Genomic DNA, 103,543 nt, shown 5'->3' on the forward strand with positions numbered 1-103,543 from the left:
TTATTGATTTTTTCTACAATGTTTCTTCATGAAAGCTGAAGGTTAGGTTAACCTGCCCAATTTGACTTTTCATATTAATTTAGGTTATTGAACGCTGAAATGGTAAAAGATTCGTACATAGCGACGTCCGAAACTTGTGATAAGTTTATTGGTTATTAAATACGAATAATATAAAGAATATTTTTACTAGTTAATGCCATCCCGACCTCTCCGGACGAGAGCGTGCCCGGTTTCTAAACCGTGTATTATAGTCTACACTTATCTATAGTATATATTTTTTATATTATTGGATTATGGTTGTAGTGTATCGCAAAAACTCTATGAATTAAATGAACAACAATGTCTTTAATCTCTGACATTGTATTTAATAGTTATATTAAGTATTGGTTACAGCTTACATAGGTTTCATTTGAAGTGTGTAATCTTTCTGATACGAATAAGTCGGTTCATCGGTTGTAATAAATTAATTAAATTCCTATTCCGTTTCAACCACAGATTATGCAAATGCTCAATATATAACGATATATATACAATAAATAAAAGAATATGCAAGGCAGAATGATGTATATTGGACCGTAAATAAATTGGACCAATTTTATATCTCAATTTTTTTTTTAATACTGGTAACACAACAATACATGTCCGCCATATTGTTTTATGATAAACATACATAAAAATATTAATAAGTATATTTAATATGTTTCAATAAAATAGATTTAAATCACCAGAGTTTATTCTATAACAATGAAATTGGTTAATGCCGGATTTTTAATTAAGAAATACTTTTATTCAACATATTTACAAGCATCTTTATATTTCTTGATAATTTGTTTCAGGAGTAAAAAGAAATAAAATATACGTATAACGTAGTACGTTGTGTACCAAAACACCGAACGTTTGATCGTTTTTACGTAAATCCTGGTATCGTAAGATTTCTGTGTGACGTATGTTAAAACTGTTTCAGCTTGAAATTCAAACTCATAGCAAGCGCAGGGAAAGCCTGGCCGGCTGAGTCATCAGACCTGAGCCGTTTAGCGAGTGTTTGCAAAGATACCTTTACTAATAAGCCAACTGATACTGATATTCAACAGTATAATTCAAAGGGTGATCTAATTATTGAGATCATTATCAAAAATTTATAGCTTATTATAAACACACCCTGTATCAACAGTTTTTTTATATAAAAGGCAAGAAAATAGTATATACGTATTATAATGAAGTTAGTAAGTTAAGTTCATGAAGACAAGCTTCATATATATTACTCATTTGTACCTAAAAGTTAAAAAAAAATAACTTAAAGGGATATTTATATTCGAAGTTATTAACAATATTATAACATGCTATATATTTATAACTATATAAAAATAGAGAGGTAAATTTATAATATTTTTTATTTTATTCTTCATTTTATTTGGTCAATCGGCCAAGTTATTTGTTAACGGAAATTAGTTTTACACGAATTTTTAAATACATGGAATTTACATATATAATCCAATATTTAATATAAATAACATTATTGATAAGCATTTATAAAATAAATTTTATTAAATTTTTAATCTCCTTTTTTATTATCTTAACGCTCGGGAAAATCTCAGCTGTCTATACAAGAATTTAGAATCCACGAAGTTGATTCTCGGATATAACGTTGACTATACAAAATATTTATTAACTTAAATAGTTTTGATATAACGTAATAATATTTAGTTTTAACTGTTTATTTTAAATTACAAGAAACTTTCGACTATATACAACGACTTAAGTATGGACAATTGAACGCAGAACATGTTTTTTTTGCCAAACATTCCCCGAATGTTTGATAATTGATATATATGTATATATATAATTAATCTTGTAGAGAAATAGTATAAATATAGCCTTATAATTAAACTCAATGTGTTGATATCCAAGATCATAAGCTACTAACTTTGTTATTTTTAGAAAAATATTGTTATTGCCTATGAGAAATTGTACCTAATGTCAATGAATGTGGATCTAGTATAATTCTAGAAGTTACGGCCCGTTTTGTATAAATGAAAAAGAAATGCGGGTCACCTCGTAATTATAAAAATAGTTTTCAATTTATACTGACAGCTCTATATATATATATAGAGCTGTCAGAAATACGTCCACAGATTATAATATTTAATGTAAATTAACAAAATAATATCAGACGACTGTATGTTGTAGATTTAAAAGGAATATTTAAAAAATTATGCCTGGACTAAAAACTACTTTAATATTATTTTTAACCATAACCGCGATTGTTGTTGTTAAAAAAAGGAATTTGCGTCTTTGCAAAAAAAAATATATATATTATTTAATTACTTTACTTGTATATATCTTTCTTAAATTATTATTTTTATCGAAATATTGTTTTTCAAATTATATAATGGAATGGAATTAAAAAGAACTAAAATCGTCGTCGTGTCTCTAAATAAATATATATAAAATCTATTTTATATATATTTATTTAGAGACGTACACGGTTTTTTTTAATATGAATAACCATATTTATATAACTATTATTTTCCAGTAGAAAATGATAGCTGAGTGCAGAAAATTCACTTGTAAGTAATTAAAGAATATTAATAATATTGTTTTCATTCTACAGTTTTCAAAGTTACTTGGACGTTTTTTGGATTATTCTTGGAAAACTTAATGTATAGTTTTCCTTTGTGTAAGCCACGTTACCATACAACTTCACCATAATATGTCCAGTCGCCAGATATACTTGTATTTATAATATTGTTTTCATTGAAAATAGTATAATGTGATTTTTTTTTTCAGTGGATTTTAAATCATAATAAATTTATCAAAAAAACATTTCATATAATATTGGCATAAAATTTCAACATTTTAAAATAACATTAAAAAAGCATAACAATTCGTAGGAGTAAGGAGTTAATTATGAAAAAGGTTTTGGTTTCGCTACAAAGGGAATACTGTCGTCTTTGTAATATACTGTTTGGTATTATCTGTGGTTGTGTTAGGCCAATTGTAACACCTTTGTAATTAGTTTACAAAAAATGCAAAAACTTTATAATATTATTTTATTTTATTAAAATGGTATTACAATTTTTCTCACAACAAAACTATTTGACTGACATTTGTTGATCTATAGCATTCATAACTACCCTAAGGACGAGATAGGAACAGGGAACTAAAAACCGTAAGTTTCAAAGTTTACAAGTATGAAATTCACTAAACATAAGCGTATATCTGTGAATGAATTACCCCAATACTATCCTTGTTTAGTGCATCTTTACAGTGTTGTATAAGTTATAGCCTGCGTATAAATATAAAATATTTAGAATAAGGTTATTATTTAGATATTAAATAATAATTCTAAGCTTTATTAAAGCATTAAATTCTTAAAATAGAACATCACGATAATAACAATATGTCACTATATGAAAGAATACAGATAATGTTTAGTTAATTTTAATAATGACCACAGAGTAAATCGGTCAAAATGTAACCCATTCCCAGTTAAAGAACGTTAGATTTTAAAATGGCGGGCAACGGTGGACTTATTGATTTTGTTTTTGTGATGCAACTTTTAGAAATTATTGAATCATGTTGTATTTTAAATAAGAAACTCATATATTTAAAGTTTTATTTATAAATAGATCAGAATTGTTTTCGATCGTCCTTAGTTGCATTGTTTTATTTATTGAATTTGGCTTTATGGCTGGAGTCAAAGGCGGTACTGTTGCGCATTTAATATTATTTATAAGACAAAAGAAAATATAAAAATATTTACAAAACATTCAGTGGAATTTTATCTATCACGATATATAGAAATCTTTCTTAACTGATAACATGATAACAATATTTTTTTGTTTACGATAATTTTATATAAAAAACTTTTATAAAAAAAATTATAGGTTAACTATATGAGGTAAATGTATGGGTAACACAGAAAAGAAAAATATTTTATTATTATTATTATTAATAAGTTTATTATATTAAAGGTCTAGAATTAAGTAAAGTACTCAATACTTACATTTTATATTAACAGTACGTTCACATAAAAAGAAAGCTTATTTTTTAAGGGAGGAGGTTGGTTTTCGATTGTAAATTTTTTCATAAGAAAAATTTGACATCGAACGAGAATCGCTTTCATAATGTGACGCAAATACATGATAATATTTATATTTAATATTAACCATTATCATTTTCATGTCATAGAGCCACTGTCCTCTAAACGTATGTGCTTCTAAGTCAGCTTTCCACTGAGTACTGTCTTCCTACATATTGCACTATTATACTTCATACAAAATTTAATTTTATAAAACAAAAACTAAAAACTCTCAGTGTGTAGTGAGCCGTACAGACTTGTAGTAAGGATGATGTAAGTCCAGGTGTATTTTCCCGAGCGATCATTGGCATTTAGGAAAGTATATGAGAGACTGAGAGTATTCGAGAACGGTCGAATAGAGGGAAAAAAAAGAGAAATTTCTGCTCTCTCACACGTCAAAGAGAACGTGCTTATATGGTTTATAGGAATTATGCACCCAAATATGTATATGTTATATCTATACATAAAATAATTGGAAACTTACTTACTATACGACAGTCCAATATGTATAGAAAAATCTACATTGATTGATATTAATTTTATAATGTTTGTCTATACTATTCGTATATGAAAATAGTCAGTCTATAAGAACATTTTAAATTATATACAAACTTTTTAAATATAAATTATATATTAGACAAAAACACGTTCAGAAACCGCACTGTAACAAGCGACGCGTCTCAGTACCGAACCGGGAACCCGCGAAACGATTCCTGAACGTTATTCGGTTGGTGTCCGTCCTAGATGTTACACCCATCACTGACAGCATTATACAACGCGCCACCTAGCGTTAGGACACGCATACATAAAAAATATAATATTTAATTAAACAAGTTTACTTTCAAATTTCAGTTTCCTTGCTTAATGAGAACAGTTTCGATAGGTCATACTTCATGCTGATCAGGAATTCAATATCGTTATTTAAAACAACATATAATATATAAGTCATAATGTTCTGATATACAAATGATATTAATGTTACCGGATTGTGAAATAAATACTTCATTAATTTTTTTTATATAATACGTCAAACCATTAGTGATGTAGAGAGCCGAGTATCAAGTCGCTTCTTTATTTCTCGTTTCAATGCCGTAATGATACTACAGCGTCCAATGAAATCTCAGGTATTCTCTAAACCGAATGAAATATAACTATCGGAGCGCTGCATATTTTTGTAAAAACCGAAAACGCGACATCTATGAGCGATGCCGCAAACTTCAGCGGGTGAAATGCGTTTACAATCTTTATTATCGGCAGCAGTAATGGTACTACAAATTTAGTTCTTGCCCTACAAAAAGCGTTTCTCCTTTCATAATAATAAGAATACGTCGAGCGAGTCGCTCGGTTTGTGCCGGCTCGTTCGATACGTGCGAACGCGGCGCGCTGCGCTCGTATGCGTGCGTGGGTGCCGCTGTGTGCGTGGGCCGCCCGCCTCCTCCCCCCCTCGGCCCCCTCGGCCCCCGCGACCCGCGCCGCTGGCCCCGCGTTCACCGAACGTAGCTTTCTGTTAAGTTATATAACGACATACATATATACGCTCAGTAAATAATATACACTGTGAATAGCGAGCTATGTGCTGCCACCTAGCGGCGCGCTCCACACCGAGCCACAGACTACGAGCGAGCGATACGTTTCTTTATACGGATATTACTCAAGGACCTGAAGCATCAGCTTTTTGTTTATTTTATATTTTATGTGTAATTGGAAACTTTACTTTTGTTTATAAGTTTCGACTCTGCTTATAATATTCGATAGGGTTTTAATAGGAGACGAATGTTTAGGTGTAACCCGTGGCCTTTATTCTATTCTTGTTCTAATTAGTTGTTTCCAAATAGTGTTAATAACGACTGTTAGAGATAACTAATTCTGTTTGGAGAAACAGAACGTCATTAAAGTTGCAGCTCTAATGATCTAGTATATAAACACGAGTATATATACATTTTAAATGTTCATTAACTGTATTATAAAAAATTAAATTCTATTAGTCTGTGGTTCCAATACGCGATTGCCGAGCGCTCGCCTTGGAAGGGAGTATTCTTTGGCATTGGCTCGGCTTGAGTCTGCTCGAGTGGCTCGAGGTCTCGATTCTCGAGCCGACTCGGGCCGACTCGAGCACGACTCGAGCTCGAATCGAGCCCGTAGCAACGGGAAAATTTCACAAGCAGCCATCCATGACGCAGTCGACTTACCCGCGCGGCGCCCCGTCCGACATGTCTTTAAAATGGCGCGCTGGCCTTTCGTTTTTGAACGTAACGAAATAAGGCACCCATATTAAGTGTTCTATTCTTTTAATGAAAATATATTAATTAGTTTCTATTATATTATTCGTTTTATTTAATTCCATTCTATAAGATATCTAATAAATTGCGTGTGATCTACATAAAGACATATTGGACCTAATTAAAAAAAATATATAGTTTAACGCAATACGTTCTGAAACATAAATTATTTAAATCCTATTCTATTTAATATAGCTAAATGCTGGGCATTTCATATACTAACTTTTTTTTATAATAAATAACGTTCATCACATTTAATAATTATAAATTCAATGTAAATATTTTATTTTACATACAAAAAGATTAAACTTCATGTACAGAATTTCGGATGACTTGTTAAAAAAAAAAACAGTGAATTTATTTAGTTTTTGTTACTCTCGGTTTTATTTTTTTGTGAATATAATAATAAAAATAATATGAGAGAATAAAAACCTTTTTGTGCGCTCAAACCTGTAGCGCTCAGCGCTTGATACCGTTACCGGCTGGGAGATTTTCCCTGTCACGCAATTTAGAATACATTTCACTTTCATAACATAACATCAAATCATACTAATAGTGGACAGACAATGTATAGAAAACTAAATATATTATTTATATTTTAAGTTGCGAGATACGTTCCGTTTTACTGACGGTTTTTGGAATCGAAACTCACGAATGAGGTTGGTTTCCATAACTTGATGACTACGGAGGAATATTTGTATTATTTGGTAAACATGGCGTCGTTTGTATGACAATGGCCCAGCAGCTTTGATGTATAACACGCAATGTAAGACGAATTATAATTGATACAGAATAATTGATTGAGTAAAATATAAGTATAAATAAAAAATGGCGCATACATATAATAAGTTATTTCATTGTATTGTTTTTGTGTTATTCTTTATCAAATCAGTAGAATTAGTTTGATTGAGAATTTTTGTCTAATCAGCTCTCCAAAACAAAGAAATCCACATGTTAATAATTTATAGTGGAACAAATCTTAGCTGTTTGTGTCGAGTCTGAAGATAAATAATTATATATTAATATTGAATTAAGAGGAAAGTTAAGAGGAAAGAGAGATACAAACAAAGAATAAAAAATATTAAGTTATAATATACCTAACGAACAATTCCATAACAAAAAAAAGAATTTAAAATTATATACAATATACAAATTTTTGGTTCAGATATATCATTAAATTAAATATATATTTTTCTATATAGTTAACTATATAATTCGACTAAATTTTCTATTTCCAAATCTATATTAACAACTTAACAGCACTAAATTAGTTAAATTAAAATATCTATTATTTACTCTACCGTATTTCCATAAGATTATTATACTGCCAGGGTACTGTCGATAGAGTTCTTAATAGATTGGATATAAGTAATTAAATAATGATGTATATTTTATTTAGACCTCTGCGTATAACGGAGTTGTTTTGGGGGTAGGATAACGCTATCAGTGAGGTTTCAAGGTCTCGCCAGCTAGTGGCTGTAACCATAGATCTGTTTCGCAATCGGCACCACGCTGTTACCGAGCTCCAGCCAACATTAAACTCTAAGCTAACAGTCGCAGGGTGCCATTCAGGTCGTTATCAGTGCGGCGTGTGATAACAGCGAACGCTCGCCCGAGCAGAATCGTATAACAAACGAAAACAAACCCACGCATCGCTCGCAAAACGTTACGGAGACAATCGACAGCGACGCCACCTACAGCTGAGCGGACGTAATACAATCATCAAAAAACATATACAAAACGGACGAGCTCTTAAAAAGGAGGCGTCATTTCAAAATACCTATTTCGGTATTTCAGGACCGAAATCAACTTCATAACAATTAACGATACGTCCCCCGCCTCTAAATTCCTCGCCGGGAGCGTGCTGCCGTCGCCGTACGTCGCGATAGGACTCCTTCGCATAGATAGAATAGAGAGCGGTTTCCGAACGCACCCGGCCGCGCGGCTGTGTGCGTGCGGCGTGTCGCGACACGTGCGGCTGTGTGCGCCTGTCCGTGTGCACGCACACAGCCGCGCGGCCGGTGAGCGCTGTTCACCGCACTCTGTGAGCGCAAACAACCATCTATAAGGCCACGCTATAGCTGACAGAGGGACGCGCCGCGACACAGGCCGGATATTATTTTACACTTTTTATTTACTATGCCGCGTTCATTATGCTACATTTTATGTTTTCATAGCTATATACATACCGATTCGCGATTTTATAAAAGGATATTTAGTATTAAATACATTTAAAAGGCAATTAGTGGAAATATAGCAAAAAAATACTAATTTTTTCTTTGAACATATATTTTTTAATTTGTTTTATTGTGAATGTTTTAATTAAAGATCATTTTTGTTATTTCATTTTAACTGAATCGATGCAAAAGTCGTATTGTTTTCTTATAAATTATGCATTATAAATAATATTAAAGTAAATGTATAATTTGACAATACACAGAACACTTCCTTGAGCACCAAACAGTATCCATTTCTTTTATTTAACATACAAAGAAAACAAAACCAATATTTTTTGCAGAAATTCCCTATTATTGATAATTAAAGGGATATAATTTCTTAATGTCCAATGATTTTACATGGTTATTTTATTTAGACAAATATATAACATTTACTATGAGGTAAATTTTATCTGCTTGTTATAACAGAATATATTTCTAGTTATTCTAGTTATACATTTGTTTGAAAAAGCAAAATTTTTACCGTAATATATAAAATTTATAGAAAAGAACTTGAATTAAAATAAATCAATAAAAATTCTAGAGCAATAGTTTAGATTCGAATTAATTTTAAAGATAATATTTACATGCTTAAAGATAATCAAGACTAAAGATTAATTAAATTATAGAAATATATCAAAATATTACATTTAGGTTTTCATGGTGTTTAATATAGTAAATCAACGTACTTAAATATATTCTGACGTAATTTTGAATATTAAAATTTCCGTTCTAAGTTACAGCACAAGAACCATCCGATATAGTTTCAAGGACAGTCTATCCTACCCTTTATATTTTACAAGTGGAACCAAATCTATAAGTCATTGTAAAACGTTAAAAAATGTAAAATAAACTTCCCATACAAAGTAAATAGTAAAACAGTGAATCGGCTTGAGGCGCGGCGCAGCCGGTATATTTCCGACATAATACCGCTGCGTCGAGCGATTACTACTATATATTCTATATACATTTAATAGCTATACAGGCGCGCATAGAACTGGCCGTACTTATGTGAGCGCTACCAACAGACGCTCTGCAGCGCTGGGGCGCTTTAATATTATGTTTAGTCTAATGTAAGAATATCATCCGGTGCTGCAGCGCTTCAGAATCTGGTCGGCCGGCTTATTATTATCGTAGATTGGCGTCGGCGCAACTACACGGCGTTAGAAGGACGTTCCGTTTTAAATATCAGGTTTTATTATTATGAAGAGCGGTGCTGAGGAGTGCGGACCGTGGAGCGAGGCGGGCGGAGGTTGCGTGCGATAACATTTGACATTCGTAATTAGTAGCCGGGGCTCGGGGCTCTGCTTGGGCTCCGAATGAGGTTCGGGCTGCGCAAGCGAGGCTGGCCATGGACAGTCCGTCCGCTCGGGACAAAGAGGTCGCGTTGCGTCAGCGGAGCGCCAACGGACGTTGCCGCCGCGACGCCCGCATCACTAGTATACCACATACCACGACTCAGTCTACAACTACGTCAACTATGGTCTATGACAACCAACCTCTTTATACTTTACATAGGATCTAGTATGATAGAACAAAAACCGTTATAAAAAAAATAATAGTATTTGTACTTCTCTCCGTTACTGTGATATATTTAGTTGGACAGTCAATTTTAATATGAATGTTAATAACAAACAACTTAATTCTTACAACGGACGTCAGTTTTGACAAATAAAAACAAAAGTTTCCAGATTTCCAATTCGCTAATATATCACAAGTTCCCAGCACTAAAACCGAAATACCGAACTCGACTAATGAGTCCGAAAATAGGGAGCGGCGAATAACAACCTTAACGCCTCGTAATAAGGTCGGAGAGGAATTTGATTTAATACATCAGACGGAGTCAAAGAGCAGAGATAGAGATAAAAACGAGGAGGAAAACATCGACGCTCTGCGACAAGCGATACGACTTACAGTACGGCCGTCTTGAACAAACAATACCAGAAATACGTCACGCCAAAATATTCTTTATTTAAGTATTGATAAAAAACAAAATCGCCTGAATGGTACCAGCAGGTAGACAGTTGACACGTCGCGAAATCATAACGAATGGTACGAACTGTACATGATGTATCAAATTCATTACTATCATAATAATTTCTTTATTTTATACGTACGTATTTGTTATTTTGATTCTCTAACATCCTGTATACATATTGTAATCGTATTGTCAACTTTTAATATCACAGTATAAGTTCCCTTCGATTCATCTTTGAATGAATTCAAAGACAATGAAGACTCGTGGCTCATAGAGCAATTGTTAACTCTGATGACAAACACGAAATTTATTTTTATACTTACATTATAAGAGGCTATTTCATACGTTTGAACAGAAAACCTATATTGATAATCGTTTAGCCAACAGTCGACGCATGAAAAAAGAATTCTCTCAAACAGAAGTATGGAAACCTCATTAGAATTTATTTTACAAATTAAAGTTATAATATATAAAAATGGTTAAAAATAAAATATTATATATAACAAAAAAAAGGGATTGTATTTACTGTATTTTAAGCTTATATAAACTAGAAGTAAATAAATCGTTTACATGACGCACCATCATTATACATTGCGCGTTTAAAACTGACTCACATTATATTTATAGAGTGAATTAAGCAATGTATTATTAAGACTGGTCGATATTCTGAATATAAGTGTAGTGATTCCCGACCCGTACCAAGTTAACCAATGTCATTATAATAGAGTTATTTTTTGAAAAGTTATACTATAATTTAATATTTACATATAAGAATTTAATATATTTAATGCGAATACGAAACGATTCTTTAATTGAAGTTATAAGCGGACGGACGTAGAAGTGTCATTGAGAACCTCGTTGTTCGGAGTCGGTTAAAAATAAACGGAACATAAATATATAACTTATAAGTGAACATTATATAGAGAATTAAAAGAAATGCACATAAAATAATAGTTAGAATAACTGTATCATATATTATTGTCTTTTTAATTCCATTGGACAATATTATTATAAAAAATCTACAACGTCGAACTACTAACCCGGTTTTGATGAACCTCTTCGAATTTATAGTCAGGATAATTGATTCAAGGTTGTCATCCAGAGGAATGATAATATGTAAAGGAAAGAAAAAAAACGTTCCCACGGGCAAAACCTATTGCTGCATAGATTATCGTGTTAAAAGACCTACTATTAGGTTTTCCCTTGGCTTACGTTTGTTTAAACTCGTCACAACTAGCCTAACCCCGCCATACTTATTTGCTTTTATAACTGTTTGTATGTAAATAAAATAAAAATAGTTCTTCCTAAACAATTAACTAATAGTATTCATTAATGTATGTATATTTATTAACGAACTAGTCCCTGCCGACGACTTTTGTTTTCTTGTTAACAGTTTATCTTTGTTCTGGTCAAATAATATGGAGTGAAACGTATTTTCCTGCGGTAACCTGCGGATTCGCGAATTATCAATACTATTGACAAAATGGTGCTGTTATTTTAAACTAGTTTTTGCCACCGACTTCGTTCCCATTGGAATTTAAATTATTCTTTGTATAGTCAGAAGGTTACGTAAAAGTATTGGGACTTATCATTTCAATAAATAAAAAAATTATGTTCATTAACATTTTCTTTGAGAGAAATATTAAAAAATTCTTATATTTTATGGAAACATTTTTATGTATACTCTTTAGTCTCTTGTATTATCCCGATGGTAAATATCCTATTGTATGCATTGATCATAGTACGTAACACTAAAAAAATGTAGATATCTACACCTAGATATAGTTATTTGAAATTAACGAGTACAAACACAAAAACGAAATCATCATCTTTATAATAATTACGTAAAAAAAAATTTCAATAAATTTAAAATGTTTATAAATCTGTTCGTTATTTTAGTATTGATTATAAATGAAAATATTATTTATTAGTACGTATTGCTTAAAATTTACAAATATTTGCCGAAGATATTAATTTTTTTTAAAGGCAACTTAGTTGGATGTTCTTGATCTTCATTATTAGTTGTTCGGAACTAAGAACACAGATAAGCAAACCATTTGGCAATAACATGTAAAATTATTAAAATTACTGAAGAGTAAATGAATTGACAGTTCTATAAATATAAATTTTGTAACTGAGTACGGTATTCGACTTGAACGAAAATATGAAACAAATCGTTACTATTATGTACTTATTTTAAATTAAATTAATAAACACAATAATTACATATACGTAAGATTTTCATTAACATGTTATAAAAATTAACCATTAAAATATTATGCTTGAACGCGTGATTAAAAACGTTTTTGATTGGTTTAAATCAAGTGACATATTGATATCACGTGACCCAAATATATGGCGTCTTTAGCATTTTGGCGGTTCTTTTTATTATTTCATATTTGATTATGATTTTGTATCAATTGTAAGTGTATCATAGTATAATCACAAATATGGTATATTTTCTTCAAATTTATTAAATATACTATTATATCAATAACTATTTATGTGCGTCAGTGTTAATAAGTGAAAAAGACAAAAAAATATTGTTTGATTTTAACATACGTTCGAGCCCGGGGGCGTGTTACGTGTATAAATTTTGTTTTACAGAACAAAGGTATTTTTAAATGTATCAAAGGTATAATATATACGATTTTTATAGAACCTTATTTTGAAAACTATTTCTATAAATGTAATTGAAGTGGTTATCGAGGAAAAATATTAACTGGCTAACAATAACGTCATGTTTTAGCTGTAATTGCTAGTTTTGTCTAATCGGTGGCATTTGCTTGTCTGTATCGCGATATTCAGCCTTAATGCTTACACAATAAGGTATATAACTAATGTTTTTTTTAATTGTACTACAATGTAGACTTGATTTCTGGTTAACATTGCGATTTCGATAACGCTTCAGTATTGGAGTAGATTCGTGTGGGGAGACAAATACCTATTCATTACGATCTGCTTCTGGGATAAATTACTAGGAAAGGTTATATTTTTTCTATTCTATTTATTTTATAATAAGTATAAACTGCTAGGAATATAAAGGTCTTTCTCTGTGTAGTTTTGAGAGACGTGTTTTCATATTAAGGTCTGACGCTTTTATGTTAGAAGTAAAACATCCTTGTCATAATTTCGTTTGTGTTGATATCGGTAAAGATTCTTTATTTATAATGATTACACTAAAACATTAGAAATGTTCAAATGAATTGTTTTTTTCGGATACTAAGCAGTTATTGTTTTATATCTACATGCATGTTCACGATCCGACGTTTTGTTTAAATTAAACCCGAAAATCTTAAATATCATTGTGAGAAATATATATAAAATCCATACCAAGAGATCAATATAATTAATTCAATTACAAATATTTTTCTTAGTTTGTATTTAAATAATAATAATTGATATAAGTACTCATTATATCGAAAAACATTCTTGGAGTGAATAAGGTGATTTAGAAACAAATAAACAATCCATTTATATATATTAGTACTTATATACTGAAATACAATATACATAGCGTAATTTTAAATGGTTGTTATTTAAGGGTGAAACGCCAGAGCTAATCAAGTCCAATGAGCGTTCTCTTACGAGATGTCATGATAGTTTAATGAAATGATATTTTTAAAACAGTATATAAGTGTCATTTAGTTCTTAGTTTTTCTATATATAAATATTTTAGCTGTGTTGATAGATATAGATTTGGAAATCGGGAGTTAAATTGTTTATAAGTATGTATGTATGTAAGTAGTATAACATAAATATATAGACATAATAAAAAAATATATATTAATGAAATATTAATAAAAATTGATATTTGTCAATTAATAACTCAAAGGGATGGAACGGTTTAAATGGTTTTCACCTTTTATGCCATTGCAGCAAACTTGACATTTGCAGCACTTCTGCAGACTCCGGCGGGCTGAAACCACATACTAGCTGCCAAAATTTGAATACTTTGTTTTAGGACCGCTTCGTCGTATTATTTTTAATGGAATTTCAGCTAAATTATTATTCTAAGGCAAAGGATTAAAAAAGAATTACAATACAATAATTTATTATAATATTTTCGACGTAAAGATACCTACATGCATGGCCCGCTTTCTCACGTAGTTGTGTAAAGTGACACCGAATGAACAGTCAGCTTTTCGGCGACTTGGTATATTGATAACACCATATTATAACAGAATGCTGTCAAGAAATAACCGTTCTTATTACCAGCGCATTGAGACTAGAATCGTTCGATAGATTTGACGGATGGTGTCTTAGTACACGAGGAGTGCAAGTGGTGCAATCCACGGCTCATGCTTCCGCACATGTCAGGTTCAAAGCGCCAGCGCACCTTGCGCATAAAAATATACTAACTCGACACGCTAGAACACTTTTTTTAAGACACTCTTAAAGTCATTGCGGCATACACATACGTTCACGGGCTTTCCTTTTTGAGGTATGAGAAATCCACTGATTTGGGATAAATATCAAATTTATAAGGATAATTGTAAGTTTTGAATTTTAAATCGTTTTCGAATAGTACATAGACAGCACTATATCAGTCGAGCTGTTGAAATCTGTTACGATTTTAAAGTAACAAAGGGTTACTCATAGAATCCAAGCTATTTGGAAGATTTAAATTTTTAGTTAATAACCAATTCCGTAATCCAACACATACATACATATTATCAAAACCTCAACCTTTTGAAGTCGGTTAAAATCATAAATATGGTTTCTATTGCAAATAACAAATTAAAAATCCTATGCTTATTATGTTAATTCTCTATGGTATCTTAATGATATGCAAATTACTTATATCTGTTCTTATGAGACGGTTTCATTTAAAATTCATGACCTTATAAAGAGCGCTTACACTTCAGTCAACAATACTTTTAACCTCACATATAATAGAAAACTAACCATATGTTATAAATATATGGAAAAAAATAAATGCTCATTTGCGATACATCTTACTCAAATTATTTTCACTGTTACATGTATATGATATGAAGCTGAATAAAACTGTATCACAAGCGACAGCGTCATGCAATTTTAATGTATCTATTTGTGCTGGCTTTAGGCTTTATTAGTGCTGCGTTAATGGGAACGATGGTATTGTATGAAACGTACATATACTTATATATGTATGATGTTTGTATGTTTGTTGTGTTAAAAGATATTCGAGCTCGATTTTTTTATAGTAAATTTTTTAAATTATAATTTTGTATAGGTACCTATTCATCAATGTACTATTAGAGTTATGCTATTGACTTCTTTTTCACTTCTCTCTCTCTCTATATACATATATATAGTTGTCAAATACTCTATTGCTTTTGATGGTAAACCTTATTCACAATGATAAGAGGCTGTGTACCTATTTTGTAATATGGTTTTTCTTATACTTAAAAATATAATTTAAAGGCGAGGACGAATGTTATAGATTGTAGGTATTTTAAGATATTTCTGTTTCAGTTAAGTTGGCGTATAATTCGGTAAATTTTCATATTAATATAGCCGCGTTCAGTGCGTTTTATATGTAATGCTATCTTACAGTGAGTTATGAAGTTTACAAACAAATTTATCGCATTATTTACTTGGTAATTCGTAACGTCAAACTCGCTCTGTCATGCCGATAACTCCACACGTGGTTAATGTGAAAGAACTGCTAATGCTTAAGGTTTTTTAATGTCGTCAATTAACGAGTAATGTTTCGTTCGAAATTAGCGCCATATGATTTTTCCTCTTTGTTGTATGATTGGACAATATTATCGATCTGCGTGCGGCACATTGCTGCGGCGCGGGACGTACGCTTCGACGGCATGTGAACCCAACAAGACATGGAACGCGACTAATGATCTATCATGAAGTGGTTTGTTTTGTAAAATTCGCTTGTACTAAGTACTGTGAGGGAGTCGTCGGTAGCCATGCAAGTGGCGCGATCTCGTGAGAGATGACGGAACGGATATTTCTTAGGACTATGATAACAAACGTTTTCAAACGATGAGTCGTATACATTGATGGGTTCTGTTCTCAGCGCTGTGTCGTTTGTGTGGTGGAAAAGCCGCAATGTATAACGTTCATAACGATTATAACTTTTAGTCGAGAAAAACTAGTGATTTCGTTTCCCAGGGCCGAAGAGCTAGTTCGGCCTCGCGGCCCTCACTGCCGGAACGCAAATCGTTGAAATCAAAACTTTCACGCTACGAGTCGCTACGAAGTTTTGTTGCTACGAACTTCCTGCTACGTAGCGGTGCGCCCTACACTCGAAACTTTGTTTGGAAAGCTTTTTTATCTGTCACATTCCGTTATCAGCGCGATGAAAACATAACATAAACTATAAACGTCCGTGACATAGAACTGTTTAATAACATAGTTCATGATATCACTGCACGGAGACGATCATACATATACGATATCTTAATGAAATATACTAGTTCCAATTTACTCGTCTATCTGATATTAAACATTTAGCACATATTTTTTTTATATCTACTATGTATAAAAAATATTAGCTGGAATAAATGATAAGTAAATTGTTATGATGTATGAGAGTAGGTGGTGATTACCAGGCAGCAGGCAGCAGGCAGCAGGCACCAGCAGCAGAGACCAGGTAAACGGATCCCGTACCAGAGTAGTTCCACTTGCAGGTGGAGGGTCGTCCGCCGCTGGTCCGCCTCTAGTCCGCCTCTAGTCGGCCGCTTCACACTCGCACACTACACACTACACAGTACAGTGTTCAGTGTTCAGTCTGCGCTCGACCGCCGCACGCGAAGCACGCGTCAGTGACGCTCCTTACTCTGACAGTTGTCGTGATCGTGTTATGTTCTCGTATCGGAACTATGGTGTATCCCCATGAAAATGTGGAGTGATTTCCAGGTAAGATACTTAATCATATACCACCTTTGTGTCATTTAGTTATTAGTTTTATTATTTGTATTCAGATTCTCCTTTTTTTTCTTTTTTTACTTTGTTGTATCGAAACGGGTAGGAATTTAATAAAGTTTTGTCTTTAGATGACATCTGATTGCTGAATATTTTGATTTTAATTATCTGTGTTTGTTGTTATTTTATTGTGCAATAGTTTTCGTTTTGAAAATTTGTAGATAATGTCATTTCAGTGTCGTATGTTAAAATTTCAGTTTAGAATGTCAGTGTAACTTTTAAACTTTTATTTCAAAACTATCTCTTAGTACATTATCGTTGGATGGACATTCATACTGTCTTGATAAGTTGTGAAGGAAAATATGTATGTAACATATTCTCGGAGTTTTTCCACTGACTTGCTTGTAACATTTAGAGAATTCTTTGTCATTTTTAGTTATTTCTTTTACAACGGAGAAAGTTAAAGATCGTGGTTAAAAAACTTAGAAGCACAACCGCTCGGATGTATGCAGTCGAATTGTTTAACATTAATTGTATCGTAATTAATAACGAATGATAACAAGTAATTGTTTTTGTTTGTGCGAGCGCGCCTTTTTTCGAATCTGACATCTCGGCGCGTTTCCACCGACCTGTCAAACGTCATGTGATAGATAGAAGGGCGCATTCTGTTAAGTTTTAAATCAAATCGCTGTATTCACGATAAATGCGCGCTGGAGGCGAGCGAGAACTCCTCACAGAATACGTGTGTATATGTCTGTCCCGCTCTAACATATAGCAGCTGTCTCTGTCTGGGGACGGGTGTTTTTGTATCGGAGCGGGTTTTTTGTCGGTGGCAAGGCTGCCGGCGCCGCTCGCTCGCTGCCTCGGCCCGACATTAATTACCGCCGAGTTGGCTCGTCGCTAGCAGACCGAGCCAGCCCGCGCGGACGCACTTTACTTTCTATAGCGATACGCCTTATTTACGTCTCACAAATTATATTTCAGTTTTACCGTATTGTATACGCTATTTAGGTTGTTTATTTTTTTTTAGATTACTTGAATTAAATACATTTATTACATAGAATGAAATGGAAATGATGATTGATGGTCAAGCATAATTCTTTGGTGAAGTATAATTCTGTGGATACCAGGTTATTCCGACGAGCGTTGCGAGGGTTCTGTCTCCAAGGCAACAACTGGGCCGCCCCGCCCAGACATACCTATAACCTATTTCTGAAATGTTATTCTGAACTAGTGTTTTTTGAACAATAAATTTAGTAAAATTATTATTTATAATCTGTATAAAAAATTCATATATTAGAAGACAAAAAAAGTAAAAATAATTATATTCTTAAAGAATCCGTTTTAATAAAGTTTGCGATATTGAGAGTTCAACGTTTTGCCTTGATAATGCGGAATTGAAAATGATTGTAGGAAAAAAATATGTATACTACGGATTTTGAACAACTATTTATTTGAGATACTATAACAAAATACATTGAAGATGCTGTATACATTTCTTAATGAAGTCGGAGAAACTTTTATAGGAGAACAAAACTTTTGAAGACTTAGGCCTAGCGAGGTGGGGTAAGGGTGCACTCTGGAATGCGACTTGTTGAGTTGCAGTCACGTGCATCCGCCCTAGCCGACGACTTAAACTATTCTCCCACACCCTACAGTCATACGAATAAGGCTCAAAATAGATCGTTAATTTAGACCGTTTGACTTAATATCTCAGGCGGCGATATGACACCACAGCGGCTAGCATAAGTTGGTCTCTTACTTAAGGGAATTTATTTCCAACAGGAGAATAAAATAATAACTCACGAAAACTGGTGTTTTTTGTGCGGTTGTAGAAAACATTTAATACTTATTAATATTCAGAGTTCTATGAGAGATCTTATGTCATTGCTATTTGATACCAAAACATTGTTAATTTTATAAGTCCTAAGTCCGAACCGGTCATTAACATATTAGAGTGATACACATGCAGACATTCACACAGTACAACGAGCTCACTATTACCATATCCGCGGCCGTCTAGACGATACGTACGACAGTAATTATAAAGTAAACAATAACGTAATACGAGTAACGTATAAATTATATCCGGTAAACGAGCCATCTCGCGATGCGGAAATTATCGTCAACAATTAATCACACGTCACAGAACAGCACGTGCTCTGGACAAATGATTGTCTGATGGAACGCATCCTAAGACACGCATAATGAGTTATGCAAACAACGTGTTATGTAAAACTATGAATAAAGCCGGCTTGTTTTGACATGGACGTTTAAAGACGATTATGACGCTATTGTGAGACGCTTTGAACTTGTCAGGAGTTATATAGGGCATCGACACTACACATCAATGGACTTAAAATACACCTGTTCACAAAAAATATAGTATTCATATCAACTGACAGGTGTTGTGGATCGGATGGGGGGTGACGTTTTATTTGATTTGTGTACAGTTACGATCGTGTTCTGTAAGGGAGACTGTCGTCGTAAACCTTCGAAGGATTTTATTGTAGTTAATGTAGAAATGTGTCCTGTCCCGCTTTTACTGATAACGTTGACCCAATTACATACCTACAATATGATACAGATGTCAATGAACTGTTCTGGTGTTCTTATGTAAACACGCCCGGCCCGCCAGGCCCGCCAGGCCCGCCCCAGACGCGACGCCGCCAATAATTTATGTAAATTCACGTCATCGTACAAGAGTGATGGTTTTTTTATTGCCATTTTCTTATTTTGACGGTCAAGTTCAACGCGGGGGGAAAGTTTAACAACTATCATAAATCTTTTAATGTTATTTACGTAGGACCGTTTCCGTACGCCAGTTCTCGATCAACACGCCCGACGTCTCGATATAGGTTAACTTTAGAGGCTCCCAAATATAAATTTATTTTAGTGAAATATATAAAAAAACAATCGTTCTTCATATTAAACGGAGCGCTTTTACCGTGAAATCCATATATACGTTCTAACAGCACTCAGCGTTCATTACACGGTCGCAAATAATAAAAAAAGTTACAAACGAATGTTCATAGACACATTAAATGCGATACGTTTGTAAACAAAACACTGTTTTGATTAATATTTTACTACAGACGCGGGACGAGGCAGCGTAAAACATTGTTTAGGTATAATTATTAGATAATAGCTTCATTAATACAAACACAAATTCATTTTGTATTTAGTGCGAGCGTGAATGTTATCGTACGTCACCGGCTGATATCTGAATGGTATCAAACGTCACTTGGTGATCGCCGGCTCATAAATACACCGGTGACGTATTGGTGGTCGATGGTCGCTGGTCAGTGGTGGGCCGGAAGCATCAATCCAGTCTATACTGGCACGTGCGGACTGTATGCTAACCCGTTTAATTATGTAACAATGTTTTGACATCCGACAGTAACGACACATTGAGCGCGGCCATTAAGTGTATCAATGAACTTGAGCGGTTCGATGTTGTTACGCAGCTATCGTTTGAGTGAGATTAATGCATGCGGATTATGGCACGCGATACATTACAATATACGTTCGGTTTCATTCATGACTTGAGATAATGACGCGCTCTATACGTACGAACAGTCGACTTCGACCGTCTTCACATCGATTTAAACGTTACACTTGTAACACGCGCCTCACTGCCCGATAATAGTTTATTGTTTTTATAGATTTATTACTGTGTTTATCGAGTTCAAACTATTGATATGCGATTAGGAGACAGACGACCTTGCTGGGTAAAAAAAATTATTCTTCACCATTGACCTTTAAGATTTTAGAATGTCGATGAACGCAATGATTGTGGATAAGTATTTATATATCATTAGTTACAGCGAGCTCTGGAAGGACCGTAAATAATATTTGTTGTTGTACTGTCACATGTGACATATGTGTCACCTTGTAGAAATAATTCAACATAAACTACGAGCTTGAGAAGACGTAGGGGTGAAGGGAGTACGTCTTCACTCATTGACGGTTGAAGCGAGCCGCGACACTTTCACTGCTCCGTTATTGCACTTACTACGCGCCTACTGCACCCGCCGGGGGGCGACGGATGCATACATCCCTCGCCCCACACCCCTCGCACCCCCCACACCGAGCACCCCTCACCCACTCATCACACAGGGCCGCCGAACGCAAGGGTGACTCCAGCACAAGAATAGAACGTCCCCGAGTTACTTTAATAATTCTAATTTTTATTATATTCATTTAGTCTCCTTTGTGTGAACATTCCCAGGATCGGAACTATACTTCCGTGTGTTGTACCACATGATTTATGTTTTGGGAATCTGGAAACTATTCAAGTGGAGTTAGTATTTGAAATTAACTAAGGAATATGACAATCAAATCTCACCCGACAAAACTATTTGGTGAACTCAATGTAAAAACAATTTATTACAAAGATTTTTCGGAAGTTTAACAAACTAAGTTGGAAGTAGGTTCAGTGACGTACAATACCGGATGTTAGTAGTGAAACGATTGCAACATGCGGCCGATCTATCAACGACCGCGTCTCGGTCTAGACGGCCGAAGTGGGACAATGTCAACCGTTAGGGCCTGCCATTATTTGCGTGACCGTGTGTAGGAACGCTCCCGAGTGACAAGTGCCGCGGCTCGTCACTCAAGTTTGTAAACACCGCCGACGGCCCACACAGCCTCAACTTACGCACCATTTAAAACACTAGATAGAGGCATCTCACTAATTCAGTATTGTAACTGTACGTGACTTGTAATTGATCGTTACGAGTGTCGCGAGCGCCCCGCCCTTGTAATTGATAGCCGATAGCTAGCCGACATTGAACCCGCCGGCTACTGCAAATATATCTACTGCGGACTTCCGGAGTCCCGGTGACGTAGACGTGTGACGTACTCTGACGTAACGCGACCATATTCTTTCTGTTTACACTATAAACCATATTTACATTGTTATTGCATCACGAGGTCGTCGTCTTATCTTTTATTGCTTTTCGTTTTTACGCGTTCGTATCGAGATACTGTTCCGTTGTTCCGTTGTTCTGTTGTTATTGTTTATGATGTGTGATATAATATTATAATATAATAGATTTAAATCGCTTTCTGTTACGTGAAGACGGTCGAGGATTTGTTTGTGTGGACGTCATCAATAATTGATAAATTGATTTCATTAAAGATAATAACTTAAAGGAATTCGTTTCTGGGCCTTTATAGGATTGTTGTTAGTCATTCGAGTGGAAGGCTCTAGGGACTAATCTTCTAAGTGCGCAGCCTTCACCAGCCCGGGCGCGGGTGGGGTTCATTAAAAATTCATTCTTATATAGCAGCGACGTCGTAATCAGCCGCAGAGGGGGCCCGGCTACGAAATGTTCTCCTCTTCATATTATTTAGTATACAGCCCATACATAAAGTTCATGTTATAATATAAGTGTTAAATATTATTAGTTATTAAATACATTTTTATATGCTTTCATAGATTCAACATCATGACATTCCTATGATCCTTACAATTTTAATGTTTCAAATTAACCCTAATATTAAATATAGTATGATACTATAAATACATTTTTATATAATTGGATAATTACAGTAATGTAGTGTACGAGTGTGTGGGTTTGAACACAATTCTGGGTTGGGGAGATCCTCCTCTTCCACCCAACCTCTACCATTTGTACATAAGAATTGTCGAACACAACTCGACATCACAAACTTGTATCATTATTTTCTAGCTATGGTTAACTATATCATTGTTTTATTAACATTTTCATAACAACGTCATCTAGTATTTGATACCGTACGGTGTGTTTTCTTCATTAATCAAAAATATATTTATATGGTAGGGGATGATCGCGGTCTATACACCGGGGGCGAACACCCCCGACCCCCTTCTAATCTTTTTTCGTTCTCCCATCAAGCCTGTGACGTCACCTCGGATATTAAATACAAAAAAAATAAGCTTAAAGCGCAGAAATTCTCGTGAAAACTAAAGATTTGAGACAAAAGTTGTTGAAAGTTTTAAGCCGTGTATAGGATATATGAATAACGGGAAACAGAAACGGGTTCTTGGCGGGTGAAATATTTTGATGCACGCACTCGATCAGCTGTCTCAAGACCAATATCTATTTGTAATCAGTTCTCGCTTTGTATCATTTTCGATTGATAACTGTATCGGAACAAAATCATTACATATACTCTTATTGACTCTATTTTAAGTGTCGCTTCATTATTTTTAACTAATGGAAGGAAGGCAAAATAGTATGTGTGTTTTTGTGTTCTTAATTTAAACGGATTTCGATTATTCTCCTTGCGATCGATAGCTTGTTTCATAGTTCACATGATGAAGCGAACTGTTATAAGGAAAGTATTTTTTCGAGCTCTCCAACAACGACAAGTTACTATACATTACATCAAAATCTTAACAGTTTTATAAATTCTTTGCATTCCTTGTTTTTTTAAGTCAGTCTTCTGTTCCTTAAACCATAATTTAGCAATGTTTTGAGTGTTATATAAAATCAACATTAATAGTATAAATTAATATCACATATATATATATCTTAACACACAACGATACGACATTCGGTATACGACTTGTCGTCTAGCAGATTAACCTTCAAACGTTTTAAAATTCTTGTATATCTATATAACGCAAAGAATGAGAACCCGCATTCTATAACGAGTCCATATTGTAAGCAATTAATTGGTCCCTTCTTTACTACTGGCAAGTTGTTAACTCGCAACAGCTAACTCTCCAAGTCTTACATAAAATATTTTTTTCTGTTGGGAAAGAGAACGTGCCGAGAGTGTGGCCGGTCGGACATTATTTCTCATGCAGCGTTTCGCAATGCGCGGGCGCAGCCGTGAAGAAATAGCGTCAGTATCAGCGACGTTGTCACACTGACACGTGTGCGTGTGTGCGTGCGGGCGTATGTGTGCGTGACGTCGAATACTTTCACCATACTTTCGTCGCTGCGCTAAAAAAAACTGCTATTAGACGTCTTTTAATACATGCGATGCAACTTGCATCTATGAGTCGTGTTGTATACGACTTGTGATCAATGTGTGGATGAATAATAATGAGGATTGCTTTGTATTATCAATTCTGACAGCGCGATATCGAATAGGTTCTGTTTGAATAATCTATTCTGTCTGTTCGTTAATATATAATTGAAGTACAGTCTATTACAATACCGGCCGTGACTGCATGCACTAATTTTATATTCTTTCAACATCGACCCGCCTTATTCCTCCAAAACGCGATACAAGTAAAGTCCATTCGCTTCTATGGCGCCTGTCTAATTAAGCTCTGTCATAGACTCTGCGAAGGCTCTATTACGAGCCGACTCCGAACTTAGAGCGGACTATAACACATTTGATATTCAACTGAAGTGAGGGATCAGGGGAGAGTGGATCCTATGCGGGGGTAGTAAGGTCGATATTGTAAGGGTGGAGTTTAATTTCGCTCAGTGTGACAATTACGGCGATGCGGCCCGCCCTCGCGCCGCCGCAATCGATAGGCCTAGCGCGGGGTTGGACGAGATAGGGGTGAGGCGGGAGGGGAGCTCTGCGGCGGCGGGGAAGGAGGAGGTCATTACTTACGCAAAGCAATGGCATGAGCACTTGCTACAGCATTGTCAATCAGATCAGCTCCTCGACCGGTCCCTCTGATCCAAACAGACCGTACTATTGATTTTTCCATCAACGATAATCGGAGTCGCTCCTAAACGAACGTAACTGAAAATTTTAATACAAAAGTTACAATGAGCTCTAACAAAGCTCGGCAACTTTTTAAGGGTACGGCTTAACGAATTGGCAATGGGTTAAGGGTGTATAACTGAATTCGGGGTTGCTCTTTGTGTGCCCCCTCGAGAATAGTCCCTTTAAAACTCGGAAAGAGACGTTACTAGCGTGATAATACACACGTATTATATAACGTAGATTCTTAAATTATAAACTAGAAATAGAACACAAATTCCTTAAGGTCCAACTGATTGAGAGAAATAATGCGATGGTTCCAGTCTAGCGACAATGTCATTCGACTAAGCCGAGTTCATGAAAAAGCGTCGCGTCAGTTTGAGCTTGAGATAAGTTTACGCGGGAAAAGTCATTCCCGCGCTTTGTTACCAACGAGTTTTCTCAGGGGTGGGGGTAGTATATAACAGCCTCCACCCCAGTCGAGAGGAACATTATGTATTAGGATCGGATGAGCTCAGTTCTCAGCGCTGGCGTTCGTGGGTACACGTCTAAGAGCTTACAAATTCTCATTATGCTTTGAGCAACTAAAATGTTCAAAAATGTTCTGTTTACAGCCAAAATTATAATTATCTTCAGTATCAAATTAATAAAAAAGATTATATTATTGATAAAATTATGAGTCATTTCCAGTAAATATAAATACATACTTTATTAGAATTCATAGACAGTAGACATTCCCAAATTTATTTTCGTCTGTTTTGAGTACCTAAAATATTGTAAAATATTATTACATATAATTAAGACTCAAGATATATAAACGAATATAAAATATAAATTATAATAAAACATTAAAATAAAGCAATTGATGTCTGTGTCTCAACTATCAGCTGTTATCATTTCTTATCATGACTCAAGGTGACGGTACCTGTAATGTAAATCGCCATTACGAATAAATGCCACAGATTATATATATGTAATACACTTTTAGTATAGTATCAAATAAAATACTTGTCCGAAACTACATATTAAAATCATCAAACCTCATTCTAAGTAAATAAATTGATTAATTATTTTCCGCGATTATATAATTAATTAGTTTTTCTGTGCAATTTGTTATGCTACAGATTATAAGTCACACTTAAGATATATTAACATCAAAAACACATTAAATGAATCACACAACACAGCCCTTATCGTCCACAACTGACATTGATCTCTATAACACATCTAATCTGAGATATCATTTTCAATTCGCGGAGTGTAAAAACGCGCCAGTAATGTACATCAGCGAAGGCCACGTGCTCGGTTGACGTTAACAAAGTTTTCCGTTGCGGAGAAAACTTTGTGACATGTGAGTAGTAGATACTTACAATATGTGCCCCTCCCTGACACAAGAACCCCACACCCCTCGCATCCGCCGAGGTGACTCAGCGGCGCCCTCGCACGACGTCGCCCCGTCTGCCCCCATACAAAATTTATACCGACCCTCTTCCCAAGAATATTAGAACCCCAACCTGACGAATTCGACGTCTACTGCTCGGGGATAAAATCCATTTTACCGCGCAGCCAGACGGTGAGACAAAGGAGCGCTAGCAATTCCGCCAAAAACAAACCCTAACTCCTGAGGGATATAGTTTGTAATTTATGGTGCGAGTTGAGTCACGTGCTGCAAAACGCTGTGATGACATCGCTGGCTTGGACGTCGCATAACTCCAGTTGAAATGTTGCTTTCTATTCTTCAGAATAACCTCGGATTTAAATTTTATAATAACGCTTAAAACAAAATATATATTAAAGAAATGTAGCATATATATGTACATTGTACATATATTTTATATAATAAGATAAGTTAATAAATAAAAAATCGATAGAACTGATATGTGAGTGCGAGCAATGCTGGAGTTAGTTCCATTCCTGTAGCACGATGTTCCTTGTCTCGAGAGCGTATGCTCTCACATCTCCTTAAATCGTCCTTCGCCACAGCCCCCTTAATTCTCCCAGCCTGCCGCTGTAGGGTGGTCTCTCTTGTTAAGCGGAGTATCTCCCCCTTATTTATGCCCGACTCGTGGTGGCGGGCGGAGGGCGAAGCCCGGGGGCGCTCTATCGACGTTCATTCGTATCTATGTACTGGTGAATTAAGAGCGAGTCGGCTTTCATTTTACTTTAAAGCTTCCACGCTCGTGTGCTCGCTCTCCTTTCAGCCAAATGACTACGTCGTCGCAAAATTCGATTTTAACCCCCGGCGATACGGTCGCGAACTCCGACCAAGTTTTATTCGCCTTCAGTGTTTTATAACTTCAGAGGGGTGATAAGGAGGGAGGGTTTTGTGAGTGGAAGGACTTTTTTTTTGACGTACGTTTTTTATGTTTTATTCGTTTAGGGTTCGCTAAGATAACGATGTCATGCTGAGGGTGAAAAGTGCGCTTCGAGGGATATATTCAGGAGCTGGTGCATACGAATGCAATAAAAAAAATGTGCTTGCAATCTTTCAGATGTATTTTGTACCATCCACTCAAGTATACGTAGCTAATTTTTATAAACTAGTCTTGGTTCGATTCAGCGTCCCAGAGACTAACTGTATATACATCCATTATATTATATTGTTTGTACCGTTGAACGGGTACAGTGGGTGGTTAAGTGTACGCACAGCGTCTTCAGAGAAAGTGAAATTTAGCACAAGTTCGAGAAATACAACTGTACGCGTCCACCCACCCTTTGAGGAGTCGTCTTCGAGGGGTGGTTGTCGGCAAACTCGGCTTATAACAATTAAGTTTATTCGCTTTCCCGTTTTCTACTTTGTCTAAGTGAGGAACATTTGGGATGTGCTTATACTTCCACTCACCTTAGATTTGAAATGTTTTTTTTTTTGTTTTCACATCGGACACGAAAAGAAACTTAAATGCACCTATGATTTGATGTATAATCTTTGATGAAAAATCAAGCGAGTAAGTACTCTACGGTTGAACGACCTTTGTTAAGGTGTCGCTTTCGGGCAGGTTATTTAGTGCGGGGTGTTCGGTTGGCGGGTGGTAGGTGGCGGGGCGGTCGGCCGGGTCGCCGGGCAACGCAACTGGGTCACTCCGGGCCACCACCGCCCACCAATTATATACACGCTCGTTACCGGACACGCGTTTTTCAATCACATCCATATTTAATTGGGCATCACGGCTGGAATATGTATAGTCCCGTTTCATTGGAAACTTTATTTAAATTGCTGTGTCACCTTTCAAAATTATCACAACGTTATGTTATAAATATTGGCAAACATTTAATAGTTAATTAATAACGAATTTATTATAAATATGCCCTGTGTCAGGAATCAGGATCGTGGTGCTAGCGATTATTGTTAGTGACTTTGGTATAGAGAAATTAGGCAAAGGCGGGTAGTAAGTCTTGGGGAACTCCTTACAAGACATAAAGCCCTAACTTGTTGCATGGATGCACCGCGGAGGGTGCGGGTGGTTGGGCTGCGCGGTCGCGGGGGTTCGCGCGGCAGGGGCCGGGGGAGGGGAGGGTCGTCTTCATAGTGAATGAGCGCGAGATGTCGTGGCCGGCGAGTATGGAGATGCCGCCATTGATAACCGTGACCTCGCCCTTATCGTGGACCCACGTCGATCATTCGCATGTATACTGTACATGTCGCATATTTTGTGTCGATCACCTGTTAGTGTCACACGCACTACGAGTTTGTACTAAGCATTACGATGCAATCGAGTCATATTCAAAGAAATATTGCCTTCATCTTCCCTTTTAATGTAAAAAAACGAAGTATATTCTCTAGAGGTCCTTCTAACGATTGCCTTATGATGTAGTGGAATATATTAAATCCCGTGAAGCGACCTACATTTGCGCGATAACAGTACTAGAGTGACGGTTACAATGTACTCACAATACACTACAAAGCGATAAAAAGCCGAGATGGCCGCATAAAGTGCAACCTTGACATTGGCCGGTTGGAAGTCCTCAAATCGATCGTCTCTATCTAAACAAAAGCATCTCTGGTTACCGACAATAATAGTGTCGGGACGATGAATGAACACATTAGCCGAGGCGCGGGCGGCGTCATTACGTGCCCCCATTAATCACTGCAACAATCGGCCGATATCTCGCTATTTACAAACGCGGGAGCACGTGTATCGCGTACTACGAACCACGCCGAGTGTATTGACCCATTTAGATAGCTCGACCTTCGCGCGGCCATTGTGAGCGAAAAACATAAAAATAAGTTTTATTGCGGTCGCATTACGCGTCGGCCCGTCCGTCACAACGCCACAACGCCTCTCCGAACGACAGCTGATCGCTACGTGACATTTTTATTTTATTCTCTCCCTTCCGGGGCCGGGGCTTCTCGGCGGTACGTGCCAGTGACGTCATCACCCGCGTGCCAGTGACGTCATTATCTGCCCGCCGTCTGATTTATTGTCTTAAAGATCACAGCGAACTCCGACCGCTGGATTGGAGTGATTTATGCATCAGGCGCGCACTTCATCTTGTAACGTCACTGTTAAAAGATGAACGCGGCCGTCTCGATTCAGTCTAGTTTGATATCTGAATTAAATGGGCTCCTTCATACTTCATCATAGTTTTATTTAAATTTCTTATTTTCTTACACATTAGTTATGAGTAACTCAAAACATTTCCTAACAGTATGAACCTTAGTGGATGTTTTTTCTGACAACATCGCTGTACGTTTCGCTCGGACTGTATATACGGGTATATATATAATGAAACGTGTGTCAAGTGGTAGATCCACATTCCTCATTCACCGCTGTTAAAGGAAGTTTAAGTGCTCACAAAAACTCCAATTTTCCCTTTCAATGCATCAAGTGTTAAGACGTGCATCACAACAAACAGGGCCACGTTACGTCGACTGTAAACAATGCGTTTCGGGAATTCCCTTGCTTTTTATGCGGGAACACATTCCTTAGGGATACCGTTTGTTTGTTTAAATGGCATTCATTTTTTTAACGTCACCTTGAAAATTCGTCCGTAACTCACGTGACAGACACACATTCATATAAGCTTGAACAAACGTTCAATGCATATATATTAATATATATTATACGTTATACTTCTACTCTAAAAATCATACATAGATGCTTATATAAAATAATGGGATAATACGTTTTTTTTTTTAATTTAAATAATAGTTTATTTAAACATAATTTAATTCCACCTGCAAACATGTGCAATTGATGATAATCAATATAAATAATATAAGAGATTATTTGTAAACGGTACAGTGGTGATATAAAAAGCTCTGTGAAGTCGAAGCTGCGCCAGCTAAGAGAACAGGATGTCGGACTGGTTGACGCACACAGGCGTACGCGCACACACATTCACATACACACAGGCCATGCACGCACACATCGACCAACGGCCTCGCCAGTCGCCGCTCACGGAAATGTGCGTGCCAGAGACTGCCTTGGCGCTCTCCGAATAAACCCAAAATATATTCTCGCTAAGGAAAGAACGAAAATCAAATACTAGAATAAGCAGACTCTGATGATGAATAAAAAGAAATAATTTAAGGTTATAGAATATAGTCGATATGAACAAAAATAATTGATTAACGTTCAAACAATGAACATAACGGTGTGAGAGGGCCGGGCTGGTATCTAATCTCCGATCACCGATCACCTGTAAACGAGAGCCAGCTCCATGAATGGAACCCTGTACCCCATCACGTGCGTCTTACACCGGGAGGAATGTTAATCGCAAATCGGTCATTCAATGGACTACAATTCGATATCGCAAATTAACTCTTCACGCTTTAGAAGCTCATGAATGAACAACAAAAAATACTACATAAGGCATTCGTAGTCGTTTTTATATTGTACTATTAAAAATACATCGAACAGGCTTCGAAGTTTCTATACTGCCACGCGAGCGTAATATTTTTTCATATAAAGAAACTCTCGCAATACAACTCGAATAAAAGTACCTATATAATAAATATGTTCTTTATAATGATAAATTGAATTTGCATTTTCTCTTTCTGTAGCTTCATAATGAAGAGCGGTGCCGGTCGCTCTCTGCCCCATTTTATAGTTAACTATAACATAGCGTTCGTCGAAGCGTAGGTTGCTGTAGCGTTAGATACACTCGGACGGCCGCTACGCGATGTTATTATACTCTACAGCTGTGTGCGTTCGTTCACGTGCACCTCACACACACAGACGCAGCTCCGTGCTCCCCCCTCCGCCCTCCTGCCGTCAGCCCCTCAGTCGACCCGGTCTCCCCGCTGCCCCGCGCTTCACCCCCGCGCAGACCCTCGCTCGCTCGACAACGATATGGCTTAGCGCGTTGTGAGGCAATGCCGTGCCGCCATCTATTCGCTTTTTCCAATGCCATAGAAAGTTCGTTCGACTCGCCAGTCGCCCCACCGATCGAACTTTTCTGCCTTCTGACCCCTACATCGTCGCTTGCTTCGACACCCTCGTTTTACACTCTCATGATATGCTCGGTACACTTCTGGATCTCTTTCATATGTCGAAGTATTCTCATCCGCTCCCGGCATGCTTATAAAATACCTAATAGTCATTCGGCGTCGGTGATAAAATGAACGTCGGACGTTTCCCAGTTTCGAGCGAACAGAACGAGCGACGCGACGCGCATCAGAAAAAGAACTTTACGACAAGATTAGAAAGAGCGTTCGGAGCGGCAACGTCGCACGGCCACGTTCCAAGCTGCGGAGCGGCAACGCGAAGCGGCAACGTCATATACTAAATTTATTTTCATGAGCGCCAGCGCTGGCGACGGCACCGCTATATTGAATACTATCAGAATTCTCTTCCATAAACACGCTCCGTGTTTCTCTGCGGCGAGCACACGGGCAACCTCAAAAACGTTTGAAATGTATCAGCGAAGGGTTCGCCACGCGCTGTGTTCGTTCGCAGCGAACAATGGATGTCGGAACGGTTCATTTTCCTCGCAGCGATAAACGGGTGACGCAAAATGATTATTTGCAGCGTTGCGATGAGTGTCCGCGCTGACTCAAGCCGCGTCGCCCTCTGTTTGTGAGCTCGATTCTCATTGCACACTATCTTTAACGACGAATGCAACGTCTTGAAATATTTCCACCGGTCCTATGTGGCCATTTGGACTTATAATAAGTATGATAGGAATGGCCTACATTCTTTAAGAGTTAGTTAAGATATTCTAATATTTACTGTACTCATATGACTATACATGTTGAATGTAAAGGAGCTCAGTAGAGTTGTTTATAATCGTGTGCCGCCTAATTGTGACGGCAGGTGCAGTGGCATCTGCTACGGTCTAGTTGATCTTTTTTTCAAGTGAAGTCCCGTTGGATTACCTTCGCAAAAGGCAGTATTTTCTCACCCCCATGTTTGACCGCGCGATGTTTAACAATCATATTAGTAAAGGGCTGGCATCTGAAACGTTATGGAGTGCCAGCTGTTATTAAGAAAAAACATCAGCATTATTCTCGATAAATATAACTCCGTAATATTTTAAGAAAAACAGAAGATAATTTGCTATATTTTTTCCTTCTTCAGTGTTTCAGCACTCAACCCCAAAATTTCCTTCGAGAAACTTTTGTTAATTGACGACGTTACAATCTTTTGTATTTCATACAATTCCTGTGAAGAATGCGAACATATTGTAGGGGCAAATCCCACAGTCGTGTTTGGGATCACGGTCTCTTTACCTGGCCCGTTCAGTGTGGGGTGGCTCCCCGGGTGCATATTGTGTCCAAAAAAAGAAGGGTCTCACAAAGCGGATCGGGCTCAGGTATCTGGCATTTTTAAAACCGTATCTTTATATTATCTGAGGGCGCCAATTTTGTTCTTCTTATTCCTATTCTTCCGTCCTAACATGAGACATGTTCATGTGGTGTTCTTCAGTAGTTCGTTACACGGTCTCCGATAAAACTGTCTCTCGATGACAATCCTTTTGAAGTATATTATACCAATTACTTTTGTCGTACAAATGTTACAAAAGGTTTTTTCAGCTTGTTTCTTGTAGAATATTTAAAATTTAAGTTTTCCGTGCAAAATATATTAACATATGAAATTTTGTGTTGCAGGGCTCGGGCGGCGGGTGCGGCGCCAAACGGCGCGCCGGCTCCCCGTGCGAGGCCGGCGGTAAAGTCGCGCGCTGGGAGGACTCCATAGCTCGGCTGGAGGCGGTGGCCGCGGGCGCGGGCGGCGGAGAGTGCTGGCGGGCCGAGGACGAGGAGAGGCGAGCCTGTCGCCGGAGGTGGTGCGGCGGCTGGTGCGGGGCTCACGACACCATTCGCGCGGAGAACGGCAAGTCCTACCTCGAATTGGGGGGAGCCGCCGCCCGCGCTTGCTGCGACGGCCGCGCCGCCGGCCGCTGCGCCTCCAGGCGCTGCTACCGCGAAAGACGACTCAAGATGATGAACCTGTGCGCGCTCAAGCTTGCGCGCTTCCGCCAGACCGCGGACCCCTCGCTGCGGCGATCCGTGCTGGTCTGCAACACGCTCAGGGGCATCGAAAGGGAGATGGAGCGCGAGAGCGCCGAAGAGACGCCCGCGCCCCCGGAGGCCAGCGGGCCGACGCTCGGATTCGGCGGGGCCGCGAGGTGCGAGCTGCTGGGTGCCAGGGATCCCGCCGCGGGTCGAGCTACGCCCTTTCCCGCGCCACCCGCGCCCGACCGGGACTCCGGGTACGGCGACGAGGAGCAGCGCACCATCGACTGGGGCTCGGTGCTGAGCCTGTCGTCCCGTTCGGCGCTCGATCCCCCGGAGGACGCGTGGCCGGACGACTGGGGCTGGAGCGAGGACAGCTTCGTGCGGTTGCTGGTGCCCACGAGTTAGTGGTCGGCGCGCGGGCAGGACGCGCCCGCGCCGCACTAAGCGCCTGTGATAGCGGGCCGGGGAGGCTCGCGGGCCGCGCCAGCTGAGGCCGGCCGCGCGGTCGGCGAGGGGCTCCGTCCGCGCCGCCCGCGCCTCTCATCTAGTCGGCGCCACGCCGCCACAGTCACTAGTTAGTGTTATGTGATTATTACTGGGAAGGTGCTAGCTTCGGACGACACGCGGGACTTGATCGCGAGCCGAGTTATTTTTGATAGTTTTTTTTTCTTTAAGTGGACGATGACGGAGAGTGGAGTGACTTAGCCGAAGACCTTGTCGCCGTTCGTATGGAGACTCGTGTTTAAAAATTTTGTTGAAATTATTGTGTAATTGATTAATTAAATATATGCTATATTTATTACGTTGAGAGAGAGAGAGTTGTGGGGATTTAAAATTATTTCTGTCTTGATATTTTCTATCTGATGTATTATCTATGACGGGGCGTGACTGCTGGTGGGTTGTATAAAGTCTAAGCTGTAATCCACTGCCGAGGGCCGGGGCCGGTGCCGGGGCCGGTGCTCGTCGGTGTCATCTTCATAGTCTTCACTGTGTCAGTTTTTTCGTCGCTCGGTTTTCATTGAATTCCTTCGACCGTAGGATCACGTCTCTGACATGGACTCGCGACCTTCGTCAGACTAGTGTGGACAGGTGCCGAATGGTAGCAGCCTTGTAGTGTTAGGTTGCTTTAGCAGAGATTATTTCGTTTTAATTGTACTTACACGAATGCTGAACTTCATCGGCAGCTTCAGGCGCTGAACGTGGTGTCAATTAACCAGCCTTATCGCCACGCAATACGGAATTCATATCGAATCGTCGTCTTGCGTTCTTCAACTCACATTCAGACGCGATTCAGGTTATCGTGTACACGAAGTTTCGAGACACTTCACCGACGGAATTGTTAGACAACCCGACCCGACGACCGCCATCCGAGACGCCCCATGGAAACGTAAAATTAAATGCAATAGATCGTTTATTAAATATATGGAAATATATAATTTTTAAATGTATTCTCTACTAACAGTTAAATGCAGTTCCTAATATGTAATGTGTTATATTATTAAGGTATTAAACATTATTTCATCTATGTCATTTTAATTTTGGTGACTCGTCGGATGGCCGTCGTTGCTCGGAGTCCTGTGGAACACGCTCGATGTTATAGCGTATAAGTTAAATCCTTATTTGGATAGATCCGCGTAGAATGCAATGTGATTTGATACATCGGAATAATTTGCTGTCATTCCAATAGCGCACACAACCCGCCCTCTCCAGGGGAGGTGTGAAACCCGGTGACGTCATCGATGGATGCGATGACGTCACTCGTCAACGTTAGGACCCCGCTGGCGATGTCGGGTTGGTTATTCCGCGCGAAATGGGACCCCAAGACTCCAATTACTATCGGTGCTTGTAATTACTCGGCCTTTTCGGGCACGCGGACATTGCGGACAAAATTAACCGATTTGCTAGACGAGCTTAAAGGTTCTGTGCTATCGACATCGAATGTTTAGAATACGTGTGGATCGATTGTTTTTGTGCGTGACGATCACCGACGTAGAGGAGGCCGGAGGTCCCAGGAACGCGGCACGGAGACTGCATGGACCAAACATACCTACCCAGCACGACTTTTAATAGGTTAAAGTACAAATTTCAATAAAAATAAGTGCTCCGGCGCATGTTTGTCCACCGTTGTCAATTACTCAAATATATGAATTGTGATTCGGTAGCTAATGAGATAAAAAGAAACGATGTTCTTTAATGTAGTGTAAATATTATATACTGAGTTGGGCATTACGGCGCGGTGGCCGCTCCGAGCGCGGCGTTGTACATACAGTTTGTAACATTATAGTTATATTGATCGGCGGGCGCTAGCTCTGCCGCGCGGCGTCGCCCGTTCCCGTCTCTAATTAACGACATCTGTTCTGTCCAATACACTCGTACAGATATACAAGTAACATAATTCATTTTTTTTATATATGATAGGATGTCACAAAACGTTGCCAGTACATTTCTTGAGGATGCCTAGTTAGTTATAATGGATGGGTTTTAAACTCTCTAGTAAGTGGTGCACTGGACGATGGTTCAGTTCAGGACTCTCCTTGTTTCCGAACGGATTTCTTTGCATACTCACCTATCTAGATGTATTTTGTTTCGGTTTCTTGAACTTGTCCGTATGGTTGGTTGTGATGGTTTACTTAAGTAAGTTAGCGAAATATGGGTAAATGATTCTATTTGAAGTTAATATACTTAACACGTTTGTACTAAAACTAGCCTACATCTTTATATACGTGTTGCGGAGCGCCCGCGGTCGAGCATTTTTTATTGAAATGTACTTAAAAGTTAATTAATTAGACGTGACTACAATTAAGATTTTTGTTTTAAGTTAAAATTACCTTGACTGTACCAATTAGAATAATGAAACGCCGGCGCTCGCAACACATATATGATATACTATATGCTTGCAATTATGTACAAAATGACAGATATAAATAAATGATAATAAAAAAAAAACATTTTTCTACATTACATAATCTATCCATTGCATTAAATGTTTTTTCTTGAAATACCTATGTATGTGAAGAAAATTGTAAATTTATATATATGTATCGTGCTCAATATGGGACAGTCGGTGCGAATTCTGATGTTTGTCTGTCAAATTTTAAAATGATGTACAAATAAGGGGGTATTTAGTGTTGTGAGGGCAGCAATAATAGTGAGCGGCACATCGCCCGTGACGTCACACCGCCCGTGACGTCACAAGCTGCGGACGCTTCATAGAAGGGCCTCGGCGACATACGTAAACTTATAAACATTTCTAAGTGTAATTTTCTTAGTGTCTTCATTGCCATTGGTTACCAAAAAAACGACAGGATGTTTTTTTATTTGTTTGTTTGTTTGTTATTAAACTTTCTTGTATATTAATTATAGAAGAAAATACTCCCGTTCTAGAAAAGAATTGTAAAAAAAAAAACAATTTTGAATAAAACTGTGTCATACATCGAATAGTTATTTATGCGTTCCTCATGTTAAGAGCTGTTCAAGATTGTTTCTCGTATGTTCTAATGTAAGATATACTGTAATATAATTATTGTTTAAGATGTTGTGTCGAAAATAACAAGAACAGGAATAATTTTTGTGAAACAATGGCACAAAGAATTAACATACATATTATATATATTATAGAAACAGGAATGTGTCTATAAGAGCAATTTTTATAATAAATATTTACTGTTGATGAAACCAGTGACTTTCATTTAAACTCGCAATCACACCCGCGGCTTCGGAACGTACGTACGTACGTACGCTCGGAAATTATCTGCGAGCGTAAGTAACGTCGTTGTTTAAAGAATAACACAAAGAGTCAATTAAAATGGTATTCCATATCAAAATACTAACATTTTGATTTACGTCCCTTTCAATCTAAGATTTATAATACTTTGTTAAATTATCGTCACAATAAAATACATTCATAAACATCATATAATTCATATAATATTTACTTATTACATTAAATACGGTATTACGTGCATCTTAGATAGTCAATTGGTATCACCGCTTGCACCCTGGATGCCGTGTAAAGTCCTCTTGTGTTTCCACATATCGCCCGAACGTCTGACAAAATTATTTTCATTGTAAATCATTTGAATGAGAATCATGACACCAAACAAGCCAAGTAGTGCCATCTATCCATCTCCCTCGTAACTAACAAAAATTAGTACAGTCCTTTTTATGAATTTAAACTCATTATTATTTTTTATAATAAATATAGAGATACACATGAAATGACAAAGAAGTTTAAATAATCTCTTATGTGATTAGTTGTTAATTCATAGACAAAACAAACGCATACGATTGGGCGTTGAACGTAGAATCGTCTTTAACAGTCCGTTAAAAGTCAAGGTATTAAAGTCAGTCACATTGTTGACTGCGCTGACTATTATTAGTAATAAGATTCCAAGTAAGATTTGCCTTCAGCGTTTTCCTTCACCTATTTATTATATACAAGGAAGAAATTTTAATTAATTTTAACGGTTAGCTACGTCAAAATAGACGCTTAGAATAAAATACTCAAGAAACAAACATTTATCAGGGAGTTTATGAGGATTGTCTATAAAATTGACTTTAGTGTGCAAAGTGGGTGTTTTGGAGTATAGGTTTCGTATACATTTTTAATTTGGGAATTGGATGGTATTAACTATTATCACATTAATTGGCTGTATGTTGTCGACCTGTGCGTCGTGTTACCTGAACGCTGTGCCGCAAACGTCACACTCGTGAGGTTTTTCCCCCGTGTGTATGAGTGTGTGGACTGTGCGAGCGTACGGCCGACGGAAGGCTGCCCCGCAAATTTCGCATTTGTACGGCCTGGTTAATGCAATATATAATATATGTATGGGTTATATAAATAAATGTACGTTTTATGCTATATATAATATTAATATTATGACTTACAACGGTACAGCACACAGCAGTTTATGCCGTCGTATACAACCTTCATAAAAGTAGAACCGGTCATCGTCAAGGAGGCGAATAGCTTCAGAGAGATTTTACTACTTGCTGATCACTATCTCGCAGATAGTTTTAATAAATTATGCATAAAAAAAATATTTTTCTCCTACAGCGAGCAAATATTATCCGTTGAAAATGTTTATTACGGTAACTTAAAATAAGTTTGATTACTCATAATAAATAATACTTCGGTGAAGATCGCGAATTAAGAGGCAACCTTATAATTACGAGAGCTTTTATTACCAGACCAGTGTGATGAAACATAAAGCGGAATGTTGAGTTTTACATACACTAACGCCATCTATGCGCGGAAAGTTGCATTAATTTAAGACCGTAGTCGATAACTTCGTTGTTTGATATTTTACCTAAAAGAAGTACTGCGTTTTATATCTTTCTGAGTATGGATGTCTAGTGTATGAAGTTTGAGCTCGTCTTCTGTTATTCTTGACTTAAGGGTGGCTACAAAAAGCGGCCGAGGCGCACCGTTTAACTTGCCCTCCGAAGCAAGAAGCTTCACGATTGATCACAGTTTTTCAATGATCAATGAATAGTTCAATTATAATAGTAACAGAGTCTTAACTGAATATATCTTATACTTAATAAGTAGGTACATATAAATAAAAAAGCTGTCCGAATTCGATAAGGTGTTTGGAACAATGAAAATTATTTTCCGAAAACCGAGATTAATACTTAATTTTTTTTTATATTTAACGACTTACAAAAACTATCAATATTGAGATTAACATACAAGAGTATGACATCATAGAAAATAACGAGTAAAATGTACTAACTAAAGACATATCGTTTGTCATAGTATTAAAACTAGCGCAGTATTTCCTTATAAGAATTTATGCCGTAACTGAGGTCTTCTGTCATTTATCTTAACCCTCGCGATACGTTCTCGTCTAGTGATCATACAATTTAGTTTTTGTTAATATTTTTATACTTTCATTGTTTTAATTATTAAATATAATTACTGATAATCGCGATAGATGGCGCTTAGTATAAAGTTGTATTGGTAAAGTATTCAGAACAACCGATGTGTATCGAGTTATAACATTGAACAGTTTTTTATATCTCTAAACTAAATACTAATGTAGTTGATTCGTGAGATATAAAGAAACTAACAGCTGTAAATAACAAGTATATGTGACAAATTATTATAGAACATTGATATGGTCCCATATTCGATGAAATGGCCTTTTATTTCCAAACGAGAAACAAACTCTTGTGCCGATGTTTTCAGTCAGTCGAAACAATTTCGTCATCATGACGACGTTTTTCTAAGTGTCGAGTCTGGGAGTGACTACTGAGTACTTGCTAACAATATGTGATGCACAGTATCGCACCTCTGGTCCGTGTGTATCCTGGCGTGTTCCCTGAGCCTGGCGGCCGCGGTGAAAGTTTTACTACAAGAGGTGCAGGCGAACGGTCGCTCTCCGGTGTGAGTACGCCGGTGGTCATCGCGCTCCACCTGCACATACCTCGCACGATCTCTATGGAGTATTGCCGTACATACACCTGGATATACAGGTGTCTGTTCGGCTTGACCGCTGTGTTGCTATTATTTGTTTTAATGTCCTTGAAGCGGTCAGTTTTAATAGGAGGATTCTTCCTCTATGATTGGGTTAAGGAGGTCGCGTGTTTGAACAAGGAGGTGGTATGCGATATGTTGAACGATTTTTTTTCTACACATAAACTTTGTTGTTGTAAGAGTTTTATGGTAAATTGTAATATATAACGTTATCTTTCCATTCATCTAACATATATCACGGACTGTTCTGGCTACTGAAACACAGAACATCAAAATATTTGAACTTTTCAACATACAAACTAATCTATCTTGTTTATAAAATCTTTTGACGCGTATTCACTGAAATAACTTAAATTTCTTTTAAATTATAATAGATTCTTAAATAAAGGTGCGCTTAAGGTACACTACCTTAACTTTGAAGGCCTTGTCGCACAGGTCGCACGGGTAAGGCCTTTCTCCGGTATGCATGCGCATGTGGATAGCGAGGTGACCGCTCTGGTTAAAGCGTCTCCCGCACACGCGACACGGATAGCCCTGTGGGTGATTCACTAATAATAGGCAATTTTTTTTTTGTTATATTTGTATAGTGTAATAGGAATTATGATGATTAATGATTATTACATATGTATATAACTTTTTTAATATAGATATTTTTCATAAATGATTTTTATTCTTTAAAATAAGCATAGGTATAATACGTAGTGAGAAAATATTGAAAATAACACCGAGGTTCAGTGACGTCTTTACTAACAAAGACCTGATCGTAGTAATCATACAATGGGCTATAATTTTCTCAGCGCTGGTTTAAATTAAAAATTAAACTTAACAACTCACTGGCTTAGAAACTTTGTGCATCTTTTTATGTGTGTGCAGCGCGCACATGCTCCCCAGTACTTTGTCACAGTCCTCGCACACGTACGCGGTGAGGGGGGCGCCGGGCGGACGATCCTCGCCGCGCTTGTGTCGATACAGCTCCCTTGTTAAACAATAATTATAACAGTTCTTTCAATATTTATATTGTATTTAATTAAAGAGTCAATTCTGTTTTATTATTAGTTAGCGAATACAGATTTAATACGAAGCCTTCGCTGTATAGATAAGTTATGAAATATAAATACAGAAATTAACCCAGTTTAGATATAATTGAGAGAACATTTTTCTTTTATTTCTTATTCCTAATGATATACATTTGTATTGAATGTATAAAAAAGATAGACTAACAAATGCTATATGCTATATCTCGAATAATGAGAAGACATTGTCATTAGTCAGATGAGAGAATTCGTTTTGATATCTTATACAGTTTGCTACCTAGCGGTCGTGAATAGTTGGTTGCAGGATCCACAGTTCCACATCTTGTTGGTGTTCCCGGAGTAAGGCCGACGTCTCCGAGGCTGGCACTGTATCGTGTGCGCCCTGAGCTCCTCGCCGTTAACAAAATGTCTCCCACACACACCACACGGATGTTCAGATACATGAGGAGCAACTGATTCCAAGATAGGATTCTCCTGGTAGCAAGTGGTAAGACTTTCGCGAGTATTCATTTAAATGAAACTAATATTTTCGGATTACTGCGCGACATTCACGTCTCGTCTGCCCGCGATCACGGTGGCTGCAGTCACCGAAACGTCGGGAGTATGTAGTTTTTAAAAATAATAAATTACGGGTAGTTAACCGAAAATATTAGTTTCATTTAAACATTATTACATCACAAATAAAATAATATTTATGAATGGTTTCCGAACGTAAGCCATGCAAACCGATATGACATTAACTATGTACTTATGATGAGCAAACATCTAGAACTGAATGTTTTTTTATTCATCATAAATCCTTTTTAAGCTTAACACGAATACTTATAATTGCGATTATTAGAAGACAATTATTTACGAAGGATCCATTGAGAAAACATTTGTTATTCGAGTGAAAGTCATGAAAAGAGTTATCGTGAAATTAGAAAATTTTATCAACAATTAAATCTAGGAATTAAAGACTTATTCGTGTGTAGACAAGTATGTAGACTATTCATTTAAATTAAAATAATATTTTCGGATTACTAAGCGTTATTTCATTACTTTCAAATATGCATAATCCCGACGTTTCGGTTACTTTGCAGTTTGCAGCAACCGTGATCACGAGCAGACGAGATGGGAAATTTCACGGAACTCATAAAGAAACCGTAGTATTCCGAAAATATAACTTTTATTTAAATGTACATTCGCGAAAGTCTTAGTCCTAATTAGACTATTCATTAATTCGTAAGTTTAGTCCACACAAAGAGGAACAGATCATATAAAGTGTAATAACCATTAGTATAGGATAGTAATCTTCATGTGCGAAACACGCCAGGCGATGTCTATCCAAAGCCTCGCCGTTAGCGAACAGGTAGCTGCAGTAATCGCACACAAACATGGTGGCCAACTTTCGTAAACCAATATTGCTTCCATCTCTCGTTTCCGTGCAGCACAATAGTTCTAAAATATTTGTATCTAATTCAGTCTCATAACAAGCCCCACCACAGCCTCCCACTGGTAAGTTTTAACATTTGAAGTACGTCAAACAGAAATCTATACTCTATATTTGCTCCCAATGAATTCTAAAGAGCGAATCTATCTTTAGATACCTAATAATAAACAAGTCTACTATAAATAGCAAGCTATAAATAAACTATGAATAAAAAAAACATGAATATAATCTGTTACTTGTATGTACGTTAGTTGTAGGTCATGTAAAAGATATTAATTCGTTATGAATGTAGAGTCACTATCACAACCGTATCCGGTATCATGTCTGAAGCCCGAGAGTGAATCTCTCGATTCCTACTCGACGCTAGTGAGTAGTGTTCATTGTTTCATATAATCCGATATGTCTCATTAGGCACAGGACATATCTGTGTCAATAGCTGGGTAATTACTCACCGCGGGGCTGCGAGTCGAGCGCAGTTGACAACACACGCTCGCACACACCGCACACCAACCATTCACACTCGAAGCTAGATTCTGAAATGTAGTTCATTTACAATTAATTTATTCACAGATTTTTCTCGTTCTAATTATATTGGGATTAGTTTTTATGTTACAACAATAACATCAATCATAGCACAAATCCGATCTCTTTCGCAGATTTGTAGGAGGAAATAAACGTATTATCGATTATATATCGAGAGAAATTGACTTTAAAATGTAATTGTTATTGAATAGAGAGACAAACATTTTGAATATTTTTTAAGTTCATATCGTTAATCTACGTATTGAGGAGTAAGTATCCGTTATATTTTATCATATAATAATTTGTGTAAACCTTCATATGTGCAACTCGAATATACAAAGTCGAAAAGCTAAATGGAACACGAAAAAGGAATTATATTAATGAAGCCATGTCATTAAAAAGAATGTTAGTAAAATTGAACAGCCCTATTTATTTACATAAATATCTCAGTATCCGGATTAAGTCCAGTTTGTCCGCTCAGTATAAGTAATAAGTTTCTGCATGCAATTTGCTGACCTATTTTATAAAGTGCACAGAGAGCTGCGATTCTCGTTCTTTTGTCGTCAAGCAGTAGTCCGGAGTCGGGCGTTTGTAGCAGAAATGAGAGAAAATCAAAGCATTCGACCTAATTGCATTCCTGGATTTTGCTTAGTTTTTAAGAGACGTAAGAATTTTTTGAATTAATATCCAATTAATAAAAATATTATTATATTTTATATTCAGTAAGATTGAGACTGTTTTAAATGTGAAATGCATATAGCGACTAGATATGATCTTGAGTAATCCGTTGTTTTTTTTAACAATATTAGTCCTTAAAACCAGAGCCTACGTTAATCATCTCGATCTGTCGAAAATTAACTCTGACGTTACCAAACTGATAATATTTTTCAAGTTATTTAACATTCACCTTGTGTATCAATATGTTCTACACTTGTTGAGGTGCTCGGTTCCTGATCTGATGTAGGAACGGTTGCGTGCACGAGAACTGTGTGGTCCAGTAACTCAGCATCCGTCGTGAAGATCTCATGGCAAATAACACACGAATGGAGAGCCAGGAGGTCCGGTCCGGCTTCTGGCTCCTAAAATAACTTTAAATTGAACCACATACACCATGATTAAAATTAATACGAAACAAAATTGTGAATTAATTCTTGTTTTGTAATATCTTATTCAGTTGTATTCCTTTTATATTTGCTTTTAATGATTGTATAAATTGATTAACGTTTAAATAATTTTAAGCAATAACAACTTTATATTTATAAGATAAGTCAAATACTTCTCGAGAGAAGTTGTCCCTTAATAGTTTTTAATATTCGATATATTTCCACAAAGATGTTTAAGATTTAATCACATATATCAATATATAAATTATAATTGTAACAAAGTTTTATAATAAAGACGGGGTGAAATATTATTTTTGTTACTTGATAAATTTAAAATTACCCTATCCAAAGTGAAAGTTCTCTACTTCGAGGGAGTGGAAATGAATTCGTGAAATATAGAAAAAAGATTCCTTTGTACGATAGGTGTAACTATTGATATTTGAATTTGGAATCAACCTTATTAGCAGTATCCGAAGATTCCTGAATCGGCAGCAGAAATTGATTGACCGTATTATCATCTAATAAGGTAGGCTCGTAGTTGAACAAATTTTCTGATTGCACAACATAAAGCTCTAAGTTTTGTTCGTCTCTAGTCTGTGCTACATTCAAAGTCGAGACAGTCTCAACATTAAAAGATTTTCCTGAAATATTTGAATTAAACGATAGCTGATTTTCAACTGTGGATATTATTGCCTCCGTGACTTTTACTAGATCTTTGTCATTTGTTATTAGCTCAGAACCCATTGCATCGTTGTTGAAAAAAATATCGTCTGAGCTATAATTGTCACCTAGGGTGTCTGTTAATTCTTTATACGGGAAATCAGGTGGGTCGAACATCATATTGCAATCTGAAAATATAAAGCTTATATATTTCAAATAATATCTTTTTATGGATTCTTCATAATTAGTTATGTATTTTTAAGTATAAAATGACAATTATATGAAAAAACAGAAAAAGTAATTTTTGAATTTCTCAAGAACAATTCTTTAATTAGGCCGTAAATGGTCTTAAAAACTTTTTACAGCTAATTCAAAGGTGTTCATATTGTATCTATATTATGTTTTTCTATGCTACGGCATCATACATTTTAATACCTGTTTATATATTACTAAACATAACGTAGATGTCACTTTGACATAAAGAAGATTTTGACAGTTGTTAGTTTTCGTTGTTGATAAACGAAAGCGGGGTTGTTTTTAAAACTTTGAGTTTTTAATATAAATTAAGATGAAGACTGATTTACAGACGCCGGAAAAACCGAAAATTCCATTACCAACACTATCTCAAATAAATGCCGATAGAATAACGCTTGTAAGTATTAGCGTTTAGGTTATATATAGTATTTAAAAATTATACATTTTATTACATTTACTACCATTTTGTACATAAAAATGTGGAATTTACTGTTAAAGATAATATTAAAATGAAATTTAACATCTGAAATTTCTGTCATTATTGGTCTTATTTAAGGTAAAATAATTTCAACATGTTTTGCAAGACATATATATGATAAATACTGATATGATATCCTTATTATTATTACTTTATATGTAACCAAGCCGACATAGGATAACAGAATATATTTATGTCATCTCATAGAATAAATTAAGAGTTAACAACAATTACATCTCAGTATGATCATTACATACAATTTAGTTCAGTTAGTTTTGAATGGATGAAGTAAAATATATTTATAGTTAGTATTAACCAATTAGATGTAACCAAAACCAAAGGATAACAATATGAATCGTGAATGTAAAAAATAATATAACAAAAATAATATTAAAAAGAAAGTGTAAAGTCTGTAAATAAACTACATATATTATATAAACTAAACCATCTAATGGGGTCATATTAAAAGAGTCATACATGAGATCTGAATGGATTTAAACATAATTCCATCATGTAGGCCGTTTTTATAATGACCATGTAGCCCACTGGTATTTCCATAACTATGAAATCTATGTAACTATCCTCAGTGAATTTATATGTTTTTTGGCATTTTATTCAGTTAGCTCAACAGTACTGGTCTCCGCAAACCAAAGAGGAACACTTACCCTATGATGCTGCTATTGTGGAGTCAATTTATCAAGCGGAGATCCTCGGTTCAAAGTAAGTTACATAAATTTATTTTCATCAAACGTCACTCTTCAGTCTTGGCCTCATTGAATTTAACTGACTATTTCAGGGTCAATGGCCTTATAGAGTTTGTTGACCTCATTTTGTTTTTTTTTTTTTAATTTGCCAGCTTTTATGTTTTTAGTAATTATGTCTTTTTATTATCTATGATACAAGATTATTTTATTCAAAAAACGAGTAATAAAAATTTCATTTTAATTATTAACAAAAAAAAATCATACCAACATAAATAAAGTATTGATTTAAAATTACATTGATTGTATAGATATTTAACATTATGACTTCAGTGATATACATATATTTCATGTAACAAACAATCTGTTTTGTTTTAAATAAAATATATAGATTTAAATAACACTAACACAATTGGTTTAAAATGTCTATCCTTCCACTTTGCTGACCTGTTCACCATACTTTTCAGTTTTGGTGTCCGTCGCATCATGATGTTGGAGTTTTCTCAATATCTTGAGAACTATCTCTGGCCCCACTATGTGACTGGGGAGGCTACACACTCGCATATGATGTCAATTATAGTTATGATCAATGAGAAGTTCAGGGAGAGGGTGCCGGCTTGGCAGGTATACATTAATTACACATACAAACATATATATGATCTTAACAAACTGACAGCAAATTTGTGTTTATTAATTATGAATGTTGGCCAACAGCTTCTTGAACATTTTATCATTTGACAACTGAATACAACTGGTACATTACGGAACACCACACATTTGGAATTTTAGTGAAGTGGTTTCACATAGCCTTTTCCACCTTTTCTTTGAAAAGTTATTTAACCCCCAAGACTTATCTAGCCTAGATTATATATACATAATATATTCATTAATTTTATATTATATAAGTCATTTTCCTGTTATGTTCTATATATATAAAAATTTATTTATAATGATAGATCGGTTTGTACTCTGAATTTTTTAATCTGTCATATATGTTTCATATTATTTGAAACTTATTTAATTCACTGCCGGGATGAAATGTCATTCTGACTTTAGAATTTTATTGAAAATTATTAAATTTTTTTAATAATAACTTTCTATACTTCAGGCGTTCCTCAAACAGCCAGATCACTTCCCTGGTTTCTTTGAGCAAGTTTTAAAAGCAAGTGTATCAGATAGCAACCACATGAAGGAGCAGACGGCATTGTTGTGCTTCCTGAACCACTGCTTTGGCAGTATGGAAGTACAGCTTTGTAGGGACCAGGTTAAACGACTGGTTTCACTTAGTATGTGGATTAGTTTACAAGAAGGTGTGTTTTGATTTCTTTATGTTTATAAAAACATCAAATAAAGACCATAGATAAATAAAGTAATAATGTTTTTATTTTGTATTTAATAGAATGTCACTAATCTTGGTAATTTTTTTAATATATCAGGTAGAAGAAACCAGGAATTCAAAGCTGTACCAAAATGGCGGAAGTATTGGAGAGCTATACAAAAGAAAGACAAGCCGGAGTTGTTAGAAAAATTGAACTGGGAACGGAGGTATCTTCAGCGGCTGATGATTAAGTTCATGGGGATCCTGGAGAGTATTCCAGAGAGTGGTGATGTCAATGTTGATGCTGTTCGGTAAGTTTTATTAATAAATTTATAGTTATTGGAATTTTCCAAACTACAAACGAGAATGTTTCTGAGGAAGTATGGGTGGATTGGTGTTTGTTGCTCCTACACATAAAAATTACTGAACAGATTTTAATAAAACTATCCATTGATGTAGCTTAGAGATCACAATGGAGATAGTTTCGGATATTTTTGGTACTTTGAGTATTATTTGATATTGTAAATGCAGGAGGCAGTCATTAAAAGATAGTATTTTCATTTTGACTACAGTTAAGTGGTTATGTATTAACTATTCAGGTTTTTATGTGTTATGAAGGTACTGCGAGCGGTTCCTTGAGCTGGTGATCGAGTTGGAGGCTTTGCTGCCAACTCGTCGCTTCTTCAACACCGTGCTGGATGATTGTCACCTCGTTGTCCGCTGTCAACTGGCTCCACTTATCACACGAACAGAAGGACAGCTGTTCGCTCAGGTTAGTGCTGACAACACTATATATATGATATTATTTGTCTTGAATTAATTCAAATGGCATTGATTTGACAATCGTAACTTAACTTTATATGACCCTTTCAATGTATGTTAAGCTTAACAGAAACATATATATATATATATATGGGAACGTTCAGTTTGTTTAAACTAAATTTGATAGCCAATGAAAAGTATTTCTTTCTTCGACTGTTCGAAATTATAATAACATTTTTATATATCTGTTTACATTCTACGTCTTCACTCGTAAAAGGGTACTTTGGATTTAATATAATATATTAAAGCTTTAATTGAAGCTTCTCTCATCATAGGAATATGAGGAATATAAAAGTCGCGTGTTTAAAAGTCAAGTCGATAAAATCTAAGGGCCGAATTATTTTCTTATCACATTATACAATTAAAATTTGTTTAAATTAATACATTTATTAAAAATTAAAAGTGACTGCACACCACGCTATCTAGATGATAAAAAAGCATTTTATAATAAAAATCTAAATTTTTGACTTGACCTCTACTTAGCTTAGGATGTTAAAATTATTAATGTAAATTCATATTACTGCAAAGTCCAGGAAGAATCTTCCTATTTCTTACTTAATACTTTATATGCGATTTACTTTTAACTGCCCTAAGCATTATTTAAATATATGGATCCAAAGGTGTCAACAACAGTCGCATACATATTTGCAATTTTATACATCAATGAAAAAATTATACGATTACAAGTGTTTCAATATCTACTTTCATTGGTTTACATATATAGTTAAAGAAAGTTGAATTTTCCTTTTAAAAATAAGAAGACTTGTTTATGGTTGTGAAGTTACTTTTTAATTTCTACATTCGAAGCATCATGTGTCATAACCAATTCTGTATAGCCTATGTCAATTATTAATATTTTGACAACGTCAAATGTCAAAAGTGTTTTGTCAATTTCCACTATTTCAGTATGATTGAAGTCATAGCTTAATAAAAAAACTATATGCATATAATCACGCCCTTAACATTTGTTATACATTTTAAATCATACAAATGAATTTACAGCTAATAGCTATCGTTTATTTAAAAAATAAACCTTAAAAAATTTAGACATTATATATATGGCACACTGAAAATAAAATAGGTATTACATATATTAACGTCATATATAACAAGAAATAGTTTCGGTTATAAAAATAAAAGAGACAATACAGTCACAAGTTTATTCTTCAAATGTCGATGCAATTAAAACAATGTGAAAGTGTATAAAAAAAAGTATAAAATGCTATACTTTCGAGAGCACAAAGTTATATCTAACAATAAGTATTACATATTAGTGCAAGAGAGCAAATATTTTTCAAAAACTACAATCTACTAGCTGCATTTGTACTAACCCATAAGCCTTTAGATATTGGGACGGACAAAATGTGATATTAGTCTTACAGCTTTTATGAAACTACAAATTTTAAATCATTGTAACCTTTTATACAAATCATATGTAAATAAGAGCTTTGTACACACTCATATAACAAAAAAACTTGCAATTTTTTTTAAAAATAGACACTTAAAAGTAATCCGATTCAAACTCAAGCTTTCAATTAATACCTAATAAGTAACATCAATGAGCATTTAAAATTAATTCAATATCAAAGTATATTTGGCTTACATTTGTGCTTACAATCTTCCAATTAATGCAAAATATTACTCAAATTAATTAACTTAATTCAAAGAACTATACAAAGTGTAAAACTTTAAAAAATTCATTTCCCTAATCTCGACTATAACCAATACAGTACTTTAGTTTTATAAAATTTAAAATCAGTTAATTGATATGGCCAGCACCTTTAAATACACCAATGCGAATGTAACGTCTATAAGGCACAATATCACCCAATTCATTAAAATGTGTATGACACTAATAGTGTAACTTCAAATAATCTTATACAAAGAGATTCTCTAATATACTAATGCATAGCAAAAACCCTTGGTATATCCTAATAAATACTGCTAAGGTCACGTGATTAGTTCTTAGATTTTTTTTTAATAATTTCCTCCGTTCATATGAGTCATTTCATCGCCCCACTCCCCGGTTGGAATGGGCTCGGCGTAACAACAACTCTTTCTTAACAGAAATGTTACATGTGACTGTTTAACAACGCACACATAGAATATCAGAATTGCCTGTAATAGATTAACAACTATATGGGCGTATAACAAACCATCGAAATTGAGCCAGGACAAGAGAAGAAACAACCAGGCCATTGTCATTATAAGAAATAGCTGCAGGAAGAGATCGAAACTGTAAAAGAATAAACAAAATATGTCTCATACAATGTCATATTTAATATAAAACAAAAAATAAGAAAACAAACTCACCATCCTTTCAATTTATAATGAATTCTCCCGTATATATTTATCCTCTTTATAACTTTTAAAGTTGTTATATAGAAGAATAGATTAAATATGATAGTGAAGGCTATAGGAGTGAAGAATATTGCAATACCCAGCCATCCTGAAAATAATATAATGTAATAAAAAAATTACTGTATTAAGAAATTTAAAATTCATATAAGATAGTAGGACTCTTTACCTATGGTTTCCTGTTCTATGTCATCTATTAAGATTGATGATGAGAATTGTGTTTTCATTTTTCTGTAAGGATTTGTACCGGTGTCCAGTAGGAAGTGCGCACATATAGCCATACCGGCCATGAGCACTACACACGACCAAACCACACTCGAATAATAGCAGTATTTACGAACATCCGTCACTCTGAGAAAGACATTTCGTGATCTGGAATAAAAAAGCTCATGTAACAATAATAATCAAATCTTGACAAAAAAACCTAATCCATGTGAGGTTTATCAGAAGAAACTGAATCAGTGTTCTTTTTAAACAAAAAAAAAATTGTAAGTAATCAAGTAAAGTATTGGGAAAAGCTCAAAAAATATATTGAATTTCTATTACTGCTCACTTAAATGTCTTCCAGATGTAAAATCCAAAACTATTCAGCCAGAAAAAGGCACCCAGTAGACTGATGTAAAGGATTATATCTGAAAAAAATAATTTTCATATAGATTTATGTTAAATAAACATGAGTAGGTTTAAAATGTACATAGTCTTGCATACCTGTGATCATAAAGCTGACGTGATTGCTAAATTCCGTGAATATTCTGACAAAATCAGCCGCCTGGCTCACAATTAGACATATATTGATTGTGGTGATTATATTTCCGGCCAAGTCTCTTAATGTCGGCAAAACAAAGTATATTATAGCAACCAGCAGAAATAGTACCATTGCAATGGCATGGAAAAGTGGATTTAGAACCTTTTTCATTAAGAAACTGGTTTCTCTCCAGTTAATCTTCACTTCTGGAACACATACCAATCCATATTGACCGGTCACATTTGAACTTGTTATTACAATCTGTAACAAAAATTATGTATTAAACAAGAACTGTCCAGTAATAAAAATTTATTTATAGATGGGAAATATTTTAACAGGTTAAAATTTAAAATAAAAGATGACTTTTTCAGTTAATTGTTATAACATATTCCATTTACCAATAATTTAACCTTTTATCAGATACATAGATAATTAAATGAAAACATTTTTAATGAAAGTCAAAGGTTATAATTAAATCTAGTTGTATCGTGACTGGAATATATAACGGAACTGTACAATATTACATTAAAATCAGTATTTAAATTGATTCATCATTTAAAGCCGATTTAGACTATTCGATTAATTCTTAAATAACAAAAAAAAAAAAATTAACTTATATAAGTAGCAAAATAATCATATAAAATTATTATAATAATCATTAAGATACACACATAGTGAAATGGAAGAGTAAAGAGACATCAGAACAAAAAACAAGAGAATTCTGATGATAAATGCCAATTTTTGTCTAAACATTACATCCACTTATTGTTCAAGGCGTAACCTGAGCCATATATGAGTCAGATGTGACAATTCTATATGAATTAAATAATAATTACCTTGTCCATACAATATTTGTTCTGATCATGAATGTATGAAGATGGTTCCTTAACAGCTGGTATTACTATTGCCTCATGGATAAGTGTGTTTGTCATTAATGGGTCGTCCTTAACAGGATTGTCGCCATGTTCATGGTGTATAACATGTCTCAACCGTCCATCGGATAAAAGATTCAGTCTGGAATGTTAAAAATATATTAATAATAACTAGGATTTTTAGCGACAAAATTGTTTGTGCTATTTTCCAAAACAATAATTGTTCTTACTCATCTTCGGATGTTCTAAAGTCAAATATTGGTCTTTGTTGTGTGGTCTCGCAATTTGGTACTCCGTAAATGTATCTGAAATACTTCACAGTAGTATCCTTGCCATCTTCACTTTTGAATTGAGGATTCCAAACACCTACAAACAATATATTATAATTCTTAGTCAAGTTGATGCAATTATTTCCATCAAGGTTATAGTTTTTTTGCTAGATAAGGTGTATTTATATATTAATTGAAGTCATTATTATGTCGAAGCTGCTTACTTTCATTATATTTTTCAGCCAGTCTACAAACTGAGTTGACCATAATCTCATTATGTTCACAACACTTGTTTATTTTCACGGAGTTTTGTTGTTCCGATAAATCGTTTAAATCTGTATCACCAACGTCGGCTTTAACGCAAAGTGAATGTAACGATAGTAATATCATAAAACCAAGGCACCACATTTTGTATATTATATAAACTCATTAATTCATTCTAAAATAACATCTAAGTTAACTCGACACTGTTATCAATAAAGTTTATAAAGATTGCTGCTTAGATTTAGAATACTCTAATTAAATACATAATTTTTATAATCTATATTCAGATATCAGTTCTTTGATATAAATAACATTGTAAATCGAATGAGTCGCTTATTTTTATAACTAAGCGTATCAATTTTATTGCTTCATCTGTGTTCAAATGACAAAAATTGAAACTTAAAAAACACTTAACAGTTGAGTTTTCACAAATGTCAAATGTATTTAGTGACGTTTTACCTTTTTAAACACAGACAATTGATGGTCTGAAGCTATCTGACTAAAGGCACTGGCACACATGCTCAATTTATACTTTAATTTCAAAGTAAAATTTAATATTATTTTTTAATATTCAATCATTGTTCTTTTACAGTAATTGTGTTTATAACTTATTTTTCTCGTATACACTTATCTTTGCTAATATACACTGACATTTGTAAATTATTACTATCTCAAAAGTATCACAATAGTATTGTATTTTATAAATTATAAATCGTCCGTCCCTTTTAGTTTAAGAAAGATGCAAAATATATTTTCATTTCATCATTATTAAAATTCTCTTGTTTAAATAAAGCGAATTCAAGCTTGAATTTATAATAAAAAATTCTAAATTTTTTACAGCTTTCTTGGATACAACATTATTTTTAAGATAAACAGTAACACTGAAATCGTTGTTATCATAGATAGCTATAAAATAATTTGTAGTCGGTGACAAATAATATTGTTAATTTGTCTATTCACCCCACGATGTCTATTTTCCTGGTAGTTATAGTCTAAAATCAACACATCTCACCACCCGTTTTGTACATAAATCGATATTTTTTCCCTCCTTATGGTTGACATTTAGTACGTTCAATCTCTTACGAACTAGTAACAGAGTTACTAATATATTTATTTTTGTGATAATCTTTACTTACTCCTTCAGCTTACATTCACTTTTCAAAAATCTTTTCACCTCAGATAAAACTAACAAAATGTCTGTAGTAATAGCAAAAAGTATTAGGATAGTGAATGAAACAAAGTTAACATTTTAAAAATCATTATATTATCTCTAACAATGACATGCATTATAAAATCATTTTAACATATTTAATAATAATAAAACTCTTTATATACATTACACTATTGTATGTTTTAACAATTTATATATCAGACTTCTATCTAAATTATCTATATTAAGACTAATCGCCATTGAGTCTTATTTATTCTACATTATGGCACGATAAGATAACAATGTCTCTATAGTAATCTAGAAATTTCTTTATCGATAAATACATTGATTATATCATACAATGTCTCCATGTTAAAATTTTATAGTATCGTATAGTTATATAATTTTAATTCGGTTAATATTAACCACATATCAATATCGCGATCTGTGCATTGAAAACAAAGCATTAGAGGGTATTTAAAAGAGATTCCTTTATGGTTATTCCTATTCAAATATCAATATATTTTACACAATGCGAACTGGCGTTTGTAAAATATACACAGGTATTGCATAACAATTTCATAGTTCTGCTACAATCATATATAAACAACGAAGACCATGAAATTGTTTGAGGTTTAATAGATAATATTAAATTTAAATAATTTTAATTTAACCTAACCTCAACGGTATCATCCGCTAATATCTGTTGATCATCTGAGTCGTCGTGAGGACTCAGTTTCTCTGCTATAGGTCGTGTTATAAACAAACAGCAGTTCTCACCTGCCAGACCTTGCATGGCTCGTCTTCGGAACACGACCAGAATCAGAAATATAACGATACCTTGGAGGCAGTTGAAGGTGTCCATTATTTTCCTGTAAAATTGTTATAATTGAGATGAGTAATCTACATACGGAGTAAAGTAGAATTTGGAAATTGTATTCCGAAAGTGTTAGCATGGGTTTATTTTTTTATGCTCGTCCTGTGTTCTTCAATATGGAAGTAATGTATCTTCAAAAATGATATTTACCAAATTATATGGGCCTCCCCGTGTGCGAAGCTAGCTATCTCAAATATCCATGAAATCCCCATGACGAGGAACAGCTTCAGGGACACCAAGAACCTAAAACCGTTTAAATAAATACATTGGGTTATACCCTAAAAACATGACAGGATTTGATTAAAACTTGTTTTTATTATTCTACCCACTATTGATTAAATTATCTGACTACCAGAGAAAAAAATTTAATATAACATAATAATACAGGATATTTGACTTGTTGTTAAACTACGTACCTATGTTTAAGGTTATTTAGCTTATTAACTTCGTATTTCCTGGTGTGTCTCCAGAGGTTGATGGAAGATAGGACGAATAGGATAACGTTTGTGGCGATGAGAATAGCTATAGGTCCGTAGAAGAATATCCAAGTTTCCGTTCGCCCTAGAAAGCAGACAGCCATGAAATATATATTTAAAAATTTCTAGTATTAAAACTTTTTCAGGATGGTTTGCGACATTAAATCACGCCAGTAAGGTCGAATGGATTTTCATGAGTAATGTCGGAGTATGATTTAGGACTTTGACATATGCTTTTTTCCTCTCACCTTTAAACCAGCAGCTGCCATCTCCAATCCCCGGTTTGTAGTGGCTCCCTTCTACAAAGTTAGTGATGAGCGATACTATGAGGAAGAAGATAGTAAAACCCCAGGCATAGCAATTATACATAAAGTACTGTTTCTTTTCCGTCTTCTTCAAATAGCTGGCGTCTCTGATAAAAGAGTTACATCGGTTAGTTCCTACAGCTTATATTCAAAAGTCGATTTTATAATTCAAAACATTAATCTGTACTCACTCCACAGTTCTGTACATGTTGATGCTTATGACGTTCATCCAGAAGAAGGTAGCCATCATCCAAAAGTAGACGAGAAAACCTAGAATGCATTTTATATTACAATTATAATATTACAAAAAAATTATAAAGATACATACATATCTATAATTTTCTATGTACCTTTCGATGTATACTTTTGTATAATTACCTGTTACAGTACATATTTCTCCCTTAAATCCAGGGCTCAGCTGTAGTATCCCTAGCGATAGGAAACCCAGCGCCATGCTGACGCACATGCTCATATAACAGACGCCTTGCAGATCCCTAAAAAGAGATCACTTGTAAAGATAATTTTGTTTTGCCTTTGTTATTTTGCAAGTGTCGAAGGTCACCATTATCGTTTATGGAAATATCTTTATATACTAATGAATGCGATAAGAAGTATTTTTGTTGCAGTTGCTTTGTCCATTATAGTTTAATTAAATAACATCCCTTTCAAATGAAATGTACTTAATAATTCTATGTTCATATAAAACCGTATAGGCGTTTTGCTTGAACGATGAACAAATATTCATTCTTCCATCATTACTTTAATTCAATTTTTATACTCATAAAATAAGATAGTCACAGAATAGTTGGATAATACCAGTTATAGGACCAGAATATAAATAGCATATTGAAAAATATATTAGTGTTTGTATTATAAAAACAAGATTACCTCATTTGTGGCAAGTACATGTATATAGCGAATGTGGCAAGTAGAAAGACTACAGATATCAGTGTAAGGACTCCACCAGTTTCGATGTCGTAATTCTTGATCTCCTCAAAGCAGACCACAGCCACTGGGATTGTACCCAAATCCGGTTCCGACGAGTTCTTATACATTTTACCGATGCAATACCTGGGAAAATTATATGTATATATATATTTCAAAACTTAATGTCTTTTATAATTATATTGTTATACATTCATAACTATGAAATCGCAGCTAACTTCTATTGTTTCCGTTCGATTTTAACAACACATATAATATGTAGTAAAACTTGATGACTAGTTGCTCTGACATCTCTGCTGGGATTCGTTTTCCTCACGCCTTATCGTTTTTATACCTTGTATGTACAGAACAAAATTTGTTGCCCGTTTTTAAAAGTGACAATAAAAACATACGAACTTGGTCACATTTTCGTATAATGAGGTAGGATGAAGATTTTTAAGGATCTTTACGAAGCCGAGAAACTTACAAAGAGGGATCTTCAACGAACACAAATCCCGGAGAGTCCAACGTAGAAACACTATTCCCCTTTAGCACGATGTCTCTCAGTAGGATGTGTCCCAAGGAGCAGTTCATGTTAATCCTGTAGGTTCCATTTCCGCAGTAGCCTCTCGATCTTATGATCTCATCGTTCGGACAACACAGGTCCGCTGACAGCGCCAGCCCGCTCACCGCCAGCAATAATACAATTGATTCCTGAAATCCAGGACATATCCATACAATCTCAATTCTTAATTTAAAATATGCATTAAATGTTAAGAAATTTTATAAATAAATTAAATTTAAATTAATATAAAGTGACGTAGCTTAATATTGCATAGAAATATAAATTATTTATTCTATATTAAAAAAATATAGTTTTATTCTTAATTAAATATTACATAAGCCTAATTCGTTATTGTAAAAATGTTTGGATACATCTATTTATTAAAATTTTTTGAGATGGCAACAATTGTTGATGTGGCTTTTGTTGCAATTGAAATAATTTTTATATTTAGTGAACCTTGTATATGAAAATATATATGGGCGCGTTTTTACGACTAAATAACTTATCTTAATATGATGATAAATAGAAATAATCTTAATGATAATTACAAATATTGGTTTAAAAGTAGGTACAAATATCTTTCTATCTAAGACTTAAGATTTTATTTAAATGATCTGTAATAATCTTTGATCCACTCAATAACTGTCGTTGTTCCTAGGGTAGGTTAACAATTTAGAGGACATTACAAATAAGCATGAGATTTAAAAAACAATTTTGACATAGTTTAAAAGATATTTCTCAAAATATTCGTATTTTGTTGTTAAATATAACTTTTTCCTTAGAAGGCATCTTACTATGATATATATTTATTTTCCTAAAATATCTTATACATTAAAAATAACTTTTCCCTTAGAAGACATCTTACTATTATATATATTTTTTTTTCTTAAAATATCTTATACATAAAAAGTACATAAATTTCTTCATTATCCAAATTTCTCAGGGAATTTTCTTCAACATCTACAATATGAAAGTTAATTGAAAAATATTATGAATTAACAAAAATATTAGTATTAGTATATATCTTACTGAAATTTTTGAATACAATATTCAAAAAATAAACAAAACTGCCGCGTATATATTCAAACTCAAAAATTTCGGTTATTCTTAATCTTAAAGGATGTTGATATAATTATTTGAAAAAAAAAATTATTAGTCAGGTTATTATATAAGGTCCAGAGGAAATATACATACATAAGTTTGATTTAAACTTAAAAAAATAATTAAATAAGTATCAGGTTATATATTTTGTCGATACATTATCGTTGTTATTTATATTTTTCACTATCACTTATAGTTCTGTGTGAGATCCGGTTGCATTACCAGAGGTCATTCAACTTTTGTAAACTAAATTATAATATTTAATTAACCTATCTGAATTGGTCGAATAAAATAGCTTATTTTGTTTAAATAAAAGCCCTCAAAATGTACATTTGAAACGTTAGGTATTTATAGTATTGCCGTTTTTATAGTAATTAAATTGTTTAGAAGTTTATTTTTTACGTAAATGTTATTCGTATATTTTTCTCAAAGTGACCTTTTTTATTCGTCTAAAAATAATATTATAGTCTAAAAATCTCTTATAAACTACTTGTAAAACATATCGTGTATTAATCAATTTAATTTGTTTTCATAGTATATATTTTATTCTGAAACACAAACACATCAAAGTCATTTAAGAAATTACGAATTTAATGATATGATAAATATGTTTTTGTCGATATCAGTATTATTCAGATTAATTTATTTTTTATTTAAAATTAATTTCTAATCGATTTATTTAAATAGGTTTTTTGAGAACGCGTTCCAGCCTTTAGTCGCTGGGTATATTGTATGTGTGAATTCCAACTAATATAACAAATTCGAAGGTAATTTTTTCAGTCTGCTGAGATGACTGGCAAACAGATTTATATGTTCAACAAGCAAAATAACTACACGAATTATCTAGCATTTGTTACTACACGTAGGAACATGACAACATCTATTTATCCTACGTTTACCTTAAAAAAATCATTAAATTGTAATATTTATGGGTTACCAAATAATTGTCTGAAATTATTTTTATATAAAGGAAATGCCTTTGAATTATTTGTAGAAAGTTCAAAGCACATCTATTTGTTTAAATGTATTATGTAGTATAGTTTATGGTTGTCCAATCTATGATCATAAATTATATGTAAGGTTTGGGCTCTGATTGAGTGTTCTGAGTCATAGCGTACGAAAGTGGGTCAGTCGACAATCAGTGGCCGATAATTATATGTAAGGAGGGTAATTCGTTGTCTTAGACAAAGGTCAATGCTGAAACTACACATGCAGTGTCATACAACCGACGCTTAATAACATCAATGGTTGATGTATTTCATTATTTCCGTTCATTTGTATTATTTAATGATCCATATTAAAAAAAAAAAAACATAACGAAGTTTAGAAAAGGGTTGTTTCATGGAACCGTTATTTATTTATAAATTTATATTAAACGTAAAGCTGATATGAATGTTTCCACTCCCTCAGTCTGAGCCAACTTTGCATCATCACATAACATACCGTATTTAAACAGTTTTCATTAATGAATCCTCGCATATTACAGTATTTCTTTTTTAATTTCGACTGAGAGTGGTTGACAGTTGACTGTCATTCCACCCGTTGTTAGGTGATAATACGCAGGTTTTACGCACTATTTCATGAAGAGTCTAATCACCCATTTTTTTAAAGACAATAAAATCTTTAATTTAAAGTGAACACAGATAGATTCAAAGTTTTCAAATCCTTTGCCGTTCTCATTGGGAAGGAGCAAACCTACAGCCTCGTTCAGATCTAAGGGCGGTAGTATTAGACGAACATATGTAGTTTATTTTCTAACGGTTTCTTATGTAGTATGACTATACAAATCTTGTGCTGAACACCGTGAAACTATCACAAAGAGTTTTTTTTTTATATATGTATAAATAAATATGAAAAGTTCTCTTTGTGTATCGATATTCGTAACTCCGTTACTTTAAACAAATATGTATTAAACAAGCGCACTCGCAATATATTTTAATGAGTCAAAGTTATAAGTAAGTGTCAAACGTCTCAGATTTCATAGTTATCTTAACAGAGATTTGTGTATGAATAAAAAAATATAAGTATTAAAACTTTATCAGAAGTAAATGCTGGAATGATCAGAGATTCTAAGAAATTATATTTATAACGAGAAGTAATTAATATAACGTCTTTACGTATGTTTTGAATGTGGATTCGAATTCTTAAACGAGTCTCTTATGTCAATAGAGGGAAATCCTACCGTGTTAAGATTATTGACAACTTACAGTGAGTAATCGTTTAAGCCGTAAATGAATACGTCATACGAATAACATATGTATGTGCGAGTAACTTCTTAAAAGAATTTCCGTGTTAACAAAACCACAATCAACGTTCTAGCAATAGGTAATTTTGAAAATTATAATTTTGTATGTACTTTTAAGCACCCTTGATGATATTTACGAATCAAAAAAATTTTCGGTTTTTATTGCTTAGATCGTGTTTAACTATAAACAGTCACCGGCTTTGCTCGTGTCTTTAAATTTATAATATAATGATTGAAAATTTATCGTAATTTAGAACAATTCGCAGATTTTGTTGTAGCGATGACACATATTAAGCGACTTATCTTTATTTGAAGCGTTTTTAAATTTCTTGGATCGCTGTACAATAAAAACACGTCAGTCTAAGTATCCACTATAATAAAAAAATATATATATTCTCCTAAATGTTCAGAATGGATTAACACGCAGATGCGACACATGTGTATTGGCGGAGATAATATCTGTTAAACATATTTTAATTAGAAATGGTATTCAGTATTAAATATTCATGCTTAAACAAATGTCCCTTACTTAGTCAAGTTGGACACATTCATTTCAATGTTTTCCTACCTATAAATTATATAGTCTGCAGTGTGCGCACTCAGAGAGAAACTAGCGGGTACGTCCAATAAAATGTTGGTTTTATTTTTGTCACACTTGGACTTATAAAAAGACCATTCATAAAGTACTTCAATACGATTATATCCATATGTTTACTATAAGTTTGCATCGTTACACTAAATACGGATCGTTTGACGTATCTTATTCAATAAAATACTCTAATGCATACAGATTTATGAATGAGAAACTTGAAAAGTTCCGTATAGAAGCGTATGATGATGTGTGAATTAACGTTGTCGTGTGCTATTGGAAATATCGTTGAGTTAACGATTCGAACACATACTAAGGGTACACAGGTTATCTAAACTTGTTTACAAAATCATTAATACAAAGTAAATAAAGTCGAGTGACTTGTTTTTGTATAAATGAAGCCATTAGAAAGATAGGAGAATACATTACTTAGAATTTTTTAGATTCATATTGCTATCAGCTGTTGATAATTGTTTGAGTTATAAATAGATTGTCATTAAATTGATTCACATAATAGTGCTCTTAAATTAATGCTGTTACTTTTAAAAACATTGGAATTATGACTATTAACTAGGTCGTATCTAGAATCTAGATGATAAAATATACACAGATAATATCTAATGGAAGTTTAGAATCCGGATATCCTTAATGTTATAATGGTACATAATTTATTAACCGAAAAGCATGTAACATATACTTTGTATGTCTGTTTATGTGACACTCACTATGCATTGCTGTTTTATACCCGATAGTAAAATATAAGACAGATAAGAATTACTAGAAAACGTTCCGGTTAGAGGAAAAAATAACATATTTTTCTATTCATATAAATCATGTTTGAATCACTTTTATTGCTAGGTGAAATATTTTTGTAATTTGTTATACAAACTTCAGGACTTGGTTCGCTTACCACAATTTTGTATCAAAAACAGACAGTATTAAGTTTTTTTGTTTTTTCGTTATTCATTTACCCGCATCGATACTGTGTTTTGCGAAGATTTGTGAATGAAATAACTGTTTGGATTGACGGCGCACACTCGTGGTACGGACACTGCAGTTTCGACTGAGATTTTACTGATAGCATTTGAAAAATTTCCTAACTCTAAATCAATTAATATTCCTTTTATTGATTATTCTTCTTTAAAGCTGTTAAGGTTTCCATAAATAACCAAGCTTTAACATTATATATATGTAATGTTATATTCTAATTCCAAAAATTTGATTAATTTGAAAACATTTTTTTTTAAGAATTCGCATATCTATTAAACCTCAATTTTCGCTTCAGAAAAATTCAAATTTTAAAATATTTTTCATTTTTTTATCATTTATTAATTACAAGAAAAATAATCTATTTTTTATGTCTTTATAATATATATATATATATATATAAAGAAAATACTGGCACAGCGTGTAGTTTGTTATATGTGAGTTTTTTCTCACTTTCCATAATATCCATCCACACATTATACCACATTGCTTTTTATTTGAGTAAAACTGGGCATTTAATGTTCACTCCAGTCGGAACATCCCCTTTTTATCTCCCATAGATATTGTCAAGATTGAGAGGAAATTAATAAAAGCTGTCTTTAAAGACATCTTTATACTTTCAGCTACAATTTAATCGTTTTCTAGAATTATTTACAGATCTTTCAGTACTTTGTTATTACGAAAATATTAAAATTGCTCACATTGACCATTGATAACTTTGGTTTCATTCTTAAAAAGAGGTACAGAAACATATTAATCTATTTATATAATCTGTACCGTCGAGTAAGTGTTGAAAAAAAGGTATTAAGTTATGTAACGGCAGGTGTTCGACTGGTTTCTCTACATCTATTCCCAGTACCATGATATGTATCACAGCATTTTCTCCATAGATTCAAGTCTAAGAGATCGATTTTTGCATTTCTTCTGCATATCAAAGTTAATTGAAATATGCTGTAGGTTTAAATTTGTCTGAAGCTAAAGATTCATATAAGTATTTGAATTTTGTTACGTATTTGTTAGCAAAGTCGTTCCTTTCAGATATTTAATATTATTTATCGATCAAATAAAGTATACACCTTATACTTAATTTTTTTTGAATAAGCTTATATAAATTATGTGACAGTCAAGTGTGTAGAAAAAATATTTTTATACATCAATTGGCATTATGTATTTGACTTAAAAAAAAAATCTAACATTATTCTAATCTGTAATACTTATAAATAACATTGGATAATGCTTTTTAAATTTTGATTTTCTAATAGATTTTAAATGTATTTTTGAAAGACCAAAACCTAGAATGTGCAGTCGATGTCTGCACTAATAACAATATATACTCGTATAAAATACATATGGAATATGCAGCGATGTAAAAATACACTACAATACTGAAAGTATAACGTTGTTTAGGCGATGAAAGTATATAAGTAGTATATAGTCTTTATTTGAAACACTTATCACTCGACGCCTTTTAACCTATAACACAAAATGATATGATTATAAATTATTTATATTAATATTCATACGGCCGTCTCAAGTTCTGAGAAATACAGATTTTTTGTGTTTTTTTTTGTACGATCTGATGTAAATATAGCAAACGTGGTTCAACGAACCTATCGTACATTCTTAAGAAACATGCATACTCATTGTGCATTTTGCATTATTTAAGTCCTTAACCCAAATTGCACTGTTTTCAATCTACCCTCAAAAAAAATTTTTTTTTATTGTTCCGTGATTGTAAGATGATTATTATATATTGTAAGTTATTGTAATTCTTCTAGCATCAGTGAAAGAAATAAATAACAGTCATGATAAAATTAAACACACACAAATCTGGAATTGTTATTGAAATATAATGAAATGCTATTTGAGAAGACAATGAAAAACGACATTTTCATACACACTAAGATCAGTCGTGTAGTTACGGGTGATGAAACATATAAATGATCTTATAAATATTAAGGTAAATGAACGATTCATCCTAAATTACTTATATAATTAAAAACTAGAATATTGTTTAACTAGTGTAATAGCAATGCCAACGCAAACATAACATTTTAAAGCGACGCTGATAATGCTAGTATCTCTCAAACAGTCACACTTATCTATTTGAAAACAGGCAGAGAAATATGTATTTAATAACAATAATTATAAATAAAATACGTCGTTAATGAAAAAAAAAACTCTAGCAATATTTTAGTTAATACGAGATATTCATGAAATGAATACAAACTACCCTCGAATATTAAATGGATTTAAAAATGTATGGAAAACATTATAAATTTTTTTATCATAAAATCTTACCTTCATAATGAAATTATTATCACAATTATTTTATAGTACACTAGATATACGTGCGTTATCACATCACCAACTAAATGATGGACGGGGCGTATTTTTTTTTTATTATATTTAATATTATCAATGACAATTATATCTGTATACCGATGCGCGTGCGCCGCTGGCGACTTACACGACAGAGTAAACGTGTTTGCTTTTATACCGCGAGCCGGTTCCTTTGTCGCATTCATTGGGGTTACATTAATTAGGTCATATATACATTTTTTTTAATTTTCATCTCAATCCTCTCGATGACTATAGACAATTGACAGGTATAGTGATTTCATATATAGGAACTTTTTGATCCATCAGAATTCAGGAAGGTGTTATTTTAATTGTTTGTTGTTTGATACAATTTTTTTTCTATATTATATATATTTATTGTGGACACTGAAAAGAAAATATTAGCGTTTCTTGCATATTTTTATCTTGATATGGGAATCCCAATCCGTAAACAAATAAAAGAAAAAATATTAATTTGTGGTTGTAACCGATAGTTTGAGTTAATTATAATATATTTATAACTAACGTCCTTAAAGTAAGAGAGGTTATAAAAAAAGGTTTCCTTTTTTAAAGATATTAAGGGTCTATGGTTGGTTGGTTGGGTGTTTTGAAATATGGCCTTCATCCGTGCAAAGACGTGCACAGTATATTCTGCCCGTGTCGTGTACTATGGAGGTGACACGATCCATTAATCCATTCGGATTTTTTTGGGGATATAACGTCAAAATCAATAAAAATCAAACGTTAAATTCAAAGGTACATATGTTTTATTATTGTTCATTCTCTCCTCCATTCTATGCGACACTGGCAGAAAATATTATGAACGTTTTTAAACCAACGTCCATACTAATGAACTAAGTTTTCAATATCTAATTTTTGGATCTATAATTTCTACAAAAAAAAAAAAATCTTATTAAACTATAAGCTATAATTAAAGTGTGGTCGAGATTGTTTCCTTCTACTTGACATTTACAATGATATTTTTTTTTTCCATAAAATCATTATGGAAAAATTAAAAATATTGCAGACTTTGTGTTTACTTCGTTTTTTATATTTTAAATATATCTTAATATATACCAAAATTTTTAAAATTACATACCTACGTTTACATATTAAAAAACTGGTGAATATGACATTTGTACTTCATGGTTGGGATAAAATGTTTGTATTGAATAATTTTGTTGTTCATTGATTGGCTTAACTAAATAAGGTTATTTGTTTTTCTCTTATTAGTTTGACCGATTCTCGAATGTTCTGTTGTGTCGATGGCTAAATTTTTTATTTATAAAATGTGTTTTAAATATATATGTAAACTGACTTTAAAATCATAAAAATATATGTCTAGATATTCCCATGTAATTGTCATTAGTTATAATTCTAAGTAGTGAAACGAGGTGCGTCAGAACATGGAGATTGAAGTCTACGTCTTGCGTATAAATTAATACTAAGCGCCGGTGATTATGTTAATCAATACCTTACTTGTACTATTAATAACTTTTTTAAAGCAGTTCGGTGTCAAATGACGTAACAATAACTAAATGAACCTGTCGTCGTTATACTGGAGACAGGGCTCGGCGTTTAAATTTCTTTTCAGTTATTGAAACACGATATTCGTGATATTATTAAAAAGGTAGTAATAGCCGTTCTGTTACAAGCATATTGTTTTGAATGATCTGTGGACTGTATGCTTGGATCGAGTAAGCGTTTTTTATGTGTTATCAAATAACCTACGTTAATACTACAAAGATATACCCACATATGTGTGAATGAAATTTAAAGGTCGGTATGTAGACTGACGATGAAAACTAAAAGTAAGCAGAATGTTGTGCTTTTTAACTATATTACTGAGCGTCCAGTTTAAATTTTTAGTAATATCAAACATTCGATATATAAATGAAATTTTCTTAAATAGTAAATTAACGTCTGAATGTCGTTCATCATTATTAAGTGAAACTAAGATTTTCGTTTAGACTACGCGTGTTTCGTTATTTGAAAACTATACTTCGGACGTTTCGTTTCCTTTACAGCAACAGTGATCACGGGCAGACGAGATGGAAAAGACTGTCATTTGTTCAGTCGACAATTTCATCTCGTCTGCGCTTTAAAATAATAAAAAAACGCGTTGTTTATCGGAAAATCTTAAATATCATTTCGTATCTATTTTCTTGATTTATGTGTACTATGGCAGTAATATTAATGTATAAAACTTTAAATTTTGTTAGTTACATATATATATATATATATATACCTACTTATAATTCGTTTTTAAAATTACTAAAAATAAAAACTATGATATCGACATAGATGGCATTACTTTATTACAACTTGTAGCTAAGCTGTTTATGAGCTAACCGATAGATGGCGTTGAAATTAATAATTAATCATGTAAGTTTACTCATCGAATGTGCTATAGTAATACATTCTTACTTGAAATTTAGAATAAGTACCAAATGTTTCATTTTTAGGGTAAAATACTAATAATGAATTTATAAGTTACAATCCAAAAATGTGACGGGTTTAACGTCCGCGGACAGATGTTCCCGTAACTCAAACCGTCTTATGTAGAATAAATCTCAGGGATCTCATAAAATAAATACACTGACATGATATTCAAAAGAATATTTTAATATTTAGAAAATAAGAAAAAAGTTAATATAAAAAAAAAACAACTTTTTACAATATAAGCGAAATTACTAAAAATAATTATTATGTATTGTGACGATTCCCTTATAATGATGAACTCAAGATTCTATAACAAACAACATTTTAATGTTAATAATAATTATCGGTGGTTAAATGCTTAGCTTTTGCTATTTTTATCTTATTCTTAATTTAAAATTTATATGTATATATACATAAAGAAATAAGTTCAGTTCAACATGGAATAAATATGTTAATGTGGAATACATGAGATATGAAGCGAGTTTAATTAGGGTATAAAAACAAAATTGTGTCCCCCAAAATTTAAATACATACAATTATAAATTTTATACATACAACACGCGAATATATATTTTTATTACAAACATAAATAAGCAGTTGAAACGTTTACGTTAACATATATTTGAACTACAACTGCTAAGTTTGTCAATATTTTTATTACTTAATAAATATTGTGCAATTTCTTATTCATGTTTTCTGTATAAATTTAAAAGTTTCAAACATGTGCAATTGCTGACTCATCCGTAGTTGCTGTTCGCATTAAAAACATTAGCATTAAAATAATATTTTTTCATACATTTCTAGATGAAAAATTGCCTGTAACAATTTCACTATAACTCATTATCATTAACGATATAATACATACAAGAAACAAGTCACGACAATACTGTTAGTTACTGTAGCATAAGTAATCGAGATACATCATTCAGTTGTGTATACGAATATTGATTCTAATGCGTATAAAATAAGGACTAGTATACTTTGAACAGCAGTGCAGCTGTTTCATTTCTCCTCAAGGGCTACACCTATCGTGTGTTCGACGACATCTTCCTCGTCATCCCCGACCGCTAGATGGCGTTCTACACAGCCAGCCACGCATTCCAACCAGCCTTTATTATACAGCTCCTTAATAACACGCTTCCGGAATACAACGAGCACCAGAAATAATAACAATCCTTGTAATAAGTTGAAGAAGTCCAGTATGACCCTGGAATATATAAACTCATTATATAAAGAACACATTCAACGTGTTGTAAGCGGCGTGCATTTTTTGTCTCAATCCTTTTTCAGCGACAGCTGCAAACGGGATCTCGGTTAACAGTTAAGTCGTTGAACCCGGCTTAAATTATATTTTACTTGATGCCGGCTTGTTTGTATGTTTAAATATAGCTTGAACAAGTCATTTAAATAATGACTTATAGTAATGTATTTATAGATTCATTGATACGATATCACTTGGTGACGTTGTCAGCTGTCTATGAATTATTGTGCAAATATCTGACATACTTGCCACGTCGACACTTGGTGTGACTAAAGTATTGTCTTAGACGTCATTGAATTCGACAAACTCACTTAAGATATAAGGCGTTGTACACATAATGCTAATTCTTGAAGATTATTATCTATGTACTAATATATAAGTAAAATATTCCACTTAAAATAAGATATAATATACCTTTTTTTAGTGTTTTACTACACTTGTTTTTTTTATTTTTATTTATGACTAAAAATTTATATTTTATACTTTATCCTTAAGTGTGAAATCAAATTGTTAATAGTAAAATGGCGCTGTAATCAAGCAATTTATAGACATGGTTTTCGTAATACATACCATATGATATGGGGTTTGCTTAAAGAGCTGATCATCTCAAATATCCACGCCAGTCCCATGACTATGAACATTCTTACTGTCATCCAGAATCTGTAATAAAAAATAAAGATTTGAAAAGTCCCTAACAGATACAAGAAAATCTCTAGACTCTATACTATGATGTACAAATTTATTACAAGTAATATGTAGGTGTTATAATATTTCCCTATATATAAGTTTAAAATCATTTTAAATATCCTTTTATTGTGTCAAAATATATTTTATTCACTAATTGTATGACGTAAATAACATTAATATGTTAATTCGACGTCTGTTTCCGTTTAATCAATATTACGTAACAGGATTACTAACAGCCGAAAATCATTAAATGGGGAAACTCGTAACGATTTATTATGGATAAACAAAAACGTGCAAAAATATACACGCGACTTGTATACTGTGCCTTTGTTCGTAAAAATAAAACCAGGACTATCCAATATTCCATGAATATGCAGATACTGTCAAGTGTGAAGGTTTATTTAACAGACCAAACAAACTGTTTTTTACAAATTCGTTGTCTCGTCATATTATACTTTACAATATGCTGACTGTAAGTTTTAAACTATACATTGTAAGAGTTATTATTTTTTCATTCATAACTTCAAACGTAACTAAAGTAGGTTATTTAATGAGAGAAGGCGATCGTGTGTAGTGACAACACAATCTAGAGTTAGTCATACAGGTCTTACTTGTATTTGAGCGCCTTTATGTGTGTGGATGCGAAGGTGTGCCGCCAGAGACTGAGCGATATGTACATAAAGATGACCATGTTGCTGACAATCAATATTGTCATCACGCTGTACATGTAATACCATTGTTGTTTGTAATCTAAAAACAAATACACTCATATATTTTAAACATATCTCCTTAGTTAATTGATATAACTTTGTACGTAGCTTAAAATGTTGAATCTAATATCGTTTTTGATACGAACGTCTGAAATAAGAATGGCTTGAAGTTATTTAAAGTGACTTATTGACAGTTTTCATTTAGTGAATATAGGCAGAAAAAACTGTTGCAACTTTCAGGTAAAACATAACGTATGTATGCGTATATTATCAAAAGTTTTAGGTGTACTCTTATTATTGATTAGACGAGATACGTCAAGGGTGACTTATTTTCAACATTGTAAACCCCAAAAAAGGGACAGTTCATCGAATCCTCTTGCGAATTACTTGAATTAGTGTTCAGAGAATTTTAATCTACACATTTTTTTAATAAATTCCGATCTTTTGTTTGCGTATTTTAAGCTTTTATTTATATGGACTTCAAAAATAGGTGAGATTATAATCTTTTTGGTCACAAAAGCATCTCGTAGTTTTAACACGAATCATTACAAACTTATTTTTAACATAATTATAACTATTCAAAAATATTTTTTTTGATTTCACAGATTTTCTAATTTATTGAACAGAATTAAAATAATCGTATACTAATTTTTTTAAAACTTATTTAAACTAATATTTTTACGATCAGATCCAAGATATTTTTGTCATTTTGAGTAACAAAACTTATCCTACCAAAAAACCAGCACGTGTTCAATCCTATTCCAGGTTTTCGATGTTTCCCAGGTGTGAAATTGACAATAGCCAGAATTATAGTAAGGATTGTAGGACATCCCCAGGCGTAAAGCGCGTACCACATAAAAGCCTTCCAGCTGTAGTCGATTGAAGTCGGCCGCCTGGAATATAATAGTTATCATCAGTTTTATATAAAATTATAACGCAATTGACATTTATAACAAGTTTTTTTTTTTTAATTTTACTAGCTCATAGATTTGAGCGTTCTGAAATTAATAAATACAATTATAATGAATAAAATTTAACTCACTCTAAACTCCGCAATATTTGTATGGATATTGAGTTGGACCAGAAAAACGTGGCCAGAATAAAGAAATAGGCGACGAAGCCTCTCACAGCACACCATTTCAAATCGGAATATTCCATGATATTCATAATGGCCAATGTACTGAGACCTATCGCGAGGCTCGCGCAGAAGTTTATTATACTCTTGCCTAGAAGATCTCTGTAACGAAAGAGTAATTTAATTATAAACAATGCAAGTGGTCACATTGTTCCAAAGATATTTTAAATAATTAAATTATGAATCACATATTATTTTGCAAATTGCAAAAATCGGTGAGATATAAAAGATGAGAAATGAGCTTAAATGAAGAGTAAATAGCGACAGAATTTTTGTTTTTTACCTCAACTTGGGTAGCATGCTGTACACTATCACTGTGATGACCAGAAATACAACTGACACTATCATGCAGTACCCGTAGACGCTCTCCTCCAAGATCTTCTCGTCTACATCTGAACATATTACGGCGACAGGATCATCAGAAAACCTCGTTCCGTTAGATACACAAAACCTGGAATGACACTGTTCAGTTAAAGACAGTGAGGAGTACGTTATGGGAAGATTATTGTTATTTATCATAATGGATATATTTAAGTGCTAAAGGTTGGGAAAAAACATATTTTTACATAATAACTGTCACAAATTCTCGAGTCTACATCCTGCGCATGCACATACGTTCTCACGGAGAATATTTGTATAAATAAAACGAATATTTTCGGATTTACTACGAATTCTTTTTTTATTCTAAACTACATACTCCCGGTGTTAAAGATGACGACAGTAAAAATTTTCATCGCGTGCCCGTGGTCACGTTAGCTGAAAAGTAATCGAAACGCCGGGAGTATGTAATTTAACATACTAAAAAAAAGCTTGCGAAGGTTTTAGGTCTCAGAAAATTTGTATTCGTTTTGGCCAAAATAAAATTCCGTCAAAAAATACATAGGTATAATATTTGTATAGGCGTAAAATTTTGTTATGGATTTTCGGCTATCATTTTGATATAAATACAAAATGTCCAGTTTAGCATTTTTATATTAATATCCGTCTCGTGGGCGCTAAAAGTTCCCAAAACTAACTGTTTGAGCAGTAAAGATATTTAAGTAATACAAGCACATTTAAAGGCTATATATAATAATTTTAATTCCGTTTTTTTCTCATATTTTTACTCTGAAATTATATACTGAAAGAAGGTTTTATGTATCACTTAAATATTTTTATTATATCTATCATCATATATGGAATACGATGTATAATATATAGAAGAGATATAGAATAATAAGCCAAGAATATGTAAATAATTACTTATCACTTTCTAGTTCAATAACCATATCCTCGTTTAAATTCAATATCAGAGAATCCTCACTGGCTGTGAAGTTGAACATTTGTAACGACAAGTGATCAACATGAGAACACGTGAGACTTGTTGATGAAGTTTTGTTAGTTAGCAAATCCACGCAGACATTCCCATCGTCTTCTACAACGCCATGTTTGCAGCAATCGCTGGCCTCACAGCCGGCCAGGCCGATTGTCAAGAACAGAAAAATCAACTTCATTTTCACACACGAGAATCACGATTTTACTATTATGTCAAATGTTGGTGACCATTTTTACAAACGAAACGCTAAATTCGTTGTCGTATTTTCTATCGTCCTGAGACGAACCGATTGATACGTCCTTTTCCGGCGCCGGCGCACACCGTACTAAATAGTAAACTCTTCTGGTTTCAGTAATAAGCCTCCCGCTAACGGGCAGCTCTGTTTAAAGTCGCTCTGTTGCTTTTCTATTATGGTATGGTATTAAGGCCAGACATACATTCGCTATCAATTCCTATGGAAAAGCACAGTTGTGAGGGTAGTGAAAGATATTCAACGTTATAAGTAATCTGAAATAAATTTTTATTTAAAAGTTTTAGTATCATTAAGAAAATAAGTTGTCTGAGATAACTTATAAAGGAATTCTTTAAAAAAATTATCGTAAACATTTGTATATAGAAAAGGTTGAAGCAAGCAAAAACTGTACCCTTTTTTTTAAGCAGTTGGATAGGGATAAAATTTATGGTCAAATTTATTGGGGGATAAAGATATTAAAGATATTTTTATATGATATTTAAAGAGAAATATAAGAATATTAGACATTGCACCTATAACGTGAAGTGAAATGAAGTTCCAATGCGATAAGTTTTGTCATTTTATTTAATCTTACTAAATTTCATTTCCATAATATATGGCAGTCATTACATCACATCAACGTGGCCTTCAATTACTAGTATTGTAATTTATCATATATTTTTTTATTAAAACATTAGAAACTACCTGTGCTCGTGTTCTCCGCATCGAGTTTATTTTTATATGTACATACTGATGATTTTTTTTAAATAAAAGTTCTTTAAGGCGCTTCCCATTATACTGGATAATCCTTATCAGTAAGCAAAATTCCATTGAAAGTAAGTCTCGTCGTTTCAGAATTTAGCCGGAACAAACAGACAGACCGATTAACAAAATGTATATCAAAACATAAGTTATAAACACACGATTCCTATTTTATTTATTTAAAAATATTACTTGTAACGGGACATGAACAGTAGAAAATAATCTTTTTACTATTGCTAGTTCATTGACATTTCCACTCGTCCAAATTTAAATTAACAATCGATTTCAACTTCTTGCTGTTCTCAATCACTAGCATTATTTGAGAGACAAAAATAGTTCATGCGTCATGCAATACAAAACCGCGATAAAAAAATCAAACGTATCTTACGTTAAAAACTTAAGGACTTCGTTAATAAGGAACTTAAATAGTACTTCTCTTATCTCTTTCATATAATTAATTTTATATATTACACTATATTTCATGATTCACTTTGACTTATCGGCACAACTGAGAGTATTTTCTAAATTTTTGTTTTCCAAACATTAGTAAGAATTTATTTAATGATATTTTTAAACGTACAATATTTATATTGTATGGGGTACGTTATTGAGGTTAGATTTTAAACAAAAATCTACGTCAGTTAGCTTTAATACCGATAAAGATAAAATATCGCATGCTGATAACCGCATAACAAGGGTCTGTACTATAAAATTTCTACTTAGTGGTCAAAGAAACAGTTAAATTCCCTGAACTCTTAAGAAATCGAATTTCACTTGTACTGAGCTCTATTTTGTTTGCTAAACTCACTACAGTAGCAAATATTAGTGATTTTGTTAACTCAGTCCCGCATAACCAGTAAAGTGAGAATAACTCACTCACAATCACCTGTATCGCAGCGTGGTGTAGTTAAAAAAAATAACAAACAAAAAAGTAGCAAAAAACTGAGATGGCAAAACTTTTAAGAGGAATAAATTTTTTTTATCTTATGACAACACTGAAAAATTACTGTTACTACGTTAATTTTTTAAATATAATCTGTAATTATATTAATGATTCTTAAAAAAATATTATTAGTTTAATATATTGTATATAAATTTAGATATATCAGCAATATGGTTTTTATTGAGGTTTATGAAAAAACTATTTTTGTTACAGCTTCTCGAGATGCTGAAATTTTATGCTCGTTTTGAGATCAGCGACGAAACCGGTGATCCCATGACCGACCGCGACATGACCTTACAGCACTATTCCAGAATAACATCACTACAGGTACATCTTATTCATGAGTGTCTATTGAACTGAATTTTGTTCCTATCTTTGGGTATACCGTTTATATTTCTTATCGTTCTCTTCATTTAACTTTTAAACCCAAATTTAACATAATGATATTGATTTTTAACAATTATCAAATATATTACGACGTTTCAGAAAGCTGCGTTTACAAAGTTTCCCGATCTAAGATTGTTCTCTCTAGCAAACGTAGCAAGCGTTGATACCAGGGAATCTCTTCAGAAACACTTTGGGAATCTCAGGTATTTTTAGGGTTCATTATTAAATTAATAATAATTTGACTTTTTTTTGTAATACTAATATCATTCCAGTGATAAGGCATTAAGGGCCATTGCCACTTATCTGAATTTAGTTCCCACGGAAGGCAAGGAAGATGAAGCGCCTTGGCACAGACTGGACAAAGATTTCCTCAGGGAACTTTTGGTGAGTTACTAATACATAATATGCGTAGTAATTTATTTTATGATTGAATTCCAGATAACTCGCCATGTGTTTTATTTCGTCTGACTCAGTACATATTAAAAGCTATTAGAGTAAATATAGACTGAAGTGTAAAAACCCACAGCTACATACGATACATCTTATACACGTTATATTATTTAATGTCTGATGAATGTAGATATCAAGACACGAGCGAAGAATTTCTCAGCTGGAAGAATTGAATTCAATGCCCCTATATCCCACCGAGAAGGTTGTGTGGGACGAGCACGTGGTGCCGACTGAGGTTTACAGCGGGGAGCGATGCCTCGCCTTACCCAAACTTAATCTCCAATTCCTGACACTTCACGATTACCTGTTGAGGAACTTCAACCTTTTCCGCCTAGAGAGTACATGTACGTATCGCTGTGTCCCATAATTTTCGATTAGTCACAAACATCTGGTGAACTAATGCTGATTACTTGTGATTTCACGCTCAATAGATGCTGTATCATATGACCGGCCTCGCCCACAAGTTGCTCATTCATTTGAATAAAACAATTGTCGAGATTGTTCGCAATTAATAACTTGTAAACATTCATAAATTTTAAAGCATATCTTCTCAATGGGTTTCTTATTTGTGTTTATACTGGCAGTCGTGAAAGAAAACTCGTGTTTTAACGTTAATTACGGCTTTGTAGTATCACATAACCGCGAAATTCAAAATTAAATAATAAATATTGCTAATACAGAATATAATCAACTTGTCTTAATTGTTAGACTTGTATACCGTATACGTTATTTTAGCACCACAATTATCTGAACTTCAATTTCAAAAGCCCTATTCGGTCTTAGTCTAGGAAAACGCCCTATTCGGTCTTAGTCTAGGAAACACGAAGCGTAAAAAGAACTCCCTCTTTATCTTTGGGTGTGTTTCCATTTCAGACGATCGGCGAGTAAGATAAAAGATTCTTGGTTCAGATAAGCTTCATCAAATTCCATTTTAGTTGTAACTTTATTTAGACCTGAGTTGAGGTCAGGTAGAGGTCAGATAATAATTTTTGATAGGATTTTTTCTTAACTTTGTATTTTCTATTAACACGTTGACTGATCAAATAAATCAAGATGCTCTATTGACTTTTATTTCTTAAATGTCATCTATTACGGTTGGTTTAAATGTATATTATTACGCTATGTCCAATATTACGTGAATTTTAAGTTAATTTTAAATGTAACTTTTATATAAATTGATGCCGCACAATAAGTCCTTTGTTAAATCACTAGATAGAGTCATTTATTGTAATAATTTTATGACGTTGACTCTAAATCGTGCAAATCTACATCAGTCTGTGTTATTGCGATATAAAAGGTACGATTATATATATATATTAAAGTGTTTCTGATTTCATAAACATCGAACGGGATTCAACGTCATAGCGTCATTTGTAGCAAATAAATTAAATATCATTATTGTACTATAAGTTGCTCATATGACTTCCGAGAAATCTTTGTCGTCGGAGAAGTATATGTTTTTTATTCTCATACTGAATTTGACCGGCAACTCTAAAAGTATCGGTCAGGTAACGAATATCAGTCCTCAAAAAAAATATAATCAAAGTCGACAGTCTGAACGTATAGGGTCCATACAGGACAAAATTTACTAAAACGTAAAACAGTTGCTATGTTTCGAGCATAACGTTTATTAATTTAGTTGGTGGCTTCTTCATTCACTATATGATTAAATCGTGGCTTCATCTCAGTTACTTTTTATTTATGAATTAGAAAAAAAATCAATAATGTCTATATAAATTAGCGACAAAAAATCAAATTAATACAAGGTTTATTTAAGAACAAATAGAGCGAAATAAAAGACCGAAGTTAGGATAGGGGACGTGGTTATTCTGATTTTCAAAAAACAGTGATAATATTGTGCTGAAGTAACAAACCTGTGTCACGTTTATTAGCTTTTCTTAGGAACTATCATGAACTGTCTAGCGCGTAGGTCTGAAAAGTTTTACAAGCCTCTGTTTGCCACTGGAAGAGAACCCAATTGACTATCGGTAGTTCAAGTCTCTCAAGCATTGAAAGATGCAACGTACAACGTCATAATATCGGAACCACAAGCCTATAAAGTTAATGTGCGGTGTGAGATGCGGTCACTTCGCCGAACCTAGACACTGTCTGCATGACCTTGAGCTAGGTGATGATGGTGAACCAAATTTACGTTCCTGTATTTTCATTATAACACGTTTATATATGTAAAAGGACACAGATTTGTCGTTACATCATAATATTTAATAATTTAATTACTTATTTGCGAAATACACGAAAAAAATCTAAATCAACCATACTATCTGAGCCATCTCTTTGTTCATTAAAATAAACAGTGTTTCGGCGTCTACGCCTTCTAAATATTTGTTTATATGGAATTTAGGTCATTATCCAATAATTTGGAAATATCACAACGTTATCTGGTGACTGCTCTCTGAATTATTTCAAACTAATCTTTAAACAAATGCCCGGCGACGCGACGTCATCACTTTGTCCTGTAACACGTCGTTTGAGGTACACATAATGTTTGCTTGTGACACACTAACCGGTTATTTGTTTACATTTACGAAGTTTGTTTAAGTGATAGCAAATTTGAAATTCACACATAAAATATTTAACATATGTTTATAATTTCAATTATTTTTTTTCTATTGGTGACATAAAATTTTACTTCATTACTATAAAATTATTTATTATATTCATGGGAGCGTTATCTCTAGTCACTTGAACGCGTGACATTATTTCGCGTCAACAATTAACAAGCTGTTGTTTGTGTCGTTATCTTAAAAGATAATATAGATCTATTAATATCTAGACGGTACAGTGAACTCTATAAATCCTTCCAGATGAGATCCGTCAGGACATTGAGGATGCTGTTTATCGCCTGTCACCATGGTAACGTATTCTTAATATTTTATTATGAATATCTTAATGGAACAGAGGACGTAGTTTTAAAACGTTATGTAAATATGATATTTAAATTAATGTAAAATTTATTCCAATTTTAAATGATACCAGAAAAAATGGTTGTGGTGTTAGAGATCTGATCCGATTTGAATTGAATATTACAAAGCCTGTTTGATTTTACGCAAAACTTGAATTATTGGGAGAAATTCCATTCCCTAATAAGAAGCGAAAGGCAGGTGGCTGTTTCATTGTTTCTCATTAACAGAACAATATTCACTTTGTGAACCCATGACCTTTTTGGACTTGCCTTAATTATATGACCATACAGAAGTATATGAAAGGAGTAAATTAATTTATATATTTACAACGGATTTACTATTTTACCACGATAAACTTCTAACATACCAGGAAATCTGAAGACGGTACTGTGATATTCGGAGGCTGGGCACGTATGGCTCATCCTATCCAAAGCTTCGCTGTGGTTGAGGTGGCGAAACCGAATATAGGAGAGAAGGCGCCTTCAAGGGTCCGTGCTGACGTCACAGTGACCCTCAGCGTCAGGAACGAGATCAAGCACGAGTGGGAGAGTCTCAGGAAGCACGATGTATGCTTCCTTATAACCGTACGGCCTAGCGAGGGTATAGGTATGACCGTGTCCATAATTATTCTCTAACCACTCGACCAATGTCCCTTTTAATATATAATGAAAATTTCATTTATACTATAAGAAATATAACACTTCAAGGAAATTATTTCTATTAAGTAACTAATCTTATAAGACACGATAGCTTAATTAGCAAAGTGACTGGGACGCTTTATCCCGATACTTACAGGTTCAATCCGGCTCACGTCAATTATTTTTTGTTATATTATGTATTTTTATCATATTGAATAATTATCTGGTTAAGGGCCGTCCATTAATCACGTGAGGTTCGAAAGGGGGGAGGGGGTATAAAATCACGAAATATCACAAAGGGGTGGGGGGTTGTAATATATGACGTGTATTTATTTTTTCGGGATACTGAACCGAAAAGCGGCGTTCATCTCTTTGGCCCCACGCTATAATAGTTAGGTAATAATAGTGAGGTGTACAATGTTCGTCCTACCCTCATGCTCACGCGACGATAAAACAGTAGATCGAGAGATTCTCTGCGTAGTGCGCGAAAACGATGACGCCGAGTGGCTTGACGAAACGGATGTTGATCTTCAACCAAGCACTGTGCCAGCATCTGTCTTGCAAGATGCTTTATATCCAGTTATTGGTGCAGAGGAAAATCTGACGAACCCGTGGTCTGCGGATACTGCACATTAAAGCTGTCTACATTTAAACGTTATAATAATAATTATTGTAGTCTTTAATTTTCTATAATAAAATTAGATTATACCGAAAGCTGTATTTTATAAATATTTAAAAATAGTTACGAAATTTGTCTAGTTACTAAAAATACACGTGATATAGGAAGGGAGGTGGGGGGTAGTCTTAAACCTCACTATGCATCACCAAGGGGGAGGGAGGGTGAAAAAATCTAAAAAAAAAACGACACGTGACTAATGGACGGCCCCTTATATATTTTATAACAAAGCTCTCGGTTTCTACGATCGAAAGCGTTGCGTAATCTTGACCCATCGACCTTGATAACTGAGAATAGAAAAAGCTTTATTATGTATAAAATATCATTAAATAGCATGTATCGATGTCAAGTTTATTCATATAAAATGTGTATTATGTTACATGACATATATAAGATTTTGTTACTCTACTGTATATATTTCTTTTATTTATAAACAAAGTACATATCGCCTTTTATATATACGTCAAATGTAATTATATATATATATGTATATACACTAAAATGTTCAAATGCTTTGAACTGAATGTGACGTGAGACGATTATTATCCAGGGACGAAATACGATTACAAGAAGAGTATGGTCGACCAGGCTGGTATAGTCTACATCCGAGGTTGTGAGGTCGAGGGGATGTTGGACGCCGGCGGGAGGGTCATAGAGGACGGGCCAGAACCTCGACCAGAACTAGAGGGAGATTCCAGAACATTCAGGCTGCTGCTAGACCCTAACCAGTATAGGTTGGACCTTGACGAAGCCAGCAAAGGAAAAGAGGTAATATAAGATTTCATTGTACGTAATAATTAAGGGATACCAAAATACATCGAAATCGATTTATTTCAAAAATTGCCAATAGAAAGAGATAGACATAAAAATATTTGTGCATACTAGCGTTTGCTAATGACTTTGTTCAAGAATTTTTTTTTTTTTGTAAAATCAAACAGTATTATGGACCTCAAGGTGACTGGGACTTAACTTCAGTTAAAAGTACATAGCCTTATATTATTATGTAAATATAATTCAGTCGATGTGTTCAAGTAATTGGCAGCTAGAAATAGCTTGAACAATCGAAAAACATATCTCTATACAAACATAGCCTTACGTACATAACGACATAACGGCCGATTTAAGTCTGGTTAATGATCATCGGGCTGATATACACACCGCGCACGCTTTGTATTCAAATATGTATTCGGACATTTGGTAGGTTTAATTGCAAATTTGTATACAATGTAATATTTAAATTCTATTTATAAGGCGTTAGTAGTGATTACGTGCGCGTAATAGTTTAAATATAGGCAACGACGCATAAAATATGGGCGCTTGACTTTTATATGAATTTGGTTTGTTTTGGCAAATGACCCTTTTTTTTGTCGAAGTCTCTTTCGTCACGTATGATCCCGCTCAAAAGTCACAAGTCCTTTTACAATAATCACATATAATTAAAGTACAAATTTAACATCATTCCTCAAGAAGGATATTTTTTAATAAAAATTATACACATTTCTTTGTAATATTTTTTTTATTATTATAGTTAAATAATAATAAATTAGCAAAACGCCAGCTTGAAATATACCGTACGTAATTAAAATGTTTAGTTGTGATTTATTAAGAGTCCTTAGTACGGGTTTACATCGTAAACCTAAGCACGAACGGTTTTAAAGTTCATTATCATAGTAAACAATCGTGCCGTCACAATTATTTAAATTAAGTATGATATAAATCTTTGAAAAATACAAATGTGGTGTTTTCATATATCACAAATTAAAAACTATAATTCTATAGTTATTTAAATCGACGATGTAATTTGTTGTAAGCGTTATTCACTTCCCGAACTGAAGACGAGTTTCCAAAGTGTGTTTACGATGACGAATTTATTTAGAGGACTTTTTTTTTAAATTTAGGACACATTGTCATTATGAACATTTATCGCACTATTCTAAAATTATATCTTGATTATTTTAAGATATAATTTTATAAAAAAATCAATATTATATAAGTCTATTTTTGAATTTGCGTGCTATAATACGGTTTGAGTCGTAAAAACAATCATTCAGATTTATGCTAACCACGTAACCGAGACCTCGTATCGTCTGAGGCCTATCGTATGCGGGTAGACTTAGTTAACTGCCTATAATATATTTATTTATGTTCAAAACTGAACACATATCTTTTTTACCTTTCCCATTCATCCTACCTGGCTGTAATGCGACATGCAATAGATGAACGATTAAATTCGAAGCGTCATAACAAAACTTAAATTTAAAAATTCTAAATAGCATGCTTAATTTTTTCATAATTTCTAAGTCGATTTAATACAAAGTCAATATATTACAATGTGAATAAGCCTTAAAATGTAGCGAAGGTAAACCAAATTCTCATAAATAGCTCGAACACCAGCATAATGACTTGGATTTTCGATAGCGTATAAGAATATATATTTTTATATGAAAATACAATTTAGATAAGATAAGTACATTATTTTTAATTTGTATCATATATAGTTTTTTAAAATTAACATATATTTTGCTTCGTGTCTCCGAATAAGATAGTACTATAAACAACATATATCAATAGTTGTATTACTGAACGTAAAATATGATGATTTTTTATAGAAAAAAATAAAAAATTTCCCTACATTAACCTAACAAGATTTTTCCGTACACAAATTCCGGTCGACTATATTACTCTTCTATTCACAACTGACTTCTCTATTTTAAACTATGAGGAAATTGTTTGAAATAACCGAGTCATTTCAATGAAATACTTTAAATTTCCAGAGAATAAGAATTTTTAATACAGCACGCTCTTTATAAATCGCTACTTCCGTATTCCTTCTCCCTTATAAAATCTTCAATCATTTTCCCCGTCTCTAAATATTCTAGTATAATAATTAGTAACTTATGTTCGATGATGTTGAAACGTTTTATGGCATTGATTTAAATTGCACTAGTGGTTGCCCGCGACTTCATCGCCCTGAACTTTGCGCGAACTGTCAACCGGCTAGGACATTTATAGCATGTGTTACGGAACTACACGGAATTTCCGTATAAATACAAGTCTATGTCTTATTCTACATTACCATAAAGTTTTATCAAATTCCGTTTAGTAGTTTTGGCGTGAAGGACCAACCTACATACAAACAGAGTCACAAACTTTCGCATCAATGCTACTAATAGAATATTCTTTGTCACTTTAAAATATATTTCCAACTTTTAAATTGCTGATACGAAAAATCAGAACTCTCAATCAAAACAGTCGGAAGGTCGTTCTCAAAGAAAATACTCGCAGGGGTCTTAAAATAACCCGTCCATTTAAACCGATACGTGGGCCAACCGTCGTAAACAAACTGTTAGCATGTCGACACGAAACCATAAACTTTGTCGCAGATTTTAATTGTCATACAGACAATGAAAGAATTCAATTAAAAGTATTTATTTTTGTACAAATATCTGTTATATGATAGAAAATAAATAAATAATATATTTATATTTTTAATGGTCGTCCTTGTACATATGTTATTTATATAATTGTATTGATCTAAGGACAAACAAATGACCTTGATCAGTTATTCCTTAATTTCTTATTAAGTTGGTTAAAATTGAAACTATAATATTCGCGTTGTTCTTTAACGCGATCAAAAGATTTTTTATTGCATCAATATAGTGTTGTGAGGTTATAAGTTATTATTTGCTAGTCTCATTTTGTACTAAATCGTAACTAAAAACGAGTAGAAAAAAGGGTTTGTACAAAATTTCACCGTGAACTGCCAGTTTTTATTTATTTTCAGTACTCTTCTCAAGGTCAACTATCGATTGACACTGTGTACTTAAAAGTAAACAGTTACATCCAGGTTCTAAGGATATAAAGTTAAATCTTATAAAAATGTAAATACAGGATGTGTACGAGACATTCAATATCGTTGTCCGACGGAAGCCTAAAGAGAACAACTTTAAGGCTGTTCTGGAGACGATACGAGAGCTGATGAACACGGAGTGCGTGGTGCCTGAGTGGCTTCATGACATAGTGCTGGGCTATGGCGACCCTGGGCAGGCGCACTACACCAGGTGATTACGATGATAGATATAGATGGAGATAGAATATGAAATTATGTGATAGAATATCTAAAAGAAAAACTATATCTTAGTTTTATCTTTAGTTAGAAAAATTTTTAAATGGAGGATTTTTTTTTGTTTTTGTTTTCTATATTACCACGAACTGGAAGCGAAAGTCTTTAATTTGCCTCTACATCATTCACTTATATATATACTATATATGGGGTTTTCCAATAGGGACGCTTGAACTTTGACAGCTGATTGCGGCCATGTTGTTTGAGTGACAGCTGTCAAATGCAGTGTGTTATATTCATTCCGTCCTCCCAAACCACCATGGCAGGTTACAGTGTCGAACAGCACGTGCAAATCATAAAATTGTTTTATGAAAATGGGTCTTCAGTTCGAGCAACGTTCCGCGCACTTCGCCCGTTTTACGGTCGCGATGATCGTCCTGCCGAGTCGACTATCCGTCGATTGGTGGACAAATTCGAGTCAACCGGGTCAGTTAACAATCAGCCGGTTCCCGTGCGTCAACGTAACGCGAGATCTGCCGAGAATATCGCCGCTGTGCGCGACAGTGTCCTCGAAAACCCGCGGCAGTCAATTCCGCGTCGCGCACAGGAACTCGGCCTTTCGCAGACGACAACTTGGCGAATTTTGCGTTGTGACTTGAGCCTGCACCCGTACAAGATCCAGCTGACCCAAGAGCTCAAGGTTAATGACCATAGACAGCGCCGTGTGTTCGCTGACTGGGCATTAGAGCAGTTGGAAGTTGACGCCGATTTTGGCAAAAAAATCATCTTCAGCGACGAGGCGCATTTTTGGATGAATGGCTATGTCAACAAGCAAAATTGCCGTATTTGGGACGAGACCAATCCACACGAGGTTCACCAAGTGGCAATGCACCCGCAGAAAGTGACTGTTTGGTGCGGATTTTGGGCCAGAGGCGTGATTGGTCCGTATTTTTTCGAAAACGATAATGGTGTGGCCGTCACCGTCAATGGTGAGCGATACCGGTCGATGATAACCAACTTCTTTTGGCCTGAAATCGAGAATATGGATCTGGACAACATGTGGTTTCAACAGGACGGCGCTACGTGCCACACAGCACACGCTACGATGGAAGTTCTGCACGAGCAATTTCTGGACATGGTCATCTCGCGCGGAGGCGACGTGAACTGGCCACCGAGATCGTGCGATTTGACCCCGCTGGACTTTTTCTTGTGGGGTTTTCTTAAGTCGCAGGTCTATGCCAACAAGCCGCAAACCACCGATGCCCTCAAAGTCAACATACGCCACGCCATCGATCAAATACAGCCCGATTTGTGCGCCAGAGTCATCGAAAATTGGACCTTTCGTGTGCGCGCCACCAACCGAAGCCGTGGCGGTCATTTGAATGATGTCATATTCCATACATAATGGGTTCGATAGACCTTCCAAATAAAAAAAAATTTCGCAAATATCTTTCCTACATGTATTTTTTTTGCATTTCAAAGATCAAGCGCCCTTAATGGAAAACCCTATATAAAAGATTATCAAATCATTAAATTCGTAATTTTTTGTCATAATATCAAAGCCTTCTGAATACATATCTTATAACAAAATTATTTTATAACCTTGTTCTCGCCAGGATGCCCAACGAAATCCCTACCCTGGATTTCAACGACACGTTCCTGGATATGGAACATCTACGGAACAGTTTCCCGGGACACGAGATAAAGGTACAGACGGACGATCCGCGGAAACTCGTCCGACCGTTCAAGTGAGTATCAACTCTATACACACTAATTATAAACAAACGCACACTTATATAGGCCTATCAATTTATTTAAATTATGTATATAATTTTTTTTACCTCAACCACAATTTCTCTTGTTTCCACTGTCAAAAGGGTTCCTGGTAGAGATATCTTTTAAGAGATAACTTATCCTTTGTAGATCACATTTATTTCCATAGCTATATAGCTATTGAATATATATTTCAATCGTAATAAATAAGGAGAATAAAATCTAAAATTGATCTTAAACAGCAAGACACGAACCTGTTACCTACTTTTTTATTTTACTTCAAGCATAAACTCAACATAATATAAGTTTAATTTAAATGAATAATCGGGAAAGTCTTAGATCTGGTAATTAAAAACGAAATCATAAAAAATTTTATATTACAGATTGACTTTCGAGAACGTTCTACGTAAACAGCGAGGCGAAACGGATATGGATGAAGAGGAACCCAAGAAGGTTATAGTTGTAGAACCTCACGTGCTGCCCAAGAGAGGGCCGTACCTGTACAATGAACCTAAAAAGTAATTTTACCATTAACTAGACCCGTACTAATTGAACGTTAAAAAAAAGCTTCGTTTTATCTCTGGTATGAGTAAATAAGTTTTTTCGTAACCAAAATAATATTACTACATCAAAATATTAGTATCTTCAACTACAAAAGAGTTTTAATGATCTTTATATCCGTCAGGAACAACATACTGTTTACGCCGACCCAGGTGGAAGCGATCCGTTCAGGAATGCAGCCGGGGCTGACGGTCGTGGTGGGACCTCCCGGCACGGGTACACGTTACACTGAATTATAATTATATTTATATAGAAAGTAACATTATATCAGTCTGCATTCACGCACTGATGACATCAAAACTATTGGATATTTTAAATTAAAAAATATATATATAGTTTTATTTTTGCAACGCTTCCTCACATAAAGCTGCCATATCTTAATGTAATATAAGTTTTCAGTTGTAAGTGACAACCGTTTTTCACAAGCTCCGCGTGTACACCACTAGTGTTCTGTTCCGCGTACACACGCGGACCTTGTCCATATCAAGGTCACAAGTAACACATAGCTTGAAAAAATATGAATGTACACAAAATTTTTCAACGTAATTATTTTATTTTTAACATCGTTTATAATAATAAAAATTATTTTTTAGTTATCTCTCATAATTAACTATATATATAAAACAAAGTTTACATTCATAATGAGTAACTTTGTACTGACGTTTGTACACAACGGACGTATTGAACATAAGAACTTCCTGTACACACAAATATCACATCCTTACTAGCCATGCCTCCCAACTTTACTTGGCTTGTTGTTCAGATCCAACACATTCTCTTGTTCTACATCAGTTAAAAGTAACAATTTTTTTTTGTCGTATACAGATTTGGCGAACATATTGCGAGACAGTTTGTCCTTTATAACAACTCTGTCATGCACCGTATAACTAATAATATAACGTAACAGTTATCAACGATCACTTTATACGTGTAGAGTTAAAGCAATCGAAATTTGTATCAAGATAACATCTTTAGCACCGGATTTTCAAACAATTCATCACTCATTTAAGTGAATGAATAACCTTTTGGAATTATCTCATCGTTATGACGTCATTTCCTTTTTGATCTCACATTTGCAGTCACTTGAATAACTACGTTACATACTTCAATGAAATTTATTTTCGGATTTGACTCCGGTTTTTTGTTTGAGTTAACTCGTACCACTCTTAGGGACACCGCGATTAGGGAATAAAGGTCATTGAGAAATCTTTGGCGATAACCGACAGACACTTTCATCTGGTCTATTCTTGATCACGGTTACTGCGGAAAAAAATTAATATCTCATATAAAACGCATGTTATATACAAAAAAATATAGTTTTGTTTAAGTTAGTCAAAACTTCAGTAAATATAAAAACATTCACTCGTTACGATACGTATCTAGTCTTCGAATGTATTTTACTGTTTAAGAATAATATATATGTACAATAATAAGTCTGTCTATCCATCCGTTCGCTTCTTTCGGAGATGGAAACGTCGAACCCATTTTAATATTAAGGATCTATCGAAAGAACTTAACGTAAGCGAAACGAGCAGAGCCACAGGAAAACGCTAGTCGTATTAGTATTTTAATATTATTTCATTAAAGACGATTTGAAAACCGTTTTAGGAGTTATTTATATAGGTTTCAAATAAATACTTCCTCAGTTACTACAATTCGATCCAATGTAATAGTTAATATTAATATATATATATATATATATATATATATATATATATATATTTGTACTTAAAACAGGTAAAACTGATGTCGCAGTCCAGATAATATCGAACTTGTACCACAACTTCCCGTCCCAGAGGACGTTAGTTGTGACGCACAGTAATCAAGCTCTTAACCAGCTGTTCGAGAAGGTTGCTGAGCTGGATGTGGACGAAAGGCACCTGCTGCGTCTTGGACACGGCGAGGAGGCTTTGCAGACGGACAAGGACTTCTCCAGGTGAAGACTTCCACCGGTTTTCGTAGTGTTCCAGCAGTGTTCAATATGCCTACATAGGAGACAAAACTTAGGACAGTCCGTTCATTTTTGATCGTATCAAGTAGTTCAACACGACTAAAGAAAATCCTTCCAGATGTCGCGACAATATATTACAGCTATAGTTTATTTGTAAACGAAACGGCATTATTGTATATAAATCATAGTTTGCTCTAAGTTATATCAAAACTATATATATCTATATACAAAAATTGCGCATATTCTAGGTATGGACGTGTGAATTACGTGCTGGCAAAGCGTTTGGAGCTCCTCGGTCAGGTGTCGCGTCTTCAGACCACGCTGGGGGCGGGGGGAGAGGCGGGTGGGGCGGGAGGGGAGGCCGGAGCCACGTGCGAGTTAGCACACCACTTCCACGTGTATCACGTCAAGCCGAGATGGGAAGCCTTCCTCAGGACATGCGAAAGAGATCAGGTTTGAGCACATCATAACAGAAATTAATATTTAAAGATTTGTAATCATTTTGTATATCATACAAAATGATTACAAATCGAGGGTACTTATATATGGGAAAGTATTATTGAATATTTTTTCCGGAGCTTGATGACTATTCTACGGAACCCAGTTTGGGAGTCTCTGTTATATAAAACCATTTTAAACTTCTACTTAATCCACGTGTACTTTAAAACCAGGCTCAGGGAGAGAAGTACATATTTGTTCAAAGCTTAGCACCAATTGAGTCCGACTAAAATAACTAAGTTTGCCTAAATGGAGATGATAAATTATCTTATATTTAAGTATCATCATATATTAATACTTAAAAATAATTTGAATATCAATGGACAGTCGACACATAGCTTACTTTTATTAATAACAGGTCAATGTTAATAATAAATTAAGATTAAAATGAGAAATATTTCTTTTTAATCTGTGGTCGAGTATAAAGTGCTAGTGACGTATTGTCAAATAATTTTAAAATGATTGGTCATACGGTAAATAGTATTGTTTCACAATAATATTGTTTTTTTTTCTAGAAAAAGTCTGTAGAAACCATCAGTAAAGAGTTCCCATTCCACGAGTTCTTCGACGGTGCTCCCAAGCCGCTGTTCCCGGGGAAGTCTTATGATGAAGATATGGAGATCGCACACAGTTGCTATAGGTAATACATAGAGCCTATATAAATATATTCTCCGATGAACTTTAATTTTTTTTCAATACATTTCAACACTAAATTACAATTTTTTCTTCAAATACCGTTTCTAACTCATCTTTGACCTAAGAAGAAATGTCCAGTTTCCAGAAGAACCGTTGAAAAATTTCGTAATTTATATTTTTCTTTTGTATCAACATAAGATGCTGAATAATGATATTAATGGACACCCCCAGATACATCCGCCACATCTTCGAGGAGTTGGAGGAGTTCCGAGCGTTCGAGCTGCTGCGATCCGGTCTGGACAGGTCCAAGTACCTACTGGTGAAGGAAGCTAAGATCATAGCCATGACTTGCACACACGCAGCGCTCAAACGATCTGAACTAGTACAAATGGGTATGAATATATATATATATATATATATATCTTTTATTCTGCTATGAATTCGACACTTCAGTAATATTTTTGGTTTATTACTTTAATATTTTATAAAATTTGCTAAAACGTTACCTTATTACGTATCGGACGTTCACTGAGAATGGTCGCTAGAGATATGATGCGGGTAGTTCTCAATGAAATATAATTTTAATCACTATCCAGTCATAATATTAATTTAATTGAAAATAAAATGCAAACTAATTTCCGTTTTGTTTGTCGTTTTAGAACGTTCCTTGGCACATTGTTTTGTATGTTGATTATTGATGTCCTTCAAATTACACGATCTAAAATGTGTTTTATTTTAAAAGGTTTTTTTTCATCGTTTTTATGTTCACCCATAATGAAATCGCTTCATCGAAATCAATATTTTTGCATAAAATAAATCTCCTTATAATTTTCAGGTTTCAAATACGACAACATTCTGATGGAGGAGTCCGCACAAATTCTTGAAATAGAGACCTTCATACCACTGCTGCTGCAGAACCCTCAAGATGGTAGGTCCCGGTTGAAGAGGTGGATAATGATCGGCGACCACCACCAGCTACCGCCGGTGGTGAAGAACATGGCTTTCCAGAAGTACTGTAATATGGAACAAAGCCTTTTCACGAGGATGGTGAGACTCGGTGTGCCGTATGTGGAGTTGGATGCTCAGGGAAGAGCCAGATCTAGGTAAGAATATGTATATATTCTCACAACTACCCTCAATAATAACGTGCCCAATAAAACCTATATATACTTAATTTGATATAAAAACCAAAAACGTACATCGTAATATATTCTCATAATAAATAGAAACATAATGAATTAATATGTATTGACATAGAAATTTTTACTAATGTCAAATCATTGATATGTTGTATAAAAAGTAACTCTATATTATTTATTAAATACGGTAACAAAATCCCAGATGTAAAGCAGTCGTAACATTATAACATTATCGTTTAATTCCAGCATATGCAACCTGTACCGCTGGCGCTATCGTAACCTGGGAGACCTGCGACACGTCTGCCAGCTGCCAGAGTACCGCGCGGCCAACGCCGGCCTCAGGCACGACATACAACTCATCAATGTAGACGACTTTAATGGAGCTGGAGAGACGGAACCCAGCCCGTACTTCTATCAGGTAATAAAATAAACTCGCAATTACCAAATGATAACAGTTTCAATAGAGCCAACGTAACAAGATAAAAAATGTAAACATTGTCAACGGTATTGTGTATGAATTCAAATTTAAAATAAAAACGAAGGAGCCATAAAAAAGATATTTTTTTTAATTGTATTTTTTAAATTATAATGGATATTAAAATGTAATAATTAATATTGTTGTAGAATTTGGCAGAAGCGGAATATGTCGTGGCCGTGTTTATGTACATGCGTCTGATAGGCTGGCCAGCTGAGAAGATCTCGATCCTCACCACTTACAACGGACAGAAACATCTCATTAGGGACGTTATAAACAAACGGTGCGCCGACAACCCGCTCATTGGGAGACCACATAAGGTATATACAGCAATAGTATAAAGACTAGTTTATAATAGTGCGTGCAGTCCCTTAGCACGGAAGAAGTGAAACTTCGTAATTGAAAACAATTCATATGCTCTAAATTACATCAAAAAATAAAATACTGCTACTATTAAATTATATACACATATCAAATCAAACTAAAAAGTAATGAATATTATAAATAAACTTAAAGTTTACTTCGCTGAAAGCAAGAGTACCATGCGCATGCACTTGGAATCTACCGACTCATTCTCTATCTCTCTCCTACTTTCTACATTCTTGTATATTTCTTTCTCTCTCCGTCAGCGTAAACGTTTAACGCAACCTTGTTGAAAGTCGAATAAAAAGTTTCACTTCTCTATATACTTAGTATTATTTATATAAATGCATATTTTTACTGTACAGGTGACGACAGTAGACAAGTATCAGGGTCAGCAGAACGACATCGCTCTCATATCGCTCGTGCGGACGAAGGCGGTGGGTCACGTGAGGGATCTGAGACGTCTTATAGTGGCGACCTCTAGGGCTCGCCTCGGACTGTATATCTTCGCTAGAGCCAGCCTCTTCAGGAACTGCTTCGAATTGCAGCCGACATTCAATCAGGTATATGGATATGATTAGCTGTACTATTCGTTTATGAGCTATTTCAATCCTCGTGTGTAAGACTCTGTGGAATCTCCTGACTTTATTCGTTGTTTTTCGTCGACTTTTGTGATGTATTCTCCTCTCTTGCTAAATCCCTCTCTAAGACCCAATCGACCCTGGATATTCTCTTATTGCTATAAATATATCCAGTCAATCTTCACACAATTACTATAGTCAGCCTTATGAATTAAAATTCTAAATATACCCCAAAAAAAAATGTTTTGTCCACAGTTGTTAGAGCGGCCGTTACAGCTGGAGTTGATCCCGGGTGAGTCATACCCGGCCCAGAGGACGCTCAGTGCTGCCGTGCCCGAGGAGCTAGTGCTGCGTGTAATGGACATGCCGCACATGGCGCGATACGTTTACGATATGTACATACAGAGAGTCAGGGACTCAGCTCAGGTTGGTCACACGTAGTAAACAGTCAAGGAACTGTTATAAATAGAACCCTCGGTTATAATTCGACAATTTTTGTATGTTATTTATTATAACATCGCAATGGTTCCGTTTCAATTTTCACTTTTAGTAATATATATACAAAAACTTATATAAATGTTATGTACATTATATATGTATATAATATCTGATAAAATGTCTGAAACGCAAATAAGTGATGATCTTATTGTTAGTTATATGTAAACAGTCTGTGTATACAGTCCGCTCACACGAACAACTCGATAAAATGTTATATTAATTCTATTCAGGTAAATTAACTTACCACCCAGAAGAATGAATTTGCAATATATGATAAAACTAGTTCTAAACACATATACAGTATTTTTATATGATTTATAACCAACCTGTACCCAGGATTCCACATGGAGCGCCCCCGGATCTGATCGTTCAGCTCGCTCCAAGGAGGCGGATCATCACGTGGCGGTGCACCCGGGGGGTGACAGCGACGAGGACGACGCCACCGCCTTCCAACCCACGGATATAGTGAACGAGATCGAGGAACAGGAGTGAAGCTGTTGTGCTGATTAGAATTAAGTCGCAATAAACATTTTGTAAAAAAAATCTCGTCTTTTTTCTGATAAGTCATAGTAATGCCTGTTTTTACGTTTAATATACCGTGGTCAACTTGAGTCGTATTATTGTTATATAATATATATATATATCTTAGTTTTCGTTATTATTAATCTGAACAGAAGTATATTTTTTTTATGTTAAGCGATTTTTTTACTTATCATTTATTATTCGTAGAGTAATATAGTTTAATTATTAAAATGAGACCATTATAAATATATAAGGCTTATTCGATGTAGTCTCCATTGACTGCAAGACAGTCCTTTAAACGTTCAGGGCCAGTTATCAATAACAGCACTCTTGATATGGGCAATTTTTACTGCAAATCGTATGGCTTGTTTTTTAGGACTCTAAAGCTGACTATAAACCAGTGACTTCTTTATAGCTAACACTTTGCCAAGCTATAACTGTAGTCGGATAATTCTTTGTTGACTAATTGGGTAGGTTTTATCATAAAAACGGTGATTTTGTTTATTAAAATATTGCTAATTGGTAAAAAAATCTCATCCGGGAAAAAAACATCTATGATCTCCATTAGAATATCGCTTAAATAGTGTTTTTGATTTTACCACCACATCCCTTTTATATTTCAAAAAGCACATTCAGAATAATTCCAAAATGACAAATTTAAATGTCAAAGGCAATTTTTGTTTATTTTTAATTGTGACAAGTTTTTATGGCCATAGTAAGCGTAATAAATCTTTATACTATATCGCAAAAATGTCAATGTTTTAAAGAATTTCAAATTGCTTATCCTTATGATTGATTTCTTATTAAGTCCCTGTTATTGTCATATTTATTTATTTTTTTCGCAACATCTTAAAAACCAAAACGAAGTTTATACAATTAGAAAAGTTAATGTATTATAATTATTAATGCAGGGTATAGTTTGGTTTTGTTTACAGATTACAGGTCAAGGTAGAGTTTGTGCAATGACTTATCACAAAGGAAAACAGCATAAAAAATAATAACAATATTTATATAGAAATCAATTCATGAACATAACATCGCATTATTAAAAAAGGCCATCGATTTCACCGGTCTCGGTGTTCAGATCTATGTCGTAGATGCTGGGTCTTGTAGGAAGGCCAGGCATTTTGGATATCTCGCCAACCATAGGAACAACAAAACCAGCGCCGGCGGACACGAAAATATCATTGATACGAAGAGTGAATCCGGTAGGAGCACCCTTGATACTGGGGTCGCCGGTCAGCGAATTAGAAGTCTTGGCCATACATATCGCCAGCTTATCGTAGCCCTAGAAAAAATATGACATCAGCCAAACAACTCAAACTATTTCAGATATGAACAATTCGGAATACTTACCCTATCATTCAAAACTTTAATTTTCTCCAAAACCACATCTGTGTATTCCACTGTCCCAGCTCCGTACATCTCTACAGCGATCTTCTTAATTTTATCTTGGATCGTCATTTCCAATGGATAGAGATATTGGAAGTTCGAGGGACGGTCGCAGGCTTCTACGACCGCGTCCGCTAGTTCCAAGGCGCCAGCGCCTCCCTTAGCCCAGTGATCGCAAATAACAGCACGGAAAGCTCCATTTTTCAAGGCATATTCTCTAACCATGTTCAGTTCTGCTTCTGTGTCGTTTCTGTATTAATATTATTTATATAAAATGTCTTAGTTATAAACTTATATAATTATGTTTTGATAAATTTTGTTCCATACCCGTGTTTGTTAACAGCAATAACGACAGGAACGCCAAACTTATTGCCGTTGCTGATGTGTTTTCCTAAATTGCACAGTCCTTTGCTAAGCAGTTCCAAGTTTTCCTGTGACAAAATAAATAAATAGCTTTAGATTAATCATAAAGCCCTTAATGTTTTTTCACCAATGAATTCACAAGGACAACATGACACGAATCTGATATTTGTTATAAAATTATAATCAACTTACTCAAGTTAATCCGAACACATCGTTATTAAGAAATTGCAAAAACGGTCAGTCACATAAAGTTTGCATTTATAATATTGATAATCGCACATGATATGTATTTAAATAGAATATATAATTTTATTTAAAAGTTTGGTAGTATATTACGATCATACTTGGACATATACTGAGTGGAGCGGTTGTCCAGGGCTGACGGTAGGTCCTCCGCCGTGCATCTTGAGCGCGCGGACTGTACTCACGATGACAGCGCAGTGAGGGGTGTCGCCGCTCGAACGACACTTTATGTCAAAGAACTTTTCCATACCTAGACCGATTAGACTTTAGTGTGTCATTAATCAGAAGTTGTGAGTAAATTAAAAGACAAAAATAATGTAAAATTCCAATCTAATCAAAATGTTTCAGTGTAAAAAAAAAAAATTCTGTGAAATAATCGACAGCCATTTTGACCCTTCATCGTTTTATATTGGTGTAGACAAAAAATATGAATAAAATAAATAGCGACCACATAATCTTTATAGCAAATCTTACCGATGTCAGATCCAAAGCCGGCTTCAGTTGCCACATAGCCATTTTCTCGGGCCAGTTTCATGGCTATCTTATCGGCAAGTATAGAGGAGCATCCATGAGCTATGTTGGCGAACGGTCCCGTGTGGACCAATACAGGAGTACCTTCCAAAGTCTGCATCAATGTGGGCTCAAAGGCGTCCTTAAGCAACACCATTAAAGCCCCTGTAATGCCCTGAAAGATAAAAAAATCAAACATTAGTACTACGTGTTAAATATTTTGCATTAATTATTCAGTGTTTTAACTTACAAGATCATCAGCTATTACTGGTTTGCCGTTTGTGTCCAGAGCTACCACCATATTCGCGAGTCTCTCCTTAATATCATTCACATCCTTGCCCAGAGCCAACACAGCCATAATTTCAGACGCTACGGCGATGTCAAAACTAGTCTCACGGGTAAAACCTTTCTCAGTGGGTGATTGTCCGATAGTAATTTTACGTAAATATCTATCGTTCAAATCCACGACTAAAAAAAAAGAGATATTAATACATAATAGTTTATAAATTTCTTAATATATAACTAAATCATAGCGACCCATTCACCTCTATTCCACATAACTTTTTTGGGGTCGATGTTAAGTCGTGCAAATTTAACTCTTTCTTCTGGTGTTAAGGCGTTCGGATCGGTCTTTTCGATTCCCAATCTCTTTAATCTTCTCAACTGAATGGGGGAGAATTTCCTGACTCCTTTAATTTCTGGCACCAAACGATCATACAGAGGACCGTCTTTTTGTGTTAGCTCATGGAAGATCCTGGCATCCATGTGAGCTGCGAGGAGATTGTTGGCTGCAGAAACGGCGTGAATGTCACCAGTGAGATGAAGGTTGAAATCTTCCATAGGAATGACCTGTTTGCAATAAAATTTCATGACTCACATGGAACAGCCCTTCAAAACACCAACGTAAAACATCTTGCCATATCGCTTATAGTTAAAAATCTAATTATTAATATTAATACGTAAATTAATCAAATCTATGCCAGTAAAAAAAATCATACTGTATAAATTGCGCACCTGTGAGTATCCTCCGCCAGCGGCTCCGCCCTTGACTCCGAAGGTTGGTCCCTGACTGGGCTGACGCATGACGGCGAAGGCGTTCCTTCCGCGATGAGCACCCAGAGCCTGCACCAGACCGATCAACGTCGTACTCTTACCCTCACCGAGAGGAGTGGGGGTTATGCTAAAATAAAGACACACAGGAAACTCAATTTCACGCATGAATGAAGCTTACGCAGTAACTTATGCTATACCTATAGAATTCTCTGGCTCGAGTGCATAAAAATATAAACAAAAGATAATATGAAACTAGTATTATTCGGAGGTGACACCTCGTCTGCCCGTGATCACGGTTGCTGCAAAGTAACCGAAACGTCAGGATTATGTAGTTTTTAAATAATAAAATCCGCGTAGTAAATCCGAATAATACTAGTTTCATTTAAATGAATACTCGCCAAAATCTTAGATCTCATTATTAAAAGATAATATTTTTACTACCATAAAAGATAACGTCGTGTTGTGTCTATTATATTGTAGGTAACAAATAAATTCTGAAAAATATATTTTTACACAAAAAGATATTGAAATAATCGTAATTTTTAATTTAACATTGTAAAACGATTGTATGGTTTGACTTACTTACTTAGATCAGAAATTAAATTATCAAACAAAGCAGTTTAACTTTCAATTATACGATTTGTATACATCAGTGTGTGTGTAACAATTTTAGATTTAGCTAATTTTAGTTCTCTATTGATTCGTATGGAATAAAAATACTTCGTTAAAAGCATTTTACAACAATTGCTTGTAAAATTGACTTATATTTTTTATTTTGATTACCATCTAACACACATAAATAGTGTTATTGTTAGGCATCCTCTCAACCATCCACTTACCCAGCCACGACGATGTATTTTCCGCCACGCTGATCTCGGAGACGATCCAGCACAGACAAAGATATTTTCGCCTTGGTATTACCATATTGTGACACCTCACTGGGGAACAATCCTATCTCCTCCGCCAACTTACTAATATATTTAGGTTTTTGAGAACGCGCTATAACAATGTCGCTGTTAAAAAAATAGAAAGAAATATCTGCCATTAAAATGACGGTTAAAACGATAATTAAAAACTCACTATAATTACAAATACAATAACTAGGAAAGACGTAAATGTAATTTTAAATGAATTTACTCACGGTCGTTTAAAAAGGACTAATTTTTTACACATCTATTATTTCGACTCAGGTTGTAATAGCAAAAATTGTTTCCTTTTTTAAATGAATCATAGGCACAGATACAAACACTTCATACTTCTGGATTCTAGGAACAGACCTTGGAGGTGGCGAAACCGTGCTAAGTCTAAGCGGCTGCAGCGGCCACACGGGCGTAGAGATCCGTTGGAGTTGTCTGCTAGCAGCCAACACGGTGTTTTTCATCAACATAGCCACAGTCATGGGACCCACACCGCCGGGTACAGGGGTTACATGCGACGCGACCTGTACCGCCTCGGAATATGCCACGTCACCTACCAACCTCCGGCCGCTGGGTTTTGATGTATCTGGTGACACCACATCAGTTGAGTTTTAAAATTCCTCCTTAGAATTTAACATCAATGAATAAAGGATAATACCGACGATTCTCGTTTGAAATACACCAATGCAGCTTGTTTATTTAAATTAAAACGTACATTAAAATATTACCAATTTAAAAACAAACAGTGCCTTCATTGTATTACAATAAACAAAAATACCGTAAACAATTATCACAAAAAAAAACGCATTTTATACTGAAATTAACTCGGCAGTACTGCATGAAAGATATCTTGATAGTAAATGCTATAAGAACATTCAATGGGTTTGTTGTTGATAACTTCCATTCATTGTTAGTCTCATATTTTGTAAACACCCTAACAGTTATTTCTTCTGTATAAATAGAAGCTTATCAAATACACTTAATGTCATGCAATTTGCGTGTTATTCAAATTACATACGTACCTGGGATGGGATTAATCCCGCAGTCTATTACCACCGCCCCCGGTTTAATCCAAGAGCCACGAACCATTTCTGCTTTACCAATCGCTACCACTAAAATATCAGCGGTTTTGGTCTGAAAATATACGAATCTGTTTAGAGACATTGGTATAGACATAGAGTTTGGAATCTATTTATTTAGCTGTAATTATGTCAGTTAAAACTAAGGACAAGGAGATGGACTAAACGCAATATTTCTACCCACAATTTCACTTAAGTTCTTAGTCTTCGAGTGGCAAACGGTAACAGTGGCGTTTTCCCACTTGAGAAGTTCAGCTACTGGTGTTCCAACGATCCTACTGCGTCCGATAACCACCGCCTGTTTGCCTTCGATAGAGATTCCAGTACGTTTGATGAGTTCTATACAACCAGCTGGGGTGCAAGAAACGAAGCCTGACATATCACCGAGGGCCACACGTCCTTCGTTTTCAGTATTCAATCTGACAAAAAGGATTATTCAACATTAAAAGTTTTATGTTTAAAATTATAGTCCCTGAAATAGTGGTTATTGACCACGAATTCTATTTTCATACAGTATTTTTCTATTACCTTACTAAATTAGTCATTACAAAGATTAAAAATTGTTTGGAATATTGTCACATGTCTTTCAAAATATAACTCATACCCGTCAACATCTTTCTGCGACGAGACAGCGTCGGTGATGAGATGCGAGTCGATTTTCTCGACCGAATCCAGTGGCATCTGAACTATTATGCCATGTACTAACGGCGAATCATTTAGAGCTGTCAACTTTGTAAGTAGCTGGAATAATTCATTAACAGCTGAATGTATGCTCCATACATAGAAATTAGAGACTATTTTAAATATTATATATACATTTTCTGAAATAACCCAATGTCATCAGTCAAAGCACAATGCCTGGATTAGCAAAATGATTAGAATGCGATCTTAAAGAAGTGCCAGGTTTCAAAAATTTTATTCAAAATTTTCTATTTAAATTTAAATTCGATGTATTTTTTTGGTTATCCTATTCGCTATAGTCGATATCTTTGCGACTTTGTCAATGAAATATTTGATAATTGCGCTATAAATCGTAATATGCTAAGCGGTAAACAATTCAAGTTCATATGATGTAAGTTATCGTGGGTCAGGTCTGGGGTCGACGATATTATCGAGAAATACAACAACTGTATTACGTTAGTTCACCTCAAATTTTATTATTGTATTTTCGTCAAACTAATAAAATATGTTTTTTATGATAGTATCGAGTTAGAATTATTTTTTTTATAAAAAAATTATATATGATAATCTCTTTAAAAAGAAAACAACATAAGCCAATCTCTTCCTCTTTTGAATTTTTTATGGTGTTATTTATTTCACGTCGATATTTTTGTGTTTGTATGTCCATATTGTTTTTTCCAAACTCATGTAAGGCATTTTTGGTAAATGATTACTCGATCAAGTTCATCACGCATTCGATTTTAACATGAAATGAGATTGTTATGAGCACTTTACCTCAGCCTGCGAGATTTCTCTGGGAAGTTTGATGTGTTCAGCAGCTATGCCGATGTTTTCTGCTGCTTTCAGCTTGGCCCGGATGTAAACGTTGGAGTCTTCTCGTCCTCCGACCTGCACGATAGCCAGCTTTGGTTGGAAGCCAGGGTGCTGTTGACCCATGACGGCCACTTGCTGACGGAGGTCATTTTCTATAGATCTACGAAAAAATATTTTACATAAATGTTTTAGGAATAACTTAAAAATACCATTAAAAAGTATTCAAAATTATTTTCACAGTTAGTTAGCATGACCATACGAGGTATTTCTTTGGATATTTAGTGAGATACGGAAACTTTCTTTTTGGAATACCTTTTAACGTAATTATTTGTGTTACCATTATTTAATATTATGTATTGCTCCAACTTTTTCTGTATAAAAAAAAATTCTTCGTTCTTTTACTTGACCATTCTAGAAACATCTTTTTTCGAATTCCTTTTCTATATCGATAGATTAATTTAGTTTTAAAAACCATTAAAATTAAATAACTTTAAGACGGTTCCGGTAATATATTGTCTGTAATATATTTTGTAAATGTTAGTCTTACCTAGCTGTTTGTGTACCAGAAATCACTTGAGCAGACATTGTTTTAAGACGACTTTATTTTACAAACTAAAACGAGATCATAACTAACAGCCTCAGATCAAGCAACCCTGATAACCTCGTGTTTATTATAACGTATGAACAAATTTATTATAATATATTTTCAAATTTATATTTCATAGATTATAGAGAAATAAAGTTACATCTAAATAATTCTCGTAAAATAACACAAATTTATATAGTTTAAAAAAGTACACACCTTAGAGCAGTTTTGCAATAATTACTAAGAGGTTTAAACAAGTAGCTCATAGTAAATTTCATCATTAACAACTTTATATTATTATTATTTTTTCTCAAATCTTAACACTTCTATCAATCTTCAGTTTAGGATATTATTGTACCGAATATGATTCAACAATGAAGACAGTGTATTGTTTTTATCGTTAGGAAATTATGAAATAGTGTAATGATAAGTAAAGAAATAGCTAAATGAGATCCAAATAGTGTTTGAACTTAAATTACACTGTGACATTAAGGAGATTTAAATATAACATTTAAATTACATAAATATAAATTTAAATATGAATTTATGTAAAGCACACATATGAAATCAAAAATAGTATTGTAATTTTTAAAAAATAATCAAAAATTGTAACAAAATATATATATTAGTTTACACATATAATAAAAAGATTTTAAAAACAAAAAATAATATAGAAGAAACCTCTTAGCATTCAATGGATTCATCGTGCGGGTGCCGGGTCCATCGCGTTGCAGGGAGAGGAGCTTCAACAGTGCCTGGGACTTGGGACCTGGGACTTGGACCCATATGTTGTTTAAGGGGCCCCTATCTAACGCGGGTTAAACGCTCACCTCCACCATCCAAGCTCCTCTCTCTATCTAACGAAATATGAAACGAACCTACTGGGGCTGCCTTCGAAGTACGTTCCAAAAATGAATTGATATTAGTTCTGGACAAGCCCAGGTCTTTTAGTAGGTTGTAGAGAGATTTAGCCTATATTCCACTCGCTTCCACTTCTACCGCGTACAAATCCATGACGAACCTATTCCTAGAGAGTTCGTTAGTGAGGTCGTAATATTTATTAACCTTAGTCAACTTACCAACAATCGTCGTGCTTCAACACCATTAAGTGTTTTAGGTATTTGAAATACCAGGCTCGTCTCTTGTAATTTTTTCCCGCGCGTAAAGCATTTCAAGTCCGTATTCGCACCGTTTAAGCCGTTTATATCGACTGGTAGACAGATCTTTCAAAATAGAAGTTCACACAGTGATATCTTAGATTTTCGGGTGTACACATTTGAATGACAGTTTCATCTCGTCTACCATTTATCACCGTTGCAAAAGAACCGAAACATCAGGTGTATGTGGTTTTAAAATAATAAAATCTAAAAATCTTAGTTTCATTAGTTATTATATTAGCTTTCTGCCAATGAAAGTTTCGCCAAAATCGATCTCGCAGCTTAAAAGATTCACCACAACGAAAAGCTTAAAAAATTAAAAATTGGCAAAAATATTTTTTTGTAAATGATTTATATTCATTGCATATAAAGCGTTTATTGAAGTGATGACTTTTTATGGGAGGGTAAACCGTTCCGTAACCTAAGGCGTAACGGCACCACTGGTGTGGTGTCCCTTTCTCTCAAGTATACAGCATCAGTGTTTCACGCATGCGGCAAAAGTTTTTCAAGTAATATTCAAGTGATTCATAAACAGATTATCAATTGAGTGTAGATATAAATAACTTAAGTAATAACCTAATCTTTTTATAAGTTACCCAATTACTATATTAAATAGTTTAAGTTATCACTTCTTTCGAGCGTCCTGAGACGCACAAATTCTATTTTTATTACAAAAACACTACAATTTTATATTCTAATGCACATAAAATTAAACAGCCCCTATTAATGAGCAGTAATGACTTAATTTTGACATTTAGTATGATGCTCACCGCGAGCTTTAGTTGTCCCATTAAATACGGAGGATTTGTAGTTTTTCATTCATGAAACTTCGCACGATATAGTATTAACGTAGGTCATTGAACGAGAAAAGTGAAAGGCTTCGTACGTTTGTAACGATGCGAACTTGCCGTAAGCATAATAAAAATTCAAAACCATTTTATAATCTACAAATTTCAATGTCCGTCCTTGAAATAAAAAATATATTCTGTCAAAAGACCAAAAAGTACCGATAATACAAGAAAAACTACGTTTATTTGAATGTTTGTTACTCTGTTGCCCTCCCAGGAGCAGCTTTTTAATAGTTTAACATGGAATAAGACCAATAAAATAAATTAGAAAATCGCTTAACAAAATACAATTTGCAAGCCGAATACTTTGTTTTTATGGTTATTAAGATAATTTGCTTAAAATGGTAGAAAGATAAATATTGTTACTATTGCTCTTTGAAGGTTCTTCAGGGTATGCATCTGATGGAGAGATTCTTAATGACTCGTACCTATGAGAATTAATAATTATTCTCTGTTTACGATTACTACATTTATCTTATTTAAAGCGATCAGAAGCACAATTGCGATTAAAAACATTCAGAGAATAATTGAAGTTTATATTTTGTGAACACGTTAAAAACAAATTTAATATTTCCAGACATAGCCTACGTATAATATGTCGGGTAGTTTAATAAAAATGTAATGAAAACTTTTATAAAATTCTTTTGAATTGGCGGAAGTTCAGAGGAACGCCCTTAATTTCAATCGCAAATTTGTAATAAGATTTCTACGAAAACGGAATGCAACATTTATTTAACGCTATAGCATTTTATATATATAATAAAAATAATAAAAATTGCGAATGTATTTTTATAAACTTATATAAATGTTGCTATTAAGTAAATTACTAGAGGATAAGTATTTTTTCCTATACTTCCTTATAACAGATTTTTTTCTAATATAAACTTGTGAAATATAGACATTATTTAATTTTACTTAATTTTTAATTAAAAAAAAACTATAAATTCAACTATTCTATGAAATATTTAAAATAATTACACATGTTCGTTAATATTGAAATAGTCTGTTTAATTTTTAAACAACGTTTTTGACGTTGTACCTACTTATAAAAATTAAATTATAACTTTACATTAAATATTTACTATATTATACAATATAAAAAATGAGGTTCTAGTAGAGAATTTAATTAAATATTTCCTTGTTATCATAGGTGGCGGCTCTGAATTAACGTAACGATTAGCATTAAGATCTCAGTAAAACGTTTGTATGAAAATATATTTAAAAATCTCTTTCAAAAATATAAACACAATTATAAATACAATACCTATATAATACTTTGAAATTTATGTAATAGGTACTTAGTGTGACATATGAAAAGGTAGATAGAGATAGGTACATATGGAGTAGTTATATCAATTAAATTACACGAAAAAAAAAATTGTTAAACAGTTGTGAATTTGAAGACAAGACATTTAACGAGTTAAATCAATTAGCATATAATATAATAGCAACAGTATTGAAAACAGAATAACGAAATATAATAATTACTTAGTACATACACACTTAAAACGAATAAATTATTTACTTACATTATTTCAGCGTCAATGTCCTCCTGATTTTTCCATGTCATTTTAACACAATATGAAAATAAAAATATATATCTTTTCGCAAAACTTCCGCGACGTGTTGCTAGCGTCAACGCGGGCACTTAATGAAGAATATTCTCCGACTCAAACTGGTTTTGTTACAAACAACAAATAAAAGCTGTTACACACGTACCCACTAATATATTCATTGCCGAATATTTTACAAGCACGACACTGAAATGCTAATGTTTGTTAAATTCACTTTTACTATAATATGTTGGACAATTCGCGCGTGTGGTATATGCTTTATATTAATATCAAAAATGATTTTATACCGATTTTTGACACGAAGTAATCTTATTTCTTACATTTTAAAAAACGAATCCTTCAACAGTCACTTCA

General features: G+C 34.2%; 7 protein-coding genes across 8 annotated transcripts; 2 read left to right on the forward strand and 5 right to left on the reverse strand.

The window, feature by feature from the left end:
* Positions 1-17,248: 17,248 nt before the first annotated feature.
* Positions 17,249-37,156, forward strand: LOC116772910 (uncharacterized). The gene is made up of 2 exons (XM_032665217.2): positions 17,249-17,418; positions 33,134-37,156. Exons 1-2 carry the CDS (start codon positions 17,395-17,397, stop codon positions 33,884-33,886), a joined length of 777 nt encoding a protein of 258 aa, XP_032521108.2. The 5' UTR covers positions 17,249-17,394; the 3' UTR covers positions 33,887-37,156.
* Positions 37,157-37,396: 240 nt separating this feature from the next.
* LOC116773165 (zinc finger protein 470-like) lies at positions 37,397-46,199 on the reverse strand. The gene is made up of 11 exons (XM_032665564.2): positions 46,109-46,199; positions 44,507-44,898; positions 43,855-44,026; positions 42,878-42,958; positions 42,267-42,433; positions 41,271-41,467; positions 40,794-40,935; positions 40,368-40,493; positions 39,775-39,899; positions 38,162-38,281; positions 37,397-37,528 (listed from the first exon to the last, which is right to left on the reverse strand). Exons 2-11 carry the CDS (start codon positions 44,888-44,890, stop codon positions 37,456-37,458), a joined length of 1,587 nt encoding a protein of 528 aa, XP_032521455.2. The 5' UTR covers positions 44,891-44,898; positions 46,109-46,199; the 3' UTR covers positions 37,397-37,455.
* On the forward strand, positions 45,202-92,062 carry LOC116773233 (RNA helicase aquarius). The gene is made up of 27 exons (XM_061528374.1): positions 45,202-45,362; positions 46,063-46,163; positions 46,612-46,768; positions 47,253-47,454; positions 47,581-47,773; positions 48,081-48,234; positions 74,052-74,165; positions 74,325-74,428; positions 74,498-74,609; positions 74,806-75,019; positions 77,501-77,549; positions 77,970-78,205; positions 79,464-79,681; positions 82,805-82,974; positions 84,593-84,724; positions 85,133-85,267; positions 85,435-85,526; positions 87,048-87,246; positions 87,510-87,714; positions 88,275-88,399; positions 88,627-88,787; positions 89,231-89,498; positions 89,781-89,952; positions 90,159-90,329; positions 90,738-90,935; positions 91,209-91,379; positions 91,788-92,062. The coding sequence occupies exons 1-27, from the start codon at positions 45,279-45,281 to the stop codon at positions 91,941-91,943; spliced, it is 4,293 nt and encodes a 1,430-aa protein (XP_061384358.1). The 5' UTR covers positions 45,202-45,278; the 3' UTR covers positions 91,944-92,062.
* Positions 49,431-53,174, reverse strand: LOC116773166 (probable G-protein coupled receptor Mth-like 5). Its single transcript, XM_032665565.2, has 8 exons — positions 52,753-53,174; positions 52,490-52,625; positions 52,224-52,401; positions 51,351-51,648; positions 51,196-51,274; positions 50,812-51,014; positions 50,598-50,733; positions 49,431-50,520 (listed from the first exon to the last, which is right to left on the reverse strand). The coding sequence occupies exons 1-8, from the start codon at positions 52,934-52,936 to the stop codon at positions 50,262-50,264; spliced, it is 1,473 nt and encodes a 490-aa protein (XP_032521456.1). The 5' UTR covers positions 52,937-53,174; the 3' UTR covers positions 49,431-50,261.
* LOC116773167 (probable G-protein coupled receptor Mth-like 3) lies at positions 54,034-64,494 on the reverse strand. The gene is made up of 9 exons (XM_032665566.2): positions 64,313-64,494; positions 57,012-57,238; positions 56,489-56,671; positions 55,979-56,094; positions 55,792-55,870; positions 55,544-55,707; positions 55,236-55,380; positions 54,970-55,062; positions 54,034-54,814 (listed from the first exon to the last, which is right to left on the reverse strand). The coding sequence occupies exons 1-9, from the start codon at positions 64,316-64,318 to the stop codon at positions 54,607-54,609; spliced, it is 1,221 nt and encodes a 406-aa protein (XP_032521457.1). The 5' UTR covers positions 64,319-64,494; the 3' UTR covers positions 54,034-54,606.
* On the reverse strand, positions 66,956-72,238 carry LOC116773168 (probable G-protein coupled receptor Mth-like 3). Its single transcript, XM_032665567.2, has 7 exons — positions 71,829-72,238; positions 70,870-71,037; positions 70,494-70,688; positions 70,184-70,344; positions 69,353-69,491; positions 68,625-68,714; positions 66,956-68,000 (listed from the first exon to the last, which is right to left on the reverse strand). The coding sequence occupies exons 1-7, from the start codon at positions 72,077-72,079 to the stop codon at positions 67,796-67,798; spliced, it is 1,209 nt and encodes a 402-aa protein (XP_032521458.2). The 5' UTR covers positions 72,080-72,238; the 3' UTR covers positions 66,956-67,795.
* A 901-nt stretch (positions 92,063-92,963) lies between the features above and the next one.
* On the reverse strand, positions 92,964-103,298 carry LOC116773002 (C-1-tetrahydrofolate synthase, cytoplasmic). Of its 2 annotated transcripts, none has more exons than XM_032665351.2 (15): positions 103,145-103,298; positions 98,986-99,184; positions 98,135-98,271; positions 97,715-97,949; positions 97,474-97,585; positions 96,812-97,037; positions 96,374-96,547; positions 95,496-95,661; positions 95,027-95,330; positions 94,732-94,949; positions 94,446-94,656; positions 94,073-94,221; positions 93,693-93,796; positions 93,330-93,615; positions 92,964-93,261 (listed from the first exon to the last, which is right to left on the reverse strand). In XM_032665351.2, the coding sequence occupies exons 1-15, from the start codon at positions 103,183-103,185 to the stop codon at positions 93,019-93,021; spliced, it is 2,805 nt and encodes a 934-aa protein (XP_032521242.2). In that variant the 5' UTR covers positions 103,186-103,298; the 3' UTR covers positions 92,964-93,018. The 2 variants fall into 2 exon arrangements, with proteins under 2 accessions (XP_032521242.2, XP_032521243.2); XM_032665352.2 differs by lacking the exon at positions 103,145-103,298 and adding an exon at positions 99,572-99,730.
* Between the last annotated feature and the right edge of the window lie 245 nt (positions 103,299-103,543).

The sequence above is a fragment of the Danaus plexippus genome (assembly GCF_018135715.1).
Source record: "Danaus plexippus chromosome 18 unlocalized genomic scaffold, MEX_DaPlex mxdp_20, whole genome shotgun sequence".
Taxonomy (NCBI): Eukaryota; Metazoa; Arthropoda; class Insecta; order Lepidoptera; family Nymphalidae; genus Danaus; species Danaus plexippus.

Coding starts and splice junctions, on each gene's coding strand:
- LOC116773168 (XM_032665567.2), bottom strand. CDS start 72,079: ATGAAGTTGATTTTTCTGTTCTTGACAATCGGCCTGGCCGGCTGTGAG. Junction 69,492..70,183: donor GAACACGTGCTGGTTTTTTG/GTAGGATAAGTT, acceptor ATTTGTTTTTAG/ATTACAAACAACAATGGTAT. Junction 68,001..68,624: donor AGCAAACCCCATATCATATG/GTATGTATTACG, acceptor TATATATTCCAG/GGTCATACTGGACTTCTTCA.
- LOC116773165 (XM_032665564.2), bottom strand. CDS start 44,890: ATGATGTTCGACCCACCTGATTTCCCGTATAAAGAATTAACAGACACC. Junction 38,282..39,774: donor AGGATACACACGGACCAGAG/GTGCGATACTGT, acceptor TGCATTAACCAG/GCCGTACAAATGCGAAATTT. Junction 37,529..38,161: donor GTTTGCGGCACAGCGTTCAG/GTAACACGACGC, acceptor TAATTTTGTCAG/ACGTTCGGGCGATATGTGGA.
- LOC116773166 (XM_032665565.2), bottom strand. CDS start 52,936: ATGTGGTGCCTTGGTTTTATGATATTACTATCGTTACATTCACTTTGC. Junction 50,734..50,811: donor CATAGAACAGGAAACCATAG/GTAAAGAGTCCT, acceptor TATTATTTTCAG/GATGGCTGGGTATTGCAATA. Junction 50,521..50,597: donor CATTATAAATTGAAAGGATG/GTGAGTTTGTTT, acceptor ATTCTTTTACAG/TTTCGATCTCTTCCTGCAGC.
- LOC116773002 (XM_032665351.2), bottom strand. CDS start 103,185: ATGACATGGAAAAATCAGGAGGACATTGACGCTGAAATAAT. Junction 95,662..96,373: donor AAATACATCGTCGTGGCTGG/GTAAGTGGATGG, acceptor TCTTTATTTTAG/CATAACCCCCACTCCTCTCG. Junction 94,222..94,445: donor CGGCTTTGGATCTGACATCG/GTAAGATTTGCT, acceptor TAATCGGTCTAG/GTATGGAAAAGTTCTTTGAC.
- LOC116773233 (XM_061528374.1), top strand. CDS start 45,279: ATGAAGACTGATTTACAGACGCCGGAAAAACCGAAAATTCCATTACCA. Junction 84,725..85,132: donor AAACTCGTCCGACCGTTCAA/GTGAGTATCAAC, acceptor TTTATATTACAG/ATTGACTTTCGAGAACGTTC. Junction 85,268..85,434: donor CTGTACAATGAACCTAAAAA/GTAATTTTACCA, acceptor TATATCCGTCAG/GAACAACATACTGTTTACGC.
- LOC116773167 (XM_032665566.2), bottom strand. Junction 55,871..55,978: donor AGAAATATGTACTGTAACAG/GTAATTATACAA, acceptor AATGCATTCTAG/GTTTTCTCGTCTACTTTTGG. Junction 55,063..55,235: donor CTAAATAACCTTAAACATAG/GTACGTAGTTTA, acceptor AAACGGTTTTAG/GTTCTTGGTGTCCCTGAAGC.
- LOC116772910 (XM_032665217.2), top strand. CDS start 17,395: ATGAAAATGTGGAGTGATTTCCAG. Junction 17,419..33,133: donor AAATGTGGAGTGATTTCCAG/GTAAGATACTTA, acceptor TTTGTGTTGCAG/GGCTCGGGCGGCGGGTGCGG.